Source organism: Castor canadensis, chromosome 1 (assembly GCF_047511655.1).
Source record: "Castor canadensis chromosome 1, mCasCan1.hap1v2, whole genome shotgun sequence".
NCBI lineage: Eukaryota > Metazoa > Chordata > Mammalia > Rodentia > Castoridae > Castor > Castor canadensis.
In genome coordinates this window covers 63,117,090-63,261,268 of record NC_133386.1, presented here as the reverse complement: position 1 = coordinate 63,261,268, position 144,179 = coordinate 63,117,090, and the positions used below count along the sequence as shown (strand labels likewise).

Here is a 144,179-nt window from a genome sequence, read left to right as displayed (position 1 = left end):
AATAAGTGCAAGTATTTTCCATGTTCATGTATAGGAAGAAACAAAATTGTTAAAATGTCCACACTGCCCAAGGAAATCTACAGAGTCAATGCAACCTATATCAAAATTCCAATGACATTTTTTACAGGAAAAAAAATTTAAATCCTAAAATTCATATGGAACCACAAAAGACCAGAGAGAGAGATACAAAGCAATCTTGAGCAAAAATAACAAAGCTGGAAGCATTACACTATCTGATTTCAAAATATATTTCAAAACTATAGTATTGAAAATAAGATGGTACGGACATAAAAACAGATATGCAAACTAATAGAACAGGATGGAGAGCCCAGAAATCTATCTATTTATAATGAACTGATTTTTGACAAAGTTGTCAAAAAACACAGTGAGGGAAAGTAGTATCTTTAATAAATGGAAAATTGAATATCCACACGCAGAAGAATAAGTTGGACCATTTTATCTCATACCATATTCAAAACTCAACAAAAAATGGATTGAAGACTTTATTTAGAGGGACTTACACATGCTAGGTAAGCACTCTATCACTGAGCCACATCAACAGCCCTGGCTTAAAGATTTAAATGTAAGATTTGAAACAGTTAAGTTACTAGGAGACAATATAAGGAAAAAACTTCTTGATGTTGTTCTGGGCAGTGATTTTTAAAATACATAACCCAAAAGGAATGGCCAATAAAGCAAAAATGACAGATGGAATTACATCAAAAGAAAAAGCTTGTCCACTGCAAAAAAAAAAATCAACAGAATGAAAAAATACTTCTGGATATATATATCCAAAGGAAATATAACTGGTGTAATGCAGAAATACCTTCTCTCCCATATTCATTGTTGCATCACCCACAATAGCAAAGATATGGAATCAATTTACATATCCACCACTGAATGAACAGATAAAGAAAATACACCCGCAGTGAAATACTATTCAGTCTTTAAAAAGAACTCTTGTCATTTGTAACAATCTGTGTCATGTGTGTTCAAAATAAATAAACTTGGAAAACATTATGCCAAATAAAATAAGCTGGGAGATCTTAAATATTCTCACTACAAAAAATGAGTATATAAATAGTGTAGATGGGTTAATTAGCTTGGTTCAATCATTTCTGAATGCATACATATCGAAAAACAACAATGTGTATGTATTTTTTTTCTTTTTGGCCGTACTGGTGTTTGAACTCAGGACTTCATGCTTGCAAGGCGGGGCTCTACTACTTCAGACACACTTTCAGCGCCAATTGTATTTTAATAAAGCCAAGGGTGGAGACAAAGACAGAGCACAAACTGACTTCTAAACAATTTCTCTTCCTTTCCTATACACCACAGTAGTCAGTCTAAATTGGTTCTATTTTCTACTTCCTATTTAAAATAAAACTAAACAGAGGACTTTAATTTTTCCCTTGGAAGATGCCTTAGTAGTATTCAGGGGAAAAAAACCCTTTCCACTTGAAGGTGTTTATTAGAAATGAGTATGTTAAGGCCCTGGAAAAAATTAGAAACTACTTTCTGCAACATTTGTCAGAAAGAGTTAGCTCTAATTTACTAAGGAAATTAACACTTTCTGGAGCCATGTGCAAGCATTTTTTCAGAGGTAGACATACTGCTCCCATACGACCCCTCTCCCTGCATATTTTACAAAATGTACCATGTAAACAACATTCCAGGTACAACTCTGTGATCTGGAGAGACTCCTGTCCAGAGGGGAGGAGCAGCCAGCTGTAGGAAGCAACATCTTAGAAACCAGTAAAAATGTTTTTTTCTCAAAGAGCTTCATGTAGCTCACATCTGAATGCTACCTTAGTCAACTGATAAATATAAAATCCTCTATAATTTTTCAGTACTTCATACAAAAAGACATAAATAAAAATATGACAAGTATTGGTATACCTGTCACACAGTTTAAGAAATAAAACATTGCCAACCTGTTATCTTCTTGTGAGTATGGCTCCCTGGTCACTTTCTCCTCTCTTCTGCATCAATGGTAACCACCTGAATTTGGTATTTACAATTTCCATGCATTCCTTTATATTTTTACACATATATCTGTATTCTTAAGAGTCTGTTGTATTTTAAAAGTTTGTATAAGTGATACAAAACTTTTAAATAAACCACACTGCATAGGAAAAATTTAAATGTCTCCAGTGCAAAAGACAGTCTTTACTTTTCAAACTTACATAATGCAGTATTTTGGTTCAAAGCTTGTGTGACTTCCAAATTAGTTACGTGTTCAAAAATTAAAATGCTGGAGAGAGCAGAGCGAAAAGAAGGATGGGTAGTAATAACGATATTTATGTTTTGCCTTATTTATTTGCCATTCTGAGAACCTAGAACCTCATTCATGCTAGGCAAGTGCTCTATCACTGAATGATATCTCCAGCCCCGTGTTTTGCCTTTTTCAATCTCAGCAAAGCCTATATATTTTACAAATTATCATCTCAATTGTGGAAAGTAAACCAAACTTGCTTCTAAATAACTCTGTATCCCAATTGTTTCCACTTTGGAAATATTTACTTTCCAAAGAAAAGCATTCTTTTTTTATTTTTTAATTTTTTAGTACTTTAGGGGTATCAAATGGTTCAAGAAGAATTCTACTCTATGAATTAGGAGATTTGGAAATAAAAAGGTGTACTCCTCTCATTTTCCAATTACAAATGACACCAACAGTGTGATAGAGTGTTCCTGAGTTCCTAAAGATGATCACAATCACCGCAGACTGCAGGGTTCCTGTACTAGAGTTTTCCACTCCTTCCATCAAGTGGTAGGATTATTCACACCATGGTCCTTATTTTGATAAAGAAAATGGAGCCATGGAAATGAATAGAAATGCAATTTATAAGGCTAAATTTTAGAAGATCTTGTAACTTACATTGTTTTGCAAACTTGGAAGTTCTGGGAAGAGAGGGGAATGATGTCCCAGCCAACAGTCCAGTTTTGCCCATGCCTAGCCAACCAGCTAGCTATATGCAGCCACAAGGGAGCTCAGATAAGAGGAACAGAAGAATTGCTCAAATCCATTAAATCATGAGAAATAACAAATCATTATTACTTTAATCCCCCATAGTTTGATGTGGTTACAATGAAGCAATAAGTAATGGAAAGACTAATATGTCAATGAGTCTGTGCTATGGGTTTGACATATTTGCGCCATAAGTAAAGTCATAAGAAAATTTCCACAAAAGTCTTACTGGTACTGTGTCATAGTAAAACTGAACATTTTTATGATTCTTGGAGTGCCATTCCCACCCAACTCAGTCCTCTGAGATATGTCAAGTATAAGTGAAGGACTTCACATTGGATGAAAAATTTTAAATGACACTTATTGTTAAGTGTCTGGGGAATCCTGGCATACTCTGATGATAAACATTGTTCATAATTGCCACATGGAGTTCATAATCCATGAACATAATTTCCAGAAGAACAGAAGTAGATGAATATTATATCTGAGCTATTTCAATTAAAGTTCTTAGATGAAAGAGAATTCAAAGCTAGGAAGAGTAGTATAAGAAAATGATTTAGCAGTATTCAATGAAATGAGAAACTATAGTCTGGCAGGAAGAAGTGGGATAGCATTTTATGTTGGGAACAACAGGAAAAGATAAAGGGAACTTGCCCTTTTTAGGAAATGAGTGGGAGGAACAGTTGAAATAATAATATAGGATCCCAATGTGGTGGCACACACCTGTTATCAAAGTACTTCAAAGGTGGGGAGGCAGGAAGATGGAGAGTCTGAGGGAAGTCTTGCTTACAGAGTGAGACCCTGTTTCACATACAAAAAAAGTAATATATGGCTATTAGCACTCTTTTATTTGCAAGTAACTGAAACAAAATCAAATGGGCTCAACAAACAAAGAAATGTAATTTCCTGGATTCTAAAATATAGGACTTCTGCAGTGACTTGATCCAGGCACAATGGAATCACCAGGACGGAGTCTGTCTCTCTTCATCTTCTGGCCAGTGAACTCACCTGGTAGGTAGCCTGCTTGATGAAATAGTAGGCTTATGCCAGTACCACCAGCAGCCCCAGCTGGAGAATTCCACCTGAGACCCAGAATTGATCTTATTGTCCATCTCTACACTTTTTTTTGGGGGGGGGGCAGGACTGAGGTTTGAACTCAGGGCTTCCCACTTGCAAAGATGGTGCTCCACCACTTGACCCACACCTCCAGTCCTGCCCATCTCTTTAAATATCAGTGTGTGAGGATGTTGCTGTTGGTGGTGGTGTTGCAATGCTCTGACCTGCCAGTCAGTTCACATGCCAAGCACTTGAACCCAGGAATTAGTCTCATCCAAGCCATATGTCTTGAGAGTCTGAGAGGGGTGTTTTCCAAGAGAAGGTCAGAGTGATAGTTCAAGAAGGATTAAAATGTGGCTCAATAGGGAACGTTTTTTAAAAGGAAAAGCATTACCTATAATTGATGTACTTTTAATAAAGTAATGCTTATATTTTAAACATCTCTAGGCTGAGACATAAAACAAAGCAACTTCTATCTTGACTTAGCAGCTTCAAGAAATAGGTTGTACCTATAAAGAAGTGAGTTTCCTATTTCTTACTATGGAGGTAATAGATCTGTCTAGGGAACCACTCTTAGAAGATTAAAAAACTTATCTAAAAAATACACTTATTTGAAATTCTACAACATTCTTAACGAAAAAAATATTATCTGCATAGTTACATTAAATGGCTTCTGGAATACATTACCACTAATGATGCTAATAGAGTTAGTCCAGATGCAAACTATAAAAACATCCATTATCTTTTGTCCTTGAAGGAACTTCAAAAATGGCTCTTTTTTTGTTCTAGGAAGCCTTCTAATGCAATACTATAATCTCTTTTATTTTGTAAACTGCTCCATAGAACCTTAATATCTCACAAAACTTTCAGAAATGACTCTAAAAATATATTCCATCATTTTAAAACTTTTTTTCCTGTGTCCCAATTTTACACATGATTGATTTAACAAATGCCAAGATAGTCAAACCTGATTTTTATTTTTCTTCCTAGCTTGTTTGCAGCCTATAGATATTAGGTAGCACCATATACAACAAACATATTTTGTAAAAGAAATTAAGTTTCCATTATTGGTGATAAATAAAAGTTGAAAATAAGTTTTATTGAATATCAGAGTTAGGTTAGCTTAGAAAGTCAGAATAACTGCAGTGATAAGGCATCTAATTAGAATATTCTGGGTCTCAAGTTAATAAAAAAAGCAAAAGTGCTACAAAAAAGATGTTCATTAAAAATTAGTTGTTGGTAAGGTAGGCAAGAGCATGGTGACAGGAAAGTATACATAATTAAAGCCCAGCAATAGCTACATCTCAAAGATAAGGGATATTATAACGTAAACTTTTGTTACTTTTGAGAGACTGCATGAGAAGTATTTTGAATCTAGTAAATACAATGCCTTTATTTTCCTATATGTAATTTGTAGGTCACAAGCTTTTTTGGCTTTGACAAGAAGTATATAATCTAGGGTTCCCCAGCTTATATACCAGAGAGAAAGAGATACAGTAAGATGAGTATGTTAGAGGTTTACTATAAGGAATCAGTTCATGTGACTACAGAGGCTGTCAAGTCCAAAATCTTCAGGGAAGGCTGGCAGCCTGCAGAACAGGGAAAGCCAATGCTGTAGCTGTTGTCTGAAGGTTGGTGGGCTGGAGAGCCAGTGTCCCAACATGAGTCCTGAGGCAGGATCTCATGTGCTGGGGAGACCAGAAAAGTCAGTGTTGCAAATGAAGTTCAAAGGCAGTATCCTCTGTCTTGCTATGAGGAAGCCAGTCTTTTTTGTTCTCTGTGAGCCTTCAAATGTTTGGATGAGGCCCAACCACATTGTGGAGATCAATCTACTTTACCCAAAATTCACCAATTTAAATATTTTGTTTGTTTGATTGAGACTAGGTCTCACTTTGTTTGCCCAGGCTGAAAGTAAATTTCTAGCCTCAGGAGGTCCTCCCACCTGAGCCTCCCCAACTAACTGGGATTATAGCATGTGCCACCATGCATGGCTCAATTGAAATGGCAATCTCACTGAAACATACCCCGCAGAAAAATCCAGAATTATGTTTCAGTCAAATTGACAAATAAAACCAACCATCAAGTCCACCATTTGTCAAGTTTCAGGAACAGAAAGCAAAAAACTTTGCTAGTAAGTCACTAAGGGTAATGGTTAGTGGTGCCACTCCCATTGCCACTCCTTGGCTCCTGTACCTGTGAATTCTGTCTAGGTGGAAAATAGCACCAGGATTGGACACTGAGGCATATACAGCCTCCCGGAAAACCTTGCCCCAGGCTACAAGGTATTGCCACCTTGCTGAAGCTATAACTGAGTCTTCAAAAGGATATTCCCCCATTCTATCATGCCAGCTGCTCTAAGATGGTAAGGGAAAATGTTAAGACCAGTAAATTTCATTTGAGCCCATTTGCTGTGAAGTGACATCCTTGATCAGAAGCAATGGCATGTGGTACAACATGACAGTGGAAAAGGTATTTTGTAACTACAGATTGTGGTTTTGGCAAAGCATTACATGCAGGGAAGTCATATTCATACCGAGTAAGTGTCTATTCCATAAAAACCAAAACACTACTTCCTCCATGACGGAAGTGGTCTAATGCAACCAACTTGCCACCAGGTATGGTTTGGTTTCAAAATAGCTTGGAATCCTACATGGTTATTTAGGATATGTTTACTGGCTATACAATAGTGAAGAACCAATATGGTTTAGGGAAAATTAACTTTTCTATATGCTAAGCACAGGACATTCCATAGCTTGGCCTAATTTTACTCTAAATAAGTTTTAATTATCATTTGGAGAAATTTTCCGGCTCGCTACTCTGTGTTTAATGTTGACCTTAAATTCTTAGGACAGACATTAGCCCAAACAGATCTGTTGGTTATCAGATGGTGCTGACACATGGGCCACTTCTAGGCATTAGAGGAGGTGGTCAGTAGTATGCAGGGAAGTATAGGCCAGGGAGGGGGAAATGCCCAAATAAGTGGGTGATTTTAAAGTAGCTCAATATTATGTTATTAAAAAACATTTTACACATTTCAGCAGCTACTTTTTTTCCCCTTAGTTTTCAAAATGCTTTATACCTATTGTCTAAATAACTTTAGTTCTGTTCCAGGCAGGCAGATTCACATGGTATAAAAACCTCTGTCACTACATATAGCTTTAGAGGGCAAGTATCAGAGGCTGCCAAAGAACAAATGGCCCTCTTTGTCTTTTTAATCAAGAAGTCCTAGTTTTAGGAGGAAATCCCGAGTTATTATCCTTCTGTATAACTATGCCAGCTATGTTTCCCATGAAGGTTAGTGTCAGTTTAATGGGAATACAAATCTAGTGCCTTTCACTAACATTGACTTCATAGTATGAATGCCATATTTCAATTAAGTAATTAAAACTTGTTGAAATGAAATATCAATTTTAAATTGCCATAATTCAAAATAAAGTGTCATATATAATTGAAAAACAGACTAGGAAAAGATGGAAAGAGAAGAGTTTGTGAAAGGGATGATAAATCTGCAAGTAATAAAATGACTTCAAAGTAGATGGAAAATTAAGAAAAAATAAAACTTCCTTTAAAAACATTACTTAATTTGTAAAACTTGGATCTTAATAGTCTTGCCTTGTACTGGGGATAGGCCAAGCAGTAGATAATCTCCAATATTTGTTCAACAAATATTTATTGACTATCTACTGTGTGCCAAGTACTACTCTAAGCCCTGGCAATGTAGCAGTGTATAAAACAAAGTCTTTGTCCTTAAATAGCTTAAAATTATAGATAGTTAGATACAAATGAATACATATTATTCAAGTAGTTATAAGTGCTCTAAATAAAAATCTTGTTGGTTGTAAGGGTAGTGGTTGCTGTGTAGAGGGGAACAAGCCATATTTTTTTCTTATAGTACTGGTGGTCAAACTCAAGGCCTCTCACTTGCTAGGCAAGTGCTCTACCACTGAACTATATTCCAGTTCAGCATATGCCATTTTATTTTGGATAGTCAATACAGGATTCTCTGCATAGGCAATATTTTATGCAGAGACTTGACGAAAATGAGAACTAGAGTGGTGATGTTCTATCGGGAAAAGCATTCTAAGCAGAGGATTTCAACAAGGAGCATAGTGCATAGTTGGGGAGACAAGAGCTTACAGGTAGGTAGGGTAAGGGCTTTAGCTTTCATTCTGGAGGAATTTAAGCACAGAAATAGCACCATCTGGCTAATTTTAAAAGGAGCATTATTTCTGTGAAGATTAGGTTTTAAGGAAACAGGATAAACATCAGAGATTGGATGTAATAATCTATCAATAGTCTTATTTTGTAGTATTTCATTGTGAGGTTGAGATCTATTTGTATGCATTAGGAAAACACTAACACTAATCACAGTAACATTATGGTCTTTTGTTTTCCACATTTTTGAAGTTTATATATTATATCAGCTAGCTTTCCATCACCATATTGATACAAGGTCTACTTTGGCTCATAGTTTTGGGGATTCCAGTCTGTAATCAGTAGGCCCAATCGCTTTGCACCTGTGGTGAGCCAGGACACATGGTGGGAACATGTGAGGGAGCAAAATGGGAACCAAAAGAAAAGAGGAAAGGACTTAGGGTCCCGTATCCCATTCAAAGGTATGCTCCCAGGGACCTAAACAGCCCCTACTAAACTTCATTTCATGAAAATGAAAACACAACTTGTCAGAATCATTGGGATACAGAGAAGGCAGGACTAAAAGGATAGTTTTATAGCTATAAGTGCCTATATTTAAAGAGAGAGGTGAAAAGGGAGAGAGTAAGAGAGAGAGAGAGAGAGAGAGAGAGCAAGAGAGGGGCCTAAAAATCTAATGATGCATCTCAAGTTCTGAGAAAAACAAGAATAAGCCAAACTCAAAATTAGTATAAGAAATAATAAAGATCAGGGTGGAAATCAATGAAATGAAGATTAATACAAAGGATCAATGAAAAAAAGAATTGTTTCAAAGAATGAAACAATGAACAAAGATAAATAAGACTGAAAAAGCCACAGTCAAACTAATCAAAAGAAAGGGAAGACCCTAATTCATAAAACTAGAGACAAAAAGGGCATCACAATAGATATCACTGAAATCTAAAGGATTATTAGGGAATATTTTGAAATAAATTGGAAAATCTAGCAGAAATGGAAAAATTTCTAGATACATATATAACCTACCAAAATTGAATCTAGAGGATATAAATAACCTAAACAGATTGACACGAGCAATGAAATTAAAGCAGAAATAAAGTCTCCCAGCAAAGAGAAGCCCAGGACTGAATAGATTCATTATTAACTCTACCAGACCATTAAAAAGAATGAACACCAATGCTCCTCAAACCATTCTATACAGTAGAAAAGAAAGGACCACTTCAAACTCATTCTATGAAGCCAGTATCACTCTGTTACCACAACCAGAAAAGGACACAAGAAAAGTACAGACTTACTATTTTCATGTACATAGACACAAAAAAAATCCTCAAAAAATATTTGTAAGTGAAATTCAGCAACATATTAAAAAAATCATATGCTACTACTGAGTTGGCTTCATTCCAGGAAAGCAAAGATGGCTCAACATATGCAAATCAATAGATGTAATACATACAGCCCATATAATAAGGACAAAAATCACATCACCATTTCAATAGACATAGAAAAAGCCTTTGACAAAATGTAGCATCATTTCATGATAAAAGCTATGAATAACCATAAATAGAGGCATATACCTCAACATAACAAAGGTTATATACAACAAATCCATAGCCAACATTGTAATGAATGGGGATAAACTGAAAGCATTTCCTCTAAAATCAGGAATGAGATAAGGTATGCACTTTCTCTACTCTTATTCAATATGGTGCTTGAATTATTATATTAGCCAGAGCAATAAGACAATAGAAAGAAGTTAAAGGGCTACAAATAGGAAAGAAAAAGGTAAAATTGAGACAATACTCAGAAATGATATGATCCTATACTTGAATGACCCTAAAAGACTCTACTAATTAGATCTGATAAACACTTTCAGCAAAGTAGTAGGATACAAAAATCAACATAAAAAATAGCTTTTCTACACACCAATAATAAACATGTTGAGAAAGAAATCAGGAAAATGATCTTATTCCCAATAGTCTTAAACAAAACAAAGTAATAATTAAAAAACAAGGAACAAATCTAACCAGAGATGACAGACCTGTACAATGAAAACTACAAAATAACAAAGAAACTGAAGATACTAGAAGTTGAAAAGACATGTTACATTCATAGATAAACAAATTCAATATTTTTTAAATAGCCATATTATAAAAAGTATTCTATACATTTAATGCAATCCCCACAAAAATTCTAATTACATTCTTCACAGAAATAGCACAAATAATCCTTAAATTATATGAAAGACTCTAAATAGTCAAAGCAATCCTAAGCACAAAAGAGCAATGCTGGAGGTATTACAATACTAGCTTTCAAATTATACCACAGAGCAATAGAAATAAAACGAGTATGGTACTGGCCCCAAAACAGACATACAGATCAATGAAGTGAAATAGAGGGCCCAGAAATAAACCCACACAGCTACAGCCATCTGATTCTTGACAAAGATGCCAAAAATATAAGTTGGAGAAAAGAAAACCTCATCATCAAATCATGCTGGGAAAATTGGATAACCACATGTGGAAGATTAAAACTAGATCCCTACTTTTCACCCCATACAGAAATTAAAATGCAACAAAGGCCTTAATGTAAGAGTGAAAACTTTAAAACTACTAGAGGAAACCATAGGGAAAATAACTTCGAGATATAGGTACAGGCAATGACTTTCTGAATAGGATTCCAATTGCTCAGGGTCTAGCAAAAATTGACAACTGGGATTACATCAAATTAAAAACTTCTGCACTGCAAAGGAAACAATGACCAGAGAGAAGAAACAGCATACAGAATGGGAGGAAATTTTTGCAAGCTATTCATCTGACAAGAGATTAATACCCAGAATATGTAAAGAACTCAAAAAAATTAAACACCAAAAAAAAATTCAACCAATGAATGGCCAAATTAACTAAGCAGTTCTCCAAAGAAGTCCAAATGTCCATAAACACTCAACATCTTTAGCCATAAAGGAAATACAAAACAAAACTACACTGAGATTGCATCTCACTCCCATCAGGTGACTACTATCAAGAAAACCCAGAACAACACATACTGGTGAGGATGTGGGGACAAAGGAACCCTTACACACTGTTGGTCAGTGTAAATTAACCCATCCACTATGGAAATCAGTATGGAGGTTCTTCAAAAAACTAAAAATGGTACTACCAATAGTGCCTCACTACTATAATCCTTGCTGCCCAGGAGGCAGAGATCAAGAGGATCCCGGTTCGAAGCCAACTCAGGCAAATAGTTTGTGAGACCCTATCTCAAAAAAACCCTTCACAAAAATAGGTCTGGTGGAGTAGCTCAAGGTGAAGGCCCTGAGTTCAAGCCCCAGTACTGCAAAAAAAGATAAATAAATAAGATTTGAATAAACAAGACATACTATTTGGGAAGAGGAATGGGACCAGGATGAGAAAGGGAACAACAGAAGATAATGGGTGGTGAATATGATCAAAATACATTATATGTATGTATGAAAAATGTCATAATAAAATTTACTATTTTGTATAATCGATATATGCTAAAAAAGAAATAACCAGAAAAAAATTTAAATGTAGTTTTATGGGTGATATTTAGTACCAGATTTTCCAAGGGTTTGCAGAGACTAGAAAGTTACGTTTTATACGGTCTTCCAGGTTATTCTTAGAAATAATGATATATAAGGTTGGTGGAGTAGCTCAAGTGCTTGAGTGACTGCTTAGCAAGTGTGAGGCCCTGAGCCCCTACTGCCCCCTCGAAAAACCCAATGATACAAGCAAACCTCAGAAAAACAAGAGTATTTTAGTGATCTCAATGTTTTAAAGACTGGTTAGGTTGAATATAAGATTAAAACCAAAGGACTGTCATCTAGTATTTTGTCTCAAACCAGTATTTAATAAGGTGGGATATGAATAAGAGAAAATTAAAATTCCATTGCACTGCCATGATACTAATAAAAACAATAAATTAAACTGAAATAAAAATTGAAGAAAATAAGCTTTGCTGCATCAACAAAGCAGCATTAGAATGAAAACTTTATAGTGACAATGACCTCAGAAAGCTTGGGTAGCAACTTTCTTAGTTTACAGATGAAGAAATTGAGACTCAGAGCTAAATAACAGCCAAAAAGTAGCATAGCCCTTTGTGACATTGTTTCTGCTGTTTTTTTGGAGGGGTGGTGGTACTGGAGTTCGAACTCAGGCTTTGTGTTTGCTGGGCAAATTATCTACTGCTTAAGCCATGAGTCCCCCCAGCCCTTTTTGGTTTTAGTTATTTTTCTGACACAGCCTTCTGGGTTTTTTGCCTGGGTTGGCCTGAACCTAGATTTTCCTACTTCGCCTCTGTGTAGATGGTGTGACAGATGATAGATGCATGCCACCACGCCCAGCTATTTTTATTGATTGATTGATTGATTGGTTTTGCCAGGGCTGGCTTTGGTCCAGGATACTCCTAATCTCCACTTTCCAAGTAGCTGGGATTAGGTGTGAGCTACTCCACCAGGTCATGTTTCCCTTCTATGGCTTCCATTGCTACACCACCAATGACCTAGGAACATTTCTACTAGTTTATTTTATTATTTCTCACAGAATTAGGCAATAGTGATATTTGGAAAGATATTTTTATTTTACACACTAAACCAAGAATGAGGGTTCCTCTAAAAATTCCGAGCTGAAACCAATGGTAATTGGTAATAAATCTTTTCTAAAAATTAAGATGTTATTTCCTTTCATACTTTTTTTGTATTTTGGCTACTTATAATGAGTTCAAATATTTGTAATACAGTGTGGTACTACAGAATCATCCAGAATTACTGGTTCTGGGTGTCACTTACAATAAATTGCTACAGAGTCACCTTGCTGTCCAATGGCTGGGTTTGACCACAAAATCTCTGCTCAACGAATGTGAGCAGATTTGAGCACTGCATTCACTCAGAAGCTTTGCAATGCATGTCACATCGCTGCCAGTTCTTATGAGTGCTTTCTGCCACACACAGCACTTGCCATGTCCAGCCTTTTCCCTCAGACTAGGCTATGGATAGAGTAAACCTGAACTTGAGCCAGCCACAGCAGTCAACATGTCAAATGAGTGAGAGAGATATGTTGAATGTCACTGACATTTCTAAAGGTGTTTGTTACTCAGTGTCATCTAATCACAACTAATGTTAAGGAGCCTAAATCAGGACTAAAAATCTGGTACCTGAAGTAGAAAGGTATAAAAAATAAAAATGCTGAGATTCCCAGACCAAGAATCTTTCTTATAAAAATGTGCAAATATCTTATCAATGTGCCTGCAAAAGCTAGTGATAGAGTGTTTATATGCAGTTTAGAGCTCAGTACATGATACATATTTGAATTATGGTCATTTGTGTTTGGAAAATAGGTGCAATGAATCTACATGACAATTTCATAATGTAAAATTGTGCCAACATGCAGAAAGGAAATGTCACAATTTATCTGGGGATATAATTTTCAAAGTCCATGGAAATATAGGGGAATTAAAAAAAATACTATAAGCCTGCAGATTACAATGCTCTATCAATTTATGTGATTTATGCTACATTTACATCTGCAAAAGTAATTTGCTTCTCCTTATAAAGTTTCTCAAAGCTTTTCTTCTTAACACTCTTCATCTTCCTACTTATGGTTATTGAACATGGTTAGAAAATTGTCTTTAACTTTTACTCTTATTACATATCCAATGGTAAAGAGGAATTTCAGAGGTTTTGAAGGACTCCTTTCTTGACTACAGATAGTACCATCACTGGAGGAAAGCTGGCTAGATCTTATTATGCTTCCTTTTCAGAAATTATGAGATCAATGTTTAATAACTTCATCTGGCAGTGGTGACCTACAGCCAGTTCAAAAGAACAAAGTGTGTGAATCTCAACCCGATTCCACTTTAAGTGACTTCACACTGACAGAATATTTGCATGACAAAAATTGAAAAGCAATACAAATCAGGGTTTTGTTATCTGCCATAGAGAGTTGGTTAAACACTTAATGGTGTATCACTAGGCTTAAGAAACTCACCTTTAACATTTGGTGCTTTAATGTTTTAAAAAAATTTTAAAACAGCCCAATTTGGTTTATGAGGAAAGGTTTAAGGGCAGAGAGTTAAAACTGAAGTTAGTAGCAGCTACAGGTTTAGAAGGGCTGAATGCACTGAGGAACGTGGCCAGGAGATGCTCCCAAATCTTGGTAAAATGGAGGCGTCCAGAGTAGGAATCATTTCCTTCTTGGTTTTGGCAAAAGAATTGTATAGACTGGACAACAGAAGACATTTTGAAAGCCAAAGAGAGAATAGTCTTCTAACACTGTAATGGTGTTTTCTCTTTCCAGTGTAATTGCCTATGGTCATACATACATTACTGATAGTGAAGATAACATATACTAGGTACACACATTGTAAGGTTTTTGTTTTGCAAATATTTTTAAGGATTTAGGAATATTTTATTTACTTTGTGTTTTATTGGGTGGAATTATTTTCAGAGATTTTTTTTTGAGATAGTATCTCACTACGTGATTCAGGTTGGCCTTGAACTTGCTATTGTAGCCCAAACTGGACTTGAATTTTAAATCCTTCTGTGTCAACCTCCAAATGCTGGGATTATGGGATTATAGCAGGTGCCACCACACCTGGTTTATTGTTAGGAGTTTTAAAACTAAGTTACCAAGGTTTCAAAAATAGATTATTTACTTGGGTTATCTGTCTGCTAAAATATTACAAGTAAGAATAATGATGTGCCAGAATTTGAGTATTAACAATTCTCTAGCTCTTTTTTTTTGGTGGTACTGGAGTTTGAACTCAGAGCCTCCCACTTGTTAGGCAGTTGTTCTACCACTTGAGCCACAAGTTTTTGTTATAATCTTATCAGCAATTTACAAATATTCCATAGAAATCATTGCAAAAATATAACTTTCCACTAAAAATGATTTAATAAAAATAAACACATGCTTACTAGAAACACTGAATTAGGTATACATTTACAAATATATTCAACTACACATATTTATATAAAGTTCACGTAGCATCTATTTTGGAAAGAAATGATTCTCATATGAAATTATCCCTTTCCTTTATTGATAGCTTTCAGCAAAACAAATGTTAGTAGTTATTGTTAATATACTTTAAAAAATATTAGATATTAAACACTTTAAAAATAATCAATGATCAGAAGGTAATCTTTTACCTTCTACTTTTCTACTTCTACTTTTTTCTATTACTATTTGATAGATAATTGAAATAGTTTATGGGCTAGTACAACATACAAATATTAATTAGAGCAACTTGCCAGTGAAATCCTATATAAAAATATTAAAAATCAAATGGTACAATCAGCCCCTTTAGGCATTCCCAATTAATAATAGTTCTATGAACTATTATTCTAGTTCATAGAATTTTAAGGACACCTAAAGTAAACATGTTTTGAAAATCTAATCCATGAATAAAAATGGAAGGTAGCAAGTGAATCAAAATGAAAAGCAATCATGCTCAGATTTTTTTTTCCTATGCTGAGGATTTAACCCTGGGTATCTTGCTATCATACTCTACACCCCAAGTCCAGAAATACATTTTTAAAATCCTAACAATCCTAACACCAAAGTATTAGTCAACTTTCAACTCTTAATACATAAAAACATTTATTAGAAACAAATTGTGATTCAAAATCTTTAGCAAATTTACTGTTACCCTGGTGAATACCTTTCCTATGTATTAACATACATCATAAATGCTGCTTAGTGGCATTTTCCAAACTGTGCTCTGAAAATCTAGTTTCTAAGAGATGCTGACAGGTATTCCATGGAAGTCTGGGAAACCTTACAAACCTTCACTAACCCAATCTTCACAGTGTCTACAAAGGTCCAGCTCTAAAGACAGCAGCCTAAACTAGGTTAACCTACTCTATAGAATGCTTATTTCACTAGAGTTTTTCCTGGCATGTATCAACTTTGAAAACTGCTCAGTGGGTATTTGTATGAATTCTCTATGCTACGACTCCCTTACTTCAATCTGTAAGCACCTGGCACAAAGCTATCAACATATTTTTGCTGTCAATATATAGACTAGATAGATGAATATCTTACCTTATATAAGTCATTCTATCCTAGTTTACCAATAGTTTGGGCATGACTAAGAACTATGGAACAGCTTAAGAGACAATTAGTAATGAAAGTATTGGTTTTTAGAAAAAGCAAATACATGATACCACGTAAGTAAAAAGAGGAAAACACTGTATCAAACTTGGTGACAAAATTTGCTAACAAACAAATAAGCTTTTAATTTGGAAAAATTACTAAGAATTTAAAAATTACTAAGAATTAAAAATTACTAAGAATTTATTACTTCCTATAGGAAGAAGTAACAGTATAAATTTGGTTTAAAATTTAACTGCAGACTCGTATAATTTTAGTTTAAAATGCATGCAAGCTAATGTCATTTCACAGTGTGTGGATAGATAGTGTTCTGCACATACACCATGGCTCTTCTGCTAGGCTTACCTCATCTAGTTTATGAAGTCTGTGATACAAACCTGTTGTCCTAAACCTTTCATTATATGAAGAAGCATTCTAAAATGATCAGTTTTGAAAGAGAGTTCAGACATTCAAGTTTAGTACTCCAAAGTACAGAGTATCATAGACAACAGAAGTCATTCATTAGACATTGAATATTTTTATGCAAATAAAATATAACATCTTAGTCATTTGATCTGCACTGCTCTTTATTGTAACAGAATTGTTTTATCTTTGGTATATTCTACTCAATTTTTCAGATCATGTAACTTCATTGCTTTTAGAATTTTCCTTATAGTTTTTACAGTTAACTGTTCATTCATTTAAATTACTTTACAAAACACAGAGATGAAAATCTCTCTCTGAGGGGGTAAATTCAATTATGATACATTGTAAGAACTTTTGTAAATCCCACAACTACCCCATCCCAGCACAATAAAAAAGTAAATATTAAAGAATATTTATGAAAAGAAGTCCTACCGAAAATGTTTATTTTGACAGAACTATTTTTCTTTTTCAAAATGTAGTCCAAAAACCCACAAGTAGTATTTTTATGTACAAAATTTTACAATTATTAAGTAGGCAAACATAAATGAGTATACTTTCTGTTGTGCCAAAGAAAAGATATAAACGTTGCCTCTGCTGACATTGAAAAAAATACACAAAAAATTATGATCTATGCTTAACATAAGTGACCCCTAACAGGATTTAGCTATTACCAAAAAACTATTCTGGTAGTTATGGTTTTACAATTGATGCTAGGATTAAATAAGACAATGATTGGCATTTAAAGGTCATTAACAAGATATTCAGGAAAAGTTCTTGAACGGAAGTTTGAGTTTCAAAGGAAGAAGTGCAAATGGCCAAAAAGCACATGAAGTGATGCTCAACATTAAAATTTTATCAAACTACTGTTGAAATGGCTATCATCAAGAACACAAACAACAACAAATGTTGAGGAGGATGTGGGGGGGCGCAAAGAACCCTCATACACTGTTGACAGGAATGTGAAGTAGTACAACCACTATGGACACTATGGAAGCAGTATGCAGACTCCTCAAAAAAACTGAAAATAGAACTACCATATGATCCAGCAATACCACTGCTAGGCATATATCCAAAGGAATTAAGTCAGGATACAATAAAGACATTTGCACACCCATTTTTATTGCAGTATTATTCACAATAGCCACGCCATGAAAACAGCCCATACACCTACAAATATGGATTAAGAAAATGTGAGCTATAGATATATAGACACACACACATACACACATACAATGGAAAATTATTCAGCCATAGTGAGTGAAATTTTGTTGTTCTCAGGTAAATGGTTGGAACTGGAGACCATCCTGTTAAGTGAAGTAAGCCAGGTTCAGACAGACTAAGGTCACATGTTTTGTCTCATGTGTGGAGGATAGATCCAAATACAAATACAGTCATTAAAACACACACACACACACACACACACACACACATACACACATACAAACATGTCTCCAAAAGTGGGGCTATTAGAAGAGACTAAGGAAGAAAGAAAAGACAAATAATGTTGAAAAATACCACATCAGTGTAGGTGCAAGACACAAGGAAATACACTGAAAACTCTTGAACAATATGGGGTAGAGGCAAAAGGATAAGGAAGCATAATGAGGGAATTAGACTGATTAATATATTTACAGGCAAAATACCAAGGCAAAACCCCACTGAACAATGGATAGACACTTAATGCAGTACAGAATGAGAAACAGGTCATGTTAAGGGGAAGTACTAGCGGGTAAATGGAGAGGATAAAGGAGGGTAAATATGGTTGTTGATGTATTTTCTACACACGTATAAATATGGAACTTTGAGACCATTTTAAGAAGGAGGGGGGGAGAGGGAGAATAAAGGAAGAGATGAACCAAACTGGGGAAATCTATAGGAAATGAAACCCCCTATAGAACTATTATGTATTAATAAAAACATTTAAGAAATAAAAAGTTCCTCTGACATAGCAATTATTGAATGTGCTAAAACAAGAGAAAACATAGTATGACAAACGTGATAAATGGCTTTGAAAATAAAATTAGTCTGTTAGTAATAGGCATCCTTTAATTAGTCAAGTAAAGGAAAGCCAAACTTCCATAGTATTCATGGTAGCCAAATGCAATTTTTACTGCCTCTCCTGGCTTAGTTTTATTCCACTTGCAATTATGAGTTTTTAAGCTTCAGTTAACTTGTGGGAAATACACACACACACAAAAACAACAACAAAACCCAAACTTTTGCAATCAGTTTTTCTTTTATACATGTTGGCTTAAAACTAAGCACACCACAGTAAAGAAAGGACATTGTCTATATTGTATATTTAAAGATCTTATTTCAGAGCAATATACATTGGATCATTTAATTATGCTTTCAAAGAGGGTCAGGGATCTATCTTCCTCTGATAATAGCCTCTAAGAAAATAATTCACCCTAGCAAAACACTAGTAATTATATAGAATTTTAAGTCAGTTATGCAAAATCTGAGGAGTCATTGGCTCAAATTTTAATGCGCAGAGAGACCACATAAATCTTTCTTATGGTAAATGCCTTAGTTTTCTCTAGGACAATAAAATACTGTTCTTCAATTTAAAATCTAAATGGTAAAATGAGAAAGATGATAGCTGATAACAGGTTTGAATGTGCTTAAAAATTAGAAACGGACAAACCTGAATTAACCAACTGACTTGAGAAAACCCTAGGTCAGGGGCTGCAAATTTGGTCCATAAGACAAATCCAGCCTGCTACTTTAGAGCTATTAGAAAATCAGGGGGAAACCAAATTAAGAGCAAAGCAGTATTTTGTAACACATGAAAACTATGTGAAATTCAACTTTCAGTGTCCATAAATAAACTTTTACTGAACAAGGCCCTATCATTCATTTCTGCATTGCCTGTGATGGCTTTCATACCACCACAGCAGTTAAGAAGTGGTCACAGAGATCTATGTGTACTGTCGTTGCTCTGTATTGCTGTTAGGCACAGTACAAATTGCAATGGTGGTTATAACTGCCAGCATTTTAAGTGACACACATATTGTCATACCACGATTTTTTTTATTTTGAATACCAGTGCCCACCCATAATATCAAAACAAGAAAACAAGAGAAAAGTAAACTTCAAATGACATGTTTTAAGGCAAGTAAAGATTATTTTATTATGAAATTAGATGACAAAGTATGGTATTTAGCATGCAATGACACAATGGCTGTTCTCAAAGAATATTTTGCATGTTATAAATTACGACTCATCCCAATATTCTCAATTCATAGTGTTGTAGTCGCTGGTAAACAGAAAATTCCAGATTCTTATATACTACATGGAGGCATCCAGGCAAGATATGCAGATGTTGTGAGGGTGATGATAAAAGGTTAATTATTAAAGGTTAGGGAAGGAGTTACAAAAGGCCATGGTGGAAATCAGCTGAGAGAGTGCTGTCACAAGGTGTTTTGTTTTTTTTTTAACAGAGCATAACTTTATTAATTTTTTTATTATTGTGCTAGGTAGGGGTACATTGTAGCATTTACAAAAGTTCTAACAAGTGTTTTTGAAAGATCAAGCTAACCTGTGGAAGGGGAAAAACCTGAGCAGTTTTGATCACCAACAATCTGCTAGTGGGGAGGGCTTTGATTGGTTCCTGGACTAAAGTGGTGTTTCCTGTGAGGGTGTGATCAATATTCATGCTTCTCTCTGAGGGATAGCGGAGGGCAGAACCACTCTAAGTCTTACAATTTACAACAACAAAGGATGGCACTGGGCTGAGATAAGGAGTCCAGCATGAAATGTGCTGAGAATAAGTTACATGAGGTCTTAGGAGTTTCCATGGCATCATTTCTATGTCCTGATCTGTCTCAATAGGAGTGCAGGGGTTAGAAAATTTAAAACAAGATAAATTATCACTGAACTTACAAAAACAAAAAAATGAAAATAACTGCAACCAAAGTAACTCAACTGACAGTCAAGCAAGGGAAGCCTTTTTACCAATAGCAAACTGTGTTTGATTGCAATAACTGAAGAAACTGGTGGTGGTGGAGTGGAGTCTGTTACCAGACGACTTCCAAATTCTTTGTCTTGGGTGGAGGAATCCATGGTAGGACATGTGGGTGTAAGTGGAGTTTATTAGAAATTAGGGAAGGGAAATACAGGGAAATACAAAATGGGAGCACGGTGGGCACAGGTTGAATCTGGAGGCAGAGAGGGCATGCTTCCCTTCCCAAGTGCTTTTAAAACCTATTTAACCTAAAGAAGGAAAGAACCACAGATTCCCATCCAATGAGTGGGGAGGGGCCTGGGCAGTTCTGGGCCAGGTGAGGGCAGTCCCTGAGCCAGAGTGTGGTTTACCACCTTAAACTTGGAAAGGAGAGATCACACATCATTACCTGGCTCCACTGACCTTTGAGCAAGAGGGAGGGGCTGGGCAGACTCCCATGTACACCTATGTTAATTCTCAGGTCCCCCACCCAACAGGGAGGAAGTTCCCATTCTTTCTAACTTACTGTAATGAAAATGGAGCTCTTAAGGCCAGTCAGGGAGGGGTCTCCATCCCAAACTTTCCCTGTTTTTAATCTGCCTCAAAATGTGTCCATAGTAAACTTGCTTAAGACTATTAGTCTTTTGGCAAGAACAGTTAAAGAATTGGGAACAACATCAATAGTCAATAAAAAAAGGTGGGGGGATGACTATGAGTGGTTTTTCTTGGCTCTTGATGAGTCAACAGATGTTACCGATACTGTCTCGTTATTATTTGATGAGTCAATGTCATGTCAAGGTTGAAGTGACTGAAGTGTTTCTATGAATTGTCTGTATGATACAATTATTGGCAAGAATATTTTCTAAGAAAACATGAATCTCATAACACCTGAAGTGGAATCTGCTAAGATGTATTATAACTGGTGGCAGTAAAAATGTGTGCAGCAAAAAAAAAAAAAAAAAACCACTTAGCTGGTTAAAATTACAAAGCTTATCAAAGTGTAAAGTGTTTAAAAACTATGGTTATTTACTGCATTATTCACTAATAGGTACTCAGTGGAACATATATTTCATTCAATCTTGTGTTACTGAACTATTGCCAATAGTGAATTTCATTTGCTCCCATAGATTTAACCATCAACAGTGCCTTTATCTTTTATCAGATAGAAACTGAATATCCCAATTTGCCTTTCCGCAAAGCAGTTAATTGGCTTAGTGGTAGTAGCTTGAGTTGAGTTTTTGAGTTCAGGGCTGATGCTGAAATTTTTCTGTACAAGAAGAAATGTCCTCACATCTTATGAAAATGAATGTGGGAATTAATTTCACAGTGAATGGTTCTGGCTGCAGACTTATGTTTTGTAACTAATTCATCTAAATACTACACGCAAGATACGTGAAACTCAGTTAAGTTGATGACAATTAACATTATTTGAATCACAAGTAACATGAGGCTGCTTTACAGCTTCCTATGCTATCCAGAGGTAAGAAAACAGTTAAGATCTCCACTCACATAAATTTGTGGTTCAAACTACACTTTCAAAAGCACTGTGGGAGGCTTGATGCAAGTATAAACATTCAGTTTTCAAAAAACATTTAAATATACAAGGAAGGGACTCCTACTTAACCTTCAATTGGAAATAATTCATCTACAGTGTAGCAATATGCTGAAAGGAAAATATCAAGAGAAAAAACAATTAACAATTCTTTCCTTCCCAACCGATGAATAAACTCAACAAGAAATCATGTCCTTAGGGATTAATGAAGTATTTGGTGGTAACTACCTGTGAGGAAAAACATTTTCCAAGATGACACACGTAAAATCTTACTACCAGTCAGCATTGTCAGAGGAATACTTGCTATTTGTTTATATATTTTTGCAGTGCTGGGGATTGAATTTAGTGTCTCATGCACACTAGGCAAGTGCTCTACCACTGAGCTACATCCACAGACCCTAGAATCAATTCTGATGATAGGAAACCTTTGAAACTCAACTAAATGAAAGAGTACCTTTTCTAATGCATTTACTCCTTCTCATTACCACAACCATATTATAAAAAGTCTTCAATTACTGTGTTTTGAATTTTGTCAATAAAAATTTTTCTAGAGCTGGGTGTGGTGGTTCATGCCTGTAATTTCAGGACTCTGGAGGCTGAGGCAGGAGAATCATGAGTTCGAGGCCAACCTGGGCTACAGAGCAAGACCCTATTTCCCCCTCCCCTAAAAAAAATTAAATTGTGGAAATTTGTTTTCTCTCTAAGTTATTTAAGTAGCTACATAACAATCTCAAGTTTGCCTCTTAGTCCTCAAAGCCTCATGTTTTACTATCTGGCTCTTTACAGAAAAGGGTTCCTAACCTCTGCTCTAAAACCAGAAGCCATCTTAGATAGTTAAAAGCATACATTGAATGCACTGCCTCTAAAGCCAGATGGCCTCGGTTTGCATGCTGGCTCTGTCACTAGCAGCTATTTGATCATCAACAAATTCCATCCTCTTTTGCTTCAGTTTCCTCATCTGGAAACAGGGTAGGTGATGGCGTCTACCTTATAGGATCATTGTGAGGACTAAGTGAGTTAGGAAATGCTAAGCACCAGAAACAGTGCCTGGCACAAAGGAAGTATTCACCTCATAAGCTGACATCATACAGTTAAGTTATACTTACCTCTTCAATCAAATAGAGGGCTGGGCGAGACATACTGTGAGTATGACCAGGACAATAATTCTTATATGCATTTTTATGTGGAGGAGACTGTATTAATCTTTCAATATTTTAAATTTCATAATACTGCATTCTTTATAGTCTATAAAAGAATAAACCCAGGAGTACCAGCATAACATTCACTTAAAAATTTGACATGAGAACTCAATAATATATATAAGTAATATATTCTTATTCACTCAATTACTATGTACCAAATGCCTGCTATTTGCCATATGTATAAATTTGCTAGCTTTAAGAACTTTGAAGGAAAAAGTGCTTTCAGAAATGTACTACTGACAGTACCCTCAAAACTTGCCTAAAGGTATATATTAACTGCTAATGTGCTTTTTCTTAAATGAATACATAAGAAATTTTAGAGTACTGTTATCCAAAAAGTGTCTTTTGCAATGAAAGAAATGTTCTACATCCCATGTGCCCAACATGCTACCTACTACCTGGCCTTGTGTGACTACTGAACAGCAGAAATATGGCTAGTGCAGACTGAGAAAATGCATTGTAAGCAAATCTAACTACAATTAAATAGCCAATTGGACAGAATCACTGTAGGGCATATGGATATTAGAATGTAAGATTTTTGCCTTGAATGGAAAATTAATTTTGTTATACCATACAGTTAGTATCAGTTTTCTATTCAAAACAGCCCTATCTTTTAATGTTACGAAAGTTTCTTGAGAACAGAATCAAATCAAATCATTATTTAACAAAAATGTTTTTTGTTTGTTCCTCCCTTCATGCTGCTCCTGAGCAGAAGCTGGATTTTAATTATTTAAGAGGCTGAGGCACAGGAAAAAATATAAATGAAATCCACATCTATGATTTTTATATATAAATAAATATACATATAACTCAGAAGCATCTCTCTCTGGCAATTTTTTAAGGCATCTGCTTAACAGCTAGGAAGCTGTTCCAAACAGGAATTTACCCCTTGTCCTTGATTATTTCTGCATTATTGCATTGGTATTTTCCAATGGTGAAAATGCTGATGCAAGTGGAAAAACTACTCATTTTATAGTTGGACAATTAATGTGTTGGCTTAAATAAAAAAACCTTAGAAGGAAAAACAAGTCTCTTTTCCTCAATAATTTCTCTGTGTGTGTGTGTGTGTGTGTGTGTGTGTGTGTGTGTGTGATGATCAAACCCATGGCCTTGCACATGCCAGGCAAGCATTCTACCTTTGTGCTATATCTCCAGCCTCCAACTCTGTCCCCTATGAAATCCCATACACAAATATTAAAAATCAAATGATACAATCACTTCTGACAATTCTGTATATACCAAACAAAATACTTGCCAGGTCATAAGGCTTAATAAGACATTACATGGAGGTTTGAAAAATCAACTTTATTGTTGTATAAATATCACTTTATTGTTTAAAGTATCCTTTAAAAATAAGTTAAAATGTTTCCATATTATTCTTTCATTAACATATAATTATTAATCAAAGCATACTGCCACTGATTAACACAAGGTAAAAATACTATCAACCACTCACATATTCTTGAAGAAAAGTGCTTGCAATATATTGTGAAAACATTTTTTTACATGTTTACTTGATTCAGTGAACAGTGTTCCTATTTTTCCTTAAAATCTACAAATGTCTCAAATTCTCACTATTATAAAAACTGAACAAAACAAAAAGTGAAACCAACCCCAAAATAAAACCCTACAAAAGCATGTTGATTTGCAATGACAGAGAATATATTAAATCACTGAGTAAAGCTCTTTTTAATGAACACTTTTGGAAAGCTTGCATTGAGTTCTAGCACAGATCTGTTATCAATCTGTGAGCAGAAGGACACATCAAGTAAGGAAAGATCTTTACAAGATTCCAGGAGTTTTCTCAAGGATGCTGGACTTACCATTCTTGTTCCTGTTTAAAAAACAAAACACCATAAACATAACATTTATAAAATGTCCCAATAATGAGTCCCTCTATTATTTATTTGAATACACTAAAAATGATCTTTTAAAACTTTAAAGCATTTAAAAAACACTTCATATTGAAATGGTTCTGTTTATAAAAATAAAAACTGAATGTTGCCAGGTAATTTGGTACCTAGGACCTGAATCTTGCCAATCATCTGCCACCTACCACCTTCATTCTGTTTCAGTCTCTACCTCAGTCTCTTCCAATCAGCTCCTCTCTCAACTTTCCTGCTTTTGTCACCCAATGCAAAAATGGTTTTCACATCTCACTTTCCTTAACCAGATCAAGGGTCAGATTAAGCAGCCATGCCTATAATTCAATCTCTTAATTCCATGCAATATAATTTACTGAGCAACTACTCTGCTAACTGTATTGAGCATCTGTTTTGGGCACTGTAATAAGAAGATGAGTAAAACATATGTGTGCCTTAAGGAACTCATTCACCATGGCTCAAAGCAAATAAATTCAACACAATTTGCTAAGTTTTACAGTGAGCAGCAAGTATAAAATGGTACCACTGGAAGACAGATGATGATGATGAGTTATTTCAGCCCATGTTAAATTTGAAGTGATTATGGGATACTCAGGTAGAAGTTAAATTAAATAAATTATGTAAAGTATGTGATATACAACAGGCACTTAATACATACCAAATATCACTTAATTCTAAGAGATTCTCTGTTATAAAACATACCTTGCTTTAATTACAACTTTTCTGGGGGAAACAATCACGAATCATATCATATATACATATGTACTGGGAGGGGCATTAGGATTTCTAAAATGCTAACCTCAGCTTCATTCTTTGAGGATTCCTTTCAGCTCCCTTCTCTGTCATGGGTTCCAGAGCTGTATCTCTGCTGCCATCCTATCTGTGACTGGTCCCAAGCTAAACCAATCCAGATTCCCCTCAAATTTAAAACTGGGATTCAGCAAGTTGCAGGATAGGAAAAAGAAAAAGAGAAAATAGCTTCCTTGCTTTTTGATGGTTTTCCAGTTCCTTCTAAAGTCTGACCATAGCTTGTTCTCATGGATCTGAGAGATACAACTGTTATCTTCAGTTGTATAAGGAAATAATTCTATTTTCCTTACACAGTACATGCTCATTAAATGTATAATGATGGAAAAAATGAGGGATGATGACTAATTCTCAATACTATCACCCTGATGTGAATCCTCATTTAAATGGATTATTGTAGTAAATTTCTCTGGTTTTGATCTCTTCCTTCTCCAATCCACCTGCCACTTGTTCCAGGTTAATATCCTAAACATGACATTCATTCTAATTAAAATCCTATAACAGCAACTCCTTGTTTAATTTTTTGCAAATTCCTCATCCCAGTTTCAAAACACTCTCCATGAAAGGTGCCATTATACTGAGTCAAATCAGACTATGTACTTTCTGCAGACAGTCTGTATTTTCAACTTTTATACTTTTATATCATGCTGTTTTTTCTGCCCAAAATACCTTCCCTTCTCATTTCCTATCTACTTTTCATGGATATCTTAAAATATCTATCTAAGATTTTAAGTAAAGCTTTTCCTTGTATCTCTAATACTTCCTTTTTCTGGGAGCCATCAAAATGGACTTGCCTCTGGGTTGCATACAGGTACTTATATACTTGCTTTTATCCTTCTTGCTACGTTATAAACTCTTTAAAGGGAAGAACATGTAACTAATCCAGCTTTGTACCGATAAGCAGTTTTTTTCAGTGTGAAGCAGTTATGCCACTTAATACTCATAATCAAACAATGACAAAAAATCACTACTGAATTGGTTAACTAAGAATCCTTATTTTAAAAAAGAGGATTCTAACATTAAGGATACAGAAAACTAAACAGCAACAACATAAGTTAAGAAAATACAGCATAGTGATTAGGAGAATAGACTCTGGTTCAAATCTGGATTGCACCATTTCTAGCTGTGAGCCCCTAGGTCAATCAGCTAATACGAGCCTGTTTCCTCACATGTATTTAATAATAACTACCTCATACAAGGTTGTGAGGATTAAATCAGTTAACGTATATGTAGAACAGTATATAGCACACAATGTTTCTGTTAGTTATTAGTTAACTGTTGATTATTAATGGTCAATGTGCTCTTTATATATGAAACAAGACATTCAAATACATTTGCGTGACTGCTGTCTTCCATCAGTAATTATTTATGGCATAACAGATAAAGATACGTCCTTGCTCTTATGTTCATGAAAGTTACAAAAGTTTTCAAAAAGAGTCATTATTTCTTATTTTTCTTCAATATCTCTGTAAAGTCATTCTTACATTTAATAGGACAAAAGTATGACAACCAACCCAACTGCTCCTCACAACTGGGCTTTTTTAGAATTGGTGTTCCTGACTCCTTTATGGTTCTGTAGAATCTTTCCCAGACACTTGGCACTGCTCATATTCAGTATATGATATTTTATGTCTATTTATTTTTTAGAAGGGAGTTGTTAAATAGATGTTAACCAACAACAGCACTATTCTTCTCTGAATGAAGCTTGGATCCATTTAAAAAGTCCCTGGCCACTTTTCCTTGTTCTTGTGAATTCATGATTTTTTCTTGAACTTCTGAAAATATATCTCACATAAAAGGTCTAGGATAATTCAAAAGGAAAGATAACAAGAAAGGAAAATAAATAAGCAAAGTAAATGGATGTTATATTATAAAAACAAAAACAAAAAAAATTGACCATGGGTCAAAAATCTTCAGTTTGAACCCTTGCTCTGGTTCTTATTAAATGCAGAGAACAACATCCTCACGTACAACTCCAGGATCTGTGAAGAGCAAGTAAAATGCGACACAGATAAAGTATTCAGTCCAAAGTGTACTTATCACAGGCAAGAATTTCTGCTTAAAAGTGGCTTGAAAAAGTAATATGGAAAATACATAAGCAACATCTACAAATGTATCATAAACCTGGATGGGGAGAGATTGCAGTTGAAAGCACAATGCAGGTGTTGAAAATCGTCAAGTTTTCCTTTTGGTGAATGTTTAACAAACAGAGGTACAGAAGTCCTTTATAGACTAATTTACTATTACTAATAGATTACCAGAAACCACAGTTTAAGTGCTACATGAGTGCACAAAATACCAACTGTGTGGGCAACTATGACAATGGTGGCACTGCTGGCACTGCTGTTTAAGGTAAAAAGAGAGTAACAAAATCTCAAAGCATCCTTTGTTTATTGGTGCAATAAAGACACAAGGAATTCAAGAACTGAAAATTTTTCACCAGATCTACCTTGGGGTAGGAACTATTCCTAAAAACTAGAAATAGCAGGAATGGAGATTTCACAATATTTCTTAATCAAGAGTTTATCATTAAGAAGACTTAAGAAAAATCTAGCTGGAATTCATTATACAAATGGATTCATTTCTTCTTTTCTGTCCTTAATAAAAATGAAGGCCATAACTCATGTAAACTCTCACTCTTTTAAGTATTAGGACCAAAAATTCAGTTATTTAGAGCTTTTGACAGTTTCAGCTATGAAATATATTATTGTCCTCGCTATTTTATATAAGTATATATATATATATATATATATATATATATATATATATATATATATATATATATATAATTATTTCCTAAGCCACCTGACCAATCTTATTCTTTCTATCAAATCAAACAGTCTTATCAGGACAAAAGTTTTATTCTAAATTGTTTTTGGTTGCCTTGCAAAAAGTGTGAAATTAAGTCTTATATCTAAGAAATAAGCTTTAAAACAAATTTATATATTGTAACCTTACCTAATATGTCTAGTTGCCGTAACCTGGTACAATTAGAAGCAAGTTCTTCAATGTCTGTGTCACACACAGACCTGTTAGCTGTAAGAAAGAGTTTTTGCAAATTCGGGAGTTGGCGAGCCAGTCTGGCGAAGCACCCAGTGCTGCTCTGCAGAGTGGGGCACCAGCCAAGGTCAAGTTCCTCCAGAAGTGGACACCCAGAAGCCAGTTCTGCTATTCCATTCTCGGTAATATTCTTACATCTCCACAGATCCAGGGTCCGGAGTTTTTTACACTTAGCCCCTATCATGCTAGCTACTACATCATAGTCTTCAATCTGGAAATGAAACAATTCCAATCTTTTACACGTTATGCTCAGAAATGCAAACTGTTTAAAGCTAATTAGAACATGCTTAATCTCTCATTTTTGCATCCATATAACTATACTTACTTACATGCTTATTAATACAGATCTGTCCACTCATCTCACGGATCTTCCACCACTTCATAAAACTGCAAGAGTCATCACTTACTTAAAAATCCATTTAATAGTATGTTAACGAATTAAATCCCAAAGCAGTCTGAATTCCCCAGTCTCTCGCGAACAATTTGAGGATTGTGTGTGATTCTTTCATACCTACTATTTTGACCTAGCGCTGCTGCTACATGTTGACAGGGCCTAGTATCTTCTATTTTATATGATTAATATACTTAGGTATATTATCTCTGATAAAGGTGTGCACTTTGCCAGTCTCTAAAACTGGTGGAAATGCTGACAGTACTAATTAGGATAGCAGTTTTGGGTTACGTAAGGCATTTATAGACTGAACATACAACATGAACAAAATTTAGACTAATATGCTAAGCACCGTCAGTTATTAGAGGTGTCCAATACTTATCTCATCATTACAGGATAAACATCTACTAATCAAGGATTAAACATTTCAGTTCTTGGGCTTTATATGCTTCAACAATGTTTCTTAAAATAGGTTCTTTCAAGAGGCTCATTTAATTTTGTTGTAATCATGTATCAAAGTTATCACCAAAAGTCAAGAAGAAAGAAAATAGTAAATATTTACAATGATTTTTTTTCCTTTTATTCAAGTGCTTATTCTATTTTCAGTGAATATTTATGGACTTACTATGTACTATCGCCACTCCAGATGCTAGCAACAGTTGCAAACCAAAAAACAGATTATTTTGTTCCCATTTGGGGAAAGACAGAGACACAAATAAATTAACAAAATTAATTCAAAGAGTAAAACACGGTGATATGAGACTGATCAGAGTGTCAAGAGTTGGGGGGTGGTGATGGTTGCTGACTCTCCAGGAATGAGCTTGGTGAACTTAAGAAACAGCAAGATGACCAGTAATGGCCCAAGGGTAGTGAGGGAGAAGATGGACTAAAGAGGCAGAGGTACTCGGGGCCAGGCAATTTAACCACAAAGAGGCTGGATTTTTATTTCATGTACTAAGGAAGGCAATGAGGGTTTTAAGCAAAGGAGTGACATGATATGATTTACACTAAAAGAAACATCCCTCTTGCTTCTGTCTGAGGACGGCCTACAGTAGGTGAGAATGCAGAATGTCCACTGGAGAGGACTGCATCAGTTTGGAGGTAAGATGACAGGGGCTAAAAAGAAGCAATTAAACTTCTGAAATCCATGATTCCTATCATGCTGAATTTGTACCAGGGCAATCTCAGTGGCATATGGACTAGTTCTCTATCAGCATACCTACTGTACCATGTAAAATTCTTCCAAGAGTTTTTTATTGTGAAATTTCCCCAGCATTATTAAACACATCAAGCACAAAGAATCCAGGGGTGGGAAAATAAGAAATTAACTACATAATCTTGCTGGACTGAAGGCAACCTATCCCTGTTTTACTCATTACTACTCACCCTGAATTACAGAAATAATATGGAACCCTTTTTCCCTTAAGAGAGTTAGATACATTTATTTTCTCACTCTAATTTTTAATATATAACAAATGTCACCAAGGAATTATCAGCAAGAAGTTAGGTGACTTAAATAGATAAAAAAATTCACAGGAAACATAAGAAAATGTAAGCCAGGAATTACAATTCTCTAGTCAACTTTAAAGTATTCGAAGAAGCACTTATAGAATACCAATCATATATAGAATTTAATTTTTTCTTAGTCATATTTTAGATAGTCAAAAGAAACAGATAAAATTAATTTTAAGAATATATTCTGTTTACTGACAATATTTCCATTTCAGCATGTATTATAAATACCAAAAATACTGAAATGTTTGCAGGGTGCTGATAGCACATCCCTATGATCCTAGCTATTTGGGAGGTTGAGATCAGGAGGATCGTGGTTCAAGGCCAGCCTGGACAAATAGTTCTTGAGACCTCATCTTAACCAATAGCTGAGCACAGTGGAGTGTACCTGTCATTCTAGCTATGTGGAAAGCTGAGAGCAGAACTGATGTTCTAGGTCAGCTTGGGCAAAAAAAAAAAAATCTCGTAAGACCCCATCTCAATGGAAAAAAGCTGGATATGTGGCATTCACCTGTCATCCCAGTGACTGTAAGAAGTATAAAACAGGAGGATCATGGTGCAGGGCAACCTAGGCAAAAAGCCAGACCCTCGCTTCAAAGTAACCAGGCTGGGAGGGTGGTGCTGGAGGCATGGCTCAAGCAATGGAGTGTCTGCCTAGCAAGCCTGAAGCCTTGAGTTCAAAGCCCAGTACCACCAGTACCACCACCAAAAAAAAAAAAAAAAAAGCCTACTATAATGTTTTACATTTTTTGGTACTAAGCCTTCAAAATATGCTGTATACTTCACATTTACATCACGTCTTAATGTGGACTAGTGTATTTCAAGTGCTCAATTGTCACACATGGCTATCAGCTATCACGCTGGATGGCACAGTCTGCGAGGCTAATTATGAAGTTAGGGTATTCAGGATATTATGTATGTACTTTGCTTTGCTTTCTCTTAGCCTCCAAGGAATCATCTGTTTCTTTCCCCTCTTCTGGGAACTCACTGGATAGAAAATAAATACAGAACTCAACTCTGGGTACAAGGTTGCCCACAATAAGCTGTATTTCCCAGCATTCTATGATACAAAGTCAGATGAATAAGTGTTGGATAACAGGCAACCAACTTCAAGAAAGGGTACTCAAGGGAAAGTGTATGCTTTTCCTCCTTCCCTTCAGCTTGATGTGGGGATATGATAGCTGGAGCACCATTCAAAGCTATGAGGTCAAATGTGTGACCATGGAGACTGAGCTAGAAGTCAGGGTCTGTCAGGGTGAGAGGAGTAGAGCAGCAAATCTGGCTGGATTGTCACTTCTAACACTTTATTTACATGAAAAAGCAATAAACTATCTTGTTTAAACAGTCATTTGGAATTTTTCTATCATTGGCAGTTGGACCTAATTTTAACTAATACATTTGCTTACGAACTTGCGAGAAGATGGTAGATGAGAGGGATGGAACCAATGGGGGCTTTGTTATCTATTTGTTCAATGCTTTCCATTACCATAGATAATAAAACTTTAAATCAAAGAGATGATTAGCTATTTAAGAAAAAATTTAACTATCTTTATCAATCAGAAGAAATTTAAAAAGAAATGGACAGATTTCTAGATACATATGATCATCCAAAACTGAACCAAGAGGAAATTAATCACCTGAATAGATCTATAACACAAAATGAAATTGAAGCAGCAATCAAGAGTCTCCCCAAAAAGAAAAAGTACAGGACCTGATGGATTCTCTGCTGAATTCTATCAGACCTTTAAAGAAGAACTGATACCAACCCTCCTTAAACTGTTCCACGAAATAGAAAGGGAAGGAAAACTGCCAAACACATTTTATGAAGCCAGTATTACACTTATCCCAAAACCAGGCAAAGACATCTCCAAAAAGGAGAACTGTAGGCCAATTTCCTTAATGAACACTGATGCAAAAATCCTCAACAAAATAATGGCAAACTGAATTCAGCAACACATCAAAAAGATTATTCACCACGACCAAGGAATGTTGGAAACACTGTATTAAGCAAAGGTAAACAGTTTCTTTGTTGTAGGAATACCAAGGTAGAACTCCAAGATGAGGACATAGTTGCATCAATTCCTAATTTTGAGTAGAAATTCCCCCTCTGCCCTCACATACATACCTTATTATAATTAAATATCCTTCAGGACTAATTTTCCATCATTCACTTTTGAAAAATGCTGACAAAATATATGTAATTCCAAGTGTAAATATATATGTACAATTTCAGCTCTGTAAATATATATGTACATATATATATGTACATATATACATATATATGTACATATATATATGTACATATATATGTACAATTTCAGGTCTGTGGCAGAGGCCTACTTTTCCATGGAATATTACTTCAAGAGGAGGTAAACAACAAGCAGGGTAAGGTAACCTAGCTTAAGTTGAAGAGGGTGCTTACCAATTTGATAAGGGCAGAGTAGCAACATGCAAAGATCTAAGTAGCTGGTTTGTTGTCACAAAAACTGCCATCAATTGTCACTAACCCATCTACAAGAGTCACGGCAAGGAATCCAAAGAATTCCCATGAAATGAAATTCCTATGAAATGATTCAAAAAGGTAAGACTGTGACTTGAAGTAAGAAGAATCTAGTGGGTTCCCAAAATTGTTTTAAGAGTATAGGATGGCCTAAGCCCACACTTGCAGTTTTATAAGACCTGACTGCCAGGATTAAAAAACAGGAGCATGGAGATAAGACACTATAAGAGGCCTATCTAACCTACTATGCCTTATCTTAGGATATTGCTAAGCAACAAAAGATGCTCAAATGGGATCTCTTATAGGTCAAATACCTTGCCTGTGTATTCCGAGCCTAGGAGACCAGAATTTCTCTGGACTGTTAAAATTATCCTGCTTATTCAGGTCTTGCTACCAAATGGATACAAAACTGACAGATTTGGGGATCTCCTAAATCTGCTTTGGTTGGCAGTATTGGAGGAAGTGAACAGGAACAGACTGCTCCAAAGAAAGAGGCACATCTGGTGAGATGCATGTGCATACACACATACAAAAGAATTCAGTTGTCTCTTAAGTGTGCTATTTATAAGCCAGTATAACTATATAATTCAGATGAAAAAAAATTTCTCATGACCTCTTTCAGGGGCACACAACATCACAATTTTAAATCTTGAAGGCTTTTGGATTTTACAGACCAGCAAAAGTGCCAAAGAAAATTGAGTTCTGACATAAGGCATCAATCCTTTTACTTTGTTCAATAAGGGCAGTAAAAAAAGCCACTACGACATCAAGCAAGTCTATCTACTTATCATCAACATTTATAAGAAACAACCTCAGAATTTAAAAACTAAAATTAGTTTTGTGAAAAGATAAACTGTTGACATTTGGGTATGACTGACATCATGTTTTTTTAAAGAAACCCAGAGAGGTAAATGGCTTGTCTGAGATAACATTTGGCTGGGGCGGAACTGATCTCTTTCCATCACACTATACTTTTCCTTGTTCTCATAGAGAAAGGTCAGTTTCAGAGACATGGTCTTCAATTTAAAAAAATGTTTGAATACAGCATACAAAGTAGTTAACCATAAATCTGAGACATTAGGGTTAGGTGTGGGATGGAGTGGGTCAGCCTAAAGTTCACTCATAGGAAGAAAAAAGAACAAGAAATTGAATACAAGAATTTTCAAATACTTACCATTACACAACTTCCTAAACTGAGGTGCTGAAGCTCTGAACAGAAGTTCAAAATGCTGAGCAGCGCTGTTTGCTGCCATCAGGGACCACATCAGAGGCAAATATGGAAAGTGAATGAAAATGAAACAAAGAGAAGAGGTCAATTAGACATTAAAGGCTGTCACTACTTTCCCTGAAATGAGCTCAAAACCTAGGTTACAGATTCCACAAATGCCATTTAATGAGTCCCCAGTGCTCCACCATTGATTGGGTTGGTGTCATGGTAATCATTACTAGTCTCCATGTAACTCGTCACTTTGTATATGCTTTTGCATACTTTAAAAATACCTATATTCCCTATGACCTCTTGGTTTATTTCCCAGAGGTAAGCAATTTGAAAGTCTGGTTAAGAAAGAATAACAAGACAAGTTAAGCCATCCCTACCCCTCAAAAAAAAAAAGAAAAAAGAAAAGAAAGAAAGAAAGAAGAAGACCCAAGGGGTTAGTGGCACTCCTGAAGAAGAGCAGCAGCTCTGACATTCACTGATCAGCTGCAGGCTGATGGAACTGCCAATAGAGTCACTCCAAATCAGAACTGATCTGGCAACTTTAATGTCAAAGGGTTCTCTTTGCTGACAAGGACACCAACAACCATTGAGCACCTGTCTATAACAACATGCTGACTGAAATATATCTAGTATGCACTTTCTAGTCATGTTCCTGCCATTTACACCCATCCATCCTGTGCAACAGAAACGGTCTCACCACTAAAGAAACCCAAAGGTATGCATGCCAGACTGCTACATAATCATGGTAATTAAAATATTTTTTAAGTCCTAAGTTCACTTACCATGAAAAATTGTTAAAAGAAAAAAAACTGCAAAATAGTGAAATTTCTAGTTTTTCTGCTATTAAAGAGAAAACTACTTAAACTTATACAGCAAAATTTCTTTCCAAACACGTGAACTAAATCATATTTAACAAAATTAAGTTATTATACAATCTCTGTTAAATTTTCCAAGTGTTCAGAAATTGAAAAGTATCAGTTTAGGGAGGAATGAACAATATGTCAATGACAATACAAAACATCTGGCTAAATCTCAGACAAGATTCTCACTAGGGATGTGAAGTAATGAAGTATTTCACATAAAATAAGGTTACTTCCAACAAAAATAAAATAATAGTTATAATAGGCCTTAAAGGATATTTCATTTCAGTCTAATTATTTCCCCATTGAACATTTCTTCAAACTTAAGCAAAAATGAGCTTATATTGATTTTATACTTAAGTTTCAATGTTATATAACAAGACAATCTCCTGTAGCTTTCATAATGTGAACATTACAAAGAATGTCAAGACAAATTAATTTTGAGGGTCTCCACAATACTTAGTTGTACTAACTTCTAGCAGACAGCAACATGACATTAGGTTTGTTTTCATTAAAGAACCAGATCCTTATAACAAAGTTATTTTTATAATATTTTCCTATAAGCAAGATCCAGAACATATTAGAGAATTTTCCCATATATTCTTATAGGAAAATTTAAATTAAAAAGTTGGTTTGGAATGTAACTCAGTGGTAGAGCACCTGCTTACTACAAACAGGGCCTTCCTTGAGTTTTATCTCCAATACTGAAAAAAATGCACATATACATAAACATACACACAAAGTTTGTGAAACTTGTCTGCTATTTTTAAATTATTTACTGTGAGGAATCTCAAATATATTGACAATCACAGGCTCAATATGCTATCCATATGGCCAATAACATATTTATCAGCTCTTAGCACTTTGTCTTTTTTGCAAAGCATGTGCTCTACCACTTGAGCCACACTCCAGTCCATTTTGCTCTGCTTATTTTGGAAATAGGGATCTCCTGGAATATTTGCCTAGGCTGGTCTCGAACTGTGAGGTTGAAGGAGGCTGGCCTCCCAACCTCAGCCTCCCAAGTAGCTAGGATTACAGTTCTGAGCCACTCACACCCGGCTTGCCTTATTTATTATCTCTAGTTTTGTATCCATCCATCCATTCTCATACTTCCTCAGAGGTAAGTAACACTTATCATGACTTTGTGTTTAAAAATATGTTTGAAAATTATATAGTTTTACTATACATTACAAACCCATAAGCAGCATTTAATATTGTTCTGTATGGTTTTTACATTGTGTATATATATATATATATATATATATATATATATATATATATATATACACATATACTATATCTATAGTTCTGCATCTTCCTCATCAGTTTGTGAGGCATTTGTCCATGTTGATTCGGTATCAACTATTTTAACTGTTGCATAATATTTTTTATGCAAATATACTACAGTACACACTCTCATTTGATGATTATATAGTTGATTACAATTTTCACCACTACAAACAGTATTAGAATGAAAATTCTTATAAATGCTTCCTTGTGCATTTATTGGAGAGTATTTCTTTGGAGTACAGACCAGGGTGTTTGGGAATGTCTGACTATAAAATAGCTCTCTTTAGTGCCTGAATCAATTTATTCTCCCACCAGCAGTGTTTTAGGTCCAACATCTTTGCCAATGTGCTGGGGTTTTTTTTGTCCTTTTTAACATACATCAACCTGATGAATACAGAATGTTACAATTTGCATTAGTATGATTACTAGTGAGGGTAACGATCTTTTAATATACTTATTGACCACTCATATTTTCTGTTCTATAAATTGCTCAATCATATCCTTTGCTGATTTTTCCATTGGGTTGGTTCAGCCTTCTTGATTTATAGGAATTCTTAATGTATGCTGAACACAATCTTTGTCAGTAATATCTATTACAAATATCTTCTGTAAATCTAAGCTTTGTCTTTTCACTTTGTGTATGGGGTCTTCTGAAATGTGAACATTTTAAATTTTAATATAGTCATATTAATCTTTTCCTCTTAAGTTTCTATTCTGTTATCTTTTCTTAAAAAGTTCTTCTTTACCAAAGAAAATAATGTTTGTTTTCTTTTAAATGACAGCTTTGAAGTCATTATTTGCAATTAGGTTTTTAAACCAATGAATTGAGTTTTATTTGTGGTTAAGATATCAAATTTCATTCTCTCTTTGCTCCAGTTACCCACTTATTAGTGATGCTTTTTGTCACCTGTCGAGTTTCAATTTCTGTATTAAGTGTATTTTTGGGTTACTTTGTTTCACTAGTTTGGCTTTCCCTCCCCTAACACTTCAGTGTTTACTATAGTTTACAAGCCTTTAAATCTAGTAAGGTAAAGACCTCATTCTTCAAAACTCTCTTAGGTGCTCTTGGTCCTTTGCTCTTTCATATGAGTTTTTGAATCACCTTAAAATTTTAGTTTTGGGCTTACCTTTTTAAAACAAATAGAAAAAGATTAGATTTTTTTCCTCTGGTCATTAATTAAATGGCATTTTATCAATTTCTGTGATTACACTTGAAACCTCCTTACTAAATTTTTCATTTTATGGAGTTTTATTGTTGTTATTGTTTTGTTTGTGTAGCACTCCCATAACACAAATCAGCCCCATGACATGGGAAGGCGGAAGCCCCCCCAGTCTGACAAAAGCGGAGGAACCGGTCCAGGTGACAGAAAGCAGGAAATACAGAAAGTATGGACCAATAGGACCAAGAATGGACCTATAGGACCACACCACATCCTTTTCTTTAAGGCAGAAGCCTTACAGATATTAAAAAAATCAGCCCTCCGATGCTCAGGGGGTACCCAGTTTCCGGACCTACTGTGTGTCTCTTCGCCCAGCCTTTCTATCTATCAATAGTTTCTTTTCTGCCTATAACTCAGGTGCTATAGCCTCTTACTCTTGAGAGCATTCTGAAAGCAAGAACCCTCTAGCACTCTGGTGGACTCCCCCATGACATGTTTGTTTGCTTTTCAAAACAGGATTTGGCTTGTAGATCAGGTTGGCCTTGAACTCATAATCATCTTGCCTCTGCCTTCCAAGTACAGAGGTTACAAGGCCACCATGGCCAGCCATAAGAAATACTTTTAATAGTTTTTTTTTTCAGTAAGTTCGTAGATAATAAAATGTTAACAATTATTTACTGAGTAATTATTTAATGAGGCATTACTATAATTAAATATGTATTAATCCTCACAACAACCCCAATGGTTACACATTTAATTCTAAAAATACCATTCACACATTCATTTAATAAATAGCTATTGCATCACTACTATGTGTCAGGAATCTGAAATATATAGTGAACAGAATAAATAATAGCATATGAGGTAAAACCAACTATTGCCATTTATAGATGAAGAATCTTAGTCACAAGGTTAAATAACTTAAGCATTATCTATTTTCATGCCTAATTTTGAATGAAAGTTTAGCCAGCCTCAAAATTTTAAGATAAAGGTTATCTTTCAGCACTTTGAAAAAATTACTCCACTGTCTATTAGCCTCTGTAAGAAGCCCACTGACAGTCTAATTATCTACTTTTGTGGACTTTTTTTTTCCTACCATACTGTCCCTTTATTTTGATGTTTACAATTTTGTTACAATGTATCTGAAGACATTTTCATTTCTCATTACTCTACCTTTCCTTCCTTTTTTTTTCTTCTAGAACTTCTATTCAATGAACACTGGGATCTCTCAAATACCAGTCTTGCCCTACTATCCACATTATCCAGACTCTCTCCTTCCAAGGTAGAAATAATTCTCTCCCTTAAGAGGATGGACTGTATTTAATGACTTACTTTTTTTTTTTAATTCTTTTGAAAAAGTCTCCCTTCTACATTCATGCTTTTTGTTGTTATTTTAGATCTAGATTCTCATACGAGAGAAAAATGTGGTATTTGTCTTTATGATTCTGGCATTTGTTCTTAATACGATGATCTCCAGTTCCATTCATTTTCCTACAAATGACATAATTTCATTTTTCCCTAGGGCAGGATAATATTCAATTGTATATATATGCCATATTTTCTTTATCCATTAATCTGCTGATTGGCACCTAGACTGATACCATAGCTTGGCTATTGTGAATAGTGCACAATATTAGTGTGCTGTCGGAGCCAGCAATGGGACCTTGCCTGTGTGAGTTGACATCTGGCCTTGTGAGAAAGCTCCAAGGAACTGGGGCAAAAGTCTCAGACCAGACATTGCCTGTGTGAGTTGGTATCTGGCCTGGTGAGAAAGCCAGACGTCCAGAAAAACAATATTCAAGGTTCCCAGATGGTTTTGTGTCCTTCAGATGTAAATAAGAAAATTATGCTGACCATGTGCTTCTCCTGCTTCTCTGTTCCCATTTTAAAGGAGAAATAACAGAGAGTTAATTTTAACTGTGCTTCCCTGAACTAATGTAACCTTGACATGTAATACTTGGCATGCTTTTTCTGACCAAATGCTCTCTGTGTAAAAGCAGTTTATAAAAAGCAATGTATACTTCATTAAAGTGGCTACTGAGTAGGACTCAGTAGTCCCCTCATCTTTTTACAGCTTCTGTCACCCAGGTTCCGCTGGTAAACGGCATTACAGTGTGCAGGTATTTCTATTGTATGCTGACTTTGATTCCTTTGGGTACATTCTCAATAGTGGTACAGCAAGATTAAATAGTTCTATTTTTAGTTTTTTGAGGAACCTCCATGCTGATTTCCACAGTGGCTGGATTAATTAACACTGCCACCAACAGTGAATAAAAACCCACCCCCAACACACATGCGTTTTTATCAGAATTTGTTGTCGTTTCAACAAATAGATGTTTTCAATATTAGGTTATTTTGATGGTTAATTTTATGTATCAACCTGACCAGACAACAAGGTTTGGAGATGTTTGGTCAAATATTATTGTGGGTGTTTCTGTGAGTGTGTTTTAGGATGAGATTAACATTTAAATCAGTAAACTGAGTAGACTGATCTCCCTAATGGATGAGCCTCATCAAAGCAACTAAATACCTGAACAGATCAAGAAGGTTGACCCTTCACCAAGAAAGAAAGAATTCGTGCCTGATGCCTTTCCAACTGGGAAATTGGCTTTTCCCTGACTTTGGATATTAAACTGAACATCAGTTCTTCCCAGGACACAGACCTTCTAGCCTTCAGAGTAGAACTTCACCATCAGCTCTCCAGGGTTTCCAGCTTGCTGCCTCAGCCTACAGACCTTGAGTCCTGCTAGCCTCAGAATCAATGAGCCAACTCTTTATAATAAACCTCTTAACATGTGTCCTACTGGTTGTATTTCTGTGGAGAACCATAACTAATTCAGCTGTAAAAGAGCTGTGACTCCATTCTTGTCCTCCTTCCTTCCCCCACTGCTCCCTTGGAGGAAATCAGATGCTATGCCACACTCATACTCAGGCACCCTGTGGAGACTCTCCTGTGGACAGAAAGAGAGGACATGAGCCAAGAGCTAAAGAAAATTCTGCCAATAGCCATGTGAGTGAGTTTGGAAGGGGATCCTTTGGCCACAGTCAAGCCTTGAAATGACTAGAGTCCCAGCTAACAACTTGGCTGTGACCTCCTTACAGGCCTTTCTTTGGTCTCCTTAGAGCCAAAACATGCAGTGAAAACACTCCAGATTTCTGAGCCACAGAAACTGAGTGAGATAATACATGTAGGTTATTTTAAAACATTAAGTTTTAGAGAAAACAATATATAACAAGCGATAAATAATACAGTGACTGGTACACAGTAAAATATATATTTATCAAACGAATGAATAGGGTTCCTTTGAGAATTAAATGAGTATATAAACTTATAGCAGTGCCTGACATTCACAGCTTTCATACATTTGAGTAACCTCCCCAAACTTCTAATTTAGCAATTCATTCTTTATGTCCAATTTAGAATTTATCTCATCTACCAACTTTTAAAATTCCAATGACTAAATTTTATTTCCTAGATTTCTAATCAGTTACTTTTCACAACTACTTGTTTTTGTTCTTTAGTGTACTTAAGGTTCAATAATTTCTACTTCTTTTCAAAAAGATATTTTAGATTGCTTCTTTGATGAATACACCCCCTCCCCCCCACCACACACTTTATTCCTCTCTACTGAAGGGTCTTACAGAATGCCCCTTCCAGAACCAGGTCTTCTACTGAAGGTATACAGATCCTGCTCTGCAGTCCAGCTGGGGCACTAGGGATACTACAGAGCCAGCAGAAGGCTTAACTTGGTTCTGACTGTGAGGCATTCTCAATACAGTTTACTATGCCTTCTTTTGGTATATCTGCCCAGGCCCAAATTCCTCCTTTCTCTGAGTTTCATACAAACCCTTGCAGTGGCCTGGAGAGCCGTGTAATATTGACGCATAGCTCTAACTAATTGTCCATTTCCAGGATGGGATGATAAGATTTTTTTTGATAATAGTTTCAGATAAATTGCCTGATGAATCAGTGCTTCTAGTTAAAGGAAGAGTAAGACAAAAATATTTCTTGTAAAGAATTCTTAATGAATTAAAAAAAAAAGCAGTCAAACTTTGATGGAGACATCAAAAGAACACATAAGCCACCTTCCCAGGGCTTCCACTAGCTAAACAGGAGATAACTGGAGCAAAAAGTCATTTTTTTCTTCTTCTTTTCATATACAAAATCAGAAACTAGGGGGGCAGAACAGGTCCTGCCTGGGGGGGTTGGTACCAGTGGGAGGGGGGAGGAGGTGGGGAAAGAGTGTAGGAGGGTGAATATGGTAGAAATACTGTGTACACATGTATGTAAATGGAAAAATGTTATCTGTTGAAACTATGCCAGGAATGGGGGGAGCGGGGAATGAAGGAAAATGGTGGAGGGGGTGAATTCAAGTATGGTATATTGTAAGAAGTTTTGTAAATGCCACATGTACCCCCACCCAGCAAAACATTAAAAAATCAATTAATGTAAAAAAAAAGAATACTACTATTAACTTGTCTGGACTGTGCCTTAGAAGAAACATATCCATTACTTATTATGCTTCTTAAAGATTAAAACTTTAAGGAACAGGCCTAACACTACATCCTAACAGTATATCCCCTTAACTTACTTTTGAACTAAGAAGAGTCTAATCATGTATGTAGAAAACATCTTGAGGAATTGTGGACACATTCTTTCCTCTGGAAGAATTTTAAGTCATAGAAAAGAAATTCATGTCTTAATATAATTATTCTAGCAAATATTTCACAATAATTTTACCAGTCTTCACATTAAATAGGGAATTAGAAAAAAAATTTATTATTTTTTTATTCTCACCTTAAAAATTAAATGATACAACAAAAGAGCATTCAAGCCGAATGACGTTGTTCATGTTTGCTGAATAAGGGATATGAGATCAGATGACAGGACTGAGATATGGAGGGATAGAGATGATGACTGAAGGAAGAGATACTATGAGGGGTGTAACAGGTAGTCAAATAAAGATAAATACAAGGGTTGACAGATAGCACTGAAGTGAGCAATTATAAATTACCAGTTTCATAGTCTTACCCAGCAGAGCTCATCCTTGATAAGCTGGAGACTATGAGAGTGCCCAGGTTAAAAGAACACATCTTTGGCATCAGTTTGCAATCTCTCTAAACCCAGTTAACCCATTTCCTCCTAGAATATCTTTATAATCCTACTTCTCCATTACTTTAGTGCTCAGAATTAAGGTATTGCTATTAATATCAAAACAAAAAGAAGAAACTAAGAAATGAACTCTTAATTTCTAGGTATAAAACAGTCTGATTTTTTGTACAGACCACACACTCAATAGATTGCAGCAGGAGCTGGCAAACTACTCATTAAAGTATTGTCCATAGTTGTTTTCACCCTTCAACAGCAGGGATGAATATCTGTGACAGAGACAATAAGGTCTAAAATATTTACTCTCTAGCCATTCACAGAGAAAACTTCACAGATCCCAAAGGAAGAGCTCAAAACAATTTACCATTATGAGCACTTGTAATACTGGTATACATCTAGAACATACAAATGGGTGAATTGAAACTGTATTAAGTATACTATTGAAAAGGCACTCAGAAATCAAAAGTGAAAAATTTTTAAATCCTATTTTTTAGATCCCCAACTCTAAAGATTCTACTGGCCAGTTGTATAAAACTCATTCAATAGAAGAGCAAAATTAAAATACAGTTTAGTCAACAGCTTTTATAATGTAAGGAAACACATTCATTTTCAAATGAGTCTGTAATTTTCAAACAAAAAAGATCCATGATAATTTCTTCACACATACTCTGGTACCAAAACATACTACAGATGAATGCTGTCATCCGATACAATATACATTCATAAAGAAAAAATTATGTTACATTCCACTTAAAATCTACACACTAACACTGTTGAGCAGCTTTAAAACCCAATGGATAACTATCAGTAATAAATTAACAACTCTTCGCATACATGAAGAGGCAGAGATAGCTTTTAACCCAGTACCAAACTGTAAGAATAAACACACAATTAAATGTTCATGTAGATCACAAAATGCTCAGCCATCATGGGTAAATGAATAAATGGCAATATTAACAGTTTATGAGTGGAGAGAAAAACTAGAGACAAGTTTGGTGTGAACAGTTTTAATTAATGCAATTAGGCAAAAACAACTGAAAAGCAGGCCTCTGATATTCACTGCAACTCAGAAAAGGATTATAAAAGAATTAGTCAAAAATTTCCACATTCCAATGACTACAAAAGAAGACTGCTTCTCTGTTCACAGCTACCTATTTGTTTCTTTAGCAATTTTATTCCCGCTAGTGTTCCAGGAGAAACTTCCAAATATTCAGATGTTATACTACTACTTCTAATATAAACAATTTCAACTTCAAGAGTAGTGTTAGTAAAAAGATGTATAGCAGATATGAAAGTTTTCTGTAAGCATATATGAAATACCATGCAGTTATCAAGAATTATTAATTCCTTTTCTGTTTACAAAGAAATTAATAGGTAAAGAAGGCATAAATTCAAATGTTCATTGACAGTTTTTAAAGAAGTACTACTTATAAAGTTTATAACTTCCCATCCTCTGGACTTCTAAAGTGCTAAGCAAAAACACTTAATAAAAATGGTAACTGGTTTTATTATACTCACACATAACTTTAAGACAGTCCAGAGTTATGGCTTAGTGGAGTTATTTATATATACCATATCAAGACCATGTATAACCAATGTATATCAAATCCAAAAATATATGATAATGCTTGTATTTGACATGCATTTTAAATATATATAACATGTTCCCAAAAGTGGGACTGTTAGAAGAGACTAAGAGAAGAGGAAAAGAAAAAATAAATGATACAGAGTGACTGAGTAGTAATAAGACACAAGGGAACACTGAAAACTATCGAATAATGCAGGGTAGGAGAAAAAAAGGGTAAGGAAGAATAATAGAGGGGGTTTGACTGATTAATGTACAATAAATTTACTGGTAAAATACTAAGGCAAAACCACACAGAACAACAAACACATCAAAACAATGAAGGACAGAAATGTAAGCAGGTCATGCTAAGGGAGGGTATTAGTAGGAGGGGGAGGGTAAATGAAGAGAGTAAAGAAGAATGAATATGTTCGATGTACTTTCTACACATGTATAAATATGAATCACTGAGACTTGTTGAAGTCATTGTAAGAAAGGGAATGTGGGAAGAGGGAGAATAATAGAGGGGGATGAACCAAACCAGGTAACAATGTATGCATATGTAGAAATGTTACAACGTACCCCTATGAACAACTATCATATATTAATAAAAAACATTTTAAAAAAAATCAACATATGTGTTACACTTTACTTCCTACTTTACATTAATATAGATTTATAGTTATTATAACTAGTTTATGACTTTCTTTGCTAGCATTAATAATTATTGCTTATCTTTACTATAGAATGAAATCCTTAATTATACTCAGTGTATGCATATAGGATTCCAACTTCGTATTTTCCACTCTAAAATATGATTCCTAGAAAGCATACTGATGAAGGGACATTAACAAATTTATACAGTATAGACACAGACTACCTAAAATATAACTAGTGACATATAATCCCAAACAAATGTAATTTCAATTATCATGAAATCAAAGCAGTATCTTTCAAACACATCAGAGCAGTATCTTCAAATAATAAAGCAGGATTTTTTTTTTTTTGTGGTACTGGGGCTTGAACTCAGGACCTTCACCTTGAGCCACATCACCAGTCCTACTTTTGTGAAGGGTTTTTCAAGATAGGGTCTCGCAGAACTATTTGCCCAGGCTGGCTTTGAATCGCAATCCTCCTGATTTCTGCCTCCTGAGTAGTTAGGATTACAGGTGTGACCCACCCGGGCCTGGCATAAAGTAGAATTTTATACAAGTACATTTACTAAATGTAAACTAACAAATTTGCATGACAAGATCTACAAAGAAATCCTAAGAACATAATTACTTAAAATTATTATAATTTAAAATACACCTAAAAGAAGGAAGTTAACGTGAATATAATTGATGTACTTCCTAAACAAGAACAAATATAGACTTTTTAAACCTATTGAAATCACCATAAGAAGTGGACGAAGGTAGAAAGGAGAAAAATAGAGGAGAAGAACCAATTTGGGTTATAATGCACATATACATGGAAATGTCACAAGGAAACTCCCCGTGTAGCTATCTTAAACAAACAATAATGTAATTTTTTTGCTTTTACAAAGCTGGAGAACAGGAGGGCAGAACAGGTCCTGTTTGGGGGGTATAGTACCAGTGGGATGGGGGAGGGTATACGGAAAGAATGTAGGAGGTGAATATAGTGGAAATATTATGTACACATGTATGTAAATGGAAAAATGAGACCTGCTGAAATTATTCCAGGAATGGGGAAAGGCAGCATGAAGAAGACTGATGGAGGGGGTGAATTCAACTATGATATATTGCAAGAACTTTTGTAAATGTCATAATGTTCCCCCAGCATAACAATAATAAAAAATCAACTAATTTAAAAAGAGTACTTATGAAAAAATAAACTTCACCCAAACATTTCAGCACTATTCTCATGTTAAAATGAAAAAAAAATTAAGATTTTATTTTCAAAGATTTACTAAGGTTGAAAATGTCAAGATAATCTGAGTAGCATCATTCAAACTACCCAAAATGCTTTGGTGCTGAAGCTATGGTTCAAACCCAGTTTTCAACATCAATTTCTACTTTTTTTTATTGTTTTATTATTCATATGTGCATACAAGGCTTGGGTCATTTCTCCCCCCTGCTCAATTTCTACTTAAGGTAGAGTTTAAGACTCTAGATAATTGTTTTTCTATTCACTCATGTTCATAAAACTTTAACTTACAGCTAACAGAAAAATAAAACATTAGCCACCTGTCAAAAAATATAAAATAAAATAAAATACACTTATACATATAATCTATTTCTCTTAATTTTCTTTTGCCCCCCTGTATTCCAATCTTGATAAATTTGGAGAAGGGACTATAGCATAAAAGTTGAGAACTACTTAAAGTACTTGAAACTAACCACATGTAGAAATAAATAATCAAGTATATTTAAATGCAATTACTTTACAGAGATTTTCTAAAAGCCATCTATTACAAAATTTTCTCTTTATATATTATATAGATTATATACTAATAGATGATTTCAATTTGAAAATAATACCACCTTTTACAAATTCAATTTTAAGATCAATGTTATGGTGGAAAAGTTAGAATTCTGACTAATGTCTAAAAAAGGTTAAAGATCGTAAGTGACATAGACATAGCTATTTTTACACATGCCTTTAAAGGAAAAGAAGGAAAGTTTTGCAAACCTAACTATGGATGTTTTATAGCTACTGTAGATAACAGACCCAGCTCTAAATTACCAGTTTCAACCAAAAGTTCAGAAAACTTGTCAAAATTCCCATAATGCATGCATAATGGAACAAAATTGAAGATTAAACGTTCACACACCTTTGCTTTGCCCCACAGTCTCACTTTAGAATTTATTCTACCACTTTTAGTAGCTCTCTCCAATAATATAGTTGAATATATCTTTCCTTGCAAATGACTAAACTGATCAATTTCTTTAACAAGCCATATGGATGGCAGCAGAGATTTGTAGTCAAAAAGACATGGCAGTTTACACACCAGCTGGGCTTGTCAGTAACCTTACTGAGTATATAAAGAATGTTTCCATCAGAGGGATAAGAGCTAGGCTGTTGTGGACGCACACAAGAGAAGTCTGAGGCATATGTTGTTTGACACTGGCCATCTAAATGATGTCCAGCTAAGAGAAGGCTCTGATCCAAAGACTATCTGTCTTCTTCCAAAAGCACTTCTTTCCTCTCTGGTAAGATGAAGGTGTCAATCTATTTTGTATTGATGCCTTTAAGTATTCAAGTCATATAATTAATTGTCAGTATTCTCATTTCATGCTTACCAACAAAGTCTTATAATTGTAATCTGGCTGCCCCTAGGACGTGCCAGTAATGAGAGAAAGGGCTTATCAGCCATTTATAATGAGCAGTGTCCTTTCCAGGTAGATTCCTTATACCTGGTTTACTGATCACTTTCATGACTGTGGTTAACATTGAGTCTAAGCCCCAAGAGGTGACCTCCCTCCCCACTGCACTGAGAAGTCAGGCTTTTTGACCCTGACTAAACCACAACACACCCCCACACACCCAGTGCTACCAAAAGCCTCATAAGTATTTCCTCTGAAACTTCTATAAGGTCAGTCAGGAGAGAGAAGTATGGATATATTCATAACTGGATACATATACCAAAGACTGTAAGAAAGTTTGTTAGCTTTATCATATGATAGTTAATAAATTGAATTTTCTAAGTTACTAAAATCTTGATTCTGAGGGCTGGGGGCATGGTTCAAGTGGTAGAGCACTTGCCTAGCAAGTATGAGGCCCTGAGTTCAAACCCCAGTACTGAAAAAAAAAAATCTTGATTCTGTTTAAGAACAAAGTAACTACTATCTTTCTGCCCTATCTATTCTCTAGCTAAATTAGTTTGTTTGAAATAGACTGCATTTTAGATGATAGCCTGCAAATGGCAAATGGCAATGGCAGCCTGCATTAGTCAATGAAGATGACCAAAGTTGCTTCTTCCTATTTTAATTTCTCCTCTTGGTCTTAGGTATCAGCACTGCCTCTATTAAGTGAGAAGTCATTCCTTTCATTTGGTGTTATAGTATGAATTCGTTAGCTGCACTGGCTCTATTAAAGGAAAGGCCAGCCCTGCCACTGAACAATAATTGTTTTTTTTTATGTCAAATATAAAGGCAGTAGGGAGCCCATCAGATCTGCATGTCAGAAAGCCAATTCATGGCATTAAATAAATCATACTTCTTTCAAGATACAGTCTGTATACCTTTTGGAGAAAAACCAGGCCCATTCATTAATAGTCAGGATGGTATGAATTTTTACGTGTATAGACACTCTGTAGAATAAAGTACAACAGAAAAAAGAAAACAGGAGCGCTGCTAGCCAATAGGAGTAAAGATGAATTACTTTAGTTGTGTGCTAGTTCATGAAGATGAAGGCAAAGGGGTCCTTGAAACTGCTGACACAGCCTAGCAGGCCGAGTAAACAGTTGCTGAACCATACTTGGGGATTACTGTCATATACTAGTCCCCCACAATATCTATAATCAGTTTTTTCACTTCTTCAGATTCTTTCAATTTATGCTCTATCATTCTTGAAGTGAGGCAATCAAAACTGGATGCAGGTGTTCCATTTATAACTCTAACTTTTAAAAAACACTCTTGGTTTTCTTGTCTGCTGCTTAGCAACAGAATGATATTCTTACTGAGATACCTGTCATGCCCAACTCTTACTCCCCATACCAGATTTTTTTTTCAAACAGAGAAAAGATAAACAGACTTAAATCTTTAATGCTAACCAAGACTGTTTAGCAAACACATAGGATGCATCCTAAAGACACTCCTGTACTATGTTAAAGTTATTCTCATGCCTCCCTTTATAAGTTATATTCATTTGCTAGGGCTGCCATAATAGTATCACTGACTAGGCAGCTTCACAAACAGAAACTTATTTTCTTGTAATTGCAGGCTAAAGTATGAAATCAAGGTGTCAGTAAATGTGGCTTCTTCTAAGCCCTTTCTTTTTGGCTTCCAGATGGCATTTTCAGTGGCTGCCTTCATATGATGGGCTCTGTATTTGTGTCTGTGTCCTAATCTCTTCTGATGTGGACACCAGACATAATGGGTTAGAACTTGCCATAATGACCTCACTTAACCTTACTTATATCTTTCAAGAGCATGTCTCCAAGTACAGTCACATTTTGAGGCACTGTAGCTTAGAACTTCAAATATGAATTTTGGGGAAAAATAATTCAGCCCATTATGTAAGTAGTTAAGAATAGATTGCAGATACATGCCCATTTAGGAATAATTTATGTCTCCACTTACGATGCATCTGTAGAAGTAAAGGATCATAATGTTTTCAACTTATTCTCAAATGTTTCAAAAAAAACAATTATGCTTTAGTGGGGGAATCTGGGTAAAAGTATATGGGAAATCTTTTTGAAAATCTGAAATCAACTTTTCTGAAAGTTTGAAATTATTTCAAAATAAGCTTTTAAGTCTTTCAAAGTCTATTTTAATGGGTTATATTTTTATAGCCCTACACTCATGAAAATGTATCATCCAGAATGGCTAAAGAAGTACTTGCAATCAATGTTTATCATAATAGTAAGAATGCTGTGAATAGGGAAGGACCAAAGGGATTGAACCAAAGTCCATCAAATCATTACAATACCTAACTCTACTATAATTATTTTCTTGCCACAACAGTTTTTTCATCTGTTCTAACTTTCCATCTTTTTTTTAATTATTATCTTTTCAACTCGAAAGATCCACCAAATTCACTAAAAATAAAAAGAAAACAGTAAACAGAGCCTAAATCTCAGGTCAAGGGTCATGTCTTTTAAACTGGTTTCCCAACACAGGGTATCTTCAAACCAATCACAAGCCTAAGGCATTTCTAGCATGCACCTGGCATGTACCAGTTCACTCCATATTTCATTAATGTAATAGTATCTTGTTCTTTACAAGGTATCTATTTAATGATCTGCACATACTAGAATTGAAAGAACATATGCTACTGATTCTGAAAATAACTTATTTTGTGATTTTCTTTTTGGCTGATGTAAGAAAACGTTTGTTATTTCTTTGATGAAGAGATTTTTCATTGCAATCAAACATATCTGAAGAAAAAATTCTCATGAATTTAAATTATATTTTGTTATAGTATAAGACTAAAAATTTCTGAACAATCATTGGTACAGTGGTGCAGGAAGGGGTCACACAGGCATCTCAAGATCTACCTACTAACATGTAAGGCAATTCTCATCACACCGGTATCATTCTCCTGAGGTCTCACTGAACAATCAGGCCTGCAGCATGCATGACTACTGTTCACCACTTAAGAACTCACATTCAGCTATCAATAATATGTCATTTTACATACCTAAATTATTCTTAAGATTATTTGTCTCAATGCTGCTTTCCATTACAGTGTAAAATTGAGAGTAGGCCTATATAAACCATTTGCTTAAAACAGTTCATTATGTACTGCTTCTACAAACTTTCATTTAAATACTTCTCAACTTAATTTGAAAGTACTTGTAATTTATAAATTCAGAAGCAAAATATTTATACAATAGAGCATTATTCAGCTATAAAGAAGAATGAAATTATGTCATTTGCAGGAAGATGGTTAGAACTGGAGATCATCAAGTTACGCAAAATAAGCCAGACTCAGAAAGACAAATATCAGATGTTTTTTCCTCATATGCAGAATGTAGATTTTAAAAAAAGATATGAGTGTAAAAGGGGGACTGTTTGTGGGGTGAACCAGTCGGACTGGAGGAAGGGCAAAAGGAGAAGATGATGGGAGGTGGTAAATATAATCAAAGTACATTATATGCATACATGAAAACAGAATAATGCAACATATTAAAATTATAAAAAAAGAGGGCAGTGTGGATAATAAAGAGTAATGGAAGGGATGAATACGATCAATATAAAGTATATGCATATATGACCTACCACAATGAAACCCCTCTGTACACTTATATACTAATAAAAATTCAGAACTAAGACTTCAAACATGATTTTTCAATAATGAAAATTAAAGACAAAAGTTAAAAATAACACTAGCAAAAATTGCCATCACTCTGTTATTCCACATTATTATTTAAATTCTGCTTAATGAAGTAACAATTTGAATATTGGAAGAGAAATAAAAGGTATATAAATTTCCAGATTCTATAAGATTAGAAAAATTTTAAAAATAAGTAAAAAAAGTGTCAGAACAATTATAAGCTTTCAGTTAGTTGAGCATATACAAGATAAATATATTTTTTAAAAATGAAAATTTCCTTTATACTAACAATAACCAGTTAAAATTAAAGGAAAAGGAAAAATAGCACCTGAAAGTGTAACATGCAACAGACAAATTTAACTGGAAAAATTTAGGATCTAAGTGAAAAAAACTATAACATGTCCTTAGATGTAAAACAAGACCTACATGAACAGATGGGAAGCCTTATTAGAGAGCAAAATGAAATATAATGAATGCACATCTAAATAAAATCTTTCTGAAAGATACATCTGGAAGAATATATGAGGATTTTTTTAAAAAGGAGCTGAAAAGCATAGTAGGATAGTCTACATATAGTAAAACATACTATAAAATTGCTACAATAATGTCACTACTATCTTTATTAGTAGCTTATATTTATTGAGTTTACTATGTTCCAGGTACATCTAAACATGTTACATGTAATACAGCTCTTACAATAACCCAACGAGATCTGTATTTTTATTATCCCCATTTTAGAGATAAGGAAGCTGAAATGCTGAGAGGTTGAATACCTTGACCAAAGTAACATTCAAGATAGGCAAGGTCCACTATAGTGGGAAGGTTATTGTTGTATCATTTTGGAAAAAGTAATTCAGTTGTCTTTATTCATTCACTTACCAAATATTTAATGAACGGCCAATCTTTACCAAATCGTATTCCAGATGCTGGAAATGTGGCAATGAAAAAGAGACATTATATGTACTAATGTAAGGAGACAGAATAAAAGCAAGAAAAATTTCAGAGAATGACAGGGATGCTACAAAGAACGCAAAACCAGGTGATATGATAGACACAAACCAGAAGGGAGGCTACTTTTAATCTGTGTCCAAGAACCTATCTTTTAAAAAACTGAATGAGCTAAAAAAATAAAATGTTTAAATATTAAATTATTAAAATATTGAATGAGCTAGAAAAACATTCCAGGCAAGCAGAAGAATAAAAGCCCTGATCTGGGACCAGGTAAGACCACTCAAGGAACAGAAAGCAGGTCACCCTTCCTTGAGCAAAGGAAATAAATACACGACAGAAAGTGGGTATTTACCATAGGGCCTAAGCACACACTCTTCATTCCAGCAATACCACTCTTAGGACCTTATTCCAACCAAAACAGCATGGACATGAAACCTATGTGCAGAAGACTCATTGCTAAATAGTTTGTAAAAGAAAAATTAAGTGAAAATAACTAGAAAGAATAGAAAATAACTAGGAAAAGTAAATGCTGATTATTTGAACAATGATGATTATATTATGGTATAATGTACAGTACACAGTTAATAAAAAGAATCAGATATTAATCATGTACTACCTGGAAAGAAGTTCTAGAAATATGTGAAAACAGAAATTAGAATAATATATATGCCAAGATTCTGTTTTCTTTCTTTCTTTCTTTCTTTCTTTCTTTTTTTTTTTTAAGAAACTCATGAACTATGTTATTAGGAATTTTAACCTCTAACTGTGGTCCCAGATACATTCCTCTTTGTTTTTTCCTACTCCAAGCAAATGTCTACCTGTACACTATCCTCCCACCTCTTTCTCTAATTCATTCTCTGATAGCATTTCCGCTCACCCCAGCCCACTGCTCATTTCTTTCCCAGGGAACATGAATAGCACAACATCACAAACAGAAAGCTATAGCATTCCCTTACAATTTATAAAACATAATACACTTTAACTTTGAAACGACTGGACTAACTAATGATTTCAGAGTAGTCAGATGGTATAATAACACTCAGAACAATTAAAGGCAACTAAATATTCAGTTGGCTGTTACCAAGGAAAGATGTGCATGAGTTACTCTTACCTCTACTTTTGTTCGATAGAGAACAAGTCGTTTCAGGCTGCATAATTTGGCAATGTGGTTGAAAGCTTGAGGTGGTAGTTTATCACAGGATGAGAGATTTAAGTCTTGGAGATTTGGACACATCTCAGAAATAACCTCCAAACAAGTTTCATTAAGGAAGTGGCTACAAGATAACTCAAGACGTACTAATTCAGATCCACAAACCTTCAGAAACCTGTGAAAACAATGTCCATGTGACTTTCACAAAATTAAAAAATACTTCTGCAAGAACTTTGAAATTGTATTCTAAGAATGTCTGAGCAGACATATTTAGAAGAATGGATTTCTAACAGGGAAAATAGATGACTTGTTTTACTTAAATTCTCATTGATGTTATGCTAAAATGTACATGGTTAGGCTAAAACAAACCAACCTGAGAAGATAAAATGGATTCACATCATATGAAGTCAGCTAATGCTAAGTGGAAAGCTAAGAAGTCAGAAGCTATACTTCTCCTTACCTATAACTCACATCTGAATTAGTAAAGCCAAAAAACAAATCTTAAATTCTTAAAAGATACTTTCCCCTTAATAATGCCCATTCAGTAGTAGGTAATACATTTTGAATGCTGCATACAAAAAACTTTAATTAAATGACCTCAAAACAAACCAGATTAGCTTCCTCTCAATTCAGAAAATACCTACGTTGGCTTAACTGCACTATTTTGGTATGTTCCTTGTAGCAGTTGCTATTTAATAACTGGACTGCTTGATGTTGAGATTATTACAAAATATTCAATTGCAACTTTACTTAAAATACATAGAAACAGTCCAAGGTGAAGAATACCAAATGTTTTATTTGAGAAGAGATCACAGTATTTCTCTTGGTTACATACTTATGATGAAAAACAGTTCTGTCTGATATCACTTGAAAACAATCTAAAAGTAAACATGAACCTAGGAGCCTTTGAATTTATGAAATTTTATTAACTAAGCAAATAAAATCTTTAAACAGTCCTCTGATTATCCCTGTCCAGTCCCCTTGACACAGTCTTGCTTATCAGTGTCATATCAGCAGTGTTAGCACTATTAACTTATGCCACACCTTTTTTCTTACATGACTTAGGAAGCTGAAAAATAGACATACAAAATAAAGTTGAACTAAATCAGTCACTTGTATAAACAAAGGAACAATGGTTAGAAGTCAAGATAGATTTTTTTGGCCCTGCTCTGACCCTAGCACTAACCTGGGAAAAAGCTTTAATCCATGTCTCAGCATTTCTTCTCCTATAAAAGGTAGACTTGAACACTGCTCACCATACTGTCTCAGGGTTTGTTTTGTTTTGTTTTGTTTTTTTATTTTTTTTGGTGGTATTGGGATTTGAACTTTTTTTTTTTTTTTTTTTTTTTTTTGGTGGTACTGGGTTTGAACTTAAGCGCTCTAACACTTGAGCCATGCCTCATGGTTTTGATCAAATAATATGTGAAAATGGTTTGCAAAAGTCAAAGCACCCCACATTATTAAAATATAGGTTAAATCTTGGCCAGCTCACGTTTAAACAATAACAAAATTCAGTTGCTACAGAACTATGCAAATAGCCTAGTAGCCTACACATCTTATTTACACATAAACATCCATTTATTCTTAACTCACAGCAATCTGTGTTTGCTCTCCCTAAATTTACCCTTTCATTTTAAATACTAACTGCAATGACGTCTCTTAAAAGTACTTGTATTATATAACTTATTTTTGACATTTCACTCAACTGCCCACTTCTTCCTTAAAACTGACTAATGTTCCTTACATGATTCCCTCTCCTGGATCTCCTCTAGCAGTACTCATCTCTATTTCCTACACTGGTTGGATTAGCTAAAATGGAGTCTGCATCAAGCACATTCAATCATTTAGCAAATATTTATTGAGATTCCACTATGGCCCAAGCAGTAGTCTAGGAACTGGGAAGACAGCAGTGGACAAAACATAGTTCCTACTCTCATGAAGCTTACTTATATTTTTGTGCAAGAGGGAAACTAAAAACAAATGAGTAAAATAAATAGTGTAAACCCAAGAGTGAAAAGTGTGAAAGGGAAAATAAAAGCAGGGCAGGGCAACAAAAGTATGGTCAATGAGGGAGTGGGGAATGCCTGAAGGAAGTAAGGCAATGAGTAAAGTTGATGTCGGTAAGGGAAAGTGCAAGCACTCCACTTTCAGCAGGATGACAAGCAGAGTGGGGAAGAGTGAGGAAGCTGATGCAGGAAACAAAGCATGGGGAATGAGTAGATTCAAGAGGCTAGTTCGCTGTGTCATTATAAAGACTGTGGCTTTTATTTTGAGAGAGATGAGATTTTCAATCATCAGAGGTTTTGAGCAGAGGAGTGACACCAGCTTATATTTTTTCCAGGATCATTCTGGTTTGGGTGCAAACAAACAGACCAAAAGGGTCAAAAACAGGGGGGCCATCAGGATACCTTTCCAATATTCAAGGCAAAGAGGACAGCACACTGGCTCTGGTGGTAGCACCAAATGTGAGAATAAATACTCAGATTCTGATCTTCTTCAAGGCAGGTAATATATACTAAGTTATGACATTATCTCTAAAACTCTGAATGAACTCTAGCATGATCTCGTTCCCATTATTTTTCTCTTAACCTTAATTTCCTTATTTACTAATTTTTTAATATTTATAAGCTGCCTCAATCCTCTGACAACTGAAAAAGATCCTTGGTGCACACAGTACTTGGTATGACGTTAAGTATGTAAAAAAACATTTGATGAGTGTTAGTTGAATGAACACACCTTCCAACTATAAAACTTCAGTCATAAATTAATTTTCCTCTATTCTTGAGCAAACTAAGTTCTAATGACAAATGGACTTTTTCCCTTAATAGGGTCAATCTAGTCCCAAGAAACATGATGAAGTTAACATTTTTATCTTACTTTGAATAAGTACAAAGTAGTTTTGGTGAGTTATTCATTATTTATAAGTTAGTAATCTAAAAATGGGTGTAGGGTCTCAAAGAATTAAAAGAATATATTTTATTAGATAATTCTAAAATTATAGATTACAAAAGTTAAATGAATATATTAACTCTCTTAAAATTGAAAGCTTTGGGCATCTTATCTCTTTATGGTCTTCATTATTTGGCAAAGCACTTTGATCTACATTTCTTTTTCATATTTGACTAGAATGACTTGACATTTCTTTTCTCTTTTTGCTCTCATATTGAACTTTTCTTCTTCAGAGACTTTATAGAGTGCTGTCGAGTCAGGCATCAGGAAGCCAACTGTTAACAGAAGAAAACTTACAAGTGACTTCATGAATGATAAAATTTCAAAGTACAATAACGACAATGACCATAACCATACTGCTCTTCTGACTTCTTTTTCTCTCTCAAGATTTTTATATTGCAAATTTTCATTCTGAACAGATTATTTGGTCATTATACCATTATCTCTTCCTAAAGGTAATGAAGTCCTAAAGGTAGGTAGTCCTAAGACCTGGACTACCTATCTTTTCATAATATTTCCATCCTGAGAAGGCAGAAGCAGCAGCAGACTCAATTAGTCAAACAGAGATAATTTTTTTCCTTACTGCCCTTCATGGAGATTTTCATATAAGTTTTTGTCTTGATCCACTATTTATCTCAACCATGACATCAGTTACTTGAAAGGAGAACTACATCTTCTTTATTTTCTGCAGCCTATTCATTCTACATTGTGAATTCTCACAAAGTATTTCTTGATAGTGAGGGTTTTATGTGAAGACCTAAGTTCAGATAAGCAATCCTGAACTAGATCTCCTATGAAGAAAAGGAGTAGTCTCTGGAGAGAGAAATAAATTACTTATCCTTATGAGGTGAATTAACTTGTCTAGAGGAATACAAGTACATAAGAAGTAATTTACTAAATGGTAAACTTGCACCTTAAAATAATTAACATCATACAAATGAACAATTTAATCTGAGTCTGTGTATCACAAAATAAAAGGCACTAATACTCACAACCTACCTGAAGTATAGAGGTAAGGGGAGAATTAGATATAAATATCCATGGCCTGATTCCTAATCTTATGCCTTATTAGCTGACCTTACTGAGTTTTATAGAATAGTATATTTAAGGTAACTTAAATTCAAAATAACTTGGAACATTTTTAATATGTGGTCCAAAATAAAGTCATTAAAAATAAAACTTGCTTAACTCTGTGGTACTATTCAGCAATGACAGAAAGAGTATAAAATTGCCTCTATTTTCTGTAAGCTGACACTCCTAAGAGACAACCCTGTAAAATTCAGGCAGGCAACTGAATAAATATATGAATAGGCAATAAACTCTTTACACTATACAACTATAACTGTCAAAATGGCTAATAAAGTTCTTGGATCTAGAAACTATCCAAGAATATTTCCTGAAGGAATAAACTACTGAGGGTAAGTAAAGGGGTCAAAGGTCAAATTCCCCTTATAACTGAGGTGAGGCTAAGGGTGATTTAGCAACTAGGTGAAGAAAAATGACACTGTTAAAGTGGACATAAAGCTTTTTGAGCAGAATGATCAGATTAAGCTTTTTAAAGCACAAACTGGCAGGGAGGCAGAGAAATACCCAACACGTTAGAGAACTGTATTCCAAAGGAAAAGAGGAGTTATAATAGATGTGATTTTAATGAGTAAAGAAATGAATATGCAGTACTCAAAGTGACAAATCACAAATCTGAGGCTGGTTTAGGATTTTAATAACTGGTTAAAAGTTTTAAGTTCTCTTTATCCCAATTTAATCTATTTCTCTGCTATTCAGAATAATACAAATTCTAAAAAGTTCTTTAAAATCTAGTTAAACAGTTTAACTTGTCAGGATAAGATTTATAGGCAACAAGAAAAAACTACATCAAACTTTCACATACACTTGCTCAAAAAACAGCTCATCATCGTTTTAAAATGTACTTTTTTCTTTAAAGTATTATAAATAAGTCTTCTTCACAGTAATGAGCATAAATAGACCATGCTTATTCATAGATTATTCATTAATAATCAAGCCATGAATATTTATTGTTTATTCTGGGAATGCAGCCTACAAGCCATTATGACTGTCAATTCAGAGTCAAGTCAAGGGGGCCAACAGCAATCAGTAAGCAAAACTCCAATATGCCCCCACATCCAAATTCTCTCCCATTATTTAAACCTTCTTTTCCTAATGGAAACAGTGACTATGCTTAAAGGAATGCTAGAAAATTTATGACTTTACTGGCTGAAATACTACAATAAAATATAGAGATCTTAAATTTATGTATGCACTTTTGTGATTACTCAAACAGCCCCACAGCAACTAACCTGGGAGAACTGAAAAATGCAAGAGGAGTTGCTGGAGAAAGTAGAATGGAGCTCTCTTTGCAAAAGAAGATCTTTACCCATTACCAGTCTAAAATTTAAAATATAGTACTGCTGAGTTTTCTTCTCACAACTGATGTTTCTTCCTATACACCCAAATAAGCTACAGAGTTTTTAAAAATTGGTTTAAGTTCCCTTGTACTCATTGTTATCATGGTCACATAGAGCACTCTGCCAAAGAAGCTAGACTTCAGCCATTCACTACCGATGTTTCCTTTAATCATTAGTTGCCTGTTATTTTATTTGTAAAAATATGTAAAGGATATGTTCACATGTTTATCTTCAAATTTTACCTTCTCTATAGAAGCAAAGAACTGTATTATATATCTCAGCTATCTTTTTGCAACACCCACTACACCATGCCTTGTACATAATAGGTAAAAGCAAACAAAAATTTAAAAACAAAAGAAAAATAAATAAATTGTTTAATAGTGGAAAACAGTGGAGAAAGAGCTCTCAAAGTAAAATGTCCTAAAGGTCTTTACAGTGTAAAAAAATTCTTACAGAGACCACTTGTTCTATTTGTCTTATATACAGTTTGTCTTGGTTTATGATCAATAGATGTAAATATTCAGTTACAATTAGCTTCAGATTTTCTTGGTCTTTTTAGCAGAGAAGAAAACTTACAGACTAGAGTGTGTGTTTTGGAGTAGAAAGTAGAAAGAACTAAGATAGTGCTGGGATTCAGAAAATGACTCCCCAAAACATGGAGCTTCTGCAGGTTAAGTACTTTGAACTAAGGGGCATTAGAAGGTTTCAGAAGCAGCCTTAGAACCAAAGTCTCTCTGACCTCCTGCCCTCATGTCTCTTGCCCCTCATTCTCCCCCCAAAGTAAGTCACAGAAATCCAAGTTCCTCTTCCTCAAGAAAAGTTATAAAAACTAGAGCTTCTTATTCTAAAGTAAGGTGTGAAACCTAAATATATTTTTCTAGTCTTCCTCTGCTTTCTGTCTAGAAGCTGGCCATAAAAAAAAAATTCTCTGACCTATCCTTGCCCAGTAGGTCATAAGACCCTCATTCCAGAGAAGCCCTGTACCATACTCAGGAGAAAGAAATGTTACCACAGAGTAGCTAAAAAGAATCTGAATAGGCAGATCTGACTCCCCACTCAGTCTAGTACTGTTAGACCATATACTTTCTATTCAATCACGTTTTTACATGCCCATCCCTACTTCACTTGAACCTAAGCATAAAATCAGACAGCTTCTCCTTCATCTCTGGGTCTTCATTCTGAAGGTTCCTGCATCATGTAAAACTGTGATCAAATAACATTGTTAAGCTTTTTTTCTTGTTAACCTGTCTTTTGATATGGGGTGTCATCCATGACCTTTATTAAGGAGAGGAAAGGGTTCATCCTCTTTCTGCCCCTACAAGGTGTTTCACTGGACAGCTGTCACATGTCTACCAGTGAACCCTTTCCCCTTTCTTTTCTAATAGAAAAGAAAGAAACCAAATACATCTATGATTTCAATATATGCTGTGGGCCATTACTGGCTGTGTTTATTTTTTTAAGTTTGATGCACATAAACTATCAATGTTAGCATTTTAAACACATTGTTATTATTTGAAATATTATGACTTCCTTCAAATCTAATGATAGAATCAAATATTTCTTTCTGGAAGTACATCTTTATTTTTATAATCTAAGTCAAGAGGAAGTAAGGAGCTATATACAAATTTCGTATCAAAGACTGCTGTGCAAGAATGCATCAACTGGCTATCTGTGTAGGGACAGCTGCAGTTCATTTTTAGTTTGTAAAAATAGGATATAAGAGTATTCAGTAATTAAAAACAGCAAGTAATTTTCCCCAAAGATTCTATTCCATTATTTAATTCATAAAAGTGATAAGATCATATATAATATAAAGTGAAAACAACTATCATCAAGGTTAAGAGAAAAACACCTGTTTGTATCATAAGGAAAATTTCTATGGCATTATTAAATGAATATGCACTTATGCAAGCTTTCAAATGTTTAACAGGTGACATTTAATAGTAAGGAAACTAAATGCTTAAATAGAAAGGAACAGAAACACCTGGGCAGGTCTGCTAGCGTGGTCGTCTATTTAGCATGCAATTGCATTTTCAACATAATTAGTTTAAATGAGCTTCTAAATTTGGGTGATGTATTGCACATATAATTAAGATTTAATTAAAAATGTTCTGTAATAAATTGTTTTCCATTTCTGACAAATCACATTAGAGAGGTAGATTCTGATTTGAAAATAGTTTTTTAAAATGTGTTAATCATCTGTGCTGAAAAGAAAAAGAAAAAAAGGAGTTCTGTTGAAAGTCACTTGGAATTTAAAAAATCAGAAGTGAAGGATATAGTTTCCCTTCATATAATTATGAGGTTTAACTGAGGAAGATGGTAAAACTCATTCATTTCATAAGCAGCACCATTTGAAACACAAACTGTATTTCTTTTTTATCTTTGTAAGATACACAAAATATTTTTTAATGAAAACTCTTACATAGCAAGTATAGCCTGCTGTTGAAAAAAATCTTCAATTAAATTTTGCACTAACCTGCTAAATCCCACAACAGAGATGAAGCCCCTATTGCCAGTCCAAGATAAATTAAGCCACTGGACGAGAGTACATCGAGCCTGTAGAAACTCCAGAGACGTGTCAGTTAGTTTTGCCCAGTATGGTTGCAGATTGAGGTGGATGTATTGAAGAGGATCACAGCAGTGCTGGTTCAGTAGTTTGCAAGTCTGTGCTAATCTACACAGGTCGGGTAGTGTAAGATGATTCAGAATCAATTGAATGAGCTACACAAAACAGAGAAACCAAGATCATCAAGAGTGAAAAAACACTCAGAGTCATTTTATTAAGCATATAATGTGGTCTTAGAACAGTGTCACATCTTATAACAGTATTTTCACATAGTAAGTAAGTAACATTCAACAGAATTGTCCAAGTGAGAAAAACCCACAAACACATAAAAGACTGTTGGCTTTTCAAATTGTTGAAGTACTCAGATTGTGTTAACAATGCATTTTCTTAAGAGTGTAAAGATGTATTTTGGTAATATATTGAATAATACTCTGGTGACACAAAAGAAAAGTTTCCTCTCTCAGAGTGTTTACAGTCTAGGCGGGGATTAGTAAGTACAATATGGTTTAATAATGTTGACAGAACAACATAACCTATGGAGCCTAACTCCAAAGTGTAAGTGTACTTGAGCCAGAACGGTTCACTCTTAAAGGATGAGAGACAAACTAGGTGAAAAGAAAAGTCTAGTAGTAAGGACTGGGTTACACAGAGCCTCACCGAGGAGCCTAGATTCATCCTGAAAGCAATGAGGAAGGAGTGTGGAAGGGATTTAAACTGCAGTGTGATACAGTCAGATTTGTGCTTTAGAAAGACAATCCCAAGGGGTGCTACAGGAGGCAGGAAAAAGAATCAGCCAAGGAATTAATGCACAATTTCAGAAAAGAGAAAAGCAGGGGTCCACATAAGGTAGTTGGCATTGGTGATGGAGCAGTAAATAGATACAAAAATTATTAGCAAGGTGAAATAAAAAAGATTTTCATTTCTAATTAAAAATATCTCCTTAAATTAGTCCAAAATTTGCTTTTTCTTAATGGTGAAAAGTTGTAGGCTTCTAAACTAGTTTTCAAAGAATGACTGCTTAAATGACTGCTTAAAAATCAAAAAAAAAAAAATCCAATATTTGCTAAATGTTAAAAATCTTATTTATATGAGAGGTTGAGTTTTTAATTTAATGTGGAATTTAGCTAAAGTGTCTTGTAACATAAATGATCATCCCGAATTTACTACCTAGACTTAGAATTAATTTCAGATAAAAATTTCAGTGCTTTTGGCAAAAATATAAAATACAGAGTAGTAACAGTATGATCTTTAAGATAAATTTTAAGGATTATTTATAAAATATGATTGGCTGATTAATAATTAGGAGGTTTTGTGTTTGTATTACTAAAATAGCAAAATATAAAGATTTATCTTACTTTAAAAGCTGAAAAAAATTCAAAGTTTAGTCAGACTTCTAGATCTTCTACTAGGTCCATCTGAGCACTGCCTTGTAAAATCCAGTTTTAGTCAAAACAAAACAAAGCAAAACAAAACACCCTCACAGTTGAGCCCAATCTTCTTTTCCACTGCAAAATCCCATTGCAGTGATCTCTATCCCTATCACAACTGAATACTTTAACAAATTTCCTCATCCAAATAATCCCATTGACATGTAAAATATTATAGTAACAAAAAAAGTTCAAGTAAAAAAAATTAGAAAAATCAAACACTGAAGGTAGAAAATGAGAAGTTTTTTCTCTCTACCTTCAATTCTAATAATTCCTCTCCCCAGAGACAAGTACTGTTAACAGTTTTTCTAATATCTTCCAGATAAATGTACATGAAATTCTATTCTTGGATATGCACTAAAAGAATAGTACTTTATACACCGCTCAGCACCTGGCTTTTCCCATTTAATGATACACCTTAAGATCTTTATCTGCATAAACAGACCTACCTCATTGCATTTCACAGGTGTGACAAAATAACTGGTTTCTTATTGATGTATTTTCCTATTGAAAATAAAACTGTGATATCATTGTGTGTATGTATTATGTATGTATGTTCACCTTGACAAGTTTTCCAAATATATATTTATGGTAAATTCAAGCATTTAAAAGTTTTAATACCAGCACAAAATTGCCCTTCTGATGTTTGCATCAATTTACATATCTATAAACAGTGTACACCTATATCCTAGACATAATTCTGAACAGCAAAATTGAAGGGGAAAAGTATAGGACTATTCTTCCTCCTCCTCCTATTTATTTAAAGAAATTTAACTCTTTGCCAAGGGAATTGCTGATGTTTTCTTCTTTCCCCATTTGTCTACTACAAGACTCTATTATGATCTATTTATTCATTGTTTTTCCCACTTCAGTAATAGTTCATCATAGCATAGGTGCCTTGAGCACCCATATCAGAGAATTAGAGAGATCGCAAATAATCTGATGATACACCCCAAACTCAGTAAAACAAAAACAAGCCAATCCAAAAAATTACCTATAGAAAGAAATTATAAAAATCAGAGCAGAAATCAATGAATTGGAGACCAAAAGAAAGATACAATGAATCAATAAAAAAAAGTTGTTTCTTTGAAAAAATAAACAAGATCAATAAGCCTCTAGCCAAATTAACTGAAAGAAGAAAGGAAAAGACCCAAATAAATAAAATCAGAGATGAAAAGGGGGATATTACAACAAACACCAATGAAATTCAGACAATCATACAGGAATATTTTGAAAACCTACAATCCAGCAAACTGGAAAATCAAGAATAGATAAATTTCTTGACATATATGTCTCACAAAAATTGAACCAAGAGAACATTAACAACTTAAACAGATCTACAAGAGGCAATGAAATTGAGGCAGAAAGAACCTCCCAACAAAGGAAAGCCCAGATCTGAATTGATTCACAGATGAATTCTACCAGACCTTTAAAGGAGAAATATTATCAATGCTCCTCAAACTGTTCCATAAAATTCAAAATGAAGGAATACTATCAAACTCATTCTAAAAAGTCAGTATTACCCTAATACCCAAACCACGTAAAAATGCATGGAAAAGGCGGGGGTGGGGGGGGGAGAGAGAGAGAGAGTTACAAGCTAATATTCCTGATGAACTTAGATGCAAAACTCCTCAAAATAAACTTGCAAACAGAATCCACCAACATATTGATAAAGTAGGTTTCATTCCCAGGATGCAGGGATAGTACAACATATGAAAATCAACTGGCTGGTGGTGCCTGGACCTACACCACCATGTCAGCAGTCACAATCATGTCTGCCATCAGAAAACTGAAGGATTTGAAAGACCAGCAGAAACTCTACCATTTAAGACATCCCTAGCTTACAATAAAATGGATTAATTTATATAAAAAAAGAAAATCAATAAGCATAATATAACACATAAGCAGAGTTGAGGACATAAACCACATCATTATCTCAACAGATAAAAAACCTTTGACAAAATTCAACAACCTTTCATGATAAAAGCACTGAGGAAACTAGGAATAGAAGGCACATTTCTCAACACTATAAAGGCTATGACAAATCTATAGCCAACATCACACTAAATGGGGGAAAAATGAAACCATTTCCTGTAAAATCAGGAATGAATGGTTTCCATTCTCCCCACTTTTATTATAAAAATTTTTATTAGGATATATTCATTATAAGGGGGCGATTTGAAGTGAAAATTCCAATCAGACTTACACTGTACATTATTTACACGTACCCAGTTGTCTCTCCTCCCAGCCCCTTCCCCACCCCACCCAAAGCAACTGCAAGAGGTTTTTTAGTTCTGTTTCATGTAAGTATACAAAGTCCATCAACCATATACCATCACCTTAATCTCCTTCCTTCACTACCACCATCCATCCCCTACACACTGTGCCTATTTTATAGTTCTGGTTTTCATTATTAATATTTAGGAATTCTTAGCCATAGCAATAATGCAGGAGAAAGAAATAAAAGGGATTCAAATAGGGAAGGAAGAAGCCAAATTATTCCTATTTGCAGATGATATGATCCTATATCTGAAAGACCCTAAAAATTCTAAGATCTCATAAACACATTCAGGAAAGTAACAGGATACAAACTCAATACACAAAAATCAGTAGCACTCAATTCACAAAAATCAGTAGCATTTGTATACACAAATAATGAACAGTCTGAGAAAGAAGTCAGGAAAATAATATCATTCATGATAGCTTTAAAAAAACATAAATATGGAGAGCTGATTATGATAAACCTATGAGAACTGAATATAAGCAATGCGAGATGCAGCTCAGTTGCTTTTCCTAAAATGTTTATCAGCAGGCTGAGATTGGCACAGCCCCAGCCACAGAAGAGAAAAATGCAGAACAGCTGCTTCTCCTAAATTGTTTACATTCAGAGAAGCAGGAACAGGTTTCTCCTGTTAAAATGTCACATCCCTCCCTGAGAACCACTGCTCCACCCTATTTACCACTGGGTACAAAAGATTCACTGAAGGAGGACACGAAGCTTTTGTTTTGAGGCTTTTTGCTTTGGGCTTTTGCTTGAGCCTTTTGCTTTTGGTTTTGGGGCTTTGGGAAAGGAAAAGATTGCTGAAGGGAAAAGAATTGAAGGAAAATTGCTAAAGGGGAATTACTAGCAAGCCAAGACTTTAACAAAGCTAAAGAGAACATGGGACAGTACAAGTCTGCACTGAGAACTTTATACATAGGCTTTAGAAAAGCTAAGCTAAAGAAAAGCTAAAGAGAACATGGGACAGTGTAAGTTTGAGCACCAAGGCTTTAAGAAAGCTGAAGAGTGAACATGAGACAGCGCAAGTCTGGGGGCAAAGACTTTAAGAGAAATTATGCTAAAGAACAGCTAAGAGAAAACATGGGACAGAGCAAATCTAAGGAAAGAGACTTTAAAGAACAGAAAAGAAGACTTTAAAAGGAAGGTTTTAAAGAAAGACTTTAGAAGCAAGATTTTAAAGAACTGTAAAGGACCTCTCTGCTTGTAGCTTCCATCTGATCCCACCATGATCCCTTTCTAATTCCTTTCTCTAACTTTCCCACCATGAACCCTTTTGTAATTCTCCTCCCTAACTTTTAATAAACTCCATTACACCCCTTTTCCCCCCTAAAAAGAACTGTAAAGGTGTAAGGCCTTAAAGAATAGATAGAGAAAAGCAGAATAAATGAAGAGAGTAGAGATAAAGAAGCAATGAGGGTTGTGCATCTCCACCCAAGCGCCCAACACACCTGATCCCATTTTCTGTCTGTCTATCCCGTGTCTCTTCTGAATTCCTGACGCTGCCCAGTTAAGCCCAGTTAGGTTCAGTATAACAAGAGAGCGAGAGAAAAAGGTTGCTCCACCTAAAATGCCCAGGAATAAATTTAATGAAGGAGTTAATGAAAGACCTACATGGCAAATATTATAACTCACTAACAAAAGAAATCAGTGAAGAAATTACATTAGAAGATGGAAGGACATCCCATGCTTATGGACCAGCAGAATCAACATTATGAAAATGGTTGTATTACTGAAAGCAATCCATATATTCAATAAAATTCCTATTGAAATTCCAATGGCATTCTTCACCAAGACAGAAAAGTTAATCTAAAGCTCATATGAAAGCAAAAAAGACCTCAAATAGCCAGAGCAATCCTGAGCAAAAAGAGCAATGCTGGAGGTATAATACCTGATTTCAAGTTATACTACAGAACCATAGTAATAAAAACAGCATGGTACTGGCACAAAAACAGACATAAAGACCATGGTATAGAATAGAATACCCAGACACAAAACTCACTCAGCTACAGCCATTTGATTTTTGACAAAATGGAACTGCATGAAACTAAAAAGCATAGCAAAAGAAACAGTCACTAGACTGAGGAGACAGCCTACGGAATGCAGACAGTCTTTGTCAGCTATACATTTGACAAGGGATTAATAACCAGAATATACAGGGAGCTCAAAAGACTAACCTCACAAAGAATCAACAATCCACTAAATAAATGAGCAAATGAACAGAACAGAAAATTCTCAAAAGAAGAAGTACAAATGGCCAATAAATACAAGAAGAAATGCTCAAATCCTTGGCCACAAAACAAATGCAAATCAAAACAAACTAAGATTCCATCCCACACCAGTCAAAATGGCTATCATCAATAATACAAACAACAACAAATGCTGGTGAAGATTCAGAGGAAAATGAATACTTAATGTTGGTGGCAATGAAAATTTGTGCAACTGTTATGGAAAACAACATGGAGGTTCCTCAAAAACCTAGAGACCTACCATACGATCCAGTGATACCATTCTTGGATATATACCTGAAGGAATATCAGCAGGATATAATAGAGCCACTTGCACATTCATGTTTATTACAGCATTATTTATAATACTCAAGCTGTGGAAACAGCACAGATGCCCCACAACTGAGGAGTATTATTCAGTCATAAGGAAGAATGAAATTATGTTGTTCGCAGGTAAATGGATGGAAATGGAAAACATCATGTTAAGAGAAGTCAGGCCCAAAAGGTTAAAGGTCATATTTTCCTTCATTTGTGGAAGTTAGACCTACAAATGCATATGTAAACATATATAAGATCTTACACACACGTAGAGGAAAAGAAAGAACACGACTGTATTAGTGAGTCTGCCTGAGGTAACTATGGGGAGGCAGTAGAAGTAAGGAGAATGTTGGAGAATGAAAAATATTGAAACAATTGCACCTGTGTATGAAAGTAATATAACAATGCACTGTCAACTATTAAATAAAAGGAGAGCTAGGTGATAGAGAAAGCAAGTAACGGGGGGTTCAAATCTGATTAAAGCACAATATATATGGATCTGAAATACCAAGGCAAAATTTCAAGTGTATATTGAACTATCAATATACACTTAAAAAAGTAAAGGGTAGGAAGGCAAAATAGGTTCTGTCCAGGAGTGGCTACTAGTGGGAGGAGGGAGAACATAAGGAGAGGATGAAGGAGGGTGAATATGGTGGCTGCATTTTGTATTCATATGTGAAAATAGAACAATGAAACCTATCAAAATGGTTCTAAGGGAGAGAAGAGTAGATGAGGGAGGACCTTGGAGGGGGTGAATCTAAGTAGGACGCATTGTAAGCACATGTATAACTGCCCCAATGCATCCCCCTGTACAGCTATTATAAGCTAATGAAAAAGAAACAGTATCTATTCTGTGACATCATTCAGCATGTTTTATTGCATTGACTGTTCACATAGAACTCTTTTTTTTTGCCACAGCTAATTGATGTCCTTCTAGGAATACTGATTCTATCTCCTGGTTTCTTTCACAGGAGTTTGTTGTATTGATTAAACCATTTGCATGTATTTGAAGCTTTCTTTACTGACTCCTTCCCTTTAGCACATAAACATGCTGAAATCTCTCCCAACCTGTGCCATAAACAGAAACTTCTCACTCTGCTCCTCCTCCACTAGTTACCTCTCAAAAAGTAAGCTACAACAGACCATACCCATAATAATTTATAATCTCCCTTCATTCTGACATGCTCTTTTTTGACTATGACACAAAGGGATGGCATAACTGTTGCTCATTATTGGTCGACAGTCTTGTCCATACTACAGCCCATAATCAGAGTATCTAGCAAAGTAAACATTAATATCTAAACATGTCAAACTCTAGCATTATGTTTGATTTTTCTACTGAATATATCTGGCTTACCTCATATGGGAGTTGATCAAAATATCCATTATTTGGCCCTTCCCTGAGGGCAGTACTGCTAAACTTTTTGTTAAGATTGTCCATTCCACAACCATCCTTTTCTTCATAATCATCATCTTCTAGATCACTCATGTCAATAAGTGAAGTCTTGAGAGAAAGCAGTGGCTTGTCTTTCATACCATGTAGCACAACTGCATCTAATTCAGTGTAATAATCCAGAAGAGAACTATTTACTTCCAGTCGTATAAGATTTGTGGGAAAATTTATCTGCTTAATACAAGGTTTAAACTGGCGAGCCTGGGAAGCATTCACCTTCGTAGGTCTCTCTGACCAAAGAATCTCCCATCTGCCAAAGAAAGAAACTTCCCTATAATACAGGTCAGAAAGAGATTTATAGTGGTAATGGTCCATTCCAATACATTACAGTGAAACAAAGGTGTCAAGTAAAGAGAACAGAGCCAAGCATGAGGATCACTTCAAGGATATGAAAAAATGTTAAAATAAAAAAAAAAAACTGAGTGTCACAGATGCTACTACTTAAATTTTTTCTACAAGTCCCCTACAGTCCCCCTCTCTCCCTCCCTCCCTCTCTCTCTCTCTCTCTCTCTCTCTCTCTCTCTCTCTCTCTTTGTGCAGATTTCACATTGGTCAGTTTACAGACTAGAACAGGCAGTCAGGCATATCTGAGGGACAGCATTCAGTTTTACAGAGCAAGTAAACCTTAAGCAAGAAACCACACAGGATAAAGCTCTCTTATGTGCATATCCTTAGTCAACTGCAGAAACTAAAGCAATCACCTTGTCTCACAAAGCTCTCCTTCTCTAGCTTTCTGTACTGGCCTCAGAACAAACTCAAAACTTTCATGTTATCCTTCATTTTTCTCTTTTTTTTTTTCAAGGCAGTCATTTTAAGTTTTGCAGTGTTTTTCAGAAAAATTGTCTCTTGTAAATGCCCTCCTCCTGAATTTCCACTTTGTAATCATTTAGTCATCCTTGTATTCCTAGTGCCTAGCAAGTATCTAACACATAATCAATAAGAACAATTCCATCTCATCCCAGCCAAATCGGTCATTTGTTTTTGTACAGTAAACTTATTCCTACCTTTGTTTTGCTCATGTTGTCTGCCCCAATGAAATTTATCATTTGCCCATCATTTGCTCATAGTCCATGTCCACATAAGCCTTCTTATAAACCTACTTTCCAAAATCATTTAAGGATTCTTCACAACATATCATCAGGGATTTAATATTCTCATGTATGTCCTAATTATCTAGTTCTCTAATACTATTTTCTAACACTGCCAAGAATATTAGAAACATGTAATTATTTACTTTGGCTAGCAGAATTTTAAATTTTATGTAAAAGAGTATTTTTAAGTCTCTCAAAACATACTACAAATTGCTTTCCAAAAATCTCATGGCAACTGACCACTGAAAGCATTATCTATTGTTTAGAGTAATCTCTAATTACTAATGATAAAAACTAAGTGCCATAGATACTACTACTTAAATTATTTTTATAAGTCCTCTCCCAATACCTCTCCCTTGTTTTTTTGTCAGATGTCACATTGTTCAGTTTAAAAACTAGACTATTCAGAGGTATCTGAAGACCAGCATTTAGATACTTCCTCATGATGAAATTTATAAATCACTAATTATTAATAACACTTAAAGTTTTATATATTAATAATATGTGTTTTTTTTAATCCCCCAATAAACTGTTGGTTCATTTCCTTGACCCAATGACCTTCTGAGGTCTACATAAAAACTGATTAACCACAATAAGGCATATAGAAATTGACACAGACCAAAGACCTGAAACTCAAAGGAGAAATCTAAACCATGAAAGCTAGTGATGTAACTACCCTAATGGTCTTTAGGCCAAGAAGGGTATAGAGCCCCAATTGTGGAAGACTGGAGAAGGGAAGTATGGTAATTTCTACCTTCAGGAATAAAAGCATACATTCAATGGGAACTCTTTTTTTCTTTTATTCATTTTTATTTTTTTAATTTACCAACACGTATTAATAGTACATACTTATGGAGTTCAGAGTGACATTTCCAAATATACATTTAGCCTACACTGATCAAATGCAACCTCCCTATTCCACCTTCTTCCCCAAAACCCTTCTCAATTTCTAGTAATCACTACTCTACTTTCAGGCCAATTTTTTTTAGCTTCCATATAGGATAAAGAACATGTCGTACTTGTCTGTGTCGGGCTTATTTCACTTAACATGTTCTCCAGTTCCACGCATTCTGCAGCAAATGACAGGACTCCATTCTTCTTTATGGTTGAATAGTACTACATGGAGCATATATACCACATTTTCTTTATCCATCCGTTAATAGACACCTAAGCAGATTACTTAGTTACTGAGAATAATGGTGCAATAAGCATGAAAATGTACGTACCTCTTTGGTATAATTTCATTTCCTCTGGATATACACTCAGAAGTGGGATATTCAATGGGAATTGGCTATGTTTATATCACCAAGAGAACCAGGACCCTCAGAATAGGGAAAGATAACAATAGGAACTTCTACAGTATATAGAACCCTTATAATTATCCCATACTTGTCATTTTTGCAGATTCTCTCCTGAACTTTAGAAATAAAGCCATCAAATATCTGTATTTACGGGACAACATTCCAGCCCATCTATAATTAGAAACTAACAAACTGCCATTCTGTATGTAGGGTCTGGTCAAATATAATTTAAATGACAAAATCATGTTTGTTAGCCCACAAAGTTAGGGACCAGACTTCAACAAATTTGTGAGGTTGCTGCTTAAGCAACTTTCTTTGACAGCAAGTTCTCTCTGTGACAGCCTATTGCTTTCGCTCTTTCTTAACTTCATTAGATAGTAAAAGTGCTTTTGACACTCAAAAAATGTACATCATTAAATTTCATCACCCCCAACTTAATTCCAATCAGTTCTTTACTACGGCCTCAATTTGTCATTTTCTCCCTCCCTTTTCCTCTTTCTTCCAAACTGTAACCCGAGGCTAGTCTATTTTCTGACTCCTATACACGCATCCTTTAAGACCTTATCCTCAGGATCAGGACACTCTACACTACCTCTTTTCTTTTCCTTTTAAGAAGATACTAGGCAAAAGTCAACAAAACCTTTGGGATCTGATAGAACTACCTATAACTTTTCTATTTCATTGGCTGAACAAAGAAAAATAATCCAATGAAATTTTGAATGTTTTATTCTACAAGAAGTCCGTTTCCTTCAAATTCCTGACCTACTCTCACATACTTGTTGGTGAACTCCTAAGGAGGGCATAAAACCACGTGCTCAATTAAAACAATAGGCAGGATAGCCCAGTTGTTTCCACACAAGAGTGCCATGATGTTGTCCATGGCTAAATGTGAAAACGGAATACATGTACAAATTCACACACGCTCTTGTAAAATCACCAACTGCTAAGACTGGTAATTCAAGATTCTGATCATGCTAATTTCTTGGTATAAACTGAGGTTTCTTTTATAAAATGATAGCAATAATAAAAGATGTTGCTATGTCATTTTTCTTTTAAATGTCTGTTTATTTAGCAATATAAACAATGAAACAATTGCATGAGTTCTCTAATTTTTATAACCATTATTCTACTTACTACCTTATAGTATCTGACTCCTTTCTCCCATTGAATCTCTTCAGTTCCTGTGCCCATCTTATAGATGGGCTTGCTACACTCCCAGTGGCTGACACCTACAACCTCGTTCTCTACGTTAGGCTCCGGGAGCCTTTTCATCCAGAAAGTGGCATATGCCCAAAGATTTTCAGTCATCCTTCTCACTCCTCTAGACCATGGTAGCCATATACTGACAAGTACAGGGGGACTGGTGCAGGAAGCTGAAACTTCATATTAAACTGCATCCTCACCTGACTTCTCCTTCTCTGTTGTGCTTTCCTCTCTCATTACTGGTTTGCCTTAGAGCATTTGTACAATAAATAATTGGACAGAAACGATAATCTCAAGATCTGCTTCTGGGAAGTTGGATAGTTGTAAAATCCCAAACTCTAAAAACCCCTAGTTTTTAATAAGATCCTTCCAGGTTTATAGCCCCCAATAGCTTGTTCTCTGTACTTTTGGTCTTTTCTCACTCCTTCAAACACCAGGATTTCAGCTTTGAATGTGCCTTCCTTTTCCACCTTTCTTAGCCACACTAGAGCCTCCCCCAATCCTTGTTCTCAGAGAATTCACTTCCCTGAGGAAATAAAGATTATCCCTTCCTAAACACTGCAGGTTAGGTTCTCCCCTCAGCCAGTACATGCTCCCCACAACCTCATGGTGCTCTTCCAGGCTGCCAGTGAGTGCAGAGAACAAGAACCACCTTTGTCTCACTCTGTTTTGTACCCAGGAGTGAACTGGCAGAAAGAGTGTTCAGTGAATGTTTCTCACTGTCTAAAGAATTTCACCAAAATGTTAACAGTTATTAAATCTGGGCAGAAGAATTCCAGATAGTTTTCTATGTATGTTCTCTTTTTTTCTGTATTTTTTTTTACCCACAAAACATCTATCGAGTTCATAATCAGTAAAACTTAAAAATACCTTTCCTTACATTGCAGTAATACATATTGGTCATATTGCTTTTCTCTTAAGGTTTAGTGGTGTTTTCCTACGGATAAAGCTAAAAATCTGGAAAGCAAATCAGAGATCCATCTATAATAAAGTTTTAAATTTAACCACAATCATATACTGCAACACTAAAGAACCCAAGAACCTGATTTATACTCAAACCCAGTTATATAGTCATTATACTTTAGACTGAAGAAAAGATACTATGTTTCATATATTCCATCCCAAATATGTTCAATTTTTAAGAAAAAATGTGGGTTACTTTGTAAGAAACAGGTAAAGAATGACAATTCTAATAAAACAATTCTTGCATATGAAAAAATCTTGCCCAATTTTCTTTTTTTCCTCTCAGAAAAAAAATCTGTATATTAAAAGATGCTGGTTTTCTGTGTGTATTTTAAATAACTCATTACCAACACTGTATGCAGTAAATTATCAAAGTAGTTCTTTTTACAATGAATTATCAAAGGAGTTCTAAAAAGAATTGCAGGACAGGGGGAGAGAAATGACCCAAACAATGTATGCACATGTGAATAAATGAATAAAGAAAAAAATAATAAAAAGAACAAGTAAAGATTATTTTCACAGTCTACAACTTAATTCAGCTGTATTTGTTTCCTGACAGGCTGTGGAGGAGTCCCCTCATAATTTAGGACAGAGACACCAATCTCTGCCCACTCCTACACTGGTAGCCGGAGTCCTATAGCTCGTGGGCAAGCTAGAATAAGCTCATAAGGACCAGGATTTTTGTTTATTTTGTCCACTGTTCATTGATGTATCCTCAATACCTACAATTCCTAGCACATGGTAGACACTAAAATACTTAATGAATGAGTGAGTTAAGGGTAATATAATGATGTAAAAACTAAAAAGATTAATAAGTAATAGAAAAATGGTAAATAGTGTGATCAGATTAATTCAAGGAATTAAACATATGGCCCTTAAACATATGAAAAATTATTCAATTTTAGGGATAATGTAGGAATTTTAACAAAGTTAACATTAAAATTTTTCACCTAATAAATTACAAAAATAGTAAATTGATTAACCCACTCTGTAGGTAAGGACTTGGCAAAACATATATATATTTATATTGCCAGTGGGAGTATAAATAGGCACAAAGCCTTAGAGGGAAATTTGGCATAACTGATCAAAATTACAAATGTACATATCCTTGGGCAAGTAGCTCGTCTAGGAAGCACATCTCATGGACACAAGTTGAGCACAGGTGAAGTGACTTACGAACAGGTTAGTCCCTGAATTAATGTTTACAACAGTACCAGAAACAACTAATTACTCATCCATTGAGGACTAGTTAATAAGTAAGGGTACATATGCACTATGCATTACTTACAACTGTAGGAAAGAATGGGGAAGCTCTCTTTGTATTGTTATGAATAGATTCCGTATATACTACTAAGTGAAACAAGTAAGGTACAAAATAATGTAAAGAGTATGTTTACCTTGTGAATAAAGACAATAAAAATATATTTCTACTTACTTATATCTGCACAAAGAAACTCTGTAAAAATACAAAAAGCTGATAAAAACTGTTTGTTTGGGGGCACATGGAGAACAGGTTATGAGCAAGGCAGAATTATGTACTTTTTAGATTACTGGCCTATGTGATTATATCATCTAGTGAAATAATTATATTTTTTAATAATGAGGCTGAGCTACAAAAACGAGAGGGCAACTGATATGCCAATTAATGATGTAAATTGGCGTATACTGAGAATGCATAAGTTACTTAAAGTAACACTTATTTTTAAATGAATTTGCTTGTTACAAAAACTTCCACCTACCATGAAAGCTTATTCCTTAGGATTCCTCTAACGTGTCACTGTGCAGGCCTATTCTGAGTGGCCCAAAGTATTAAAAGCAGTAACATGATGCCTGGTTGCAAATCCTTTAGAAGTTCGTATTTCCTCTAACTTCTCAGACTGGCCCATGTCCCTATTAGCTCACACTGTACTTTCATTCATGGTAAATTCTATGACAAGCAAATGACACCATCTGAGAATAATGTACTGTGATATGCTATAGGTAGAAAGCATGCGTTAAATCTTCATGCGTGTGTGATCTTTCTTCCCCACCAGAAAATTAAGGAAATTTTTCAAAATCTAATTTTTAAAAATTACTTAAGAAAATACTTCCAATAAAAATACACCTCTAGTATTAAAACAACCAAAACATTTCAGTCATATGAGTTAAGTCATTAAAAATGAGTCTTACCTTACTTCAGCTGGGGGATTTGGGGAATAAGGATTTGCAGAACAAGCCAGAATTCTGATGACTGCTCCAGGATGATAGGTTTCCAGAACATGAACTGCTGTAGGATACACCTGTTGTTCGAAAGTAAGTTCCACATAGTCCTGGCTCTGAAAATTGGGTGGTGTCCTCTTGAATGGCAAGGAAGCACTAGGACACTGATCCCACCATGTCCCATAAGTACGAAACACAGCTGTCTGAGTAAAGTCACCAGAACTTGGGAATACATTTGGTACACCTGCCAAATTCCACATGGTATACGACATACTATTCTCACTTCCATAATGGGAGCTGAAATCCACTACTTCTTTAGCATACTGGACGACCTCTGCATTGAGAGGGGAAGTCCGACTATTTGATATGATAGTTCTGTGACTGTTCATCACTTCTCCTCTTGTAGCTGTCCTGGCTCGGCGCCGAAGGCACATATAATAAAACATAGTCAGAACTGTTAACATGGGAAAGACTGGTGACATCTAGTTGTGAATTATGAAGCTTCAAAAGGTCAGGTGTCCTCAGTAAGACGCATGAACTCTGAAGGATGTTCTAAAAAATGAATGGCTTGGTGAAATAAAATAATTTAAGCAAGCAGAAAAATGCATGGATAAGGTAACAAAGAGGCTTTACCCTAAGTGTAATTTCCCAGAATGAAACTTTGAAAAAAAAAGTTTTAAACTTTAAATGTGAATCTCTGGTATAATTTGTCTAATGGATTTACAGGAAACTTAAATGTTATAAATCTATCTAACTTTATGCTAAATGGAAGCAAAACTGATATCATAAGACAATGGAAGATGTATGAACCCCAAAGCCTGATTTTATATAAAGTTATAACCACCATTCAAAAAATACCAAGTCCTTGAACTCTGAAAATTAAAATTATTTAAAATGTAGCAAACTGCTAAAATACTGCTATAAATTTAAAACCATCTTAGGTACTGCCATAACTTCACATTTTAACAAATGATTCCCTATTTTTAATTATTCTTCTCTTCCAAACATACTAAGTACAGATTTCACATTATGGGAATATAGTTTTTTGAGCTGACAGCTAATTCAGACCAACTAAATTAACTGCCTACACATCACAGAATCACTAGACAGTATTTAATTTATAACTCTTAGCATTATTTGTTAGGGCAGTTCTCGGCTGGCTGGCATCTGGTTTGTTGCCAGCTACTCTTAGAAATCACTCACCCCAGAGAGAATGGTCATAGAATGCACAGGGGAAATGCAGCAGTTGGCACTCATCCATGGGCCTAAAATTTGCATTCTGCTTTCAGGTTTAAATGCTGAAATGTGACATTCTTTTGCCTATAAGATATAAATTTTAGAAAACAATTTTATTTTCAAATCAGGGGACCAAGTATCTTTGAAAAATTATTATTATAAGCAAATAGTCACTTATTAGACACTGAACTTAATCAAACAAGCTACATTTTTAATTTTTTTATTTTATCATTTTTATATTTACTTACATGTGTATAGATTGTTTGGGCCAATAAGAGACATTTTGGGGGTGTTTTTGGTGGGACTGGAGTTTGAACTCAGGGCTTCATGCATGCAAAGCATGCTCTCTACTACTTGAGCCATACTACAAGGTCTACATTTTTTCTGAATTTTTTGTTATATAGTTTTGTAAATTTTTATGACAGAATACAATAAAAATACGGTAATGAACCCTATGTATAAGAGGTTACAAACCATAGCTTTGTTTCAAACTATGCTTGCAGACATATTTTACTGGGGTCAAGTAGTGTTTTTAAATTTTACCTAGTTTATAACCTTTAACATTCAAGAAGACCCCAAAAGGCCTGAGCTTTCAGAAGACACTCTTATTTCCAGCCAGCTCCACTCACAATACAGTCCTGGCCTGTGTAGGCAACCTCTTATCAATATAAACAAGGAAATCAAACATACTTATTTTGGTACCTGTACAGTCTTGAGATTAACTTCTCCTAAATAAAAGGAGGGGATGGTGGAGTGACTCAAGTGGTAGAGTGCCAGCCTAGCAAGCATGAGGCCCAGATTTCAAACTCCAGTACTACACACACACACACACACACACACACACACACACACCCAAGAAAGAAAAACTATTGCTTTTTTTAAAGTATAGCAGTGTACTCACCTCTAAAACTTTTGTGCTAAGACTATAAAATACAACATGCATTAGATGTCTCTCCCACTCAAAAACCTCCAATGGCTTTTTCTGACATACAAGTCATAATCAAAATTCCTTGATTTAGTATTTTAAGGTGCTCCTCAAGCTAGACGGATCTCTTTATCTAACCCAGAAACCCCAGTCAAGTTCTAACAGCCCTTCATATTTTACTTTAAGTCTCAATTACTCTATTATTTCTTTTCCAACCATTTTATTCCACATTCGTGAGCTTCTTTCAGCACCAAATGGTACTGCATTTGTATTAGACCTAGTTCCACGAGGTTCTATATTGGAGTAAATTTGCTGAGAGTCCAGCCAAAGGTCTTCATTTCTTAAAAGTCCTCAATGAACAGTAGCTACAAAATATTTGACATGTTACTAGAAAGGTGATGAGAAAACAAAAACAAATTTATAAAAGTCTCAGATAATTTAAATTTATACAAGGCATCCTTCTGCCTGCCTTTCAATCTCAGCCAGGTCCAAACTCAGAAATGCTTGATAAAATGTACCAACCAGTTAAACAGTACATAAAGAGCTGAGCTTGAAACAACTACAGAGAATGAACAATTGTGAGACAAGAAGAGGAAAATCAAAAGCAGAGGACAGGAGCTGAAGTTAACCTGACATGCAGAATTGGTTATTAGCCATAATGGTTACAAGAAGACCATGCAGGGAAAAATTATCTCAATACAACAGATCACATTGGAAGAATCTTCATGAAGCCAAAACTCAGAAAGGATCACCACATCCATGAAACCAGGACTGTGAAAACTTAGCTCACCTCCAGGAAGCCCAAGAAGTTACGACATAAACTGAGACAATGGGGGAAAGTCACCAGAGGATTTCAGAACACTATTAGGTAATACACCATGCACAGAGTCTAAATTCACACTAACTTCATGATCTTGAATCCCACCACATTCCCAAGTAAAAAAAATTAAAAACGGAAGTCAGTCCCAAACCAAAAATAGGCACAAATGTGAAACCTCTATGCAGGGATATTTCCACACAGAACAGACCACAGCCTTACTGCATCACAGTAAAAAAGTTACAGACTAACCAAAAAATGAACCACAAAAGGGAGGAATTTATACTCCTAAGAAAAAGAAACAGTAGAACAATTGGAATTAGACTTTTCCTGGAGAAGGGTAACAAACTATTAAAATACAGTTATGTGCTGCATAATGATACTTGGGTCAGAATGGATGGAGGAGTTAACTGTGTGATCTCTGGACATCACTTCTCACTCCACAACTAAACTCCTTCCACTTCATTTAAAAAATGTATTTATCAGAAAGCAAAACAGTTTAATAAAAGCAAAGAAACAGCTCTAAACTAAATTAGCATCATTTATATGAATTATCACAACCATTTCTGGCAAAAAGAAGATTGAGACAAATTGTGATGTGAAAGTCAATTTTTTCTTAATATAACAAGACACAAACCTGATAACATTCCTCAACTATTTTTACCATTGCAGACTATAGGATAATATCAAAATCAGAAAGACTGTCATATGGGCAATATTATTTTTAAGCTGAGTTAGAATTAAGTAAAATTTGCATCAAGACAACATATATAAAAGCTGAGCTATAAATCATAAATACATGTGTTATATGTCTAAGATTCTTCAGTACAGAAATGCAAAATGGATGCTTTGGGTTTTTTTTTCCAAACTCTAGATAAAAATCGTATTTAGTTAATTTTTTAAAAATAAAGCTAAAATGACTAATTTTTTGGAATGAAGGAAAAGCAGTGTATGGTACATTGGGAAAGCAATTGCAGTTTTTTAGATGTAAAACAATTTTTTTATTTTCTTTAACAAAACTGTAATTATAAAGGTGATGTAATTCAGTATTTTAAAACAGAAAACTAAAACTACCATTAACATTGCCCCCAATCTAAAATTATTACATTTTTTGTTTTCTTTTTGAGTTGTATTTTTTATTTAGTTGTAATCATGATGTAAGGAACATTCTGTCTATTGCCTTTTTCCTATTGCTATAGACAGCACATGGCTGTCATTGTTGAAACCACAGAACTTACCAATGAAAGTAGAACTTCCCCCAGTGTCCCAAGGGAGAGACCATCTCTACCTTTAGTCCACCAATACCTTAAGTTTCTGAGACAAAGGATGCAGATCAGTGTGGGTAAAAATGGGGCTGGGGGTAAAAGAAAAGTTACAATAAATCTGGTTGTGATGGCACATGCCTATAATCCTGGCACTCAGAAGGCTGAGGCAGGAGGATTGAGAGTTAAGGCCAGCCTAGGATACATAGGGAGACCATGTCTAAAACAAGAAGACAGAAAGAGGATAGGGGGGAGAGGAGAGAGAGGGAGGAAGTTAAAATAAAACTCTGGTGGTATCAAGATATGCTAAGGGACTGGAAGTAACAGAGCTTAAATGCATTGCATCTTTGCCCCTTTTTCTCTTTATTTGGACATTTCTTCTCTTTGCTTAACCATAGATAAAATCACCACAGCAACTAGGTTTTCTATAAGCAGTGGAATTTAAAAACTTATAATTAAGAAAAACAAAGCAAATATATTTATTTGTTTTCTATCAGTGCTATCATTTGTTTTCTATCAATGCTATTCAGATGTTATATAAGTTAAAACCTGTTTTTGAACATAAAGCATAGAAACAAAGCAGGAAAATGTGCAAATCCACAGCTAACACCCTTCACTGCTTCTAAATCCACTTTCAATCTACTAAGATGATATATAAAAGTGTTTTAGGGGTAAAGAAGAACATATGGAGAAGAAAGGACAGCTCCCTCTACTTTTCCTGGGAAACGAAGTTGAAACAGGGAACAGTCATTGTCTCAGGACTAGTGAGTGGGTAGCCGAGACCAATGCAGAAGTATATATTGTCCACATGCTGTCTGGATCTTTGCCAAGGCATAGAGGCAATTTGTGAAAAACAATGAATTTCCCAGTGAGCAATGGACCAAATGCAAAAGGTAAAACAATTCCAACTTATAAGGAGAATGGGATTCAAAAGCAAAGTAATTTTTCCCAGCCTGGGCAAATAAGTAAATACTAGCCTAGAACACTAAATTTCTCAAAAAGGATGATTATAAAATATACCTTTATGGAGACATTTTCTCTTCTAATCCATTCAAAAAGCTTCTTTAAAGACTCCCACAACATATAAAAATATTATTTTCCACTCAGTCAGAATTAGAAATAAAGTAGTCTTCACTTAATTTGTTGCTTAATACGATCATTTATCAACAATGATTAGGAGGTACGAAATTCTCTACCACACACTGAACTTTTACACCAGCACAATCAAGGAATATAAAACATGTCATTTTAACTTGTATCTTGAGTCATTTATATTCCTTGGGAAACACCTTGCTCCATACCACATAATTTTATTATAATACAACTTTATCTTCACTGCATCTTCTATATTATAAAATGCTTAACAATGTTAAATAATACAATTACAGAAAAGCAGTAACAGTGGAAAAGAGAAATTAAGAGGTATAGACAAGGGAGAACATATGTTTACTACTGAGATTTGAAGTGAGATGGGGAGTCGATGAGGCGGAGAGAAGCAGGATGGCAGGAATTGCCGAGAAGACGGCTTGTGCTTCTGCAGAGGGAAAAGAAGGAAGGAAGAGGACTTCATGAAATAAAAAGAGGCAACGGAATAATCTACAGCCAAAACAATGCAAAGCTAGGTTTATAGTGTGATTAATGAACCAGGAAAACAAATACAAAACTCAAAACAGGATAATCAACTTTCATTAAAGTGAAGACATGGAAAAAGTTGATAATGATAGACAATAAGACACAAGCATATACCAATGGCAAGTTATCACAATGCTTACTCACAAAATAGCCCAGAGGCATGTGGACGAAGTGATAGAAAAAAGGAGGATTTAGACAGCTTTGCAGCACCATTCTAAAAGCAACAGAGTATATAATACAACAAAAAAAAAATCAAGAAAAAAGACCAAACCTTAAACATTTATCACATCTGAATCCTACCAAAACTGGTCAAGAGATGTTATTTTAAGGAAAAGACTTTTCTTGTTGAGCTAGAAATCTAAACATACAGGAATGAAGGAAAATGAGAAAAGGGTAAAATTACATTGGAATCTGTTCCAACTCTCACCATGGGCCCCCTTTCCTGCCTACTCCCTGTAGGTTTCTATGATAACACATATTCTCATATCTCCTCCTGCCTCCATAGTAACTTCTCAGTCTCCTCCTGGGTTTTCTTTCTCGGCACTCTTTCTTAAATACAGAGGTACCATTCAAAGAAAGGTTGTCTTCTTGATAACATGATGTATGAGAAGGTTTCATCAACCTCTGCTCCTGTCTCTGCTCTTCCTTTCACTTTTGCATACTTAGCACTCTCAGTGTAGAGCCACCAGAACCTTCAGGGTGCCCTCAACAGCAATGTATCTTCATGCCTTGGCATCTTTAAGTCTTCTGCTGAGGCTAGGTAAAATGCCCTCTTCCCTCCTCTGCTTATACCCTCTCACCCAGGCATCAAGGTTAGGTTCAGAAATTTACCCACCACTCCTTTTTTCTTTGCAATTAGACATTATTTGCTATTTCTCACCTGCTATTTTTTTCTATCTCAACAGTTTATGAATTTCTCAAGTTCAGAAAATGTACCTTAACTATAATAGAGGTCCTAGAGCATACCAATACATACTCAATAAATATGTCTTGTTTTATGGAGACTGCAGAAAGAATTATAATAAACAAGTTTAAAATAAACATAGAAGTGAAACCAGTGACTCTTCAAGATAAGGTGCATGTGAAAAAAAGTTCCATATCTTGACATAGAGAAAAAGAGGAGAAAAATGGAAGATAAAAACTGAAACACAATAGGTAAGAATCAAATGTATGTGCTTCTTTGAAGCTATCCAAGAAGGAATAGTACACATATTGAAATTTTACTGCTCAAAGAGAATGTAAAAAAGTGGTAACTTCTGTTAGTCAAAAGAAGCCCCTGAATACATGAAAGAGATTTGACTCTGGCCACAAAGAAACTGATTGAAATTAAAGAAAGATTCATGAAAGATAAGACTGGAGGGGTTAAAAAAAACCTATTTTCTCAAATACAGTAATTTTAACACTCCAAACCTATGATGAGACCATAAGCTGATTATGGAAAACTAGAAAAACTACAGATGAAAAAGAAGTTTTTTTAGAAAGTAAAAACTGTACCTAGGAGGTAGAGGTGGGAGGATAAGTGAGTTCTAGGCCAGCCTGGGTTACACAGAAAGACCCTGTTTCAAAAAAAAAAAAGTGATAACCTAAGAGATAAGAGAAGAGACAAACCAAAAGAGGTGAGGATCTAAGAGCAAGGTTAAAAAGGCAGGTTAATATTGTTCTGGTAATAGATGTGCTTCGGGGGAGCAAAGGCTGAGCGTTCACAAAAGCATCTCTCTTTCACCCCAATCTTTTACATTCTAATTGTACTATATGCTTGAAACTAACATTGAAAATATGTAACAATGCATAAGGCGACTACTGGGGACAGTATCTTAAGATTTTATGTGCCTCTTTTCCGCTAAGTAAATTCTTTTTTATAGTTAGCAAGGCCTGCTGTGGATTGATAAGTGTCCCCCAAAGGCCCATGTGTTGAGGGCTTGGTTGCCAACCTGTGACATTTGGAGCCTGGCATGAAGGAGTGGGGTCACCCTGAGCATGGTCCTGAAAAGAGCAGTGGCACCAGTCCCTTCCTCTCTCTGCTTAAGCAGGACTCCTCCACCAGGTACTCCTGCTATTCCAGTGCCATCTCAGGCCTAAAGCAGCAGGGCTATGTGACCATGACTGAAACCTGCACCACAATAAGACCTTCCTCTTTTTAAGCTGGTTATCTCAGGTATTTTGTTATAATGACAGGAAGGTGACTAATACCATGCCCCAATATAGAACACACAGGTGGAGTTGTTAAGTTCTAACTGGGTCAGCCTGTAGAATAAAGACTCCTATCCAGTTTCAAAGCTTCTTGAAAATTCAGGCAAGTAAAGAAGAGGAAGAAGGCAGAGGAATCCACTAGGAGAAAAAAAAAAAAAACTAATAGCAGAGGGAAAACCCTGAAAAATCATATGTAAACAGTACTTTCTCCTCTAGTTAGCAAGGTAGCCCTCAAAAATGCAAAGAGATTAGGACTAAGCATGGTGGCTTACACCTATAATCCCAGATATTCAGGAGGCAGAAATCAGGAGGATCATAGTTCAAGACCAGTCTAAGCAAAACATAAGGGAGACCGCCATCTCAGTCAATAAGTTGGGTGTGGCTGTACACCTGTAATCCTAGCTATATGGAAGGCAAAGGAAAGAGGATCTCCATCCCAGGCCCCTCTTCTTTTTTTTTTTTCGCTCTTGAGCAAAAATGCAAGTCCAAAAAATAACAAAGCAAGAGGGCTGGGGGCGTGGCTCAAGTGATACAGTGCATGCCTAGCAAGAGTAAGACCCTGAGTTCAAACTCTAGTACACCAAAAAAAAAAAAAAGGGCAAGGAAGTGATACAGAATCTGGAACACAGCAAACCCTTCAGAAACCTCTACTGTGCCAAGTAAGAAATGGTAGTGACTAAATCAGACTAGAAATGATTTATCAGAAAACAAGGCCTAGGACTTAAAATCAGTTTAATCTAGGAATTGGTAATGGTTAGCTCTGTAAAATCTGGTCACACTCCTCTTTCTTTCCCCAAGTTTCTCTAACAGCATATCTAAACCTCTGAAATATTTTACCATCAAACTTTAGTAGAAAGAAGAACAGAAAAGTAAGAGGAATCAATGATTTTTTAAAAAAGCAAAGGTGTGGGGTGAACAGAATGGTGATTCTGTGATACAGTGGATCTGGAAATCCTCTTCCTGCCCACAGTATGGTGTCTCACACAATGACAAGAAAGGACATTTTCTAATTATACAGGTGTAATAAAACAAATTGTCTTAGACGCAGATAGCCCATGCTACATTATCTACATTTTTACCTCTTCCTGCATTATGTCATGATAGGTAAGAATAAACCATCAGAATGGGAAGAAGTGTGAGCTTGAAGAACTCATTTGGCAGGCCTACAACATATATTTAATAAGAATAATAAAAATTAGAAGTATCTGGTTGAAGAGAAAAAGAATGTCTCCAACTATTAAAGCCACACTAATTACATAAATTTACTTTGGCCAAATACTACCTATATATCTTTGTACAGTGAAACAGAGGACATTTATCTAATAAAAATAAATGGGATTTATATTTATCTTGTCTTAACAAAAATACAAGTACAATATCACAGGTCAGTCATGGTTAGATATTATAGTTAAAAGAATAATTAACTAAAATGGTGTACCGTTGCCAAACTAACTTCAGGGTATAATTTGCATTTGAAAAATAATATACCCTGGTGCACAGTTTGATGAAAACATACACTCTTAAATGGCCAATAAACAAATACAGATATTCAACCCCATCAATAAGCAAACAAATGCAATAAACTACTAATAAATAGTATTTTTCATCCATGAAATTATTAACTGTAAAAATGACCACATCATCTTAGCAGCAATTGTTTTAAGACAAAAGACTGCAGATGTCCTAGCTTTTGCATGTCTTATAAACAGAGGCACTGATGGTCTTTGTCTCAAATTATCTTTTCAATGGTATTTATATAGCAAGCAGGCTTGGTGGGTAAAAAAAAAGGGGGGGGGTCTCTCTGAAGTAGAGCACAGGTTTATTTCCTATCCAGGAAAACAAATATGATGTCTCCCTTTAAGGCATCGGTCAGGCAGGTTTCTTCCATCCCAGTATGAAAGAGCCTAAACTCAGGATTCCTCTCCTGTAACACAACCTATTGCTAGTGTCATCCGGCTCTTGTCACATCTCTCTGTAGAAACTGGGGCTCCAGAGCTTAGCACAGGAAGATGACACTCTCTGACTATTGCTATTACTGTGCTTTGTCTCTCACCCAGAAGTCTCATGTCTTCTGCAATATCCATGAATCTCTTAACCTCCAAGTAGAGTATAATCTTAGATTTTTGACCATTCTTGGCAATGATATGACAAAAGTAGCATTCCTATGAGTGATAAAAATTTACTCTCAACCTTTTTGAAGAACACTATGTCAGAATCTCTGAGAATTTAAAATGTATATGCACTCATTGACACAGCAATTTTAGTATTTATACTGAGGAAATGAACAAACATGCAAATATATACAGTAGTCCTGCCCTCCCCCATCTAAAGGGGATATGTTTCAAGATTCTCCCCACCCCCAGTGGATGCCTAAAACCAAGGATAGTAGGAACCCTATAGATAGATAGATAGATAGATACCGTACTTTTTCCTATTCATACTTATCTTTTGCTTAAAGGAAGCACTTGACAACTTCTCTTTGGTGTATCTGAATTTCCAGCATCACTACTCCTGAGCTTTGGGCCCATTATTAAATAAAATAAGAGTTACTTCACACAAACTCTGCAAAACCATGACAATTGATCTGATATCCACGATGGCTACCAAGTGACTAACGGGTACTGAATACATGCATGGATACACTGAACAAAGATATGACTCATGAAGCTGGAAAGCATGAGGTTTTACCACGCTACTCAGAATAGCATACAATTTTAAACTGACAAATTGATTAGTTTTGGAGTTTTCCATTTAATATTTTCAAACTGAGGCTGACAACGTACCCATTGTCAGGCAAGGAAAGAGAAACTGAAGAGAAGGAGGACTACTGAACATACAAAAATGATCCCATAACTTCATTTGTAACAAAAATAAATTTGGAGAGTTCTCAATGTTAATAAAGGAGGAGCTAAATAAATTTTAGGCTACTCCTACAATAAAATACCAAAAAGGCTTTCAAAAAGACAACATGTTATATGCTCTGATACAAAGAGATGCTCATCAGTCATTACAAGTAGAAGCTGCAGAAAGTGATACATGGTACACCTCCATTTATGAAACAAATATACATTTATGCAAATTTTTAATCTGGAAGGTGAGAACAAATTATCAAACAGTGATGATCTTTGTGGAGCAGGGTTCCTGGTACGTGGGTACACAACATTTCTACTTTTTCCTTCAGCTATTTCTGTATTGCTTGATTTATGACTAACAGTGTTTTTAAGTGTCTACAGAAATACCTGAATGTTTATTGTCCTTGGGATATCCAGTTGGGGTGGTAAAATACAAATGGACAAGAGGTTACCTGAGTGATTACTTCAATAAACACTCATCTCTTACCATGGCTGAAACCAGGTACAGAAGTCCTGAATCATAGCTGATGAAGAGACACAATACACACTCTAAAACAAGATATAAAGTCAGAAGACATGCAGAACCTGAGTCAGGCTGCTTCTCTATGTACCACTCTGGAGAGCAACACAAGGGATTTAACAGTGGTCACCAGCAGTTCAACTGACCACAGAAAAGGCAAGCTAAAATAATTTCAAGCACAGGCAAGAACCTTTAGCAGGAAGGGGAGAACAAGAAAGCTGTTCAACTTGTCCCCATTAAACGTGTTCATTCTAAAAATACTTCATAACTTTTACATTATGCTGATCATTGTTCAAATCACTAGCCATTAAAACACATTATAAAGCTAAAGTAACAAGAGCAGCATAGCATCACTTCAGAAAGTTAGAGACCACTGATCCAAAGTTTGATCTCAAGAATCTATAGGAACTTGTGCCTATGATAGTGTACTTCTTAAGAAGTTGTTAGTCACCCCTAACAACAGAAAAGGGGAAGCCTTACTTCCTACTGCATAATAAAATAGAGTAAGTTCATACAAGTACCAGGGGAAAAAAGGGCACTTATATACAATCCATTCAGTGAAAGCCTTTCTAAGAGAACATCAAAGTTAGATCCTGAAGTTAAGATGGCAAATATAAACTACATCAAAATTAAAAGGCTGAGGCAGTGAGACTAACACAGTAAAGAAAGAGGAAGCAGTTTTTAACTGACCATATGTGGAAAAAAAGATAAGCTTTTAATAACATTTATAATTACTGAATCATAGTATGAGTGAAAGAAATTAACCTTCTTACACTGCCCTGACCCCTCCGATTTTTAAGTATGTAATAGAAGGGAAGGATATGAAAATGCAGGGCTTAAGGCAGAACAGCCAAAATTTAGGTCAGCAATTTCAAAAAACGATGGCACTTTCAAGTGCGGGAAGAAATCAATTCAATGAACAGAGAGCGCCTATTACAAAGGTGATGCACGCTGCCATTAGACAGACAACGACACCTAGTATTTTCCCTTTCCTCCAAGAACCTTTCCTCCAAGAACCTAGTATTTGATAAAGGACTATAGGTGCCCCTCTACTCAACCAACAGGTCCAATATGTAGTACAAGGCAAAAGAAGCATGAAGTGAGCTGGAAGGGAAAAATGTACCTATATTCTGAACTTAAGCCAAGAAGTGCACGTAGGAAGCAGAAAAGGCAGCTCACGTCTTCGAACTGATCAGAGCACCGAGACTCCCCCCCAATCAGATGGTACTAACCCTCCAAGGGCATAAAGCCAGACAGCAGATTGCCAACACAACTACAGGTTTATATCACCTTAACTTTCTAATTAACTGTGCGTTTCTGTTAGTGACTGCATTCCGAAGCTTTGGGAAAGCAATGAAATGCAAAACCACCCCCACCGCAAACGTGTTGACAAGGAGGACAAGTGGCTGGTCATCACCCCTAAACATAGCAATTGGGTTGCAGCCGGGCATCCTGTGGCAGTCCTTAAGAAAGAAGGCATGGGCATGGTAGACAGAAAACATCAGGTGTCACAGGAGAATCAGGACAGAAGGGTCGGGGGCAACAGGTAACACACGCACCAGGTGGGCAATGTGCGCAGACCCCACGGTGTCAACCAGCCAGCACGAGGCCTCGAGCCCTGCAGACACAGGTGCGGGGAAGCAGCGGCCCAGGCACCCAAGCTGCACTCACTCAAGATTCCCAGCAAGCGCGCAGTAGCGCGAGCGGAGCAGGAGCGCGGAGGGGGCCTCGGCCCCGCGCCCACTGTTCTCCGCAACACTGCGCGCCGCCCCGGCCCCGCCCCAGAGACGGAGGAGGAAGACGCAGAAGACCCTCAGGAGGGGGAAGTAAAGGAAGGGCCGTACCCTGCAGGGTCCGGGAGAGGCGCGCGCCGAGGGCTTCACCCGGGGCCAGGCGGCGCGGGAAGGCCTGGGCGCGGGGGCGGCTCCCAGGTTCCTGCACTGCAGCACCGCGGCAGCGCGCCCAGCCCAGCGCGACCCGGAAGGAAGACGCGAGGCCGCGGGGCGGGGCTGCGGGAGGGGAGGGGCGGGGCTGCGGGAGGGGAGGGGCGGGGCTGCGGGAGGGGAGGGGCGGGGCTGCGGGAGGGGAGGGGCGGGGCTGCGGGGAGGGATGGGGCTGCTGCTGCTGATGCACGCTTACCTGCTGTCTGCTCCTAGGTTGGGGAAGGAGCTTCCTTCTTAGCAGAGACAGCGGTGCTCTATAAATGGCCCAGTTACAAAACCTCTGCGGGGTTAATCCTTTTCAAGCACCAACCTGCCGGCTGTAGTATAGTCCTGCCCGGGGTTCTTCAGGCCAAATTTGGTGACTCAGGTGATGTAGGTATGCGTGGGGTATGTCTGCGAAAAAAAAAAAAAAAAAAAAAGTGGAATGTATGCTATAAAGTGCTCTGAAGGCATAATTCACCAATTTAACAAACCTCTTCAGCCCCAGGTACAAATTTTCCCTGCAGACTTATTTTCCATCCTAATATTCCGAAGCACATGACCATTACCTCTTAAGAAGATGATGTCACAGTTGGCCTTAGTCATTTCATTTATTTTCAGTATGACCGTTGCTTTACTTTGCATATTTATCTTGTTACAAAGTATCATTAAAATAGAATCTTTTAAAGTATGTTGAGCAGTACATTATTTGCTAATTGCTCATAAAGAGACAAAATAGTAAACATTTATTTATGAGCTGAGCCAATATATGCTCAGAAATGTAAATTTTCTACAAAAATGGGAATTTTAAAAAGGAATTAATGCTTAATCCATATCCCCCAACCTTGAGTACAGCCAGTGTTTAGTGACTGGCTTCCTAAGAACAGAGTATTGGAAAGAAGAGAAAAGTAACATTAATTGGGGAAGCTGGTAACTTTGGCCAGATGAAGGTTAACAGTGATGACATGGGCATTCTTGTTAACAATAGGGGAACTGGATGAGTGGTGTATGGGAACTCTGTACTGTCACTGCAACTTTTTGGTAAATCTCAGTATAGTAATTGCAACTTTTCTGTAAATCTGAATCTATTCTAAAATAGAAATTGGATTATAATAATAATTTAATTTATTAACAAGTAAATAAAACCGACCCTTTTTTACTTGCACATGAAACTTAATTTAGTTGATGCCTGTAGGGAGCTCAGGCCCTACATACCTACAGCAGTTTCTAACATAATTTCTCATTTCTAACATAATTTCTATACTTTTCACTGAAGTATAAAATAGAGTCAGGAAAGAACACAAAAGATGAGCACAGACTTTGATGAAAAGTGAACATACTGGTGTATTAGCATTCAGATAAAGAAATAGCAACTAGTACTTGGAAGCCCGCACAAGTCCCTTTAAACTCTTCCCGTTACTCCTTCTCAAAGGTAACCATTATTCTGACTTCTAACACCAGAGATTAATTTTGCTAAGTTTTGACTTTAGGCATATGGTCTACACATTATCCATCTTTTGAGTCTGGCTTCTTTCTCTCAACATTAGGTTTGTGAGTTGTTCATGTTGTTGGAGTATAGTGGCAGTTTCTCTTAATAAATCAATCATAATTTATCTGCTCTACATTTGATGGACATTAAACTGGGTTTTTCAGTTTTTGTTTGTTTGTTTTTGTGGTACTGAATGTTGAACTCAGAGCCTCACGCTTGGTAGGCCCAGGTGCTATACCATTTAAGCCACTCCACCAGCCCTTTTTTGCATTGGTTATTTTTGAGATAGAGTATCACTTTATGCTCTGGCCAGTTTGGACTGTGATCCTCCTATTTGTGCTGCCCTGCTTTGCTGGAGTAACAGGCATACCATCTGGCCCAGCCATTGGTTGAGATGGGGTCTCACGAACTTTTTGACTATGCTGCCCTGAACTATAATCCTCCCAACCTCCACCTCTGGAGTAGCTCAGCTTGAGTCACTACAGCCAGCCTGTTTTTAGTTTCCTTATTGCAAACAGTGCTGCTATTGACATTCTTATTCATATCTTTTTGGTGCATAACTTTTTCATGCCCTTCTATGTATTTTCATCTCAGTGTTTAAGAGATATATTTGGTGCAGTTATTTGTTCTGTTTAGTGGTTTGGTTGTTGCTTTATTTGTTTGTGATGCTGGGATTTGAACCAAGGGCCTCAAATAGTTTTGTTTTTAATGGCACTTAAAGTACTGCTTGGAAAGTAGATAAGATCATGTTTAAAGAAAGAAAAAACCTAGGGGGAGAGTTCCAGTTTTGCAACTAGATAGAATTTTGATCATCTTTGCTCTACTGGCCCTTCCTCCAACCTTCTAATTTCAAGGGCCATGCTGTAGCCATAGTTAATTTGCTGGGCAGGAGAGCCAAGTGAAGCCAAAGAAAAGAACTTGGGTATAACTCAGTGGTGATGCTTATCAGTTGGCAATGACCCTGATTAATGGGTGAACTAATGCCTAGCTATTAAATGGAATGTTGTTTGGAACTGAATAGCATCCCACGCTGTAAGAGCACTATTACAAATAACGAAAGCCCCAACAAGGCTTAATTGTGCATAAAGTCACCAACTCAGCAACTGGTTATGATCCATTCTATGTTAGCTTCAAAAGTTACAATGTCCCACTCAAGTGGGGAGGTGGGCAAAGAAGCAGCAGGTTCAAAACTCTTCTTTGTCCCAAACTCTTGAAATACTCACCATCATATCCACCACTATTTTCAAGTGATTTTTATCATAAAATGAAATGTCTATCAATTATGAACTTTCAAAATCATGAGCATGCATGACAATAAAATACTGCATCAGAGAGGTGGATTCAGAACATTGCAGAGAGAGCTAACAATGTCTTCATGGTGAGTTCCTCCTAGTCTTCTATTGTCAGTTCCCCAGCAAGTTCTCTCTGGGTCTTCTTAAGACCTCTTTAAAAATGCAACTGAGTTTCTGCATACCTCAGCCAAAATAATGTACCCATCTGTGAAATCTTAAATAAATGAGTTTGTTAGAAAGTGGAGTTCAATCAGTAATGTTAACATAAGATTTCTTTTCTTTTTTCTTTTTCTTTTTTTTGGAATACTGGGGGTTGAACTCAGGACCTCATGCTGGCTAGGCAGTCATTGTACTACTTGTCACTTTGCCAGCCTCTAGTTCAAAAATTTTAATATACCAATGGCCAAAAAGAATGAATAGTAGTCAGTAAGAGTAATCTGTTAGTCTCTTTTTCATCCTCTTATACACCATAAAAGTTTTCATTTTAATATTAGTCTTTTACAACATTAATCTAAAAATAGTCATAGCCATTAAGAAGAAAATCAAAATTTTAAACAAGAAGAAAGCCCAAAACTCATGGACCCCAACTTCCCTCCCCTCCTTTTCTTTAACAGATGAGGAAACAGGCTCAGAGAGATTAAATGAATCCCCCAAGTCAAAGTGTCAGAGCTGTCAGTGAAACCTACTTCTTTTCCACCTTTAAATCACAGGGTTCAAAAATGATAACACATTACTTTACAATTCAATAAAAACTAATCGTGTTCCCATATTATCATAACCTTGAAGTAACTGAATACAGTAGATGGAAAAACTAAATTTGAGAGTAGGAAGATCTGCCTATCCAGCCCTGCCATGTTAGTAACCCTGTGATCTTGAATAAGTTACAACTTTTCTGAGCTTGTTGATACTTCTACGAAATGTGCCTAACTCACAGACACTGGAGAGATTTAAAAGAGATTATGTATGTGAAAGCACTGTGTGAGTGATAAAGTAGTATGCAAATGTATGAGTATTATTAAAATATGTTGAAGATCAGTAATTGAGGTTTTCTAGTGCAAAATGTCAGAATAGACCCTTCAAGTTCATGCTAGTCTCTTTTAATTGTCACCAGATGGGAGTAAAGCCTAAAAAGACTGGGTGATTTACCCAAAGATACATGGCAAGCTGCTTGCACAGCCAAGGCTTGAATGCAATCCTCCTAATTTGCAGCTTCAGGGGAACAACTTCTAATATCTTTAGTAAGTGATAATACTGATTAAAGTCAGTATGATGGTTTAAAATCCAATAAATTTTCAGTTGAATTTAGATAGGCCTACTTGGTGTATCATGAAATATACTTAAAAAATAAAAACACTATACTGTGTGTGCTATTTTAATTTGTATGGTTTTTTCCTGTTAATTGAATCACATACTTAAAAACTTATCATTAATGAAAATGTCAGTGGTTGGGAATAATGTGAGAAATTTACAGGGAGACAGAAGACAGACAAGATCTCTTTTCTGAAATAACTTTACTCCTATGGTTCTAGGATGGGTAGAACCCACAGCCAGGAGAGTAATGCTCACGGCCAGAAATTCAGGTGGACCCTATTGAGGTGTACCACTTCTTCTTCCTCCTTTTCCCTTTCTTTAAGGGAAAAGCTTTTGAAATAGTTCCTGAGTGTCTGCACTAAGCAAGTACGCATAGACGATTAACAGAGTGACATGGTAATTCATAGAAAAGCAAAGATTTTCTGTCTATACAGGTAAAGCAAAAGTGGTAAGTGATTATCGAAGAGTTTCAATATGAATAGTCCATGCAATTCAAGGCCTTCAATTTCTCACACCTCTTTTGTTCTCAGTGGAAGTTTTTCTTTGTTGGTGGTACTGGGGATTAAACCCAAGCTTTTGTACATGATAGACAAGCACATTAATCAGGGCCATCACTAACTGATAAGCATCACCACTGAGCTATACCCAAACCCTTGAGTGGAAGTTTTGAAGGAACTGGATTATAAACTCTTAGTATTCACCATTTATTTGTACCTTTGCACAGCTGTTTTGCCCCTTACCCATATTAACACAGTCTGTGTATTTTAAACAAAATACTGAAGATAATAATTTTCTAGGTTACCTTGAAACATGAAGAAATCTATCCTGTTTTCATTATTGAGCCATAAATATTTTCCCATATAAGTAATACAATTCATATAGTACACACAAATGACTCAAGAATACTTTATGAAATAAAATTTAAAATGAAATATTTACAGTAATTGATAAGCCTTTATTATAAAGTTTCCCCCTAAACCTAGTACCATTCAATGATGTACTGTCTTCATCCAGAAGCTCTGCATCTATCTCTCCTGAATATTATATGAAATGACAAAGGTAATCTGATAAGAAGATTCCCTAGAAGTGCATCTTTAAGTATCATCCTTTGTGATAGTATAACTGTTCAGGGTTTCTTGATTAGATTCTTCAGTGTCTTGTTTGAAAAAATTCTTCTGTTTCAAAATCATTTAAAAAATATGGAAAATGACTTTTATATAGGCTTCTTTTTCTCCTTCCTGGTTAAAAATTGGTAGAAGGTTATCAGAATTTTGAGGAGAAATTGACTTTGCTTCCTTAATGAGCTTATCAAAATATTACCAAGGATAAGCCTCTTTATGATACACTATTTTCTTGCTGTTTGTTTTCTTGATTATCATTTCAGCCTTTAATGGTGATGGATTTAATTGCTTTAAAGTAGGAGTCTTTCCTCCAAGTCAAATGACTCACAGAACAAGGCACTAAAAGAAAAGGATGAGAAGCCAAGATGGGCTGCGGGCAGCAGTCCCACTTCCGCCTGCCTCCTGGCCTCCTGTCTCTGAGAATGTGTACAGCTGCCAGGACAGCACAAACAACTTGGAGATGGGCCAGACAGGATTTAACAATGGCTACTTGGGATCGATCTGTTATGGAATCAAGTACTTTATTTCTTATTTACTAAGTACATTGCCATTTATATAGTGTTGGGCCATTTTGTAGGATGAGAGGTCTTGAGCTAATTTCATATATGTGTGTCCTATTTCCTGAATAATGAATATGTTTCCACAGTCTTTAGTGCATCTAGAAGAAAACCTTAATGCAATCATTCAAAAGTACCTCTTTAGGGAGCCAAAACAAGTATTTAGAATTCAGAAGAAATTCTTGAGCTACTTTCCTTAAAGGTCACCTTTAAGGAAGAAGCCATTTTTGGTAATCATAGTATCAGTCATTTATTCTCTCACTAATAATAATTTATGTTCACTTAGATTGAGAGGTGGATCTCACATAAAATTGTGTGGCAGAATAGTGCATTCCCAATTTTGATTCATGCCTGTAACTATGCATAGAATTCTAAGCAAATATTTTCTTGATGTGAAATCTTTAACAAGCATTTGTAGTAGAAAGAGCAATTGTCTTATAGGCCAACACTTCTCAAAACTTAATAATGAGCTCATGAATCTTCTGGAGGTCATGTTAAAATGTACCTTTGATTCTGGGTGGGGCCTGAATTTATAATAAGCTCCCAGATGATGTGGATGCAGCCAAATCCCAAACTACATCCTGAGTAGAAAGCTAAAGGCCATTTCACTTATAGAACATTATTTCTGTGCCATGAAAATTTACCATGAATAGGTACTAATATTACAAAGCAATACCTGAACTTCAACTGGAGTCTTCAGTGAGGCAAATGGATACAGTCTTGTTAAACATTATTTTTATTCCTTTAGACAGTTCTAGATTTCCTTGGGAGTGAGAAGAGGTAATCCATATTCTATTTTCATTTTACTATAAAAGCCAATGTAAGATAATAGCCTATGAGGTGAAGGCACACCTCAGAAGACTTGCTATCTTGGTCTCAGAAGACTATAGCCCAGTCTTGCAAGTAATTGAGCAATCTAGTAGCCAGTATTAGCAGAATTTAGGGGATAAAACTTTGGCATGTGCCATGAATACTTAAGCCTGACCAGTTTAGCTTTCTATATGGCAGTGTTCTAAAACAGAAATGCCACATCTCCAGTTGCCGTTTCATTCTGGCCTGCCTTTGTCTTCACCAAGTGTGAGTGCAGCACAATGCCTTAGACATAAGGCATAAGAAAAACATTATATTTGTTATTCAGAACAACAGCTCCCAGCCCAGACAGCTCCAAAGTAAATCTGAGCAAGGACTTGCTGTGACTTTGTGACCAAAGACTTAATGTTCTCATACCATTAGTGGGCTCTGGCACTTTATCAAACCTGTAATATTGACTAACTACCAGTAATTGCTGATTTATGGGCAAAGTTTCCTCAGACTTGTTTTCTTCTGGAATCCAATATACCTTCATCTTTTGGAAACATGTTGAATCAGTCAGGTCATGTTTTCTGTAACCTTTGCTGTTTATGTATCTAAATAGAGGGCATCTTGCTCTCTTACCTGGTGCTGTTAATACGACCTTGTAGTACTTTACTTTCCTTAAGTTTCTGTTTAAAAGACCAACCACACTTTGGTGCATTTGGGAAAGGCAACTAACCTCAGTAGAGCATTTAGGAAATAAATTTAATTGTTCTATGATTTTCAAAAGCTCTTTGAATAAGTAGGGAAAAGTAATGATATATAACTGTAAGGATTCCTTAAGCACATCTAATCCAGGGCAGTGAATGAGTTATACTTCCAGTACCACCACAGGGCAGAGGAATAGGGAGGAATAAGCATGCCATTTATTTTCCAATCCAGATTTAATACCAACCCTAACTTGTAGTTCATGTTTTTCTTTTTTTTTTTATTTTTTCATTATTTGGCATCCTGTACCTAGAAACAACCACCAACCAATCACCAAAATTATGTCTGCAAAAAAATTAAGGTCATGCCAAAAACCTAGACAACTCTACTAGTTTTACTTCACTTTCAAACTCCGTCTACCCCTTGTTTCATTATTAACCAGCACTTTGGGCTTACCAGAGCTGCACCCATGACAACTGCTGCCCTCCAATCTTTCCAGTGAGCCCTGTATTACCACTGAGTGCTTTGTGCCTAGTTCCAGGGTCACAAATGAACATGTGGCAGCAAACTCTAAACCATACTATATTACATTTATTATCAAGCCACCACTCAAATCTCAGCTTTCCATCCATATCCTTTTTTCAGAATTGGCGCCCCAAAACTCTTAAAAAAGTGCCTCTTCCTTCACTTTCCACTCTTTCTCATTCATTACATGTATCATGTATCATTAGGAGGGAAGCAGAGGTTGGCGACAGCATCATAGAGACTATGCAATAACTTGGAAGTGTCCAAGTATAGAAAAATATTTTGTCCTGTGTATTTTTTAATTCAAGAGAGTGATAATTACAGCCAGGATGTCTAGATTTGATTTAGATCTCTTCCTGCCTGGTATGGTGACCTTGACTGAGTTATTTTACCTTTTTAATATTTTGTCATGTATGGATAATGATATCTGCTCTTAAATGTGGTTAATCAAAGAAAATATGTAAAAGAACTGTGCTCTCTCCACAGGAAAGGTTTTGGTCTACATAAACAGAAGATATTATTAAGATACTGATATTTTCAGATTGAGTTAAGTGTGATTGAATTTTATACCATTAAATGTGCGTGTTCAGTGATTCTGTTATTGGTGGGCTGATTCTTGATATGTTAATGAAGACCTATGTATAGTTTTCTTGATTAATTCATGGCTCAGGACTTGTTACTTCAAGCATCAAACAAGATTCAGTTTTTTGAGACACTGCATACAATATCTCAATTATTCATTTTAGGAATTAGTATAAAATTAGCACACACCCCTGCTCATATGGAAATAGATGGTTATGTTAATTGGAATGCTGTAGCTGGAAAAAATCTTGCATGATAAAAGGATTGATATTCATATCTTTGAATGGAAGATGTATATCATATTGTCAGTAAGGTATAATTCATTCATGCATACTTGCTCTAAACAATTATTTTATGGACTTTGTCTCATTCCCAAAGTAGAAGCTATTTGACATTTGTAGCAAATAGTTTGAAATAGCAAAATGCTAACATACTTCTTAACTTAAAGTAAAAGTTATGTATGCTAAAGTAATAAAAATTCTTGCTTGCTCTTTTTCATATTTTCTATTAGTTTGTTGCTGAAAGTCTTGTACTCAGCTATTATTAGGGTTTATTAACTCTTAAGTAGAGCTAGATAATTAGTGTAAACTTCCACTAACTACCCAGATTAAACACTAGCTGTGTCATAACTTTCTTTCACTAAAATTCCTTAGTTTTCCCAGCTAGGTCCTTAGAGACTCATTTGAGTTTACATACAAAGGTAAGCTCAAATAGTGAGAACAATAGCTTATAGAGGTACTGAAGAAAATGAGATATCAGTTTATATAATATTTAAATGTACATATGTACACACACACCTAGACTCAAGCTAAAAATTAAAGATTAAAAATTATAAACTTATATTTTACCATTGTTTATCATTAGAAATTTAACTCAATAAACTTATACTGAGGATCTATTATGTGAAAGGCACCAGGAAAAATGTGAAGAAATAGAAATTAGCAAGGTAGCAATAAAGGAAATGCAAATTAAAACCACACTAAGATTCCACCTCACCCCTGTTAGAATTGCCATCATTAACAACACTACCAACAACAGGTATTGGCGAGGATGTGGGGAAAAAGGAACCCTCTTACAATGTCGGTGGGAATGTAAACTAGTACAACCACTCTGGGAAAAAATTTGGAGGCTACTTAAAAAGCTAAACATTGATCTACCATATGATCCAGCAACACCACTCTTCAGGATATACCCAAAAGACTGTGACACAGGTTACTCCAGAGGCACCTGCACATGCATGTTTATTGCAGCACTATTCACAATAGCCAAGTTATGGAAACAGCCAAGATGCCCCACTACTGACGAATGGATCAAGAAAATGTGGTATCTATACATAATGGAATTTTATGCAGCCATGAAGAACGAAATGTTATCATTCTCTGGTAAATGGATGGAAATGGATAACATCATTCTGAGTGAGGTTAGCCTGGCCCAAGAGACCAAAAATCATATGCTCTCCCTCATATGCGGACATTAGATCAAGGGCAAACACAACAAGGGGATTGAACTTTGATCACAGGATAAAAGCGAGTGCACACAAGGGAGATAAGAGGATAGGTAAGACACCTAAAAAATTAGTTAGCATTTGTTGCCCTCAACACAGAGAAACTAAAGCAGATACCTTAAAAGCAACTGAGGCCAATAGGAGAAGGGGACCAGGAACTAGAGAAAAGATTAGATCAAAAAAAATTAACCTAGAAGGTAACACACATGCACAGGAAATTAATGTGAGTCAACTCCCTGTATAGCTATCCTTATCTCAACCAGCAAAAACCCTTGTTCCTTCCTATTATTGCTTATACTCTCTCTTCAACAAAATTAGAAATAAGGGCAAAATAGTTTTGCCTGGTATTGAGGGGTGGGGGGGAGAGGGAGGGGGTGGAGTGCGTGGTAAGGGAGGGGGTGGGGGCAGGGGGAAGAAATGACCCAAGCATTGTATGCACATATGAATAATAAAACAATAAAAAGAAATTAGCAAGGACCTCACTAGCTAGACAAGGGCATAATCACAAGAAGGTCTAAAAGCATTGTGAACAAAATTCTATAAATTATAAAATCAGACAAGATTACACTAGGTCTTGCTACTTAAAGGAGTTGATATTTTGAAGTAGGCCAAAAGGTAAAACTTGGAGGGTTTTCGGACAAAGGCAACAGCATGAGTGAAAAAGCGTGCAGGGAGTGGGAAGGGGGCAATGGTAATGAGACAGGGATTGTAGAGAAAGCAAAGTGTATCTTGCACCTTTTCAACTCAAAGCACTTTGTGATAATTTTGCCTCCTCTTTATTAATGCTTGAAAACATTGTTTTTTGAGTACAGACTAATACATGTATAAACTCTAAAGCAGGAAGTAATTCTCTAGGGAGCACTTACATAATAATTTTACTTTTTCAAATTGCCCAAGACAACTGAGAATTGCATTCACTAACAATGTAAATATTCACCAGGGGCCTAAGGGTGCCCCAAAGAATCTTCTGGTAATGCTATGATGACAACCACCTGACAAGCCCATGTACAACAATGGCTGAGAAGGTATAAGAGGTGACCAGAGTGAGAGTCTGTCAGCTGAGACTGCAAGTACAGGCACCAAGTATCATTTCATAGTCAGTTGGAACCCAAGAGAGAGAGTTTTCAGATAAAAACATTGAGCAAATAATCCTAAAATGGAAGGATTTCTCTGCCATTTCTAACTCAAAATTCTGAAAGCGATGACTAAGATACCACTTAGGAGCTTATTTGCCCAAAGGACCTCTTCTATTTACATTGGCTACACAATAAATCATCCTAAAACCTGGGAGAATAAGACAATTTATTATGCTCATAGGCCATGGGTCAGGATTTAGGACAAAGCACAGTGGGGTCATCTTGCTTCTGTCCTCTACTGTCTGGATTCTCAGTTGGAAGACTTGGACTTATTTGAAGGTTCATTCACTCACACATCTTGGCAGTTGGACCTAGCTGTCAGCTGGCTACCTCAATTCCTCTCTATTTGAGCTTTTCTCTGTTGTGGTTTCCTTGCAAAAAGTCTAGCTTGACTTCATTACAATAATATGGTAGAGTTTAAAGGGCAAAGGCAATGGAAATAGGCTCTATCTTTTCTATGACCTTGCTTTGGAAGTCATATAGTGCTATTTCTGTTGTATTCTTCTTGTAGAAGTGTTTACAAGTTTCAAATTCAAGGTGAAAAAACATAATCCTCACAGAGTAGTAAGATTCGGAACAGTATGTAGAACCAGAAATATTTCCACAGCCGTATTTGGAAATACAATCTGCTACAGGACTCTAGAGAACTCATAAAACAAATACTATATAGCACTGTTTCTTCCATCTTCTACCCTTTCCTATACACTTCGTAGCTCATGTTCCCAGAATGAAGAGGAAAGCAGAGAATTTAACAAGAAGCCCGATCTCTGCTCAGGAAAATTATTTATAAAGTTTATTACGGGTTTCCAAAATGCAAAGTCTATATAGATTAATATTCCTGGAGCATGGAAGGGATAAGTGATAAATGTCTTTGGAGAAGTTGTTTGTGATAAATCACTGAAGGCTTTAAATGCCATGCTGAGAATTTAAGTCTGTATTGGCCTCGGGACTTTGTTCTGTGGCAGTGAAGAAATGCTTGCATGTCTTTGATCAGTGAATGACATAATCATTTAGGAAAATGCCTCATTCTGAAAGCCCTGGGCAGGATGAATCACAGTGGCAAGCTTGGAAACAGAGAAAACAGTAGAGCTTCTTTTAACTGACCTCCTCTTAAGTGAAATGCCTTGTTAACCCCTGCTCTCAATGTAATCTCTAAAATTCACAGACTAGGCCAGGCCTGGTGGCACACAGGTCTGAAATCCCAACACTTGGGACTGAGGCAGGAGGACTGCAAGTTGGAGGCCAGCCTGGGATATATAGTGAGACCCTGTCTCAAAAAAAAACAAAAAGCAAAAATTCGCATATTAGTACAAAGAGCACTCTGATGCTGAAATGGTGAGACATACTCTAACACTTCCTTGTGTTCCCACTCCTTCTAGGTGAGTCACTTGCTTACTAAGAGCCAGGATATTTGCCCCCAAAATCTTTTTATGAACTTCAGTTATAATTACATAATTTCATTAAATATGTTGAAGACAAAAGGAAAGAGCATAGTTGTTTCTGTGAAAACCAAAGTACCTGCTTTGGAAAGGGTTTAATAATTGCTATAGAATTAAGAGCAGGTGAGACAAGGTAAAAGATTGGGGAAAATACGAAAAGTGAGGAGGATTCTATGGTCTTTTATAAAACCAAAGTCCAGTTACTTTGAAAGGGTCTTATGCTTTCAGAGTAGGTGATGCAGTGTAGCAGAGAGTTAGAGCTCACAGGACTAGATTTAATTAACACAATTCCAACTTTATCATTTGCTATCTCTGTGACTTTGGATAAGTTACTTAACTTTTATGTGCCTCAGTTTCCTAATCTGCAAAATACAGCCTCTAATAGTACCAAATTCATCACTTATGGTGAAGATTAATAGAGTTAAACATTTAAGTACATAAAGGATTATCTGCTACATAGAAAATATCTTCTGAAGGCTATTATTATTATGCACTATGGATATGACTTTTAAAAGAAAGACAATTCAGAATGGCAACAAACCTATAGTCAAGAAAAGCCTATAGCAATAACAAAAGATGGTGAGAATGCAGTTATGTGCATATAAAGTATATGTGTGTTATTATTTTTATAATTCCCTGCCAAAACAGACTTAAAAAAATAAAATTGACAAGTCACTGGTCCTGCTGGCCCAGATGAGAGAGTCTTCTGTGTGTACAAGTCTCTTGCCAGGCAGATGACATGGGGAATCTGGGCAGAGACAAGGAGAATGGAAAGCAAGGAGAAGTGGGGAAAGATTTATTGAAAAAAACTCAACAGTACTTTGAAAATAATGTGTGCACAGAAGGAGGACAAGGAGTTGAATTGGTCATAAGGTCTGAACCTGAGTTTTTGAAAAGAAGAGAACCCAGTCTGGAAAGAGAATTATGGAAACACATCTATTTAGATAGTTGTTTTTAAACTTCAGTGTTTCTAAGGCTTCAGTACTAGACTCTTTTTTGTGCTGTTCAAAATACTCTCTCTAAGCAAACTCATTTCATGAGTTTGAATATGGCAAGCATATTCTAATCATGCTGAAGTGTGTAACCCAGCTCAAATCTCCCCATGGAACTTTAATATATACAGCTAACTCTCAAACACAACTCTCCTTGAATGTTCCATAGAATATTCATTGAATATAAAATTCAATATGTTCAAAGCTATTTATCATCTAGCAACTAACACCTGTTCCTTCTCCAAATTATCTTAATTAATGATGCTATCACTCATCCAAGGATTTAGGGCACAGGTGATCTAGAAACCAATCTGACTACCTTCCTTTCCCTTACCCCTCTCATTTAATTGGTTTCTAAAATTTGCCATTCTGCCTTTTCAGTATTGTTGAATCTGACCCTTCCAATCTCCTGACTTATTTCCCTGTTGTCATAACTGGTATCTTTTCCTTCTTGCTTTGTCCCTTCTAATCCATGCCTGACTTTGCTTCCTTCATTGTATTTACACAAATAACTACACAAATAGCTTCCATCATCTGTAGATTCTGGCCTAAAATTCTACAGATGGCACAGAAATATACACAACATATAGGGTCTTGCTAACTTTTTTGCTTGGACTGGCATTGAACCACAGTCTTTCTGTGTCTACTTCCACAATAGCTGGAATTACAAGTGTGAGCCACCATGCCCAGCCATCATTTAATAACTTTGCACAATGGAAACGGCCAATGCAGAAAATCTTCACTGGATCTATAAAGAGCATCTCTACTTACTTCAATGAATCTTTCAAGAAAACAGATAAATAACTTTGATCTATACTTTCTGAGTTCATTTTGAGGAAGCTTACCTGGTATAATTACATACAGATAAAACCTTTGAAGAGCAATGTTTGAAACCTATAGTTTAGTCTAAATTATTTTCTTCATGCATTTATAAATATTTGCTTCTAGTTAAGATGTATAATTTGTTTCTTCCTTGAATTTACTTCTACTGTTAAAGTTGGTATTATTATAGTATGGATAGGACCAAAACTCTGATTTGTAACATTGTATCTGTAGGACAAAAAGAATTTGTCTAAGCATGCCCTGACTTCCATCATGCAAGAACAAATTATGCTGTCAAAAATGCCCTATACTCAAAGTTAGAAATGAAAAGGGAACAGAGAGGATATTAAAAGAACTCCAAGAAAATACTTTGCATACATCTATATTAATAAATCTGAAAGAAATGAACAGTAGTCCAAGAAAATATAAATTACCAAAACTGGGCCTTGAAGAGGTAGAAAATCTAAATAAATCAATTTTCATGAAAAAATATAAAGTTGTCATAGAAGTACTCCTCAAAAATGTGCAGGATCCAGATGGTTCTGCAAATGAATTATTTCAAACTTTCCAGGAACAAATTGTCTCTATGCTATATAAACTCCTTCAGAACATAGATAAAGAAAGAAGCTGTCTCTATTCCTTATATGATGTCAGCATCCATCTAACAAAGTAAGCACAAACTTCAGACTGATCCCCCTTAAAAGAACAGACACAAGACTCTTAGATAAAAGATGAGTTTAATTACTTTAAGTGTTAAAGAAGACCTACTAGATTAGGTTCAGAAATGCAAAGAGAGTTCAATAGTAGAAAACTAATCAATGGATTAGAAGAGGAAAATCTAAAACAGAAATACACATATTCTCATTCTATAATGCAAAACAAAAATAAACTTGAACTCGGAAATTACATGCATGCTCCATGTTTCTTGAAATGGAATAATAAAGCTTGGAGACACCACAAGGTATCAAAAGTCCATACATTCTGTATAGGGGAGGATTCTATTTTAGTTCAATTCAGAAGTGCAGAGTGAGAGGAAAAGTACTTCCCACAGTACTGCCCTGGGGCAGAGAAGTTACAGATAGAGTACAAGGAGACAGGGCAGAGAGCAAAGAATAGTGCACGGATGTAAAATTTCCACTCCTAGGAAAACAGGCAGCCATCATAAGCATTTTTCTGAGCACATTGCCATGGAGAGAGACAACTGATGGAGAAGCAAATGCTGATGGAAAGGCTGCTCATGCTCTAGCATGACATTAAGACCTCTGGTGTAAAGAAGTGCTCATGAAACATAAATGATTTGGAATCTAAACTATATGGGACAAAGAAATCATCGATCCAGGTCAATATAAGAAGAGCAACCAACTAGGCCAGGACAGAAATCAGTATCTTAGACACACCTGGAACCACACTGCATATGCCCTGTAGTTTCAGATATTTATTTCTAGTTAAGTTCATTGTACACCCTGTAGGGTAAGGGGGGAGGAGTATATGTTAGTCCATGGTAGTCTAAGGGCCTGCAGGGTGTGCAACTTCTTTTTAAAGATTGTCTTTTGTAAACGCCACAATGTACACCCAGAAAAAAATAATAATACAGGGAAAAAATAAAATATAGTTTCCTAAACTGTGTCCCTCTCCACTTCAAAACCTGACAAGAGAAGTGCTTCCAGCTTTGCATGAAAACAACCCTTCTCCTTTGGCCACTGCTGATTGGTGAAGAGATCTGCATGTGAAGCAAGAGCTTCAAAGTAGAGCCAAACCCTATTTGAATGGGACATTGCTATGAACTACACCAAATCCACACAGTTAGTCATCTCTACTGTGTGCACTGTATTGTCCTGTGCAAGAACAAGCTGCAGTTCTGCTTATAGACAGAGCAGGGACAGATTTGGAAAGAAAGGAAATCCTCCTCAGTGTCATTGTCAGACACAGCCACAGGTGTATGCCTCCCCTTGCATTCTCCATCATTGCTTCTCTCTCATCTTTTTCTACCCTATCTATTGCTTGTAGAAGAAAAAAGGCACAAATTCCACATAAGTGAACAGCTTAGACTGAAGCAGAAGAATAACAATCACTAAATAGTTGTGAGTAGTAGGAGAATGTATCACATGAAGGTGGCACAGGATAAACAGAAAACTGAGAAACTAGGGTGATGGGTTGTGAGGGAACACAGAAGAGGGAGAGAGAGAGAGAGAGAGAGAGAGAGAATCCTGAACAAGAAAGAAGATCCTAGGAATTTCAGGCTAAAAAATAAGAGAGGAAAGGCTGGTAAAGTAGCTCAAGTGGTAAGAGCACCATGCCTGCCCAGCAAGCATGAGGCCCTGAGTTCAAACCCCAGTGCTGCCCCCCCTCCAAAAAAATGCGAGAGGAGAGGGATTTAAGATAAGGTACCAACTCTGTCAAATTCTGAGACAGACTTAAAAGAAGATAACAAAAGGCAGTTCATATATAATAAGTGCATTTAAATATGCATAGACCTTACATTAGGGACTAAAACCACTGAGCAATGGGGTACAGTAACAAAAGCACAATTGAAAATCTGGTCTTCCAGCTCTAGACTTGGCTGGGCAATTGATAATATCTTGGCCAAGTTAGTCAGCCAGCCAGTGTGTTCATCTGTAAAATGCTCAGTTAGGGGATCCGTGTAGAGCTATAGAATACCTTTGTAATGATGACATCAGGAGCTGGTTGACTATGTATCCAGAGGCCTTATGTGAACCCTCTCTTCCTAGACTTCCATACAGATATCAACTGTATATATTAAAGTTACCCTAAAAATCCTCTTCTGGCTTCTCTTTTGCCATGTCCTAAATTTATGTATGCCCTAAGGTTCTGCCAGTGATTTTTTAAAATCAGTATATAAAAGTTGTACAGTGGAGGATTCATTGTGATATTTACATATGTGCTTACAATATATCTTAATTAGATTCACCCCCTCCATTATTCTCCTTCATCCCTCCTCTCCCCATTCTTAGAACAATTTCAACAGGTTTCAATGTTCTATTTTCATACATATATACAAAATACAACTACCATATTTGCCCTGCTTCACCTTCTCCATTTACCTTCCCCATCCCACTGATACCTGCCCCCTGAAAGGACCTGTTTTGCCTTCCTGTCCTTCACTTGTTAAAGTGTATATTGATTGTTCAATGGAGTTTCACCTTGGTATTTCAGACATGTATATATCATGCTTTAATTAGATTAACCCCCTCTATTATATACTTTTTCTCTGTTGCCTTGCTCCCTTATTATTCAGTGGCTTACAGCTCTACCTCTGATCTTATTCTCACTGTATTGTCTTTGGTGACTTCATCTTCCATTCAATTCAATGAACATTCATTGTTTCTACCACACTAATCATTACAGAGTAAAAAATAGTGAGACTAACAGACAGTACCTGCTTTTGAGGATCTGAGTAACAGTTAGCCATGTGGGAGAAAAGGAAAGACATGCCAGACAGAGAGGAGAGCATGAGCAAATACACAGATGTGAAGCAGTACAGTATGTGTGGGGAAAAAGAGCCTAGAATTGTTAGAGGACAGGCTGAGTGGGAAATGACAGATTCTAGCTGCAAGTGGCTCACATTTGCCTCTTTTCAGCACAGGGTAGAACAATTTTCCTTACAGGAATAGATAATTATTCTAAATTTGGATTTGCTTTCACTGCCCATTCTGCCTTTGCCAGCAACTCATCCCATTGGCTCACTGAATACCTTATGACTTCATTGCCTCCTACAAAACTCATTTTGTATCACTGGGGTTCATGGCAAGCACTGGTATTACCTCATCATCCTGAAGAGTTGCTTATATGGAATAGGAGCATAGCCTCTGGGGACTTATAAACAAGCCCATCTGGTTGTGCTTTTGAGAATAATTCTCAAAGCAGATGTCACTTCCTAATGATACTTTGATGCTTTGGTCTGATTGTCCCCTAAATTAGATGAATCCTATGGCATTAAGCTAATAGTAGATAACATATATATAGCATATTTATTATGCTATATATTTAAATGAAAAGCTGATGTTTGAAATATATGTGATTGCCTTTTAAAATATAATTTGATGGTTGTGAGCATAGGTACTTGTGCATAGGTAAACAGAGTAAAATGGTATTATGCTCATGGTTATGGTGAATTATAGTGAAATGATAAGAGGAAAAGATCAATAAAGGAAAAAGATATATAGGGCAAAGTCCAGGAAACATCAGACATAACCATCTAGGTGACCCCTCTTGGTGGAATTGTACAAGGATACACTTCAATGTCTTAGCAGTAATGTTTGACAACACATATCAAGTGTTGCCAAGCATGCAATGACTCAGTGTTGTTATTCAGGAGTTTTATTAGTGGTCAGTCATTATCTTAGTCTGCTTGTTATCCTATAACAGAATATTAAAAGCTGAGTGGCTTATAAACAACAGAAATTTGGGCTGGTGGAATAGCTTAAGTGATACAGCATCTGCCTAACAAGGATAAGGCCCTGAGTTTAAGCCCCAGTACCACAGACAAACAAACAAACAAACAAAATGGAAATTTATTTCTCACAGTCCTGGAGTCTAATAAATTTAAGATCAAGTCACCAACCAGCAGAATTGGTGTTTTGAAAATGTTCACAGGTGGCATCTTCTCACTCTAACCTCAATGATAGAGGGAAAAAGGAGGTCTCTTTTATAAGGACACTAACACTATTCGTGAGGGCTCCACCCTCATGACCCAATCCCCTCCCAAAGGCCTCACCTCCAAAATACTATCACTTAGGAATTTTATGAATTTGGGGGAGACACAGTCAGTCTATAGTAGTCATATGAGCATGCAGTGTCATATGACTAGTCTTAGCTATTCAGAGCCTACCTTCCTGTCCAGAACAAGGCAGGTCTGTTGAGTGAACCCTTTCTTGCCCACAGTCCAGGTCTTGAGAGTCCACTGCTCTCAGTAAGAACCTGGTGTACACCCAATTACCATCATAAGAGGTAATGCACCAAGTCTGCATCAGAGGCAGCCTACAGTATCAGGAAACACCCACTTGCTGAAATTCTGTTCTAAGAGAGAAATTTATAGCTATAAATGCCTACCTTAAAAAATCAGATCTCAAGTAAATTACTTAATTATACACCTCCAGGGGCTTAGGAAAACATGAACAAACCAATCCCAAAATTAGTCGTAGGAAAGAAATAATAAAGATCAGAGCTGAAATTGATGAAATGGAAATTGAAAGAAGGATCAATGAAACAAAGTAAAGGCAAAGGCCATACAATAGCTCCTTCCAAATCACTGCTGACCTGTACCTTTCATGGTGCTGCTCTGACTGACCTGTTCTACCACTCTCCTAGACTGGTCCCTTCCACTGATTTTGGCCTCATTACTATTTCTGGAACATTCTAAACATTCTAAGCACCAAGCTGCAGTAGAGTCTTTGCCCTTGCCATTTCATCTGCGTGACATGTCATTCTTTTTCCTGGATATGTTTCTTCTTCTCCTTTTTGTTTTTTTTTCGGTCTTTGTTTTTTTGTTTGTTTGTGACAGGATCTTACTATTTAGCTCAGGCTGGCTTTGAACTCTTGATTCTCTTTTTTCGGCCTCCCAAATGCTGGAATTACTGTGCTTGGCTCCCTGGATATCTTTCTGGTGATCTCCCTCACCCTTCAATTTTATGCTGCAATCTCAACTTTTCCACAAGAACTTCTTGATCTCAATATGTAATATAGCCACTCCTTCACCCACTTCACTCTCTTTATTCCTCCTTACCATGCTCGACATTTTCTTTTTCATAGAGAACCATAGATTTACTTTTTTTGTGGTGGATATTGGTTCATATCACCACTCTAGTGAAAGCTTCATGAGTGAAAAGTCTTAATTTTATTCATTGATGATTCCTAAGTACCTGGAACACAGCAGGCCTCAATAAAAAAATCATTCAATGAATAAAGAAATAGAAAGATTGCAAGTTGCACTAAAATGAAAGCAAGAGTGAGGTTCCCAATTTAAGAAAATCCTTTCTCAGATAGTGTTAGGATCATTGATGCTTTGATTTTCTAGTTTAAGATACTGACCATTTTGTTAATATATATTTAGGCCTAAGTAGAACATGGACTTATATTTTTTTCATTCATTTACGTAGCTGAAAGTCCCTCAAACTTTATAAAGGTTAGAAGAAAAAAAGGGAAGTAATGGATGGAGAGCCACAGATTTCACATTGACATTGGCAGAAGCAGGGACAAATGCTGAACAGAAAGCCCTCAATCAATCAACTTGGTTTCATATGTGTATTAAGGAAGCCTGAAGTCTTAATTCCTTTTCTCAGAAATGTAGAGAGGTTAGGAACCTTGGTGACAGAATTTTGTTTGATCTTTCAGCTGAGGTTTCCAAGTGTTTTTCAGATATTTAATTGTGGATAAAAGGTCAAACATCTTGAACTAAAAGTTACAATCAAGTTTTAAATCGCCTTGCTTTAAACAGTTATACAAACTAAATCACCATAAAAGAACAAGAGAAACTTATACACAAACGCTATGTCACTTAAACAATGACAACACAAATGGTAATGTGGCGATCAGCTTAATTCTGGACAAGAAAACTATTTTTTCTCAATGGGAATAATGGTTCTAAGTATAATGAGAATTTTGTGCCGAAGGAAAATGATTTAGCCATACACTAACAATGCAAATAGAAGTATTTTTTACTAGAATTATTAATATTATTTGTGGTACTGCAATCATGTCCCTTTGGAAACACAATTTAACTTTAACTCATTTTTTTCTTATTTAATACATTGCAGTCTATTAATCAATCATCAGAGTTTGTGGATTTTTCTTTTGAAAACTCACTACTGTTTATGTTTTTTCTGGTTTCATTGTTGTTTTCCCCACCAAGATTTTGGTTTTTCTTTCTCCTTTATCCAGGGCTCATTATTCATTGCCTCCAGAAAAATATTTCTAAAATTTCTCCTCCAATATTTAACTTAGTAAATATGTATTAACCCTTCATGTGTGTACTCAACCATGCTAGGTATTACTCCTTCCTCTGTTGGAGGCCTTGGACCATGGATTCGCTATCCTTCTCTCATCCCACTCAGAATATGGGTCTCATTCTAGATTCTTTCCAGCAATGTCACTTTTACTCTCTGAATATTATTTTAATGTACATTCCTTTCCATTTCTACTGATACTGTCTTAGTTCAGTCAGTTTTTTAGCCTAATAAATGCAGTAATTTCTGAAATTGCCATCTATTCTTGTTCCTTTCAATCCTCATTGTATTTGGAATGTATTTTTAAAATATAAATCTAAGTCTGCCTTCACTCCTGTAAATTCTCTCAATAGCGTCACATTATTTCCAGGGTACAGTTCAACTTCTTTAACATTGGGTGTGCCATTTTTTCCTGGTCTCAGCTTGTCTTAAGCTAAAATGTTGAGAGTGGGTTTTGGAGTTTCATTGGGAATGACACCATTCTCAGCTCCCTCTTCTATGTCCCAAACCCAAGCAGTCTGGTGATGAGAGAAACAGAGCACTGCTGATACAAATCATATGCTTCACTCTGTAGGGTAGTCACTCTAGACCTGTAAATGATTATCTCCAAAGTTCTCCAAAATTGCAAAGAAGGAATTGGATGTTCCTTTAATTTCTTTTAATCTTTTGATTAGAGATTCTTTTCCTCTAGTCAACAGGATTCTTTCATAAGAACTCAGCTTCACCTTCTCCAGATCAAATCCAGGCAAGCTTTAATACCTCCTGCCAACATCCATTAACATACCACGGTTTTGGTATGTTGTGTCTTCATTTTCATTTGCTCCAGGAATTTTTTAATTTCCCCCCATTTCTTCAGTAAAGCACTGATAATTTAGTCTGAATGTATTCACTACTACTTGCTTCTAGTGTTTTTAATGCCTTTGTTACTATTTTGTTTAGCAGATGTAGGCAAATTATCAATCAAATCCTGGTTATTTGTGGTCAATTTATTCAGAGATTATCGGTTGGCTTCCTGGATCTGTTGCTAGTTATAGTGGACTAATTTCCTACATGTCTGGCATATAACAGATAATGGGTTGGTTTCTGGATGGTTGCTGCAGACTGTGGGTCAGAGTTCTATGTTTTGATATGGTTTTGCTATTATCTATTTGCATGCTCAGTCTATTACAGTATATCTACCAACGGTTGCCTTAGCAGGTCTACGATTGAGAGACTTTTACATGTGCTTTTATGAACTATTATTTTTTAAATTTATTACCAGAACTATCTAAACTATATGTATCAGTTTTTCTAACTCTTACCTTAAAATTGACATAGTCATAATTTGCGTTTCTTTCTTTTTAACTAAATATTCCACATGTGACCTAAAATTTCCATCTTATATCACTGGATGATATTGGCAGAGTAAAAAGTCATTGAGAATGCTGGAACAAAGTCTCATGCTTTTCCTGTTGGGCATGAGCCAGGGAAAACTGTAGCTCCAATGGCAACTTCCAGCCATTTTGCAGCCATAAGAGGTATACAGGGCTAAAAATAAGATCAATGGAAATTAAGCATAGACCATTAGTAAAGAAAGAGAACCTGTGTAGTAACTGATAATATCTTAGAAACAAGGCTAAAAAAGCAAATAATCCCGTTGCTCATAACCCTATTATACAACAGTGATGAAGTTAAAATTTCAGAGGACAGAATTTCTAGGCAGAGTCAACTGCATAAAGGCATGCTTATAGCTGGGTATGAAGGATATGTTTGGGAATCAAACCAGAAAAATAACACCATATCATACTTATCATCAATAGCAATAGGTAGAAATTACCATGCAAGAAGGAACAATTTCTTCAGCAAAAGCCCTATGATGAAGGTGGTAATCTCTTCAAGGGGTAGCTATGTGCACAGAAGATTAAAAATCAGGTTTGGACTACAGACAGCATAAGCACACAGAAGATACCTGGTTGAGCCAGGGTTTGGTCAGACAAATTTGCACACAGAATTTCATTCTCAATGAAAAATTCCAAAACTGATAGCTGAAGCCAAAAGAAAGATCATTGCTCTAAAGGGGAATACCCCATCCAGTGGTTGATTGTTATAATCCTGTCTACTCAGGAGGTAGATATGGGAGGATCATGGTTCAAAGCCAGCTAGGCAAAAGAAAGTTTGGAAGACTTCATCTCAACCAGCAAAATAGCTAGGCATGGGAATGCATCTGTCATCTCAGCTATGTAGAAAACATAAACAGGAAGATTATGGTCCAGGACAGCCTGGGCATAAATGTGAAAGCTTATCTCAAAAATAACCAAAGCCAAAAGAGCTGGATATGTGGTTGAAGTGGTAGAGAATTTGCTTAGCAGGCACAAGGCCCTAAGTTCAAACCCCAGTATTGAAGAAAACAAATGCTTCTCAGCCCATACAGGAAAGGAAATAGGCAGGCATCTACTTACTGTGTCAGGGCTATATGTTTTCATTTGATCAGAAAACTGCTGTCACTTTGGGTCTTTCACATGCCCTCCTACCTAAGCCAAAGAGCCCACCCCAGACAAATTTCAATGATTTAAAGAACAAAGCCTGCCGAATTAGTCATATATATATATATACACCACACACACTTATGTATATATATGTATTGTGTATATATATGTGTATTGTGTATATATATATATATTTACATCTAACAGAAATGAAGTTATTGTACCAGTATTATGAAAATGAGGCAGACAGCAACTAAGAGAAAGAATGGACAAATAGGACTACATGAAATTAAAAAGCTTCTTCACAAAAAAAGAAATGGTCTCTGAACTGAAGAGACCACCCTCAGAGTGGGAGAAAATATTTGCCAGCTATACATCAGACAAAGGATTGATAACCAGAATACACAGGAAGCTCAAAAAACTAACCCCTCCCCACCACAAATCAATGGACCAATAAAGAAGTGGGCAACTGAGCTAAACAGAACTTTTTCAAAGGAAGAAATCCAAATGGCCAAAAAACACATGAAAAAATGGTCACCACCCCTGGCCATAAAGGAAATGCAAATCAAAACCACACTAAGATTCCACCTCACCCCTGTTAGAATAGCCATTATCAAAAACACCACTAACAACAAATGTTGGTGAGGATGTGGGGAAAAAGGAACACTCATACACTGCTGATGGGAATGTAAGCTATTACAACCACTTTGGAAAACAATATAGAGGTTTCTTAAAAAAACTAAATGTAGATCTGCTATATGATCCAGCAATCCCACTCCTAGGGATATACCCAAAGGAATGTGACTCAGGTTATTCCAAAGGCATCTGCACACCCATGTTTATTGCAGCTCTATTCACAATAGCCAAGTTATGGAAACAGCCAAGATGCCCCACAACTGGTGAATGGATTAAGAAAATATGGTATTTATACACAATGGAATTTTACTTAGCCACAAAAAAGAATGACATTTTGTCATTCATAAGTAAATGATGGAACTGGAGAACATCATCTTAAGCAAAGTTAGCCAGGCTCAGAAGGCCAAAATCATATGTTCTCTCTCATATGCAGACTTTAGACCTAAAACAAATGCAGTAATATTATTGGACATGGGTCACACGCTAAGGGGAGAAACACACAGGAGGAACAGGTAAAGGTAAGAAACTCAAACTTGAAAGTGTTTGATGTGCTCACTGTAGGAGCCAATAAACTAATCTTAAACTGACAGAGGTCACTATGGGAAGGTGACCAGGAAGTAGTGAAGAGGTCTGGTAGAGATGAACCAATTCGGGTTGTAATACATATGTTCATGGAAGCAATTCTAGGAATCTCTCTATATAGCTATGTTTATCTCAAACTAGCAAAATGCTATGTCTTTCCTATTATCTCTTATGCCTTCTCTTCAACAAAATTGTAGAACAGCTTCTGCCTTGAAGCAAGGGGAAATGGAAGGAGAGAGAGCAGGGGTAGAGGGCAGGGAGGAGAGAGGGCCCAAACAATATGTGCACATATGAATAAATGAATAAACAATAAAAAAAGAATTTATAAAAAAACAAAAAGAAAAGAAAATGAGGCAGAATTCCTGTTTATTAGTTGAAACTGGCTCACAGCAGACCGGGACCACTAGCACAAAGCACATCCATGAAACCTCAAATTCTCATATGACTATCTTTTTAGTTTATAGCTTCCTTATTTTACATATCCCATGAAATTGCATACAACATCCACTTATCATGGATAAGACTAAGCCTGTAGCTATAAGACACCAAAATACTGTTGCCTCTCAGAGTTCTCTGATCCAGAAAATTCCCACCTTGCTATGGGAAGTGTCACCTAGACTCAGGAGTTCCCTCCTGATGTTCCCTTCTGTCCCAGGAGTTCTGTTGCCTTATTGTCTTTTGGGTGGTGGCATCCTGCTGCTATCTCTAGACGGTCCCTCATGGGACGTGACTTCTTTCTCATGTATCCCTGGAAAAGCACTGGCCAATTAAGCTTATGCTGTGTTACTGGTTTTCACATTCCTGTCTCTTTTGTGTTTAATCTCAAAATCTCTGAATTTATGGGAGTTGGCTGAGTCCAGACTTGCCTAGTGCATGGAGCACTTCCCACTCCAGAGGCAAATCAGAGTCCATGTTTCTTATAGGCAGATGCACCTGAAAGTGAGAATTAGAGAAAGGGATTTAGACCAAAGGAATCAGTCAGAGAAGTAGAGTATCCCCAGAATGTTGGGGAAAATATAGGCCAAGAGTTTTAGAGTAGATGGCTCTCTACATAAAAGGAATCAGCAGAATTGGAAATAAGTGTCTCCTAAGCATCACATTCTCCTTTTTGATTGAGACTTATCATAAAAATGGAAATGTTTCTTCAGAGAAAGTTTAGGTCAGGGTAAAAATGATTTTACTTGAGAACTACCAAACATTTATAATCATACTTTTAAAGGAGAAATGCTATTATTCCTTCCAATAAAATATGTATTCAAATGCTCAAATTAAGTCAATGAAAATTACTAACTTTATTTTTGATTGGGTAATAACATCCAAACTTAAAAATATGTCAGCTTAACTGAATGAAATATGATGGACTGATAATGTTGGGTTTGTTTAGAAGTGAGTCTAATGTAGTTACTTCTGGCTTTTTAAAATGAGCAGTTCTATCTTAATTCTAAAAAAGAAGAGAAACTAAACTCCAGCAGCAGTGACAGTCTAAAATATAGCAACAAAGGACAGAAAAGGCTGTTTAGAAAAATATTGCCTGAAGTGTTTCAAAGCAAGTTGTGGTATGAAGTTTATCAAGTCACAACCTTGATTACAAATTCTATTAGCTCAAATATCTGCCTGGCATGCTTTTGTATTATGAGGTATTCTTGTAGTTTTTTTTTTCTTTTCCTTGTTAAACAGGGCTGGGGATCGAACACAGGCCCTCAGATAGGCCAGACAAGTGCTCTATGACTGAACCACATTCCCAGCCCAGTGTACTTGTAAATACTCATCAAACTGAAAGGAAGCATACATACAAAACTTAAGTCATAGAACATAAGAAGGAAAAAGTTTTGAGCACATGAATACAAGGGGTTATGTAAGGGGACTATGGCTTTAATTGTAAACCCTGAAACCCTGAGTGTGTTGTGACACTGTTGTGACATTTAAGAAGAGTTACACCAGACAATTTAGATTTCACTGTGACATATGCTGTATAAATTCTTTAATGTTTAGCTTATCTTGCACTAAACAGCAGAAGAATACTTAGTAAGTGCAAGTAGGTCAACATCACTTTAATTTGCATTATCAGTTCAGAAGAACATTTTACACTATATGTGTTGTGATAAAACACTGTGTCATTTCTGTCACCCAATGCAGAGTATTTTTAGGTCTTTGCACATTATGTGTAGAGTTATTTGGTATTGCCTTTAATGTAACTTGCCATCTGTGTTCTAGTTTCTGAGCATTGGCAGAAGTGAGCTAAAAGCATTGGCCAAACTTCAAGGGGTTAAGATTTTTGCTAACAAATATGGACTATTTGATATGAAAACCATCATTGTTTGATATGTCAAATAAAACATTTGTCAATCAAAAGCCTTTAAGCACTGGGCTATGTGACATTTACTCTTTTATAAACCAACAATGTCCCTGGTGGCATGCCTTTTTTCCTCTCATTTAAATAGTGGTAGGAGAACAAATCATACTTCAGGGCAAGTTGATAACTGCCAGTCACGATTCCTGCCTTGTTTACTATAATGAGGAGGGTAATAAATGCATCTGACCATTTCGGCTGGCATTTGCATAGATGAATGATTTGTCCAGTCAGTTGCTCTCCAGTGATTTGGGTCTTTTTGTCAGCACAAAGAGCATTCAGTCTCTCTGGAATTTACAGCAGCCAAGCTCTCATTAGCAAACATCCTTTACCATGAATGATTCAAATAATTACCACTGAAATAATAAACTGTTTCACAAAAACATTTTATTTGATGGCTCCAAACATCAACTTTTCTGAATTGTTGACATTCAAATAAGCCAGAGAGCTTCATTGTTAAGAAACAATACTGGTCTTGTTAAAGGGTGGGCATTGTTTTACCTCCAATAGACCTTTAAACTTGGCTGGCTATCAAATGCGTCCCTCAAACTGCCAGCCAACATTCTGGGTAATCAGAGAGCATGTACCAGATGGAGCAGTTAAAACTTTACATATTCAAACTCCAAGAAATATTCTTTAGATTTTCTTTTGAGGTTGCAAACCTAGAACTCCAAATTAATTAGCAGCTGCTACTTTGTATCTTTTTTGCACATACTGGAGCCAAATAATATTAAATGTCCTCACTTATACTGAGTTATTCAAGTGTAAGTTCTTCTCTGTACTGGTATTCTTTGTGTATAATTAAGTGTTATTTGATATAGTTTTGGAGTTCAAACAAATGAGCAAGCAACAATTATACCTTATTATGATCTTCTCTAGTGCATAGCCATAGGGTTGCTCTCAGTGCATTACCAAGTTCATAGCACCAGGCAGGCAGCAGTTCCTGTTGTCAACTTTTTTCACCCTCTGCGCCATGCATAATTTAGAGAGTTTTATTAATTTTGAAATGGTTTAATGTATGCGCATGTTCTAAAGATCTAGGTAGATTGTATGACTAAGTTTAGCTTTCATAGAGCAATTGTTTATGCATGTAAATGTCTGAAAAATATTTTCCCTCAAATCTTAAAAAGCTATGGTTTCATTTAAATAGATTAACTTGCACATTGCACCTTCTTCCTTACCTGCAAGGAAAAATTCAGGAAGGGACTGCGTGGGATGTATTTCTGTGCCTTGCAAATTTCCTCATTACTTTGCTTTTACTTTCAAATTTAGATATGTTATATATAGCAAGAATGGAAAACTGTCAACAATACTGAAATACCTTGATGTTCATGCAAGATTGTAACACAATACAGAAAAATCAGACCATCGCTAAGCAAAATTTTAAAAAGTTAACTTTGCTGATTGTCTTACAGATAGTAATAGTATGGATGAGATTACATAGACCTTATAGCCACACTCTCATAGAAGTTATGGATGTCAAAACTACCCTTCAAGATGTGCCTGATACAGACCCACTTAAAATGGCATGACAAATTTCTTAAGCTTCCATTTCTATCTCACAAAGTTAGATGCAAATTAGAAACATAATTTGTTATACTTAAAATAATTTGCTTTATTGGGATGTTGTGTCCAAAATCTCAAGTTTCTCCTTTGCAATTAGCTCAGAAGCTTTTACTCTGAATGGTGTGGCTTTTTTGTTTCCCTTTCCTGATGCTGCCAGTTCTGGTTGGTAATCATGGTCAGGACTATAGACATTTTTCATTTTGCTATTTGCCTTGTCAAATCAAAGGTCAAGAGATGATGAAGAAACCCCAAAATAGCCCAGGATTGGCAGATTTTCCCCCAAGTTTTCTAACAGAATTTGGTGCTTATGAAAGTGAGGGAATAAAGAAATGGCTAAAGCCATAAATCATGCAGGCGAGAGCTTTCCAAGTTTTGCATGATTTCTCTGACTGGTGCCCAGAGGCCCAGAAAAGAAAAGCAGGCATCCTACCATTAATAGTGCCATCCTCATGATCTCAGGGCTGGGGGCACATGAGGACAGCTTTCTGACACCGGGTCATCTTTTATGATTGGAAGTGTTGACAAAGAATAAGTGCAGCCTTAGCTCTTTAGCTGTGATCCCTTTCAGACACGATTTGATATACTGGGGATATGGAATTAGAATGTTAGTGCCAGGAGCGATATCAGGATCACAGTAAGCTGTGGAACTTGCACTTGAATCCAGGTCTCTTGATAGTTTAGGCAATGGTAGTTTTCTTCATTAGACTATAGTCATTTGCCTCGAAGGACTAACCTTATTTATGAGTACTTTTCTCAAGTTCACACAGGTACATGCTCTATGCCTGTATGTACTTTCATGTTAATAAAATGACACACACAGTGTCACCAAGTGACAATGTTACTCTTGGCCAACAAGTCTTCAAGTAATAATGTCACTTTAGGTCCTGGGACAAGAATTCCTCATGGTAGTGTCAGATTTTTTTCCCCAGAGACCCAAGAAGTAGTAAGTGCTAAAAAGCAGGGATGTTGTTTGTTTGCTTGTTGTTTAATGAATATTTCAGAGACTGTCACTATCAAGTTGCCAAGATGTTTTTAAGCCCAGATTTTCAAGTCATGTGGACAAAGTGTTGTCTTCAAGTGCCATTTGGAAGGGAGAGGAAGTGACCCTGTATTTCCTTTTGAGCAGCTAGTGCAAGCTCTTGGTTTGTCTAAAATACTGATGTATTTGACATTGTGACTTCATTGAAGGATTTAAGCAAGTATTTTGTTTCTTTTTTTTTTTTCAGTGCTCTGATAATGATGAATTTTGCTCTATTGAGCTCTGTTATGGGCTGAATTGAGCTGTCCGTTTCTCCTAAATGTACACGTTGAGCCCCCACTACTTCAGAATGTGACTGTGTTTGGAGATAGGGCCCTTCAAGAGATGATTAGGTTTAAATGATGCTGTTGGAATGAATCCTTATCTAATCTGACTGGTTTCCTTATAGAATGAGGGAATTTAGAGACCAGGGAAAAAATCAGATATGTATGAGCACAGAGACAGGACCACGTGGAGAAGTAATGGAGGGCAGCCACCTGCAAGCCTAGGAGAGAAGCCCTAGAGAAAACAATGCAACTGATATTTAGCCCCCACAACAGGAGGAAAGTAAATTTCTATGGATATCTAGGTCACACAATCGGAAGTATTCTGTCATGGCAGTCCTAGCAAACTAAATAAAAGCTTCTTGAACAAATAGCTTTTTCTAAACTCTGAAGTAGCCCTTGCTGAGTCTTCTACCTGAAATGTTTCCTCCTCCTCTATTTTTTTGCTCAACTAGCTCCTACTCATCCTTTGGATTCTTAGCTTAGACAGCACCTCCTCCGGGAAGACTTCCTTCACTGCACATCCAGGACTCTTATTACATGACACTAAGCAGGAAACCTGAGTTCACACTCTTGCAAGCATAATTTAAGGCTAATTGATTTGGCTTTGACCCTACTTTGATCCTACTTTGCCCAATATTAATGGAAAAATGCAGTATGTTAAAAATCTCTGTGACATTGTGAACTTCTTCTGTAAAGACATGAAGAAAGCTCCAAGTAGATGTGCCCTACAGTACTTTTGGTCAAACATTTTCTTAGAGTTGGTTAGGAAAAAAGAAAAGAGTAAACCAAGCAGAGTTAGCACTGGCAAGAAAAGTTGCAACTAAAGAGTTGCAACAAAGAGTTGGCATAAAGCAATACGTAGTAACCCACTAGTCAGGAAAAAATTTGGGGATGTTCTACTGTTAAATGACAAATATCACCAACTTTAAAAACAGAATAAACAACATTGTAAAATAAGATTGTTAAAGTCCTAGCCTCTAGTTGCAAATTTTATGGTAAACTGACTGTTGATTTACATAAACACAGAGTACACACATATATATGAGTGCTCTGAAAGGAAAATCAACCCTTTTTCATTTCTATTGTGCTGTCATTCACCCATAGTGTGCTTCTGTGGCCCTAGATGTGTGGAGGGTTCTAACACCAAGTAATTCTCTGGCAGATTTTCCAGAAGTCATCTGTAGTATGTCCTCCAATTTGATTCTGCTGCTATCCACCTGAAGATAGGATCAGAGCTCACTGGTTAAGGGCTCAATCCCGTAACACTGCCCCACTTCAACTATCAATCTGAAATTCCAGGCCACCTCTACTTCTGACCAACTGTCTACAAAAGACTGGGGTTCCCATGGCCCCCTCCTTGGGCTCAATTAATTTGCTTACAGAATTCTTGGGTTTATTGGCTTATTATAAAAGATACAGAGGAATACCAGAAGAAGAGATGGATAAAGCAAGATATGTGGGGAGTGGAGGCAAAGCTCCCATTCCCTCTCTGTGCATACCACCCTGCCAGTACCTCTTCATGTTCAGCAACCTAGAAGATCATCAAATCTCATGGCTTAAGAATTTTTATAGAGCTTGATCTCCAACCCAAACCCTTGCTTCAAGTCCCAACTATCTAATCCTTTGCTCTCTTGGTCTTTCTAGCAGGTGACCCTATCCTGAGTCTATTTAGTGGCCCTACACTAGGTAATCTCATTAGCACAAACTCAGGAGTAGCAAAGGAGATATTATAAATAACCAAAGATACTACCACTCAGGACATTTCAGGGGCTTTAGGTATTCTATGCCAGGAAATGGGGACAAAGGCCAAATATATTTCATATCATACCACACTTACACATGTATGAGGGACACGTTAGGTGTAAAATCCCTGGAAAGAGATTTTATCCATCAACACTTGCCTAGTAATTTGAGTTTTTCTGTTCAGCCTATATTTGCTGTTTGAGACTGCTTTTTCATATCCAATCTGATGTGGTAGTCTAACTTAACTATAGCAACAAATTCTAATAAAGCTACCTCCATACCCTGAAGCTCCCCGAGCGTAGGAACTGCTTCAACCTTCTATTGGCTCAGGACCTCAAACTTACAAAGTACCCATGAAATACTCTTCTGAAGCAGAATAAACTATGTGAGGGAGAAAAAGAGTATAATCAGGAGAGAAAAAAAGAAGGAAAGTGGCTTTTTATTTTTATACATGCATCCGCTACACACCTCAAACCCCATAGGCTTCAGTATTTGCATTCATTCTTTTAGTAGTTGAGTTTCTCTCAAATGACCATGTTTATATTTATTTTTCATTTGGAAAGAGATGGATTTGAACCCAACATTTTAGAGTTAAGGTGACAAATTCAGCCTTTCCTAGCTCGCTAGATAAATATATGGCAACTTCTGTTTGACTCCAGAGTTATCATAAAATAATTATAGATGCTTTCTCTGGTTATATGAAATAATTGTCTCTCCCACCCCCGCCCCTGAACTTACTCACTAAGCTTTAATCATCACAAGAAATTTATTTATGCAAGGAAATAGCAAGTTATTCACTCAGCTCATTTTATTCACCATTGTCTTCTGATTTCTTCACACTACTTAATTTAGCACGTCAAGGTGAAACGATTAGTTTATCTCACCTTGACAGGGCTGTAGTCCACTGGCAAAATGTGTTTGTGACATTCTTGTTGGATACTTCCTCTCTAGTAATAGCTATCTCCGCGTTATCATTGGCTGATATTTCCAAGTCAGAGTAAGTATGTGACCAGCAGGTAAATTGGGCTGATAATGAATCAGAACAAATAAGGGCATAAAAAATGCCATCTCCTAGAGCCACTATGCGTGATAAAGCATAGCTTCAGATCAACATCTGCTTTTACTCTTTGTGATGATAAGAAAAGCCCAATTAGCACCTACAGTTTAAAAAGATACAACTTTTTATTTATCTAAGATTTTACTGCTGAAAACCTTGCCAGATTTACAATTCTAAAGACAACAGCTTTTCGTAAATGTGTTTTATTTGCAGTTATAATATCTATAGTTAAATCAGTTCATTAAAAATAGAGTTGTAAACTATCTCCAAAACTGCCATATTTGAGTGTTTTAAACAAAAATTATTTAAATTATATTCTTACACTGCATGTGAGTAGAACTGTGAAGTCATCTAGTATATAAAATAATGTCTATAAATAGGAAACTCTTAGTTAAGATAGAGGTTAAGACAGTGCAATATAATATTACTGTAGTCACTCCACCCAGGATTAAATAAATACATTTGGTCCCCAAGCACTTGGCCATGGTGGGGTTTACCACTCTTAGCTTCTAAAGCATTATCTGTCTGTGTCTCAGGGCAAATGAGCAACCACATACAGGCAATGAAAAGAAGTCACACCCTCTTAAGCCCAGAAATAACCATGCAACACATTCTAGCTGCAAAACCTTCAGTCTGGGTGGAAATACCTATACAGTTGTTTTGAATACTTTGAATTATATTATTGTTTACAGCCCTAGCCAGTTTCATCCTTTTCACAAGAACGCTTAGGGACATTTTTCTTTTAATAAAATCTGAGAATATCCCAGAGTTTCCACAATGCTGTACTGTAGAAAAAATCATGTGAGTGAAGGTATATGGGTGGGGTGGTAGTATTGGATTAAAAGTCAGCACACCTGGGACCTATTCTGCTAATTGTGTGATTGGGATTTGTCTCGTAATCGCTCACTATCTTCATGTCCTCCTTGTTAAGCTAGGAATACTAATAGCCACCCTGCCTGCATAGTTGTTATGAAGATCAAATGAATTAATAAGTGAGAGAGTGCTTTGGAGAAGTTAAAAGTGCCCCTCAAGCATTAGTCATTCCTATTTGGCTTTTATATTTTCGGAAACCCCATTTATAATAAGGTTTTCCTGGAAAAGTAGCTATTTCTTGAAATCCCATGAAAGCTTTGTCTTTGTATTATCTCTTATGGGTTCCTTTGGAAGTTCAGCAAGTTTCTCTGCTCCCTACTGTGCTGCACATACATTGCCCAAAGTGATTCCAGGGCCTGCCTCGCAATGGACAGCCTGCTCTGCACAAGTGTGCTCAGTGAGGATTGGTGTGACCGTGATGTGATTAACAAGACAGTCAGTCAGCCCTTGTTGTCTGTGGGGAATTGATTCCAAGACTCCCAAGGATACCAAAATCTGCGGATGCTAAGTCCCTTGTATATAATGGCATAGTGTTTTAATATAGCCTACATACATTCTGCTGCATACTTTGAATCATCTCTTGATTACGTATACTACCTAATGCAATGTAAGTGGTATAAATAATTGTTATAGTGCATTGTTCAGGGAATTATGGCAAGAAAAAAATCTGTACAAGTTCAGTGCAGGTACAATTGTTCTTTATTTTCAATCTGCAGCTGATTAAATCCACACTTGGTACCTACATACAAAGGGCTGACTGTGCACAAATTGTTTTGGGTTATTTTGTGTGTGTGTGTGTGTGTGTGCATACATTTTTGTTTGTTTGCTTGTCAGTACTGGAGTTTAAATGTAGGGGCTCACAGGCATTCTACTACTTGAGTCATGCCCTTAGCCATTTTTGCTTTAGTTATTTTTTCCAGATAGGGTCTTGTACTTTTTGCCCTCACTGGCTTCCAGCTGAAATTCTCCAACCTACACCTCCTATGTAGCTGAGATTACAGATGTGCATCACCAGGTCTGGTGCACACAAACTCTTTATAAGTGTTTTTCTGGTGGAAAATTAAAACACACATAATAAAAATTTTTGAAATGACATGAATTTACAAAGAAAAAAAAACATATAAACTACCCCCAATCTTACTACCTAAACATACACATTGCTAATATTTTAATGTATATCATGTATATCTCTGGGTCTCTTTTCCATATGTATATAAAATACTCATTGAGTATTTCTTAAAATACATGTTTGTGCCCCACAATAGTCATATGTTGGAGCCCTAATCTCCAGTGTGAGTACATTTAGGAGGTAATTAACATTAAAGGAAATCTTAGGAGTTCCTGATTTGATGGTACTAGTGTCTACGAAAAGAGACATCAGAGAACTTTCCCCTGCCTTGAGTTCCACATTATGGGTGTACCATGAAAGGCAAGCTGTCTGTGAGCCAGGAACAGAGCCTTTATCAGCAACCAAACCCACTGGCAACTTGATCTTGGATTTCTCAGTCTCCAGAACTGTGAGAATAAATTTCTATTGTTTAAGCTACCTAGTCTGTGGTATTCTGATATGACAGTCCCCAAGACGTGACACATACGGTACACTCTATTTTCACTTACAGTCTTATGAACACTTATCTATGTATTCACTGTTCTATGACATGATTTTAATGGCTTTAAACTATGGCAAAATATAAATATGAGTTAAATATTTAACAACTCCTGACTATTGGACATTAAGATTATAATTTTGGCTATTGTAATGTTGTGAAAATGTTTTTGGATATTCACCTTCTTGTGTGCTCTCATTTCTTAAAGTAGAAATGTGAAATAAGAAAGATTGAATATCTTAAAGCTTTTAATATACTTATTATGTCCCCCAAAAGGCTATAATACTCTTACTAGTGGTTATTTCAGGCTGCAGATTTTCAACCAACAGTAGGCACTTTCATTGCAAATGAAAGTTGTCAATTTGAAGTCAAAGGGTATCTCATTGCTATTTTAATTCATATTTTTAATTACTAAGCTATTGAATTATTCATACGTGTTTGTTTTGGGTTTATTCTGCAGGGACAGAAAGGAAAGAATCTCTCTTTTAACATATATTGTTCAACTGCAAATAACTTTACTATTAAATTTAAAATTTCCAGTACTTTGTTTCACAACACACATTTTTACCATATCTATATATCTATATCTACATCTATATCTATATATCTATATCTATATATAATAAACCTAATATAATCACCAATCCTACATTTTCCATATCCTTCATTTTCAGTATGGGAAATTGAACCCAGGCCTTCCACGTGCTAGGTGAGCTAAATCCCCAGACATAGCTCTTTTGTTTTTCTTTTGTGTTGGAGACAGGGTTTTGTGCTCTCTTTACCATGCTGGTCTTGAACTCCAGATCTTCTGCTTTGGCTTCCTGAATAGCTGAGATTACTGGTATGAGCCACCACACCTAGTTTCCAGTATCATTGATAAAATATCACTGCTTTGCCTTTCATGATTCTTAGAAACCCCTAGAAACATGGAATATTTATAGGTTTTATGAAAGATGGAATTTAGGTCTACATTAGGTTTTAAAAGCCTATAGGAATGTTTAATACAGAATATTATTGAATATTTTAACATAAATGATGTACTGGTAATAAAACAGCATCTTGAAAATAAATATTTAATTTTATTACCTGGGACTTTTATTCTCTAGCCTAAATTATCTACTCTCTCTTTTTAAAAAAAATTTAAGGTTCATTAATAATACAGTATATTTTGAACAGATTTACCCCTTCTATTATATTCTCTTAACTCCCCTCCTTCTTTGTTCCCTTTTAAAAACAATATTTGATGGGTTTCTTTATGCTATCTCCATACATACATAAATGACATAACTTGATCCTCTTCACCTCCCCACCCTCTCCAATTTCCCTACCCCTCCCTCTGGTGTTCCTTTTGCACTCAAGTCCCATTAGGAATTTAGGTCTACTCTCGTTCTTTATCATGGCACATAATAGATGCAAAATAAATTCTGGAAGAGTGAAATGATTAATGGAGGAATCATCTAGTACATTTTCATTCAAATAGTAGCAAATAACATCTAATTCTATTTAAAAGCATTTAAAATTAATAAATATAATTCCATTCATTCCTAACCCCAGTGTAATCTTCCTTTACATTCACATCTGTAATAATAAATTTGACTTTTTTCTTCCAATTTCCCCTGAAAGATCATCTTACTAGAAATTACTGAGTGGATAATGGTTCAGGGGATTGCTTTTACAATTCTCTAATGAAATGACCAAGTGTTTGACTAAATTTCAAAGTAATGAGAGAGAAAATTAGACAAAATATAGCTCATAATTTCTTCAAATCAGATGCAGAGCAAACAAAAGCTCCCTATTTGGTCTTTTGTTTAACCTGCAATTGCCACAGAAAATTTGCCACAAATTGGCCTTGGAAAATTCATTGTTTGGGTTTTTTTTCAGTCCATTACCCCAAGAGGCTTTTTGATCTTTGCTTTCTTTGATACTAACCTTGATCTACCCTCCACTTTTGTCCACTCACAATGAAAATATTTTTATAAAATTAGTATCTATTTTGTGGTCATTTGTGAAGAGGCAATTACTAAGAGATCTGTCATAACATTTTTACTACAGTCAAAAAAGAGTTAAAAGAAAATTTCTTCAAAAAGATCAGTACAAAAGTACTCCTACATGTACTAGGCTTTCAGATGCCTCAAATATTTTCATGAATGAAGGCCTTTTTGGTTATTTTCATTATAGGAGAAATTCTTTTATGGAAATTTCAAACCAACAAAGAAAGCTTAGATTGCAGTTCTGACATTTTTTAGCAGAGTTGACCAAACATGAGTCCTAAATTGACGTATTATAAAACACAATAAATAAGGTTTCAAAAGCTGGCTAACACTGCCCAGATTTTTGAAACAGACTTCTCCTTTATGTATCTATCTTTCTGAGAGTTCACGGATCATGAAAGGACATGGAATTTGAAGACCTCTGGTTATTCTTACAATAGTACAGCTAACAGGGGGCTGGGCAGTGAGAACCAGTCACTTCCTACAGAAGCATCTATGATCAACTGTCCCTGTTGCCAGCTTGGTAGTAGAGGAGACCATATATTGCCTGACTGGGTGAAGTTATTAAAAGACTGTATCAATTGTGAAAGGTTAATTGCTAATGGATAAACAATTCCACTCAAACAATTTCTGTTGAATTCTTACTTTGTCCAAGACACAAAGATAGTAGTGTTGGAAGCTGTGGTATGGGCGGTGGTGGCAGTGATGGAGGTACGGGTGGTGGTATGTATGTGTCTTTGAGGGGGAGAGAGGGACAAAGAGAAATGACCTAATCCCTGCCCGTAAGCATGGTAAATGCTACAATGAAGGTATACCTAAGGGCTGTGGGAGCAAAGAGTCAGAAGACATACATTCTAAAGGGTGGGAAAGATCTCCTAGCAGGAGTCAATAGTTCTATGATCAGGATAAAGGAAATCAGAATAAATATAGAGAAGTGAGTCAAGAAGAAAAGGACAGTTTCAGAAAGAAAGAAATCTTATAAATGGCCAAAGGAGTATAACTAAGACAAACTAAAGATTAGTTAACAAGACAGGAAGAGAGAGAGAGAGAGAGAGAGAGAGAGAGACAAACAAAAAGAACAAGAATTTTGACCAGTCCAAGGCATTCAGTGAGAGACTTAACTCCTTTCTGGTTCAGTTCTCATTTGTAATGATCTATTTCTGAGGAGAATGTTCCATCACTAGAGTGCAAGCTTCACGGAGGCAATTTATCTCTTTTGTTCATTGCCTCCCAAGAAGCACCTGGCCCTAGTGAACACACAAAATATCAGCAGAAAAAAATATGTGAACCTACATGATCACTGACTTACAGAACCTGAAGGGAGGTCTGCTTCCAAGTAGTATACACTTGTGAATTGTGTGAACTGCAAGAAATGTGTAGGATATGACAAGATATCAATTAGAAATATTTTAATTCCCCTGGAATTAGCATCTAGTACCTGAGACTGAGTAAAGAATAAATTATAGTAGAAGCCCTCCTTGTCTAGATTCATTTTTTACAGTTTCAATTATCCACCACTAACTGCTGTTCAAAAACACTAATTAGAAATTTTCAGAAATAAACAGTTCATTAGTTTTAAATTGCACACCATTCTAATCAGCATGTTGAAATCCTGCACTGTCCCACTCTGTCCCACTCAGAAAGTGGATCATCCCTTTGTCCCAGTGTATCCATTCTGTATGTGCTACCTACCTATTAGTAACTTAGCAGTCTCAGTTATCAGATTGACTGTTGCATTATTTCGGTGCTTATATTCAATTCAAGTAACCCTTATTTTACTTAATAATGGCCCCAAAGCACAAAGTAATGATGTTAGAAATTCAGATATGCTAAAGAGAAGCTGAGAGTGGAAAGGTGAAAGTATAATGAGACATTGTGAGAGAATCCACATTCACAGAACTTTTATTATAAGTTGTTATAATTATTCTATTATTAATTATTGTCATTAACATATTATTGTGCTTATTTTTAATTTAAATTTTATCATAGTTCTCTATGTATAGGAAAACATAGTAGTTTTAGAATTCAGTATAACTCATATTTTGAGACATCTGGCAGGGAACTTGGAATGTATCTCCTTGGCTGAAGAGGAACTAATGTACTACATATTACGGAAAGATCCTAAAATGATTAGAAACAAATACATCCTCAGAGTTTATTAAGAGTAGGTCAATAAGGTGGGCATGGTCGTACACACCTGTAATTTCAGTTCTAGGGAGGTTGAAGAAGGAGGATCTTGAGTTTGAGGACAGCTTGGTCTACATAGTGAGATTCTATCTCAAAAAAACCCCATAAAAACCAAAGACCAAAGAGTTGGCCAAAATATCTCTACAGGGGTAGGAGAATTCACAGGAATCCCTAGAGGCATAATTATCAGCTCTGTGAGGAGTACTCTGTGGATTTTATTTCTCTTTCCCCCTTTCTAAGAGCCCTCAACTCCTTTCTGTTAGGAAAACAACTCTGAGAGAATTGCTCGTAGAGACTGAAGTTATCTCTAAAGACAGACCACGTCTCATTCTCTGGTTGACCATGTACTTGTGCAATGTACTCCTCTGGGTGCCTTTCTAGGTAGAAAGAAAAGAGAGGGGTGGGGGAAGGAGTGAGAACTAAAAAGAAGTGGCCTCACAACAGAAGGTAGCAGAGCTTATGTCAAGAGTGAGAAGACACGAGCATGAAGAGGCAGTGGGATGTCTTTCTAGAGACAAAAGTGAGAGCATTGGAAGAGATAACAAGTGGATTTCCAAAGTCAGGGAGCTATGTAGTGGGAAGGTGAAACAGCCCTACTGAGCTAAGACCGAGAGCCCCATTGCAGAAGACCTAGAACACCTTCATCTACGAGGGAGCCATCATGTGATACTTGCCACCCAGAGGACCCCATAGCCAGTCAAATTTGGCCAGAGATAAGCATGAGAGGACCATGGCTATACCCAGATAAAGAAGAGATTCTTGATCCTTTTACTGTCTTCCTTCCCATGCCAAATAACTGGGCAGGGGAAATCAAGAAACCAAGTTCCTTTGTGAAAAACAGCAGTGATAGAAAAGGAAAAGGAGATGAACATTGAATGGATATGAGACTAAAGTTTACGATTAGAATGAACTTTTCTTTTTCATTGAAAGAGATGTTGATGATAATGTTATAGAATGAAGAGAAAGGAGGATTTGGCAGGATGTCATTAAAGATTATGATTTTGGGAGAAAATATTATGTTTATACTCTTTCAATAGCACACTGTTCTGCAACTAATTATATAAATATAGTCATTGTCTTTCCTCCTTGGAAAATCATTGAAGCCATCAGCTAGGAAGGGCAGGGTGTGTTATTCTAATATTGGCCCAAAGCCTTAGCCTTCCATTATCCTGCCTCAACTGTTTAATATGTAAACACATATTCATTGAACGATTTCAATTAACCAGGACACATTCTAGGCACTGTATACACTAAGATGAGTAAGACAGCCATGGGCTCTACCTTGCATCACAAATCCACATTAGAAGTCACTGGCTGAAGTTACGGAAACAGCCAAGATGTCCCACTACTGACAAATGGACTAAGAAAATGTAGTACTTATACACAATGGAGTTTTACTCAGCCATGAAGAAGAATGAAATCTTATCATTTGCAGGTAAATGGATGGAACTGGAGAACATCATTCTGAGCGAGGTTAGCCAGGCTCAGCAGAGCAAAAATTGTATGTTCTCCCTCATATGCGGACTTTAGATCTGGGGCAAATGCAGTAATGTTGTTGGACTTGGGTTGCACACTAAGGGGAAAGCACATACGGGAGAAATGAGGATAGGTAGGAAACCCAGAAGTTGAAAGTATTTGATGTCCCCACTTCAGAGGAGCTAATACAGTAACCTTTAAAATGAGAGCAGTCAATATGGGAAGGTGACTGGGAAGTAGTGAAGAGGTCAGGTAGAGATGAATCAATTCAGGTTGTGATACACATGTACATGGAAGCAATGCTAGGAATCTCTCTGTATAGCTATCCTTATCTCAACTAGCAAAAATGATTTGTCTTTCTTATTATTGCTTATGTCTTCTCTTCAACAAAATTGGAGAAAAGGTCAGAACATGTTCTGCCTGAAAGTGAGAAGGGGGTGGGAAGAGAAGGAAGGGGTTGGGGACAGGGGGGAGAAATGGCCCAAACAATGTATGCACATATGAATAAATGAATAAATAAAAAATGCCATTTCAGTCAAAAAAAAAGTCACTGGCTGGTCATCCTGCATAGGAGATTGTACATTAATTAAATTGAGTGTACCCTCTCAATGTCTGCAGTATTTCAAAGTTCAGGATTTAAAACAGAAAGACTTTTTGACTTACATAGTCACTAGGGATTTGTATTGGTTGTTTGAATTCTTTTTGTAATTACATTGGCTTGGCAAACTTTTCCTATAAAAGGCTAGATAGAAAATACTATAGGCCTTTCAGTCCTTAACAGCCTTTATCATAATTACTCAACTCTGCTTGTTGTAGCATCCAAGATGCTAGAGACAATAGGTAGATAAATGGGTGTAGCTTTGTTTTACTAAAATTTTACTTTTGTGCACTGAAATATAAATTTCATGATTTTCCTGTGAAATTTTATTTCCTTTTGGAGTTATTTTCAACCATTAAAAAATGTGCAAACAATTCTCAGCTTGGGGGTATAAAAATACATACAGGTGGGTGGTCTGATTTGGCTGACATACCATAATCTACTGACTTTGGGCTACACACATGACTCTATATGCAAATTCAGTTGCAAATACCTTCCACAAAATACCTGCTTCTTGTTAGATTTGTGAGTTTCTCTTGTCCATAAAAGGCTGTGGTACCAATGATGAGACTGAAATTATAAATCCATAGGCTTCAAATTTTACACATTTTCTGAGTTGAATATGATTTGGAAGATTGCTTTCAGAAGTGCCTCCTCTGTGGTATATCTCCCTATGTCATCATGTTATTGCCTGAGCTAAAAGTGTTCTGTTCTCCTGATGTTCTGCTGTTTCAAGCTAACATAACATTCCCTAGAATTAACCAGTTTCTTTCCCTTCTCAGTGCCTTTACTTACAATGCTTTTTGGCCTGGAATCTTCTCACAGTGACTTCTCCCCTTTCTTCAATGGGCAACTTCACTTGGCTCTTTCATCACTTCAAATGTCAATTTCACAGAGACATATCAGGCCATAATTGTTTTTGTAATGATGCTATAGTTTGAATGTGTCCCCCCAGTGCTCATGAGTTGGAAACTAATCCCCAATTCTCAATGCAACAGTGTTAAGAGGTAAGACCATTAGGAGGTGAGAGCGGAGCCTGCACAGATTAATGCCATTGTTGCAGGAGTCGGATCCTGATAAAAGGATGCGTTCAGTATTCTTCCTCTAAACACACACACACACATCCTTTGCTCCCCTTCTCTTGCCCTTCCACCTTCTGCTGTGGGATGATGAAGCACACAGGCCCTCATCAGACACTGGCTCCGTGATACTGGGCTTTCCAGCCACCAAAACAGTGAGGAATAAACTTCTTTTCTTTACACATTATCCAGTCTGTGGTATCATATTATAGCAACAACAACAAAAAAAATACCAAAATAAGTGGCTTCATTAATAGATATCTTCTCTTCTAGTCTGTAGCCTTCCTAAGGACAAGGAACCCTGGCTCTTCAGGTCACCAGTGCCTTTCAGGGCCTGCTTGTAGGACACTGATGTCAGCATCTTCAAGCCATGTCACCTTCTAAGTCTGTCTCTTCTCCTACAAAATGTGATAAAAGAGGCTACTGTAAAGATTTAGTGAGATAACATACGTAAAGCATGGGGCTTAGTGTTTGACACACATTAGTATTCACAAAATGCTTAGAATCGTTGTTATGGCTGGCAGTCAGTAAATATTTGCTGAATTGAATTAATTATAAAGGTGAATAGTATGGGGTGCCTACTCTGTGCCAAGTACTATTGAAACAGCTTTACAGGTATTAGTTTATTTCATTCTTTCAACTACCCTAAGAGGAGGGTACTACTCTTAACTCTGCTGATAAGGAAACTAAAGTACAAAGAAGTTAAGTAATTGTTCTAAGTCATACTATAACTAAAGTGGAGAAAATGAGTTAAGGAGCTTCTCAGAGCACAACATGTATTATTGGTTTCCAACAGATTTATTGTAAATGCTTTCTTATCTTATGTACCCTCTTTTGTGGTCAAAGCACAATTGTTAGCCAACAGCATCATCTTATATTAAAACATTTGTTTTATAGAGATCTCCACTGAAAATAGATTATTTAAAAAGACACAATAAAATAATTGAGGGATCACCTTATGTGATCATATATATTATGTACAATTCAATAGTATCATTTGCATTCAAGGCCATTTTGTTATTTGCTTGAAAACTTAAAATTTTAATTTTTAAATTAACATAATATGTGTACATGTTTTGGGGGCATAATATGATAATCCAATAGATGCATGTATGCAATGTAAAAAGATCAAATCAGAGTAATTAGCATTTCCATCTCCTCAAATATTTATCATTTCTGTGTTTGGAAACCTTTGGACTCTTCTAGTTATTTTGAAATATAAGTTTCTGTAGACTATAGTTACTCTGTTGTGTAGAACTCCGAACTAATTCCTCCTATCTAACTATGCTTTGGTACCCCTTATTTACTTTGTTTCTGTCCCTCCTCCTTCCACCCCTTCCAGTCTCCACTGATCATGATTCTACTCTCTTCTATGAGATCCATTGTTTCAGCTTCACAGTTGTTACTTGTTTTATTGGACACATGTAAATTTAGACTATACCTTAAAAATCTGCCAAACTGGAAGTGCATAAACACCATGGCATTGATGTAAATATAGTCACTTATATGTATGAAAATATAAATTAGGAAAAGTTTGAGGGAAAAAACCACAGACATCTATATTTGGCTATATTAACACCTACCTATGTAAATCAGTAACTGTTTATTCAGTCAATTCATACAATACGTACAAATTTGAATTAAGCAATACATACAAATATGGATTCTTATCTATGACTAGAGCTTACATGTTACTTACTCACCAATTTAACTTTTAAAAAAATCTTTAAGCAAGTATCCCACTTAAAGCATTTCAACCAGAAAGCTAATATTTTTTCAATTGTTTTATGTAAAGTCGCATAGATTTGATTTTCCCCCACTTGTCTCCTCTTTTTGTAGCCATGTGTTTGCTCTCCTCTCTCACGTTCTCTTGGTGAAAGGGCACTATTCTTTCCTTGTCTCTAGCAGCTCAGGCATGCCATGGAGTCACATGCTATCGAATATAAATAACAGGAAAACATTCATCTCTGTGGTGGCAGAGAAGCTGCTGTCACATTCTTTTTTTTCCTGGAAACCCGCCCTTGGTGTGACAGTATACTACAGCAGTTTGAAACATGTTCACAAAACATTTCTGAGTGAAGCAGGGAGAGGGAGTGAGGAAGTTAAGATACTGCTGTGGCCTTCACACATCAGTTTATAACTTGCCTAAATATTTATTTATCATCATGTCAACAGGGCTGAAGCATGAGCCAATAATTCAGCTCAATCCAGATCTGCATTCTCTGAAGTGTTCGTTTTTAAGAAAAAAAAAAAAGTTGTTCTGTGCATACAAACTTTTACTCCTTTATTACTGGAAAATATCTATTATTTACCTATGTAGTATTTTCTTTAGGAAACTGTAAATTCCAGCTGAGCAGGTAATGTATATTTTTGCCCACCATTTTATCTTCCATACTTAGTACAATGACTTGCAATATAGATACTGAATACATACATATATATGTATTTATATATGCACATATATATTTAATTCAGTGAAAACACAATTTAGAAAGGAAGGTTGGAGGGCTAAAGAAGTCAGGCCTTTGGAAGACCATTTTGGAGGAGAGAACCTTGCTTGGGGATGAAGGAGAAAGAGAAAAAGTAGGAGGAGGAGAAGGAGGAGGAAAAGAGAGATTGAGAAAGAATCATGAAGTAGAAGACAATATGGTACTTGCCAATGAAAGGAATTATGTTCTTCGTCTCCTTCCTTATCTGTTATATACCAAGGGCAGTATAGATCCTGGAGTGGCTCCCCCACTGCTCTAAGAATAAAGTCTTCCCTTAGCATGGCTTATAAGGCCCCTTGTGAGCTAGCCCCTGCCTACCTCTCTGGTATCATCTCCACCATTGTCTCACAAGTGTTTTATATTCTAGACCTGGATTGCCTTCACATTTGTTTGCCTGTGCCCTTGACATATACTATACTATCTGCCAGGAGCACATTACTCTTATTCACTCCCCAATTTTTTTTTCAGCCTTTAGGTGTCTGCCTAAGTGTCATTTCCTTGAAGAAGTCTTCCAGGCCTTTGAGTTGAGTGGTTTATGAAGAATAAAACAATGCCACATAATGATTTCTTTGGAAATTCATAATACAGATTACTTGTTGTCAGAAATAATAAGAGTTTCTCAGTATTTTGAATGGGGAACTCATTCAATGCAAGAAGTTTTACTTCTCATCTCTGCCACCTGCAATCCTGTCTTGAATGCTGACAATGTCAGGGTGATGGTCCAAAAAAGTTTGTTTGCTATCCTGTTACAAAAAGCATAGGCAAGAGTCCAGTGATAGTTAGCAAGGTTCTCATTTCACATCTGTTTTCTGACTGGCTTTTCTCCCTCACATACAATGTGGGGCTGGGTTGTGGCTTTCCTGAAACAGATTTCAGTTCCACTAAACAAATGCAGTGGCCTGTAGGTTACAGAAGTAGTAATGAGAGATCTGAGAAGGAACCTGGATGCTGGGAGCATGTGAGGGTCCCATTCAACTTGAATATTCCCTTTTCCCTGTTAGCATTATTCATTTCAATTGCAGTTCCATCATTTTTTTCATCCATAGTAGGAAGTTTTCTTATAATTTATTTTACAGTCTGCTCATCTTAGTTAAAACTCTTATGTAATCAGAATGTTTACTATTGTAAGCATTTTGTATTTTTCCTATCATATAACTGATCAAGGGCTTTGCAAATTAAAATAGATTGTTCAGAAATTCAAAAAAAAAGAAAAACCCAGCAAGAAGCATTAATTTGACAAAAAAATATTTTATATCACATGATTTATTATCAACCGCTTCATCAGAGGGAAAAGATTAAGCTCAATAATTCTTTTGAATCCCACAAAGTCACCTAGCACATAGAAATCAAACAAATACTCATTGATACATTATTCTAAGCATATTAGGCAGGAACCAAATGTCCTTTAGCAGCCTGTGGTACTTATCATGTATGAGATAAAAAAATCAGCCAATTAAGTTTTAATTGATACAGAAATCACAAAGTTAAACCTCAAAAATATGTGGGGTTACAAAAATTGAAGGATGGAATAAAAACATGCATTAAGAAGATATTAGTAATACATTAAATGTCATACCTCTGAAATTATCTTATTTGTTAATTAGAATTCTTCAAGCATATCAATTGAACTTGTCCTCACTGGGAACCACACCCTAGGCAAATTCAAGCATGGAAGGGAATTATTTTCTAGTTGATGGAGCATGTAAGTTTATTTTAATATTCAAGGTTATGATGGGTGAAGTGTAAACTGAGTTTTCCTTTGTATCCTGAGTCATGGTATAATAGCAGTACTTACTTTATGAAATAAATGTCCAATTACCATAAAACAAATGGAAGGTCATTATATTTTACTTCGCTTTTGTATGCAGACTGTGAAATGTGTTTCCTTACAAATTGGCATGCTGTAATACTTTGTATATGTAGTTAATCCAGAGAACTCAGCCTTATCTTTTCCTCATTATGAAATGCCTGGGCGCCATTCTAGCAGTGATAACTTAAGTCTTTCTCATTTCTGAACCATTGCATAAGCCATTCTCTCTGCTTAAAATGACTTCTTTCTTTCTTTTACCAACCCATGAACCATCTTCAAGACATTTCAAAAAGCCGTCTTTTTGTCACTTTTCTTAGTCATTTATAATTATGCATATATGAAGGTTAGTCTCAAGGCAGGGCCTAGTGGAAGGTCCTTAAGTCATTAAGGGTGTGCCCCTGAGGATAGTTTTCATGGCATCCCTTGGTAGGTTTTGTTTGTTTTTGCCAGTACCATAGATTGAACCCAGAGCAAGTACAGCACTCTCACTTGAGCTATGCCCCTAACAATTTTGTTTGTGTATTGTTTTTGAGCTAGGTTCTCACTAACTTTGCTGGGGTTGGCCTTAAACTTGTGATCCTCCTGCCTCTACCTTGTGAGTAGCCAGGATTACAAGCATGGGCCACTAAGCCCAGCTCCTTGGCAGTTCTTATGGGAAGATTATTATAAGGGTCTGATTTTGGCTTCACCCACTCCTCTCTCCTTCCTGGCTACAGATATGACTAGTCACACATTTCTGTCATTACCATCTACCATTCATCGTGAGATCATCACCAGAACTTAGCCAATTCAGGTTCCATTTGAACCTCCAAAACTGTGAGCTAAGCAGACTTTTCTTTTTACAACATTAGCTACCTCAGGTATGTTGTGGTAGTGATTACAAAGTGGAATAACATACTATCTTAGTTAATTTGTACTGTTATAACAAAGTACCTGAGACTGGGTAATTCATACTAAACAGCAATATATTGGCTCACTGTTCTGGAGGGTAGGAAGTCTAATATCAAGGTGTCAGCATTTGGCAAGGGTATTCTTGCTGTGATATCCTGGAAGGTAAGGTGAGAGGGCAAGAGGGGGCAGGACTCACCTTTTAATGACAGCACTGATCTTACCTATAAGGAAGGAGCCCTCATGGCCTACTCACTTCTTGAAGGTTCCACCTCTTAATACTGTCACAATGGAAATTAGATTTCAGCGTGAGTTTTGGAGGGGACAAACATTTAAACCACAGCAGTTGGATTAGTTATCTTTATTGGTAGATAAAAGTGAGTCGTTTCTCTTTGCCTGAGATAGATTTCTAGTCCCAGCTTTCCACCAGGTGTTTATTCAAACAGGGATGGTGGGGAGTGGGGGACAGACTTGTGAGAGCTCTTACAGTATGTGCAGTTTAAGGTTAGTTGATCGCTCTTGAAACAGAGCTTGCATTATATGTCAATATTACCTTTATCCTTTAATTATTCTTTGTAGTTATCGATTTCATTTGTATTTGCCTGTCTCCACCATAAACTTCATGTATTTCTTCCATTTGTGTTAAGTCTTTTGAAACCAACAATGTTAGAATTATTAGGTGTTTCTATGAGGAGTAGTGAAAACACACTGGGTGATGATGCCACAGTGAAAAATTCAATTGCCTTCAGGGCCCAGACAAGTTACAGAAATGTGCAGGGAGACACAGTGTCAGACAGGGAGCAGAGGCTATGTAAACTGGAGGGTGCCTTCCCAGCCTAGGGGCATTCAAATGCAAAAACTCACAACACCCCTGCCAGTCCAATTTGGCCTTCCAGTCACTAGTTTGCAACCCCTGGTGCCCTTATTTCTTGCTCTGAGCCTGTGAGGGATGTTGGTGGTGACAGGGTGATTAGCTACATTTTATTGGTGAAGGAATTGAAACACAGAATAGTAACTTTACAGAAGTCACACAGAAAATCAGCTTCATGCACATGTCGTTCAAAGAGAAAAGATTGCAAAAAAAGAGATAATATAAAAAGTATAATATAAACTTGAAAGTGAATAAGCAAGACTAACTTTAAGAAAGAAAAATATTTTCTAATATTTTGAAGCAGTTTTTGCATTTAATAAAAGTTTAAAAACATAATTAGATCAGTCAATCCTCTTAATGATGATTTGTGTGTGTATACTCAGACACAAACACAAGTATTTTTCTGATTAAATGATAATTACCTTGGGAAATTTGGTATTTCATCCTAAGGGATTTTTACTAATAAATGAATTATCTTGCTTCAGAGAAAACCTAATTTTAAGGGACAATTTTCCCTTTTCTTGCTGTCCTATAGATCCCCCTCCCAAGATTATGCTTTATTTACTATTATTACTATTAGCTTTGAGGTTGGGTAACAGATCCTAGAATCCACTTTCAATGTGAGTGCTTTGAAATTTTTATTCATTTCTGCTGCAAGCTGAGAGGAAGGCAAAGCATATTCTGCAAATCAAGCCTTTTAAAATTCCACCGCAAAGCGCAGACTTGACTGACTGCAAGTGGAGCTGTCAGCTCTTACAGGCGTCACTGTCAAAGGGCCGTGTCATCTGTCAGTGTCGGTTCCAGCTCACTGTTCCACATAGAGGGAATGCACTGTTGCCTCCCAATTGATAACACACTGCCAGAAGCATGTTACTTTCTCATCCGTCTTCTTGTAGCTGTCAAAAATGGAATCCATTAATTAGTTTGTTCTTGTGAATTTTAGTTGTTCTGAAGACATGTAAATTTCAAAGTAGGACAAATAAAAATCCCAACCCAAACCATGATGCCAATAAAGGCTCAAAATCCTAAAGCGGCAGTTCCTATTGACAGTGGCAAAACTGACCAGTTAAACTCTTCCCTAAGTGAATGTAATGATGTGGCTATTCTCCCATCTCTTTTAATAACAGCGGGCTTCCCAAGGCTGTAGAGGAAGAGAGAGAATGTTGGAGGCTCAGGCCGGGCAACGCCCTGAACATGGCTCTAACTAGTCAGGCAGTTTGACACAACTTAGGGAGCCTGGATGCTGCTGCTTCTGCATGATTACCTTTTTGTATTTTATTCCTCTCCAGTGGCTTTCAAAAAGTTTGATAGGCTTTATTTCCCTCATTTTGGGATCCCACAAAGCATAGGCAATTCTGTAAACTCCCATCTAATTTAGACAGGGCGCCTCCTGTGTAATTCCCTTCAGCATTCCAATATACAGTATATCTATGAATTGAAGGAATTTTCTATAAGAAACTTGAAACAAATATATCGAACAATCTTTGTGTCTGATACTGTATATTGCAAACATGAGTAGGTTTCAGCTTAACCCAGATTTTTCCCTTTCCATCTTTTCAAGTTGGTGATAAAAAATTGAACTGTCTCAAATTTATTTTATTCTACTCAGTTCAATAAGCATTTGTTAAGTGACTACGCTGCATAACTCACTGTGCTAGGCACTCTGGGAAACAAGAAAAGTGATTAGAAAACAGTCTTTGTCCTCTAGAAGCTCCTGTGTTAGAGAAAGAAGCAGACACATACACAAAGAGCCCTAACTTGAGATTGGTTTAGGAAGTACAAAGCAACGAATTGTGGAGGGTAGGAAAGGGAGATGAGTTATAACCCCAGGAAATCCAGGAAGAGCTCCTGGAGTTTATGCAAAGCTTAAGTCTCAGTTTGAATGTTTGTGTCCTCTCCAAAATTCATGCTAAGCTCTGTTCTCCAAGGTGATGGTGTTAGGAAGTAAGTCCTTTGGGGAGTGATTAAATCATAAGATAGTATTAATACCCTTAGAAAAGAAGACCCCAGAAAGCTGAGTTGCCCCTTCCACTATATGAGGACATTGCAAGAAGGTACCATTCTTGAAGAAGTGGGCCCTCAACAGGCATGGAATCTGCCAGCACCTTGAGCTTGGCCTTCCCAACCACTAGAACTGTGAGAAATAAATTTCTGTTGTTTCTAAGCCACCCAGACCATGGTATTTTGTTAAAGCCACTGAACAGACTAAGACAGCTGTACCACCCTCAATTTTTTTCATCATATCATATATAGAAGAGAAAGAATACGGCAAAGGGAGAGATGTGCAGGGAACTGTTTTCTATTTGGAGGTGCTGGGATGAGGTTGGACTCAGCATAGTGGAGGGAGGGTTCCCTGAAGTAGACATCCTTCTAAGTACTGTGAGTTTTACTAAAACCAACAAATATGGTGCTCCTTTTGTGAAAGTATATAAGGAAGTAATTTATTAACATTTTTCCAGGAGTAAGTCTAAAAATTTATAGAATAAACAAAGGGTAAGTATAACTCAAAGTATCTCTCTAAGATTTTTTCTTCTTTTTGAGTTTGTTCATTTCAAGACAGAGTATAGGAAGAATAGAAAATAAGATTTAAAAAAAAAACTTAGCAGAATTTTTCGTTTAGGATCCTTGAATGTTAAAGGAACTTCTGATTCTTCTCCAGAAGCAGCACAGGTCAGGATCATTCAAAGCTACAGGAAGGGGAGGACTTTGTTTTACTCACTACTGAGTTTGGAGAACCCAGAAGGCTGAATGGCCAATCAGTATTTCTCAAATGCACTTTTGAACTGTAGCTCAGTTGAGTTTCAGAAGTAGAGCAAACACTACTCTGCTCAGGCTTATTCTGCCATCAAAAGTGAATATAACTGAGGTTTGAGGTGAAGTTTTACTAGAAGATAAAGATTCTTTTGTTTTTTAACTATTGGCTGAAAATATGGAAACGGGTCAATTTATTTGATTGCAATTATTTCTTATGACTTGAATAAAACTGATTTAAAATGGAAGAAACTGATAGCTTAGAAAAATGAACTTTGCTAATGCAAAGAATGTTTGAAATTTGCATGTTTGTTGCTATTAAATAATGTTATACCTAGAGAAAATGGGATTGCCAACTAATTAATTCAGTTCACTTATCTAGCCAATTAAATAATTCTATCAGCAAAATTTATTTTATATGAAGAAAACTAAAGTGACTACTTTTATGGTGTAATAAGCCAGATAACTGTTACTTCTAAGCTTTACTTTGGGATAGATAGGCCCAATCTTGGTGGATATAGACCCAAGACATTAACCAGCTGCTTCACTGATAGCTGTGAGTAGTTTTCTTACATGAGTCCAATGAACAGGAGTCAGGGTAGGGTGGTAACCCCTTTAGATTGAATCAATAAGGAGGAAATACAAAAACAAGTGCAGAGTAACTACTCTTGCACAGCACAGATATAAGCAGGAACAATTTTGAAACTATACAACACCTGCACCTAAGAATGGATACTAGTGGTCTGGACCCTGTAGATCCCCTTCTGGGTCATGCATTCACCTCTAACTGCTGGATAATGGCAGAGAGACCAGAAAAGCAAGGTGGGGAGCACTGGGTATGGGCAGGAGTACTTTGATACCAGTCATTTACCACTGGTACAAAAGCTTTCTAACATCAGTTGAAAATCACCTTGAAAATAGGCAAAAATCTGGTATCAATACATGAGGAACTTCCATTGAGTACTGAATTTGATTCAGAGAAACATTCTAGCCTAAACTTAACATTGAGCCAGTCAACCAAGGTGGTATGGTCATGAAACTGACCGTGCCCTGCATGTCTGTGAATAGATCCAGTATAATTCTTGCTTGGCTTGGGTAGGACCAAGTGGTGACTATTGAGAGATTTTGACTCATCACAGAGGGATCAAAATGCTTCCTTTAACAATACTTCTATAAGGTCCTTTACATCCTCTGATACAAGCTACTCTTTCCTCCAGTTCACTTAACTCTAATGCCATAGATATAGGACAGAACTGAAATCAACAGGTTGTTCGAGCATTTTAATATCTTCCAGTGAGTAGAAATGCCTTGCTTTCCTCAGACCAACCTTTCTATTTTTCTCTCTCTTTAATTAGCATGTGCTCACCCAACTTTCTCTGGACAAACATTTAAGGAGAAAAATAAAGCGGATGAACCAATTCTAGTGATAATACAAATATACATGGAAATATCACAAGGAAACTCCCTGTAGAGCTATCTTAAACAAACAAAAATGTCTTTTTTCAAAAACAGAACAGGAAGGTAAAATAGGTGATTTCTAGAGGGTTGGTACCAGTTGGAGGGGAGAGGATATAAGGAAATGGTATAGGAGGGTGAATATTGTGTAAATATTACATACTCATGTAAGTAAATGAAAAAAATAAGACCTGTTGAAACTATTTTAGGAATGGGGGGGAGGGAGGATAAGGGAGAACGATGGAGGGGGTGAATTCAACTATGACATATTACAAGAACTTTTGTAAATGTCACTATGTACCCCCAGAGCAACAAGAATATAATTTTTTAAAACCCCACTATTTACCAGGAATTGTGCTAGTGTAGGAAATGACTTGCAACTGAAGATCATCTTAACATTTAACTATATGCCAATAATTCAACTAAGGCTTATCCCAAGACTTTTCCACTCATGGCAAGTTGCTTTCACTTTGGGTGAGAGGCATTGATAGTCATAGTTTCCCACAGGAGATGGATGCTGTGGGGGTAGATTACCACAGGAAGGGTGAATATTAGAGAAGCAGGTTTTCCAATGAGAAAAAGTCATCACTGATATAGTAAGTAAAAGGTTTTCAAGGAGCCTTCCTTTCCACACACCTGTTTCAATGGCCCTGATAAGGATGAGCTATTGACATGGTCTTTCCCATGCAAATACCATCTGGGGAACTGATCATAGGGGTCCCCACAAGCCAGAGGTCAAATCATTAACTTGACTTTGATTCCACCAGAGTCAAGCATCATTCAAAAGTTGGCTGGATTTACCTGCTAAAATAATTCTAAAACATAGTACACTTGTGGCTGTTGGCAACCCACATATGCCCTTTCCATTAGAAGAATCCCTTCAAAGTAGCTGATTTTCCATTTAATTTTTTTATAATGAACATATTTATCCTTGACTATAAAGTCCTGCCAGAAAATATGATAGAAATTTTATTAGTTGTCTACAAATAACATAGAAAGATCTATTAACCTAATTTCTGTATGTAAGTTTTCCCTTTCTAATTGAATGCTTTTCTCTTTCATTAAAGTCAGCTTCCCGTGACCTTTAAATTCAGTTAGAAAAGTTAATCCTCTGGTTAATCTGGACCAATTGGTTTCTGAAACACCACTCAGTGACAAACCATTATTTCTAGCTCAGCTTTTAATTGGTTAGAATGTTATTGCTGCAAGATCCAGGAGCTGTCAGATTTGCCTACTAGCAAGTCTGAGTTTTCTGGACATATTCCAAGTCATTAAAGCAACATCTCCTGTTGAAGCAGGGATATTTATCCCAAGCCCAAGCTTGATGCTCTCTCCTGCTCTTACTTAATTAAGGCCTAAGAAATGTTGGAGGGTGTTCTGTTGCAGTCAAGGGGCAAGTATACTTTTGGGGAAAAAATCTGGGGCTCAGCTTTCTTCTGTTAAGTACTATTTTTGAATGATTAGATGAAATTGCCATATAAATTATAACTTGGCACTCGTGAAAAATACATGCTTTCATAGATATTTTATAACTTTTACCACAGCTTTGAATTTTTCCCTGTCACAGAATTAGAATAACACTAATCTAGTCC

At 36.1% G+C, this 144,179-nt stretch overlaps 1 protein-coding gene across 3 annotated transcripts; it reads right to left on the bottom strand.

Annotated features, from left to right (window-relative positions):
- Nucleotides 1-24,690: 24,690 nt before the first annotated feature.
- On the bottom strand, nt 24,691-89,635 carry Fbxl4 (F-box and leucine rich repeat protein 4). 3 transcript variants are annotated; one of them, XM_074077895.1, is made up of 9 exons: nt 89,499-89,635; nt 77,424-77,540; nt 76,191-76,772; nt 69,368-69,713; nt 61,670-61,914; nt 53,783-53,996; nt 34,732-34,803; nt 29,053-29,365; nt 24,691-25,238 (listed from the first exon to the last, which is right to left on the bottom strand). In XM_074077895.1, exons 3-9 carry the CDS (start codon nt 76,700-76,702, stop codon nt 25,075-25,077), a joined length of 1,866 nt encoding a protein of 621 aa, XP_073933996.1. In that variant the 5' UTR covers nt 76,703-76,772; nt 77,424-77,540; nt 89,499-89,635; the 3' UTR covers nt 24,691-25,074. The 3 variants fall into 3 exon arrangements, with proteins under 3 accessions (XP_073933996.1, XP_073933997.1, XP_073933998.1); XM_074077896.1 differs by lacking the exon at nt 89,499-89,635 and adding an exon at nt 89,214-89,238; XM_074077897.1 differs by lacking the exon at nt 24,691-25,238 and adding an exon at nt 25,252-28,076.
- Nucleotides 89,636-144,179: the final 54,544 nt, after the last annotated feature.

What these genes read in the sequence shown, in the direction of transcription:
- Fbxl4 (XM_074077895.1), bottom strand. Translation starts at nt 76,702, where the DNA reads ATGTCACCAGTCTTTCCCATGTTAACAGTTCTGACTATGTTTTATTAT. An exon ending in TCTGTTGTGGGATTTAGCAG is followed by an intron (nt 53,997 to 61,669) that starts GTTAGTGCAAAA and finishes TTGTTTTCACAG; the next exon opens with GTTTCTGAAGGTTTGTGGAT. An exon ending in TCTATCGAACAAAAGTAGAG is followed by an intron (nt 34,804 to 53,782) that starts GTAAGAGTAACT and finishes CCCTGATGGCAG; the next exon opens with CAAACAGCGCTGCTCAGCAT.